The sequence below is a fragment of the Balaenoptera musculus genome, chromosome 10, assembly GCF_009873245.2.
Source record: "Balaenoptera musculus isolate JJ_BM4_2016_0621 chromosome 10, mBalMus1.pri.v3, whole genome shotgun sequence".
Lineage (NCBI taxonomy): Eukaryota > Metazoa > Chordata > Mammalia > Artiodactyla > Balaenopteridae > Balaenoptera > Balaenoptera musculus.
The window spans coordinates 41,332,704-41,465,289 of record NC_045794.1 but is presented as its reverse complement, the minus strand read 5'-3'; the positions used below and the strand labels follow the sequence as shown (position 1 = coordinate 41,465,289).

The 132,586-nt window shown below is 46.1% G+C and overlaps 5 protein-coding genes, 1 non-coding gene and 1 pseudogene across 13 annotated transcripts; 5 read left to right on the top strand and 2 right to left on the bottom strand.

The window, feature by feature from the left end:
* The first annotated feature begins 1,477 nt into the window (after positions 1-1,477).
* On the top strand, positions 1,478-34,853 carry GALNT6 (polypeptide N-acetylgalactosaminyltransferase 6). 3 transcript variants are annotated; one of them, XM_036866285.1, is made up of 12 exons: positions 1,644-1,691; positions 8,423-8,664; positions 13,113-13,705; positions 15,586-15,758; positions 22,285-22,434; positions 23,471-23,705; positions 26,951-27,068; positions 28,451-28,651; positions 29,183-29,314; positions 29,917-30,018; positions 31,243-31,395; positions 32,448-34,853. In XM_036866285.1, the coding sequence occupies exons 3-12, from the start codon at positions 13,215-13,217 to the stop codon at positions 32,559-32,561; spliced, it is 1,869 nt and encodes a 622-aa protein (XP_036722180.1). In that variant the 5' UTR covers positions 1,644-1,691; positions 8,423-8,664; positions 13,113-13,214; the 3' UTR covers positions 32,562-34,853. The 3 variants fall into 3 exon arrangements, with proteins under 3 accessions (XP_036722181.1, XP_036722180.1, XP_036722182.1); XM_036866286.1 differs by lacking the exon at positions 8,423-8,664 and having other exon boundaries at positions 1,478-1,691; XM_036866287.1 differs by lacking the exon at positions 31,243-31,395.
* On the bottom strand, positions 12,410-12,516 carry LOC118902946. The gene has a single exon (XR_005021656.1). It is a non-coding gene; the product is annotated as a U6 spliceosomal RNA (small nuclear RNA).
* A 4,250-nt stretch (positions 34,854-39,103) lies between the features above and the next one.
* Positions 39,104-54,775, top strand: CELA1 (chymotrypsin like elastase 1). Its single transcript, XM_036866477.1, has 8 exons — positions 39,104-39,161; positions 39,852-39,934; positions 41,113-41,213; positions 42,733-42,858; positions 43,621-43,757; positions 45,266-45,411; positions 53,730-53,879; positions 54,627-54,775. Exons 1-8 carry the CDS (start codon positions 39,122-39,124, stop codon positions 54,642-54,644), a joined length of 801 nt encoding a protein of 266 aa, XP_036722372.1. The 5' UTR covers positions 39,104-39,121; the 3' UTR covers positions 54,645-54,775.
* A 4,368-nt stretch (positions 54,776-59,143) lies between these two features.
* On the top strand, positions 59,144-92,341 carry BIN2 (bridging integrator 2). 3 transcript variants are annotated; one of them, XM_036866191.1, is made up of 12 exons: positions 59,144-59,265; positions 66,575-66,655; positions 77,320-77,374; positions 77,671-77,765; positions 78,357-78,452; positions 79,739-79,846; positions 80,151-80,236; positions 81,723-81,798; positions 83,101-83,183; positions 87,220-87,967; positions 90,987-91,061; positions 91,871-92,341. In XM_036866191.1, the coding sequence occupies exons 1-12, from the start codon at positions 59,185-59,187 to the stop codon at positions 91,898-91,900; spliced, it is 1,614 nt and encodes a 537-aa protein (XP_036722086.1). In that variant the 5' UTR covers positions 59,144-59,184; the 3' UTR covers positions 91,901-92,341. The 3 variants fall into 3 exon arrangements, with proteins under 3 accessions (XP_036722086.1, XP_036722085.1, XP_036722087.1); XM_036866190.1 differs by having other exon boundaries at positions 59,148-59,265; positions 79,739-79,861; positions 91,871-92,299; XM_036866192.1 differs by lacking the exon at positions 59,144-59,265 and adding an exon at positions 59,873-59,893 and having other exon boundaries at positions 79,739-79,861; positions 91,871-92,299.
* On the top strand, positions 67,446-68,108 carry LOC118902164 (annotated as a pseudogene).
* A 4,241-nt stretch (positions 92,342-96,582) lies between the features above and the next one.
* LOC118902316 (small cell adhesion glycoprotein) lies at positions 96,583-122,619 on the top strand. Of its 3 annotated transcripts, none has more exons than XM_036866501.1 (4): positions 96,583-96,884; positions 97,789-97,860; positions 120,956-121,036; positions 121,734-122,619. In XM_036866501.1, the coding sequence occupies exons 2-4, from the start codon at positions 97,827-97,829 to the stop codon at positions 121,910-121,912; spliced, it is 294 nt and encodes a 97-aa protein (XP_036722396.1). In that variant the 5' UTR covers positions 96,583-96,884; positions 97,789-97,826; the 3' UTR covers positions 121,913-122,619. The 3 variants fall into 3 exon arrangements, with proteins under 3 accessions (XP_036722396.1, XP_036722395.1, XP_036722394.1); XM_036866500.1 differs by having other exon boundaries at positions 96,586-96,889; positions 121,734-122,618; XM_036866499.1 differs by lacking the exon at positions 96,583-96,884 and adding an exon at positions 96,901-97,100 and having other exon boundaries at positions 121,734-122,618.
* Positions 122,620-123,444: 825 nt separating this feature from the next.
* DAZAP2 (DAZ associated protein 2) lies at positions 123,445-127,743 on the bottom strand. Of its 2 annotated transcripts, none has more exons than XM_036866497.1 (4): positions 127,600-127,743; positions 126,486-126,604; positions 125,825-126,070; positions 123,445-124,899 (listed from the first exon to the last, which is right to left on the bottom strand). In XM_036866497.1, the coding sequence occupies exons 1-4, from the start codon at positions 127,610-127,612 to the stop codon at positions 124,771-124,773; spliced, it is 507 nt and encodes a 168-aa protein (XP_036722392.1). In that variant the 5' UTR covers positions 127,613-127,743; the 3' UTR covers positions 123,445-124,770. The 2 variants fall into 2 exon arrangements, with proteins under 2 accessions (XP_036722392.1, XP_036722393.1); XM_036866498.1 differs by having other exon boundaries at positions 125,902-126,070.
* Positions 127,744-132,586: the final 4,843 nt, after the last annotated feature.

Genomic DNA, 132,586 nt, shown 5'->3' with positions numbered 1-132,586 from the left:
AGCTGTGGAATCAGGCAAGTGACAAGGGTGGCAGCTGGAGCAGTGGGAATGAGAATGAACCCTGAGGGTCTGTAAAGGAACCAAAACGGATGATCAAGGCAAACTCTGTAGAAAGTCTCTGTTTAGGAATTTAAACCCCAGACAGAGTCTCCAATGTGAAAGGAAGGGAGTTGGGGGTGGGGGTGGGGGTGGGATTACTCAGCTGCTTGGTGTTAGGGGAGGAGATAGGTGACCAGGCTGAGAGTGAGTGGATGCCTCCATTTTCTACCCCTTTGAGAATGTCCATCCTTCACCTGCTTCCTGATCTAGTGTGGCTAGGCAAGATCTTCTTCTCCATGCTCCACTGGCCTCCTCTCTCCAGAATCCATCACTGGAATAACTCTGGCCTCCTTCTGAATAGCTCAATTCTACCCTGGGGTCCCAGATTAGAAAACAAGGTTACTTCTCTCCATCCAACTGTTAATCCCCAGCGGCTTCCCCTGCCCTTCCCAGTTCACGTCACAACTGCCTTCTTGCTCAGATCGACCCACCCACGCCCCTGCTCCCAGGTCTTACAGACTTAGAAATACAAACTCGTTTAAATATCAAAACAGAAGAAAAACAGAATTGATGGTCGAACTTTCTACGCCAGAAAATTTCCAAATTATCGGCTATTTGGAGCGGTCCTTCTCTATTACTGAGACAAGGACCCAAAAGATTACATCACAGAACCTTAGAACTGGATTGAACCGGTGAGCAGCCTGAGGGGGATGATTCAGAGCGTGGGTTTAGGAACTGAACTTACTTATTTGGATTCTGCCTCTACTCGTTCAGTGTTTCTCAAAGTTGAGCATGCACCAGAATCACCCGGAGGGCTTTTAAAGATAAAATTGCTGGGCCCCATCCCCAGAGTTTCGGATTATTTAGGTCTGGGGTGGGGCCCAAGAATCTGCATTTCTAACAAATTATCCGACGACGCTGACGCTGCTGGTCAAGGAACCACACTTTTGAGCAGCACTTGCTAGCTGTGTGATCAGCCGCCTCCCATATATATTCCGGACAATAATCGTAGGTATTTGCTAGGGCTAGGATTTACCTGAGACCTGGCACATGAAGGCTTTAGCATTGTTCGTGGCACACAGCAAATTCCCTGCTCTCACTGTTGGATGGAGGGGAGGAGTCATTTGCTCAAGACCACCCAGCCGATGAGAAGCAAACCTGGGACGGAGTCCAGAGGCGCCTCTCTGCCCGGCTCTGAGCGCTCCGGCAGCGCAGCCCCTGAGCCCGCGCGCCACACGCCGCGGTTCCATAAACAAGCTGCTTCCGCCGCCGGCGGCTCGGCTAATGCCTGTCGTCTTTGGGGTGGCTAGGACCCTCCAATCTTTACCGGCGCTGAGAACCTGGCCGCGGAGACTGCCCCCCGGGGTTTGCTGAGATCCGGAGAAGCTGGAGCAGCCGGGCTCCCAGCAGCGGCGGCGGCGGGCTGGGTGCATAAGGCCGGAGGCGACCTCGGAGCAGCCGGGCGTTCCGCGGCGCGCTGCAGCGCTCGGGGGCGCGGCAGATGGCCGCCTGCACCTGGCCCGGGGAGAGGCGGAGAGGACGCGCCCCAGCGGCCGTGCAGGGCCCGCCCCGGCCCCGCCCTCCAGGACTTCCCGTCGGGAAACCCGCGACCTCCACGGCCGCGCGGCTGTGGCTCTGCCTGGGCGCGACAGGTAAGCGGCAGAAGCAACCCGCGACCCTCCCCCGGACTTGGAACCCAGAGCTCTCCTGCTTGTCGGGACTTCCCTCCAGTCGAGCTCGCTTCTGCCAAGTCCTTGCTCCCCACCTCCCCCCTCGGCCCACCTTCTACTCCTCCTGTTCTTCCTCGCCACCCCCGACAGTAAAATGAAGGGGCAGGACCGGGCTGGTCCATCTGTCGTGATGGCCTCTAGCTCCTCCCTCAGTAGGACCCCCTCTACCTTTGCGCCTTCCTGAAAGGACGAAAGAAAAGCTCAGGTCTCTGGGACCTGGAGGGGTAGGATGAAGAGGGACTGGCCAGCGCACTCCCTCGGGACCCTGTGGCCTCTGCCCTTCACCCACCTTCACCCACCCATGCCCCCGCATCCCTTCTGTGCCCCATCTCCCCACGTTGGGCCACCCCCTGTTCTCCGCTACAGAAAATCTTTCAGAGAGGTTTCCTCCTGCCGGTGCCACGCTGCCCCTGAGCAGAAGGGGCTAGCGGTGAGAAGCCTCCCGCTGGGCGGTGGGCGCAGGGCCTCAGATGTTCTCCCTCTGGAGGCTTGGGCCTTTGGGGGGCGGGAGCTGTGCACACGGTATTGTGGGGAGGGAGTCTGATGGGTGTTCATGACTGTGACTGTCACCAACTTCCTGATTTCCTGTCACTTGTTCCAAACCCCAGGCTGACCGAAAGGAGAAATAGTTTGTTACTTGCCCCCAGAGCCAGTCATCCCAGACCCTGACCTCTGCAGCAGGTAGGACAGGGCTCTCCTGTGTGTATGGGGGTGGAGGGAGGGTGTCAGTTTGCCAGCAAAGCGTAGAACAGACCCCGCTATTAGCCAACCACCCATTGCAACATTCACAGGGAGGGTTTTAATGCTGCCCTCTCAGGGCACTGCCAGACCCACACATGCAGTTTACAGACACTGCATGAAGTTAACAACTCTGGACACACCAAAGAACCTGGGGCTCATTTTGCCAGAGATGTGTGTGCACTACCCATGCCCCATTCTCCTCTCCGACGGATGAGCTGTGTCTCTGCCCATCACAGGAAGGGTGAAAAGGATTAGACAGGCAAATGCGTGTGATGAATAATACAAGCTAAGGTGAGGGGTTTGAAATATACTTTAGTTCAAATTATCCAGCAGAAGCCAGTATTATTGCAGGTACTTCTCTAGCTCCTGTTTCTCAACAATGACATTCACTTTAGGCACCCAGAGGTAACAAGAGAAAACTACTTTCAGGGGCACCAGGGCAGTAAGCAGGGCAGGTCTGTCAAAGGAACCATGAAGGATACTGGGCTGCCTGAGATGGCCTCATCCTTGGTAATCACTAACCACAGTTAGCAGAACAGCTGATTCCTACCCACAGCAGAATGGAAGAACTCACGCCTGAAAAGGGGAAGCCCTGAGGAATGTCAGATGCCCTCTGAGATCAAAAACATCTTAGCCCAAATTCAGTTGGGAGAAAACTGAACAGGAGATATGACCATGGGCTTAGCCCATGCAGCCATTGTCTAGAACAGAAATCAGGAATCAGAGGGGCAGCTCACCCTAGGGCAGAGGCAGTGGGTATAATGGAGGCAGAGAGCTGGCTCAGCTCTGTCACCAATTTAGCTGTCTAGCCTTGGCCAGAGCACATAAACACTCCCTGGGTGGGAGCAAATGAGGAGTATATGAAAATGCTTTGGCAACGCTCCAAATACCAGCCAAGTGCAAGGCAGCACTTGGTGTCATGGTTAAGACAGTGGGCTTTGGAAAGACATGTGCTTGGGAGCAAATTCTGCCTCTGCCACTTCCTAGCTATGTGACCTTGGTCAGCTTACTAAACCTCCCTGTGCTTCCGTTTCCTTATGTGTAAAATGGAAAAGACAACTGTTGATAAGGTAAGTAGTAATATTAAAAATGGCGGTGGTATTGTCCTGAACCTCCTCTGGCTCCATGGATGTGTTCTGACATCTCCAGCCCTAGAAGTGAAGCTGAGGACCAAAGTGGCTTTCTATGTACCAGAGGGACCCAGTGACTGTGCCAAAGATTTGGGCGAACTTGGCTCCCCCTACACCCCTCTGCCCCTCTCTGGGAAGGCCCAAAATGTCCTTTCTCATTTGATGGGAATGAGCGTGAGGGTTTGAATAAATGGGAGGTCAAGTGCAGGGCACTGCCTGTCACTGTGTTGAGCTCAAAGCTGTAATTGTGCTGTGTAAAAAGGCTTGCCCAGTGAACAAGGATGGGCTCAGTCTGGGGAGAAAAAGGACTGTTACAAGACTCTTTTGTGGCACCTGAGAGCCCTGGGAGGTCAGGTTATTCTCCTGTGCCCTGTGCAACCTGGTCCTGAGCCCTAGGTAGAGATTTGAAGAAAGGAAGAAACCCAATCCTCACCCTCAGCTCTGCATATGATAGAAAACAAAGAACAGACAGATCAGGGCAGTGGAATTAACAACCAAATACCTCAGGACAGAGAGATGCTGCAGGGATCAGAAAGCTAGGCGAACTGGTAGGGAAAAGCATACTAGAGGCAAAAGACTGGGGGCTAGGATTTAAGGACTGGGAAGAAGAAAGAACAGAATCTAGGTGGCCCAATGTTTAGACTTGTTGGTTCTCCCTCCCCCATACAAATCTAGTGAGGAAGTCCCACATGGGGAAACATGGGCAGTGAAACTTGGAAACAAATACACCCAGATACTGAGGGCAGTAAGATGCACCTTAGTGTAAGAAGGCTCCTTGGAGGAGGGGAGTTTCAGGTAAGAATTTGAGAGAGAAGGGGAACATGGCTTGCTTAGCAAGAATATAAGGGAAACACTTTGAAGAGGAAAAGATAGACAGTGAGGGTGAGTAGCAAACAGGAAGCAGACTGCCCAGGCCATGTTTCTGCTACAATCAGATGGCACTACAGGAACATGAATATGGCTCTTCTGATTGTGAAAGGGAGAGAGAGGCCTGAGGCAGAGGAGGCTGGCAGGCAGCGTCTGCTCATCCTCCAGATATTGGGCGATAAGAGCACAGTCTCAGATGACGGTTTTGAAAGTGGAGAGGAAGAGGAGGATCCAGGAGGCAGAGAATGAATCAGCAGGACTTGGGCGTGGGCATGGAGTGAACCTGATGTTGAAAACTGTTTAGAAACTCCGTGCCTGGGAGTAGGGCAGGGCCAAGAGTTGTTTCCAGGATCTCGACACTACTGGCAGCAGTTGGGAAGGCTGGCTAGCTTAGGGGGCAGGGCACAGACACTGAGTTCAGGGTGTGGCACGTTGAGTATCCAGTAGCCCTAGGCAGAAGTCCTACAGCCAGGAGCACCCTGTGCGGTGAGGACATAAGGGAACACTTCAGTTCTGTCCTCACCATCACCTGCCCACCAATCTGGAGACCAGCGCAAGCCTTCAGGAATACCCCTCCTGTTAAACTCCCCCATCCGTTCCCCTTCCTCTGACAATCAAAGGATGATAAGACTCAATCCAAGTTCTTTTTTTTTGCCTTCTCTCAAACCCAGACTGATTTTCACCAGGGTTCCTAGATAATTAGGGAATCCCAGCTCATGCCCACCTGGGGTCCTTCTTTATCCCTGGATTCCGAGGAGTCTCAAGGCTCAGTTTGAGATAGTTGCACATCCGTGCCTCACCTGGCAGGGCCTGGAGGTCCTCCAGTAACAAAAACCTGTGAGCTGTTGAACTTCCTGCTTGGTCACATAGTATTTTGATTTTTCAGTGACTTTTACAAACTTGGAATAAATCAAGAAATATTTACTGAGCACCTACTACATGCCAAGCATATTCTAGGTGTACAGTGTGAGTAAAGTTGGGTTGGGTTTTTCAACCGAAAAATCTGTTTGGGTAACTAAAGCTTAAAATATTATGCAAACAAAACATAAACCTACATCTGCCAGGGAGAAAACCTGACAGACTAGCTACTGAAATAACTTTCAGTGCATCTTTCTGGGAAAATAACCGCGTACTACAGCTTTAGTCTTGGGGGAAAGCTGAAGTGTCTTGAAAGTGTAATTATGGAGAAAAGTGAAAACCTCCCAGCATTCTGTAATTCAAAGGGTCAGAGGTGGGAGGAGGAGTTTGGAGCAGATAGTTTGCTACTTTGTTCACAGCATGAGAACAGAGGAAGTGAAATTCAGGCAGGGTTTGATGTCGAGAAAGTGCTGGCAGGGAAGAAAGGGAGAATCATTTGTCCAAAACAGCCTCTTGGCTCCCTCCCCTCAACCAGTAGCTTGAAATTGACCTGTCCCCCCCGCCCCCCCCCAGCGTGGTATTAACTCCTCCACACACATGCTCCCAGTGAGAGCGGCAACAGTCATCACTTTTCAAAGGATAAACCTGTAATTGAGCGGTAGTCTGACTAACCTGAGCAAACATCCCTGTTGGTGGTGTTGCCACTGCTAACTTCCTGGCCTCCACGTCTCCAGGAGGTCAGCAGCTCCACTGATTAAACAGAAAGAAACTTTGTTACAAAGAGGCCACCTGGCCAGCAAGAGCACTTCTGGGTAGCTAACCCCCGCTTTCACAAAAGCCGAAACTTTACCTGGGACTTTGATTTGCGGCATCTTTAAAGCATTTGTAGTCCTAGGTGGGAGTTGGAGGAGGGCAAGCCCCGGGGGGTGGTGGGAGGAGGGGGGAGGGGAAGAGGGAGGGGTAGAGGCTGGGGGGTTGTCTATGAGTGGAATTGGGAGGCTCTGGAAAACTGCCCCACCCCAGGCTCAGGAGAGCCAAACCTGGTCCCCAAACTCCCCAGGTGACCTCCAAGGGGGAGGTAAGAGGGTGGAAACAGAGCAGTGGCTTGGGAGTTGGGAGAGCTGTGAGCTGTGTGACACAAGAGAAGTCACCTAACCACTCTGGCCTCACTGTCAAATGAGAGTACTGGACTCAGACAGACCTAGTGTTAAGTGCCACGCTGGTGTGTAACAACAGAACATCATGTAACTCACATGCTTGTTGGCGTAAGTGCATTCAAAACATCATTTAGTGAAGCCAGCCCTCACCCTTGTAGCTTTAAAGGGGTCATGTTAACCCCACTGGCCTCATCTCATTTAACAAGAGTTGATGGAATACCTGCTACATACGAACCTTGTGCTAGACTTTGCAAGTGATTAAAAAGGTGAAAATAACCTGTCCTCTCTGGTCCAGGAGTTCACAAAGGTGTGAGAGAGGACAGACTGTGATAAGGCCAAAGTAGAAGTATAAACCCAGGCCACAGCAGTGAAAGTGCCGAGTCCTAACCACTGGACCACCAGGGAATTCCCTTAGAAAAGTTTTACACTTTAATCGCATAAGACGTATGAATTCTACAAACTAACAAAAAACATCATTTGAAAATGTAATAATTTAAATTTCTTTTACCTATGTGAATTTTGAATAACAAATTTTTCATTTTAGTTTTGTATCAGGAAATGTTTATCATCTTCAATGGACAGAGACAAACATTAAAATAAAATTTTATTCAAAATTCATAAAAATAAGGTGAAAGAAATTTAAATAAAACTTTCAAATGATGTTCTTTGTAAGTCTGTAGCATTTATACTTCTGAAGTTATTAAAGCTAAAAACCATACTAGGACTTTCAGTACACTCTATATACGTATTTATAATAACTGAAATGAAATTTGAACGAAACAATACTTTCCCATGTTACATGTGATGTAATGGCAGTTGGTATTTTCTTTTTTGTTCTAGTCTAGTCTAATCTTTTTCTTTTTTTAATACATTTATTATTTTTTTTAATTTTTAATTTTTTTACTTTTGGCTGCGTAGGGTCTTCGTTGCTACGCCCGGGCTTTGCGGCGAGCGGGAGCTACTCTTCGTTGCAGTGCACAGGCTTCTCATTGCGGTGGCTTCTCCTGTTGCGGAGCATGGGCTCTAGGCGTGTGGGCTTCAGTAGTTCTGGCCCGCAGGCTCAGTAGTTGTCGCTCACGGGCTCTAGAGCACAGGCTCAATAGTTGTGACACACGGGCCTACTTGCTCCATGGCATGTGGGATCTTCCCAGACCAGGGCTTGAACCCATGACCCCTGCATTGGCAGGCGGATTCTTAACCACTGCGCCACCGGGTTTTAAAGAATTTTTTTTTTCATGCTGACTTGCAACACTTTAAATTTATTTCACAATCCTATAATGAGTTGCAATCAACAGTATGATAGACAATGCACTGGGTGAAGCCTTAGTTCCCTTATACCAGGGACAGAAGGTAAATTTGTGTTCTGACTGGTGAGGCCAAGAAAACAGGTCCAATTTGTTCAGCCTAGGAAATCTTCCTAGAATAAGAGAATTTCTGGCATCATCTCACTACTAAAACCCGAGATGGTCTGATGTGTTGCAATCCCAAGGGTGGTTGGAGGAAAAAGAGTTGGGAATGAACACTCAGCAGCAGCAGGTGGGGACTGAGTGGGTGAGGGCCGATGGGCATACTTGCCAGTGGACCTGGTGGCCAGCCTGAAGGTGAGGGAGCTACACTGCGGGGAGGACCATGTGAAGCCCTGCTCTTGACAAAGGACTATGTACAATAGGGGCTATTTCTTCCCCAAGGCTGGTGACCTCCCCGACCTTGCCAGCCACACTTCTGGGAATCGTCTCTTACGCAGAGAGCAGGAATCCTTAAACCCAAAGTCTTCTGGCTTCCATCAGATTATGTGTCCATTCTAAGGGACTCTTTCCCATCTCTCGCATGCTGAGAAAACAAACCAGAGACCGCGTCCCTTACTGCCAAGGCTAATCACAGGTGTCTTGTTTCATTTCAGGATGTGGTTAGTACCTTGAGGAACTGCAGACACCAGAGAGAAAGCCTTAGACAGCCAGGTTGGATCGAGAGAGCAGATGCCTGGGAAGCGCTCAATTTAACCCCAAGTCTCTCTCCAGGAGGGAAAAAAAGGAACAAAGGGAAACCACACTGCAAGGGACTACAAGGCAATGCCAGGATGAGGGAGTTGGAGTGACCTGGGTGATTCTGTGTGGGTCAGTCAGGGAGGCCTTCCTGGAAGAGGTGAATCTTAAGCACTTGGCAACAGCTGGTAACTCAGCTTTCCAGGCATACCTCGTTTTATTGTGCTTTGCTTTATTTTGCTTCACAGATACTGCGGGGTTTTTTTGCACGTTGAAGGTTTGTGGCAACCCTGTGTTGAGCAAGTCTGTCCCTGCCATTTTCCCAACAGCGTTATTTTTTAATTAAGATTTTTTCCTTTTTCTTTGACGTAATGCTATTGCACACTTAATAGACTACAGTATGGTATAAACATAACTTTTATATGCACTGGGAAATCAAAAAATTGTGTGACTCACTTTCTCGCAGTGGTCTGAAGCTGAACCCACAATATCTCCGAGATATGCCTGTACCACACCTTTGTTTCTAACTGTGCTCCCTCTTTCTTGCTGGAGTGGAAGGTAGACAAAGTATCAGGGAAGATGCAGCCTGCAGGATGGTTCGACACTGTCATGGCGAACACTTTCCCATTCTGCGGCCCTCAGTCTTCGCTCAGCTGAGGCAGTTGCAGGACTGATGAGGTGTCAGTGTCGGGCAGAACCCTTTGTGCCGGCCCAGCAACCCCTGCGGCAGGACACCGCCTCTACACTGAATCTCCATTTCCCCCCTGAAGCCTTCTTCAAGCCCACAGGGAACTCTACCGTTGTCAACTTGTCTGTGCTATTCTTCAGTTCTAATTTTATTGATTTTTGAATAGATAATGTAGTCAGGGTTCAAAGTGCAAAAGGGTATTCAGTGAAAGATCTTTTTCCTACTCCTGTTCCCTCCCTGGACGGGTGCTACCTGAACCCGGTGCTAACGGTTCTTGTTCTCTAACTAGATTTTAAAATCCCATGGGGAGAGGGATGGTCTCACACCTCTCTGTGTCCATCTGTGTCCCAGCTGGGATGAATTGTCCCACCCCATCACCCAAGGGAGTTTTCCTAACACCGTATCTTCCCTCCTCATCCGTACTGCTGCTATCTTGGGTCAGACCCCCAAGCTCCTCTTAACTGGCCATCCAGCTGCCAGTCAGGTCCATCTCCTGGACACGTTCCACCAGCTGTCATACGACTCGTCCTGTAATGCTGGGCTCCCACTAATCCTTTACTGCTCCCCATACCTCAGGTCAAGGGCAAACTCCTTGCCGTGATGACTTGGTTTCAGCCACTTCTCCAGACCCATCATTTGCTACTCCCATCAGGCTTCATACTCCCACCAAACCAAACTACTTGGAATTCTCTGATGGGCCATGCTGTCTCCTGCCTCTAGGGCTTTCTATGTGCTGTTCCCTCTGCCTGAAATGTGCTCACCTCACTGGCCAACTCCTACTTGTGGGTTAGTGTTCAGCCCAAGCTTCTCCCCCAAGGGACTTCACAAACACCACCCTCCCCCACTGGCTGACTTGACTTCATCCTCTCTCCTTCAACCCCCGAGGGTGCCTCTCTCATGCTGTCTTCTCACTGGGCGATCTCTGTTTAAAATTTGACTCCCCCAGTTGACTGTACGGAAGACTGGGCTTGCTCATCTCTGTATCTCCTCCATCTGACAGAGAACCTGGCATGAAGCAGGAACTCAGTCAATACTGGCACAATGAACAAATCTCTTCTGTCTCCCAGACAACACCTAATATAAAATAGACACTCAAAGAGATTTGATTTGATTTGATTTTTGCTGCTGCTTCTGCTGCTGCATCTCATGTTTTAAAGGAAAACGACCTGTCTCCCCCCCACCCAAAGTGACCCCTGTTCCCCCTTGATATCATGACAGCCACATGTGCCCCAAGTGGATCCAAGTGACTCCGAACACCAGGCTTCTCCATAGGCAGCAGCTTGTGTGTTTAAATAACAGCGCAGCTCAGCTGGAGTTACTTTTAAGTACGACAGAGTAAGGAGTGTGGCTCTGGCCAAGGACCAGGTGTTTAAGGATAATTCCTGGGAAACCGAGAAGGGATTTATTAATGATAATAATAGAACTAATTGAAGGCTGAGTCTGTGCCAGACACTCTGCCGAGTATTTTACATACATTATTTCTGATTTAATCCTTCCCACCACCCTGTGGGTTAGGTATTAGTTACCCCCACTTTATAGATGAGGAAGTTGAGGCTTAGATTAAATCATATACCCAAGGGTCACACAGCTGCTACTGATAAAAACTAACACTTTTAGAGCACTTACTGGATGCAGAGACTGCTAAGCTTTTTCCATGAATTATTTCATTGAACTTAGTGCTTACAATAAACAACCCTAGGAAGTAGGTGTTAGAAGCAGCAGATCCAGAATTTGTGCCCAGGTTTGTTGCCACCAATGTCTAGTCCTTAACCCCTGAGCCTTATACTTGCAGAGGTGTGTACAGAAAGTTTTACAATCACTCTTCCTCTGAGGTCTGGGACCACGTACGTGGGGGTAGATGCTGGGACCATGTTCCTGCCAGAAGGTGCTATCATTAGAGTCTTAGATTTTAAAAAAGATTGTTTTTATTAAATATGAGCAGATACAGAAGAATATTTATAAAATATGTGTAGGGTACAAAGAAGAGCAGTGCCACCAGCAACCACCATCCACTATTTTTTTTAATATTTATTTAGGCTGCTCAGGGTCTTAGTTGCGGCACTCGGGATCTTTTTTAGTCGCAGCATGCAGGAACTTGTTTAGTTGCAGCATGAGGGATCTTTAGTTACGGATGCAGACTTCTTAGCTGCAGCATGTATGCAGGATCTAGTTCCCTGACCAGCGATCGAACCTGGGCCCCCTACATTGGGAGCGAGGAGTCTTACCCACTGGATCACCAGGGAAGTCCCGCCACCATCCACTTTAAAAAAAAGTCACTTCACTTTGAAGTTCCCTGTATGCCTTTATTCCCATATCTTTCCTCCCTCTTCAGAAACTTTGGTTTCACTGTTTCTTTAGTTTTCTTTATATGTAGCTCTACCATATATTCTTTTTTTTTTTTTTTTTTTGGCCACTCTTCTCGGCTTGCAGGAATCTTGGTTCCCCGACTAGGAATTGAACCCAGGCCCACGGCAGTGAAATCGCGGAGTCCTAACCACTGGACCACCAGGGAAGTCCCACACATATTCATTTTTGTATTCATAAAACATGTGTTGCTTAGTTTTATGTGTTTTTAAATTTTTTATAAATGGAATCATACTGGATGTATCTTTTTTTTTTCAACATCTTTATTGGAGTATAATTGCTTTACAATGGTGTGTTAGTTTCTGCTGCATGACAAAGTGAATCAGCTGTACATATACATATATCCCCATATCCCCTCCCTCTTGTGTCCCCCTCCCATCCTCCCTACCCCACCCCTCTAGGTGGTCACAAAGCACCGAGCTGATCTCCCTGTGCTATGCGGCTGCTTCCCACTAGCTATCTATTTTACATTTGGTAATGTATATATGTCGGTGCCACTCTCTCACTTCATCCCAGCTTACCCTTCCCCCTCCCCGTGTCCTAAAGTCCATTCTCTACGTCTGCGTCTTTATTCCTGTCTTGCCCCTAGGTTCTTCAGAAACTTTTTTATTTGTTTGTTTAGATTCCATATATATGTGTTAGCATACGGTATTTGTTTTTCTTTTTCTGACTTGCTTCACTCTGTATGACAGACTCTAGGTCCGTCCACCTCACTACAAATAACTCAATTTCGTTTCTTTTTATGGCCGAGTAATATTCCATTGTATAAATGTGCCACATCTTCTTTATCCATTCATCTGTCAATGGACACTTAGGTTGCTTCCATGTCCTGGCTATTGTAAATAGTGCTGCAAAAAATATGGAACGTTTCACAAATTTGCGTGTCATCCTTGCACAGGGGCCATGCTAATCTTCTCTGTATCGTTCCAATTTTAGTATATGTGCTGCAGAAACGAGCACTGGATGTATCTTTCTGCAACGTGATTTTTTTCACTCAACATTGCATCCAAGTTGTGGCTTGTAGAAGTGGTTCATTCTTTGTCACTGCTGTGCAGTCCTCTGTGCTGTGGATATTTCACGCTATTTATTCATTATAACACTGACAGACATTTGGATTGTTTCTGATTTTTGCCTTTTTCGTCAGTGCTGCTAGAAACGTTCTTGTGCATGCCTCCTGGCATATGTGCGCCAGAGTTTATCTGGGATATAAAACCAGGAGAGGAATTGTGGGGTCATAGGGTATGTACGTTTTAAATTTTTCTAGAGAATGCCAAATTGTTTCTCAAAGTGGTTAAGTTGATTAAATCTCTTCATGTAGAGTTTCAGTGTTCCAATTATTCTAGATCCATGAATGTCAGAATCTTAGGGCAGAAAAGAAACAGAGTCCATTTTCCTCATTTTCTGGATGGAGGAAATTTAGGTGCAGGAAAGTGACGTGACTGGGCTAAGGTGATGTCACCATTCAACAGCAGAGCCTGGACGCGAACCCCGAATCCCCCGACTCCCTCCCCACCACTGCCTTGGCTCATTTCTCTCTCTCATCCCCCGCTTCTCAGGCCGAGGCCCCAGGGTGTGGCCACCACAACCCATCAGGCTATTTCCAGGGCCGGGCCAGCGCTTGGAGCTGACCCAGCCGGGGTTCCCATTGGTTCCCGAGGATGAGGCTACTCCGCAGACGTCACATGGCCATGCGCCTGGCCATGGCGGGCAGCGCCTTCGTGCTCTTCCTCTTCATCCTGCAGAGGGATGTCAGCGGCAGGGAGCAGGCCACAGAGAAACCATGGCTGAAGTCCTTGGTGAGCCAGAAGGATCATGTCCTGGACCTCATGCTGGGGGCCGTGCACAACCTTAGGGATTCAATGCCCAGGTTCCAGATCAGGGCTCCGGAGCCCCAGCAGACACTGGCCTCCACAAACCGGACCTGCCTCCCCGAGTTCTATGCCCCAGCTGAGCTGAAGCCCTTCTGGGAACGGCCACCACAGGACCCCAATGGCCCGGGGGCAGATGGGAAAGCATTTCAGAAGAAACAGTGGACGCCCCAGGAGACCCAGGAAAAGAAAGAGGGCTATAAGAAGCACTGCTTCAATGCCTTTGCCAGTGACCGCATCTCCCTGCAGAGGGCCCTGGGGCCGGACACTCGACCGCCTGAGTAAGTGGCGCCGTGTCCTGGGGTGAGGCCAGGGCTCTGCCAAAGGCGTGGCTGGTATGGCTATGGCCACGGGCTGAGTGCCAGGTAAAGGGCTGACAAGGATTTTAGAGTATGGGCAAGGATTTCCTCTAAGGCCTCACTTTTCCTAATCAATTGCCCTTATCCCAGGGCACAAAAGATTTTGTATCCTCATGTCAAAGATTTTGTGTGGGGTTCATATTATGGTCAGGCCAGAGGCTCAGGGAGACCTGTGAGAGTGAAACACGATTGTGAAGGTGACAGGATACAGAAAAAGGAACTCTGTCCGGGCTGGGACCAGACCTGGCCTAGGGGTGACTGGGAAGGCCTGACTGCAGGCCACATATTCGGTGGCCTTGTCCCACGCTGAGGCCTGCCCCAGAGACTGCAGGACTCCACTGCTGAGCTCTTGGCAAAGGGCATTTCCCAACAGCAGCCCTGGTGGTCAAGATTATCCCCACACCTCCTGGTTTCTTTCAGTGAAGACTCACAGGGCCAAGAATTCATTCCAATCTTTATTTGAAGCTGTTTGTACTTTCAATCCCGGGCAATGAACCAGTTCTTAGATCTTTGAGCCGTAGCCACTTCAGTCTGTGTTCATACTGTCCTCATGTCAAAGATTTTGTGTCCTTCTCCTGTAGACTTTGTCATTCCCAACTCAAGAGTAATACCCTTTTCAGCCTTTTCTCACATGGCCGTTCCCGTCCTCAAGTTCGTGATTCTTCAGGACTTTGAACCTGGGGTTCCTCAGACTAGGACCAAGTATTGGAGGCCTAGAACATGGAACCACCCCAAGTTATCAGGGCTCCTAGCAGGGAAGGGCAGTGGGTGTGAGGGCAGCCAGTGGAGGAACTCTGAGAGTCTCCTCTGGAAGGCCCCTGAGAAATCTCTCTGATCAGCAGAGGGGGTTAAGAAAGGGCATCAGGGGACTTCCCTGGTGGCGCAGTGGTTAAGACTCCACGCTCCCAATGCAGAGGGCCTGGGTTTGATCCCTGGTCAGGGAACTATATCCCGCATGCATGCCGCAATTAAGAGTTCACATGCCACAACTAAGGAGCCCGCCTGCTGCACCAAGGAGCCCATGTGCCACAACTAAGGAGCCCACAAGCCACAACTAAGACCTGTTGCAACAAAATAAATGAATAAATATTTTTTTTAAAAAACTATAATGATTAAAAAAAGAAAAGGGCATTAGGCCACATGACTCCTTGAGATCCAGCATTCACACATTCCTGCCCCCAGCCGAGATGGCGTGTCAGAGAGGGTGGCAGTGTGGCCAGTGCCACAGAGTGGCTGGAGTGGATGAGGATAGAGAAAAGGTCACAGGAAATTGTTTGTGATAATATTATCAGATTCCAGGGAATTCATGAGGAAATGGATCAGAGAGAAACTGTACATTGTAAAGAGAAAAGCCTTTTCCTCTCATTGAGTATGGAGATTGTAGTCACTTTTCTCAGATGTCAGAGTTGCCTTTTATTACTTCCCCTCTGGGACCTCTGGATTGGATTACACTTTATGCAGCACACATATCACTGAGAAAGAGAGAGTCAGCCCTGGGAACTCCTAGAGCAGATGAGAGAAGTGAGGGGGATGCCCTCGGCATCACCGCTGGGGCACCGAGCCAGCTCTGGGGGAGACAGGTCTTGGAGTGGGTTGGTTAGGACCTGTGCAGAGGCTCAGAGTAGGTGGCAAATAGCGGGGAAGCTGGAAACAGGGAGCAGCTATTCCCAGCTCCAATGGGGAATGGAGGCTGGGGGATCCAAGGAGCAAAGGATGGTTATAGGAATCTGTGGACCGAGCCCTCCCTACCCCTGGAACTCCCAGGGACCTGGAGAGCTGTATCTACACGTTCATCCTTGCAGATGTGTCGACCAGAAGTTCCGGCGCTGCCCCCCACTGCCTACCACCAGCGTCATCATTGTGTTCCACAACGAGGCCTGGTCCACGCTGCTGCGGACGGTGTACAGTGTCCTGCACACCACCCCAGCCATCCTGCTGAAGGAGATCATTCTGGTGGATGATGCCAGCACGGAAGGTGAGGCTAGGGGGCCCCCCAAGGAGAGGCCTGGGGTCTCCCCGGTATTCTGTGAAAGAGGGCAGGTGCTCCTGAGGGAACAGGCACTGCCTCACGGCCTGTTGTCTGGCATCACAGTTCATCATAGAGGCTAGGAGCAGGAAGAAGGCAGGTGGGGGCCAGGGAGCAGGTAGACCACATTTCTAGAGCCCAAACTTCGTTCACATTTTTACCCCCAAAGCTCCAAAAGCTTAGCAGTTCTGGCTTCAAGGACTCCCTTAGAGCTGCCAAGCCCAACCCCAAGTTAGAAATGCCGGGAGAGGTCAGGGCAGGGCAGAGGGTGGGGACAACCTTCCCTCTGTTTCCTACCTGCCGGACCATTCCTTTGCTCTTGAAGATTCCACCTCAGAAGCCCTTTGCTATAGTTGGTAATAGACAAGTGAGGTTGCTCGCCAAACTTCCACCATTCAAAGCAATTCCAGAAACATCTACAGAGTACTTTGTGCCTGGCACTGACTTAGGCATAGGGAATAGTATGACAAATGACAAATGAGGGACTTCCCTGGCGGTCCAGTGGTTAAGACTCCACGCCTCCAATGCAGGGGGCGCAGGTTCGATCCCTGGTCAGGGAACTAAGATCCCACTTGCCACGTGGCCAAAAGAGAAGACAAATAACAAATGAGACAGATCTTGCCCTGAGTAGGCTGACGGCCCTCGTAGTCAGATGACTGCTAACAACACCAACCACAATGGTGTGGCCTGCAACACACCCCAACGGACGTGAAAGTGCGTGGACTTGAGAGTCTGACACCCAGGAACTCAAGTCCCAGCTCTGACTCTTCCTAGCTCTGTGACCTTGGGCAAGACACTTAGCCTCTCTGAGCCTCAGTCCCCTCTTCTAAAAATGAAGACAGTGGTGGCCGAGGGCTCAGAGATAGGTGGTAAATGAGATCATTCATGCGCTGCAGAGCACTTAGTCTCGAGTAAGAGCTCCGTGTGCATTAGTTTCATTTTATTCTTTGTATGGGAGCAAGGCGCTATGGGAGGTGTTATTTCTGTGTGGCATGGTTGGGGCGGTCCCCCATGGAGGCCGGATTAGAGCGGCGCCTGAAAGCCCGAGTGTTTAGGGAGAAAAGAGGTGTTGAAGGGCAGTCCCGGAAGAGAGAACAGCATCAGCAGAGCCCTAGAGACATCAGTGTGTCTGTGCTGTGAGAAATGATGTTGAATGAAATCCATGCCATGCTAAAAGTATTTATTTGGGGGGGAAAATAAAACGAGGTATCATTGAAGGTGCTTAAGCTGGAGAGTGACCTTATCTCAGAAGGATGGCAGCTTTGGGGAGGGTAATGGTCAGGAAGAGAGGAAGAGGACCCCAAGTCCAGGGGGGAAGTTCATAAATCACTTGAGCATGGGATGCCGGGGCCAGAACTAGGAAAGGGACTGCGGGACCCATGCCTCGGTAGACTGGGGTCCTCCGGGAGCTGAGCCCTCCTCCCAGGTGGCACATGGGGGCTGGGGCTCTCCCAGGTTGGCTTCCTGTGCCCACGCTCCCGTATTGAGGGCAGGAACTGTGCGGCCCCTCCAGTGGAGCTGCTGACGCCCCCTCCTCTCCCCCAGCCCCCTCCTGCTCTCTGGGTAAGAGGACTAGGGCCGGGGAGGGCAGTGGGAGGAGGAGCTGAGTATGGGCACTGTTGAGTCCATTTCTTCAGGGAGCTCCCATTTCCCCGGGAAGGACAGACACCTAGCAGCACTTACAAAGCAAAAGCAGACAAGTATCAGCGATGCAGTGAAAGGGTCTGGTGGATAAGGAGCAGAGAGATTAGCTTCTGGAAAGGGGGGGCAGAGTTTGGCGAGAGGGTTGGGGCTTGAGAATGGCCTCCAGGGAATCTCAGTAGCAGTAGAATGGTTGTAAGGAGTGGGAACCAATGTATCAGCTGCCCTTCCTCTCAAACTGGGCTCTCTCATTACCCTTCTCCCCACAACCCTGAGCGGCCCATCCCTCAGAAGCTTCTTCCCTTGAATCCCATGTGGTAGAAGTTCTAAACAGTTTCAACTTGTCACTCAGAATTGTGTACATCCCTAAGGCACAGTTGGGCAGTTCCTCTGACCAGGCCAGCCAGTGACATAGTGCCAGGCTGCCATGGACAGCTTTGAAAGGGCAGAGTGGCCTGTGCCTAGTAGGGTGGGCTTGGCAAAGAGCCAGTCCCTCTCGGGCCACCAGACCTGTTCCCGTTCCTTCTGGTGGCCTCTCCCTTGTTGCCCTGGACTCTCTCATACAGCCAACTCCAGCATCTCGGAATCACCTGCCTGAAAAACCGAAACCAGCCATTCTTAATTTCCTGCGTCCTGGCCTCCTTAGACACTCTGTTAAAAGCTATGCCCCTCTCTCTAGAACAGTGCACAACTGCCACAAGTGTGCACACACGCACATTTGTGCATGTAATTCCAGGGTATTTGTGGACCCCAGGATAAACCACCCTACGTTGAGGGCTTTGGGACTCTAGAGATACTTTCAGCAATGTTCAGTTCAGCAAAGAAAGAAAAATACCCTCAGATCCATGGTCAGAAATCTCTGCAGTCCACGGTGGGATAAAATTTCCCACACCTTTTACCGTTTGATCAGATCACCCGGCTCTCATTATACACACACACAAACAATGGCTGTGTCTGCTGAAATTCGATGTCTTTGCTCTCTGTCGTCCTATCCAGGTGGCCCATTAAACAATAACTCCCCATTCCCTAGCTCCCCAACCCCTGGCAACCCCCATTCCACTTTCTGTCTATGACTTTTACTACTGGAGGTACCTTGTGTAGGTGGTATCACTACAGTATGTGACCTCTTGTGTCTGGCTTATTTCGCTTAGCATAATGTCTTCAAGGTTCATCCATGTTGTCACATGTCAGAATTTGCTTCCTTTTTAAGGCTGAGTATGCCATTGTTTGTGTAGATCACATTTGTTTATTCATTCATCCACCCATGGACATTTGGATCGTTTCCACATTTTTGACTATTGTGAATAATGCTGCTATCAACATGGCTGTACAAATATTTTTTTGAGTCCCTGCTTTCAATTATTTTGGCTGTATACCCAGAAGTGGAATTACTGGATCATATGGTAGTTCTTTGTTTAATTTTTTGAGGAACCATCATACGGTTTGGGTTCGTTTTGTTTTTTTTTTTATAAATTTATTTATTTATTTATTGGCTGCGTTGGGTCTTCGTTGCTGCGCGTGGGCTTTCTCTAGTTGCGTTGAGCTGGGGCTCCTCTTTGTTGCGGTTCGCCGGCTTCTCATTGCGGTGGCTTCTCTTGTTGCGGAGCACAGGCTCTAGGCATGCGGGCTTCAGTAGTTGTGGCACACGGGCTCAGTAGTTGTGGCTCGCGGGCTCTAGCGCGCAGGCTCAGTAGTTGTGGCACACAGGCTTAGTTGCTCCGCGACATGTGGGATCTTCCCGGACCAGGGCTCAAACCCGTGTCTCCTGCATTGGCAGGCGGATTCTTAACCACTGCGCCACCAGGGAAGTCCCCTGGATTCGTTTTTTAAGTGCAATTTTAAACCGCCGTAGTGACATGATGTGAGTTATAGTTTTAAGAGAGAACTCACCGTGGCTGCTGTGTCACAAGTAGATTGGGAAGAGGAGTGTCGAGTAGAGGCCGGGAGACCAGTTAAGACATGATTGCTGCAGTGACGGTGGGGATGGAGAGAGAGAACTGGCCATATTTGCTGAAGGACTGTTTGTGGAAGGGGGAGAATTCAGCACGATTCCTAGTTTAGAGCAGCTGGAGGGATGCCGGTACCATGTATTTACATGGGGGGAGGCTGGGAGGGCAGGTAGGGAAGAAACCTGGGGCTCCGTTTCAGGCGTGTTAGGTTTGTGGTTTTGTTAGACATCCAAGTGAAGATGGCAAGGCCAGGAAAAAAGGCCCAGGAGCATCTGCATATAGATGGTATTTCAAACATGGGACTGAGTAAGGCATGTGTGTGGGAGGTCACAGGAGTCTCATAGACTCCAGTCGTGAGGAATGAAGCCGGGCTGGGGTGGTGTGGTGTTGAACCTAAATGAGGAGGCTCTCGTCTGAGGGACATAAGGGAGAATGGTTGGGCCCGTCTGTCTTTCCACACTCGGCTCTGCTGTACTCAGCTCTTGGGTTTATGTCCAGTGGGTCCAGGGAGGGGCATAACTTAGGAGAGCTATCTCACCCCCATCAGAGGGCCTGAGGCTCACGCTCAGAATTCCCAGGTCCCGCCTAGACACCCGAGATTGGAGGGAAAGTGTGGGAGAAGGGCTCTGTAGAGCTCAGGCTGCCCTGACGTTCACAGCTCAATGCTTGGCGAGCTCTTACCACAAAACCCACTTCCTCTGATGTTTTGTCCCTGGGTTATCTCCACCACCATGAACTTCCTGTAAGCACAGTTATGTTCTCAGGGGAAACGTCCGCCGTCAGCCGCGCCGAGAAGGTAAGACTCCCGCACAGGGATCCTCCCACCTCCCTGTTAGAGCCAGCACTCGGGGCTGGACTTGGAGGATGGGCCTAGGAGCTCCGTGAAGGCAGCACCCAGACCCCGGCCCTCCCTGCCCAGGATAGCGGCTGGCACCTGGCAGCGTGTTCACAGGTGTTTGCTAAGTGAGTGCTGGGCTGAAGCTGCCAAATGAGGCTAATTTTGACTTATAAACATTGGGGACAATACTCCCTATTTCATAGCGCCTTAATCTTCACAGAGAAGATTAAATAAGAAAGTCAACATGGAAGCACCTAGTTCCATGAGTGGCACATAGTAGTGCTCAAGTATTTGGGCACTCTGTGTGTGTGTGTGTGTGTGTGGGTGTGTGTGTTTGTGAGTGTGTCAAAGTAGAGGGAGAGTGACTTCCCTGGCGGTCCTGTGCTTAAGAGTCCGAGTTTCCACTGCAGGGGGCCCGGGTTCGATCCCTGGTGGGGGAACTAAGATCCCGCATTCTACGCGGTGTGGCCAAAAAGAAAAACAAAACGAGTAGAGCGAGAGCTCAATCGCGCCCTCACAAAACTGACTTTGGACCCCAGTTTGTGTGACACTGCGTTGAGAGCGAGGCCTAAGCTCTGGGCCGATCCCACAGCCCTCAAGAGAAAGGACACAGTCAGCCGTCACACCTGCCCTGCGCCGCCACTTCTGAAACCATAGGCAACTCCATTCTGCACAGTGGGGAACAGAACAGTGGCACAGATAAACCAAAACAGCAGTTACTGAAACATCACTGAGATTTGGACTATGTTCCAAGGTGGATTGCTTCAGAATAGGGCTATATTTAATGCTCTGAGGATTTCCGACTAAATAACAGAGTCATGAAGTGAGCCCCCTCTCAGAAGGGGCTGGAGATCTCAGCAGATACCCCTCCTCCCTTCAAAGCGCTTTCCCCACCCCCTCCAATTCAGGATGGTTGCCCCTCCTGGAGACTCCCCCAGCCCTGCACCACCTCTGGCAGGTCACTCATCACCTACCCTGCCGTCACCCACCCGTTCCCTGGGTGGCCGGGCTCACCACTGTGCCTGGCTCATGGAGGTGCTGGGTACATGGTTTTTAAATTTAATTAAAAAGCCGTTCAGCATCTTTTCATCTTCCTAAAGAATTCCATGTGCAGAGGAGGTAATAAAGAGGATTAGAGTAGGGACTTCCCTGGTGGCGCAGTGGTTAAGAATCCGCCTGCCAATGCAGGGGACACGGGTTCGAGCCCTGGTCCGGGAAGATCCCACATGCCGTGGAGCAACTAAGCCCGTGCGCCACAACTACTGAGCCCATGTGCCACAACTACTGAAGCCCACACACCTAGAGCCCATGCTCCGCAACAAGAGAACCCACCGCAATGAGAAGCCCGCGCACTGCAATGAAGAGCAGCCCCCGCTCGCCGCAACTAGAGAAAGCCCGTGCGCAGCAACAAAGACCCAACGCAGCCAAAAATAACTAACTAACTAAATAAATAAATTTATTTTTTAAAAAAGAGGATTAGAGTAAGACTTCTTGCTGCTGCCCCAGAAGCCAGAAATCAACACTTGTGTCCGCTCTACCTGTCAGACTTACTCTGAAGAGCCTGGGAGACAGGGACTCAGACAGGGAGAAATGACTGCCACAACCCCCAGGTGTGGAAAGGAGGGGAGGCCCGAGTCTCAGCTCTGAAAAGATGGGGGGCTGAGAGGGTGCAGAGACCAAGAGGGGCATCTGAGAGCCTTTGTCAGAAGCTGATACTTGATTTGAGACCAAAGAAACACAACTCTGAGGTCCTGTGTCAGACATCAGAGAAGGCGCCCCGGTAAGCAGACACAGGATGGGCCCAACAGAGCCGGTGGAATGTCCTGGCAAGGCGGCCACGGGCAGTAGGACCACACATAGGGACCTCCTCCTTCCACCGCCCCCCCCCCCCCCCCTTGGGCTGCTATGGAGTTGCTCAGCGCAGTGAGGGCAGGAGGGTTAAAATGCAGGCCTGCTGGAGGCCCGAGAGCGCCCAGACTTGGTGCACACGGGGGATTAGGTTTGCAACAAAGTGGTGAGCTGGCGACAATGACCCTGTCCCTTCCAGAGTACTTGAAGGAGCCGCTGGAGCGGTACGTGAAGCGGCTGCAGGTGGTGAAGGTGGTGCGGCAGGAGGAGCGGAAGGGGCTGATCACCGCCCGGCTGCTGGGAGCCAGCGTGGCCCAGGCGGAGGTGCTCACCTTCCTGGATGCCCACTGTGAGTAGAAGAGGGCCGGCCTGGCTCTGTCCCCCTTCCCTCCCTGGCAGAAAGAAGAGCTGGGACCATGGCATCAGCAGAGCACCTTCCAGCTCTGCTGTCCCAGGATCGGAGCAGGCTTGGGACGCCCCTAGCTTCTTCTACCCCCTTCTCACCCCAGTGCCGAGCATGGCTATCCGGAGGCACACACAGCCCTAAAACAACTGGTGACGCCACAGTTGCTGGGAGTGTGTTCTGGAGCCCCAGCCGTTCCTCCCTCCCCCCCACCATCTGAACCTCATTCTGAGCCCAGCCCCCCGGAGAGGCCTCCTGTCGCCACTGGGCACTGGTTGGCGTGGCACTTTCCTGCAGGGCCACATGGGGCCAGGAAAGCCTGCTTCTTGCCCCGAAACAAAACACTTCCCCACCATTGTCAGGGAAAGAAATGTTCCCTAAAAGCAGTGATACATATTCTGAGAAGCTATAGCCTTGGAGTCGGAAGCCCTAGATTTGCATCCTGGCCCCGCCACTAACCAGGCCTCAGTTTTCTCTTCTGTCAAGTGGGGTGAGGAGGCCAACCTCACTCACCAACCAAATGAAGGCTAAATCAGGTCATACGTGCAGTTCATTGAAAATCCCAAAGGCATGGTTATTCTACAACTGGAGCTGAAGCATGAGGTGCAGAGATCCCTGGGAGAGGGGACACCCGCCTGTGAAACCCACACTTGGGTGGGGAGGGCCGACTGAGTGGATAGGCTACAGACCCTGAAGACACCCCTCCAGGGCCTTCCCTGTGCCTTTGGGTCCACCATGTTACTCCCCTGAGACCTCCATTCTCCCCTCCAAAGCCACCTCCACCTTTTCTGGGGGGAGAGGGCAGGTGTAGGAGGGTCCTGGGAGATCTCTGTCCACTCTCTGTGGCCGTGGAGCTTGCACGTGTTTCCCTGTCTACAGCTAGGGAGTGGGCGCTTGTCCTCCTGGGGCTCCCCACTGGCGGGGGGCACGGGCTCAGCTGTGGGCAGGACCCTGACTGATGTCTCCTGGTGCCGACCTGCAGGTGAGTGCTTCCATGGCTGGCTGGAGCCCCTCCTGGCTCGCATCGCCGAGGACGAGACGGTGGTGGTGAGCCCAAACATTGTCACTATTGACCTGAACACTTTTGAGTTCTCCAAGCCCGTCCAGAGGGGCCGAGTCCAGAGTCGTGGCAACTTTGACTGGAGCTTGACCTTCGGCTGGGAGACCATACCTTTACATGAGAAGCAGAGGCGCAAGGATGAGACCTACCCCATCAAGTAAGTACTGTAGCCTGGTGGGCCCACATCCTGGTCTCCGTGGTCCCAGGGACCTGGGCCATCTCAGGTCAGCATTTATGAGGTGCTCTGTGAAGCACTTGACATATTTAATCGTCATCCCCTATGAGGTAGGTACTGTGATTAGCCTGGTTTGCAGGTGAGAACACTGAGGCTCCTGGTGATGAACAGTTGGCCTCAGACTATACACTAGAAACTGGTGGAACAAGGGTGCCCATCCCGCCAATCTGGCCCCAAGCCCGTGCCCCCAACATGGCTCTGTCCTACCTCTCACCATAGCAGCTGGCTCTCACTCACCACCTTCTGTGTGCCAGGCCCTGGGCTAAGGGCTTTCCACACCTGATCTCATTTATTCCTCCCTACATGTAGAAGGGTGTGACTGCTGCTTTCAGAGAGATGGAGGGGAGAGGCCATTGTAAAATAGCCATTATAATAAGAGGGGGTGGTGTGTGCACCCAGGTCACCGTCTTTGAAAAGACTGAGAACATATTAAAGGAACATAGACAAATGTCCTGCAGTTTACAGTGTGTTGCAGTTGCCCTGAACTTTTTCAGGAAAAGGGCTAGATAGCAGATATGTTAGGTTTTGCCAGCTACAAAAAATAATCCTTTCAAAATGTAAAAACCATTCTTTGCCAGAACCTTAGAAAGCCAGGCCAGCTTTGGCCCACAGGCCACAGTCTGCCAACCCCTGAGCTAGAGGGCAGATGCTGGAAAGTTTATCCATTGTTTGATGCCCAGCTGGGTTTGCCTTCCCCTCACACACCCACCCTGTCCCTCCCTCTCCAGATTGCCTGTTGGTGTTGTTAGAGACCACAGACGTCTCAGCTAAACCGAGTTGGGGAGTGACTTATATTAGAGTACCCTTTACTTCTGGATTATCTGTGCCATTGCTTTCCTATACTGGCCAGGAAACTGAAGGGTCAACCAAATATATATACCAGGGATGGAGGGAAGCAGAGTTTGGGGATACGGTGAGCAGAGATAAAAGTGAAGGCTTTCTCCCCGTGCACGTGCCCAAATCCTAAGAAGTGCTGCCCAGAGCCTCAGTAGAGAGGGCTCGGGTGGGCCACAGGAAGGAATCCCATGGATCCTGAACAGCCAGCTGCTCTGTGGCCTTTAGAAGGAGAAGAAGAAGCAGCAGAAGGGGCAGAGGGGAAAGGAGAAGGCAGGAGAGAGAAAAGAAATTAGAACTCCCTATAGACCCTCTGCTTGATTCATAGATGTCTTTTGTTTGAGATGTACAGCAACAAAACCCCCTTCCCCCAAGCTGGGGGCCAGGCACACAGTGGCACAGTCAGGGAAAGGGCACCTGGCCCCCACCCATCACTGACGTCCCCCGCTCCGTTGTCCGAGGACCATACAACTGGAAGACAAAGCTCCAGTGTTTGAGGAATTAATTTGCTCCCTGGTCCAAATGCCCTGGTTGCCGTGCAGGGCTTGCCTGAGGCACTTTGCATAGTACCCAGGAGGCCTGGAGGCAGCACCCTCCCTTCCTCCACTCCCAAAGTCAACGGGAGGCCAAGAGGAGAGGTGAGGACCCAGGGGACCCTAGGAAGCAGGCCAGGAAATGCAGAGTGTTTCCAGAGGTTGCCTGTTGGTTGTGGGTCTGCAGCAAAGTTCCCCACGTAGAGTTTATCCTCAGAGATAACTTGTCAGTGGCTTCTTGGTCAGAGGGACCTCTCAAAGCCAAGAGACAGGCCCAGGTCGGGGAAACCCTGAAGAAGTAGCAGGTTAGGGACTTCCCCAGTGGCACAGTGGTTAAGAATCCACCTGCCAATGCAGGGGACACGGGTTCGATCCCTGGTCCGGGAAGATCCCACATGCCGCGGAGCACCTAAGCCTGTGCGCCACGACTACTAAGCCTGTGCTCTAGAGCCCGCGAGCCACAACTACTGAGCCCATGTGCCACAACTACTGAAGCCCGTGCACCTAGAGCCCATGCTCCGAAACAAGAGAAGCCACCGCAATGAGAAGCCTGCGCACTGCAACAAAGAGTAGCCCCCGCTCGTCACAACTAGAGAAAGCCTGCACACAGCAACGAAGACCCAATGCAGCCAAAAACAAATAAATAAATATAAAATTATTTTTAAAAAAAGGAAGCAGCAGGTTAGTTCCAAAATGCTCATCTAGAATCCCAGGACTCTCTGAGGCTTTCCTGGCCTTACTTGGGCTGGCTTAGAACCCCTGGTAGAGGGCACAACCAGTGACAGAAAGCTTGCCTGAGCTTGAGGGTTCCCCAACCGAAATTCCTTCCAGAAAGTGGCTGCAGGAGCCAACTTCAGGGCGACGAGAACAGCCATAGGGTAAGACCAGGGTCCTGGGTAGTCGCCTTGACCAGTCAGTCCAGTGAACACTGATTGAGCCCCTGCTGCGTGTGAAGCACCTTGACCGGTTCTGGGCTGACAGAGAAGGTTTCTGCTTGGTTGTGCCACGTGGAGCCACCCACTGAGGGCAGCAAAGCCCCGTCCAAGCCAGCCTGGCGTGGCACAAAGGCCAACAGCTAATGATCTGGGTGCACTCCCGCCCTGTCTCCCAGCCCCGCCTTCAACCCTTAGCCCAGCCCCTCTCATGAGCAGCGTGGTATCTAAGTTCTAGATGTTTTTGTCAATTTATCTAAACATGGGTCTGTGCCTCCCTGCCTTTGTCTGAAAGCCAGAACTTTGTTGTAGCCTCCAAATGCTCCCTGTAGTCCAAGTTGAGCTTAATTTCACCTCACTTCCTACTCTGTTTCTGGGAGCACCTATGTCCAAAAACAACTTCACATAGCTTCTGATAACCGAGTATCTACTATGCTTTAGGAACTTTGCTGCCAAAAAGCAAACGATTGTGGCTTTTCCCTCAGCTACTACACTGAGCTCTCAGAGGACAAGATCTGTCTTTCTTTACTCTGTACAACTAACACGTAGCACAGGTCCTGGTAGCCCGTGTGTAACACATCCTTGGTTGAATGAATGAATGAATGAATGAATGCCTTTTAGAAGAGAGTAATGATAATTACATCTCTCCTCAACCTGATCTTAGAAGGTGAAGAGAACATAATAAAAGCTCAATAAGCATTTGCTAAGTGCATAAGTTAGTGGAAGAGGGGCTGCGTATCCCAGGTGAGAGGAAAGGAGGAGGGAGGGAGTTTAGGAGGGGTCATCGGTGAGTTCACAGCTTTCCACGCCAGGTTCTGGCCCCTCTTCCCCCCAGAAGATGCACATGCTTCTCCCTCTGTCTCTCCAGATCCCCGACGTTTGCTGGTGGCCTCTTCTCCATCTCCAAGTCCTACTTTGAGCACATCGGTACCTATGATAATCAGATGGAGATCTGGGGAGGGGAGAACGTGGAAATGTCCTTCCGGGTGAGAGTGAAGAGGGCTTCGTGGGGGAACCACAACGTCCCAGGGGACGGCCTGAGAACCTGTCTCTTAGGCAGTGGCAGGGATATCAATTCTTCAGCTGAACTTGGAAGGGTGGCTGTTTCCCGTCATGGCTCCACCTTCCCTCTGCCCCCTCCCTGTCCATGGCAGTAGGGCCTTGGGAGTCAGATTGGACAACTGAGAACAAATTACTGGGCAGAACTCCTCAGAGGGAAGGGATAATAGAGGTAATAGGGACCAGACATCTGGGGACTGGTGACATCTTTCATGATGTCTGTTGGAAAAGGGTTAGGGTGAAGGTGGAACAGGTCAGTAAGCAGTCACTATCCTTTTTCTGGAAAAATCAGGCTCCGCTTTCCAGGTCAGAGACCTCATGCCTTGGTAGCCTTAGGAGTTTCCCTCCCCTGTGTTCAGCAAGCTCTTCATAACCATAGGAGAAGATGATGGCCAAATTCTGGTGGGCCCCAGAACTCTGAGGGATTCCAGGAATAAGGAAAATCAGGATTAGGTTAGAAGAAAGGCTTGCCTCTTCATGAAATCTACACAGATCCCCATCCAGTGGAGAGTAATTAACAAGTAAATGAGCTTGTTTATGAAGTCACCTCTCACAGTGCTTGGCACATACAAGCACATCACTGGTACCTGCTGTTCCTATGGCTATGATTATGTATTTCTGTTGCTGCTGTACTAAAATGAATGACAACATACCTCCCAATCTGAAACCTAAAAAAAGGAGAAGACACAGGTGGAAGGGATGTCGTAAACCAGCCCTCTGACAGAGGAGGGTCACCAGCTCAGTCACCATAACTCCCATGGTTCTGACCCTAGGCTCGTCCGTGAGCCTCTGACCTTTGTTCAGTCTCTCTGCAAGGAAGCTAGTGTGCTAAAGGTCCAGGTGATCACCACAAGCCACCTGATGGTGGCTATTAATTAATGAATTGATGCTTTGATTAGGTCACAAGTTGATCTCGATTTGGAGGAGCTTGAGTTTCCAGTAACACCTGTGTGAGCTGATAAAATCACATTTCCAGGTCAAAAAACCAGGTGGCCAGAGCTCACAGTAGGTAGATGGACATAAAATTCGCCAACTGTCTTTTCTCCAAAGTGGGCCCTGGTAACCCTCAGGACCCTGCAAATTTCTGTTTGCTTTAATCAGAGTGAACCAACATCAGAGAGCCAGAGATTGTGTAGTTATGGCCTGGGAAGAAGCCTGGTCAGTGTCTTTTTTTTCCAGGGAGAGAGCGCAGCATTTCCCTGAGTCTGTGGACCTGGGGTCTGGCACCCTGGGAATGGAACAGAGCTGCTTGGGGGGAGGTTTTCCCACCCAGCCCCTGAAAACCCCATCCCATATCCTCTTACGGCAGGTGTGGCAGTGCGGGGGCCAGCTGGAGATCATCCCCTGCTCTGTGGTCGGCCACGTGTTCCGTACCAAGAGCCCTCACACCTTCCCCAAGGGCATCAGTGTCATTGCTCGCAACCAAGTGCGCCTGGCTGAGGTCTGGATGGATAGCTACAAGGAGATTTTCTACAGGAGGAATCTGCAGGCAGCAAAGATGGCCCGAGAGGTGAGAGGGGAGGGTGCTCAGGAGGTGTTTAGATGAATAGAAGGGCAGAATCCCAGCCCCTGGTCAAGAGCTTACTGATGACAGAGACCCCCCCATCTCCACCACCTGGTGCCTTTACCCCTCAAACCTTGGGAGCTAGAGCCCAGGCTCTGTTTTGGAGGCTAGAGAATGAGGAGAGGAGGCTTTGTAGTCCCTGCCTGGAGAGCCCCAGTATCTTTTAGGAAGGGAGGGAGAAAAGATTTGGAGGCAGAACCTCTTATGGGAAGAATGGCTTTACTCTGAGAAACTGGGAATTGAAGACTGGGAGAAAACTGGGCGTTCACAGGAGATGGGGGTGGTGCTATGGGTGCGGGTCCCAAAGCCAAGGCAGGGGGGTTGGGATTAGATGTGGGGCCCAACTGGTCCTGAGCAGGGATGAACAGGAGACCCACTCTGGGAGAAAGTAGTCCCAGGAACTCTGGGCTACTTCCACCCAGACAAGAAGGTCAAGGCTGGTGGAACTGACCCTTAGGGGGCTGGCTTGGTTGACAGAAATCCTTCGGTGACATTTCGGAACGACTGCAGCTGAGGGAACGACTAAACTGTCGCAACTTTTCCTGGTTCCTGCACAACATTTACCCAGAGATGTTTGTTCCTGACCTGAAGCCCACCTTCTATGGAGCTGTGAGTCTTGAGAACCAACGTGCCTACCCATCATCACAGAACCCCCGGGAGAAGTTCAGGACCACTTACCCCGCAGCTGGATGACAAACAACTGATTTTTACTCTCCACGCTCCCTTATCCAGGAGGAGGCCCGAGAGGCCACCCTGGGCTTCTAGAGCTAAAAACCTTATAAGGAGGAAACAACCCCTAAGCAGTGGTTCTCAAATACTCACATGCATCAGAATCACCAGGAAGGTCTGTTAAGACACAGGCTATTGATTCAGTAGGACTGGGTTGGGGCCTGAAAATGTGCATTTCTAACAAGCCTTCAGGTGATGGTCTGGGGATCACACTTTGAGAACCACTGCTCTTAAGGACATTCCCATATGCTGAGGGCTTCTCCCAGGGACCTGGCAGGTTGCCCACCCTGACCTTGCCCAGCCCCTGGGCTCTGCACCTCACTTTACTGTTCACTTCAGGCATCTGCCTTAATGAGCAGAGGAGGAAAGTCACAGAGGAGAAATCCAGCCGTGCAAATTGATTCCAGATGGATCCCACACCACAAACCAAAAAATTCCTAACTGTGCTCCCCTGGTTCCCCTCTCTGCTCAACATTCTGCAGCTCAAGAACCTCGGCATGGATCATTGCCTGGATGTGGGAGAGAATAACAATGGAGGAAAGCCCCTCATCATGTACACCTGCCATGGCCTTGGCGGCAACCAGGTACAGAGCCCAGCCCGAGGCAAGCCTGTCTCTGGGGCATCTTCTCTCTTCACAGGCCCCCTTCCTCCACTCAGAATCGTCCTTTCCTGAGGACTAGGGTAGGGGAGATCCAGAGAGAGGGGAAGATACCAGCCCTGCCCTCAGACAGCTCCCAGTCTGAGGGGAAATGCATGATACCGACAGACAAGGTCTTAAGTGTGGGTCAGGGGCATTCAGAGAGGAGTGGGCAGCAGTGCTGGCTGCTAGAGAGGGGCTGGGGGAGAGGATTGTTTTGTGGTTTGGGGTTTTTTTTTTCCCACACCCCCCACCCCGGGAGGGGAGGATTGTTCATCAGAGGAGGGAGGATACCAGCTGCTGAGTGATGTTTTAGGGTGACTGTGGAAAGTTTCTGAGCACTTTGCCTCAGCTACACTCAACTTCTATGTTCAATGCCTTCCCTGCCCAGAAGCTACCACTATGATCCCAGCACCCATCAGTGACCCCAAAACAACCACCTACTGACATCTCACAGCTACCTGGCATCCTGGGAATTTCCCCCATGCCCTACAATGCCCAGCTCTTCCCTGAGGAATAACTAATAACCTCCCTGGACCCAGCCCCTCAATCTACCCTGAATGCCCAGCATTTGGTAAGTAAGAGGCACTTGAAACAGAGCTGAAACAAGGAAAGGAGTGGCATGGGCCACCAAACAGGAAGCCAACACGATGCGCGAATGAAGACAAAGTCATTCTGGAGCAATTTCCTGTACCACTTGGCCTGCACGGTGACTTTAGGTGGTACACTGATGGACATTTTTTCAATAGTCATCTATTAGCAAAAAAAGAACTAGCACATGATTTCACCAGTAATGCCTTAAATGAGGCTAATTTTTTTTTTAACCCTTTTTTTTTTTTGGTCATGGCTTACAGCATGCAGGATCTTAGTTCCCCGACCAGGGATAGAACCCGTGCCCCCTGCAGTGGGAGCGTGGAGTCCTGACCACTGGACCGCCAGGGAAGTCCCTAAGTTAAGTTTTTAACTAAAGAAAAAATATTTAGTAACTATTATCTATCATTCCAGTATCACCCAGATGCGGTGGCACATGAATTACTGAAGTCTTAGCAACTACTCACTTTCCTCCCCAGGAGGCCATCTGTGGTTGGCATCTCAAGGCAGTTGGCTTTGGAAGGTGATGGGCAAACTCTCTGCCTGCCCCTCGGGACCTCCTCTTATCTTGTGTTCTAGTACTTTGAATACACAACCCAGAGGGACCTTCGCCACAACATTGCGAAGCAGCTGTGTCTATATGCCAGTGCTGGCACTCTGGGCCTTAGGGGCTGCCACTTCACTGGCAAGAATAGCCAAGTGCCCGAGGATGAGGAATGGGAATTCATCCAGGTGAGTCAGCTGCCCAGAAAGCTCAGAATCAAGAACCTGAGACCACAACTGCCCCCTCCCTTCCTTCTGCATCTTCTTCTGCCTGAGATACTACGGGGTGGATCCGGACAATGTACAATAGAAAGTATGGAGAATGTGGGCTTGGTCACAGGCAGGGTCCTCAGGGCTTAAGTAAGGTTTGGTGATGGCTGGTTCTGCTTGATATAAAGATGGGGTCGGGGTTATGATCCAGGACCAGCTCTGTCATAGCTCACGTATTTTTAGGCTGAACACAAGTAGATGAAGTTGAAGAGTCACTTGTGGTTCCTGCCTGGCCTCTGTGTGCCGGGCACAAGGCTATGCACTCACATACATTGGTTTGGTTAATCTTCCAGAGGCTCTTCCCAAGTAAGTGGTGTCCCCGTCACTAGAGATGGGCCAGCTGAAGCTCAGCAAGTTTGTGACTGGCCCAAGACCCTTCACTAGTAAATGGTAGGCCTGGGGTTGTGATCTAGATAAATCTGGCTGGAAAGCATGGGTTCTTTCCATTACACCACACTGTCTTGGGATAAATGATGTAACTTCTACAGGATTGGGCCCAAACTAGCAGCCCCCAATGAGCCGCCACACCCCACTCCACCCCAATCCCCAGTCCTTGGCTTAGGGAAAGAGGAGCCTAGCCTTGGGGCTACAGGGAAGGGAGGAGTCTGAACATGATCAAAGGCAGAAGGTGTGGGTGGGTAGCAGTGGCCCAGGTCTTTGAGACTGGCCATCTGGAGGAGGGGGGGGGGTCCTGAAAGCCTTTTTCAGTTAGCCCATGGTCCTGCCTTCCTCTGTTCCAGCCATTCATGCTAAAGCTGGGAGTGGAGAATGGGTACCACGCACAGGTGGAAACTCAGGAATGCATCCCATCAGAGTATCTGGCATCCAAGGAAAGGAATTTGGAAGTGCCCTCTCTGTGCCTCATTGGGTTTCCTTTGCCTTTTGTCTACTGACTCCTATTTCATTGCCCCCTAGTAGCACTGTCAGAGGTCTGAGGCCCAGGTTGACCCTTTGCCGTGTCATCTTTTTAGGATCAACTCATCAGGAACTCAGGATCTGGTACCTGCCTGACATCCAAGGACAAAAAGCCAGCCATGGCCACCTGCAATCCCAGTGATCCCCACCAGCACTGGCTCTTCATCTAGGCCCTGGATCACCCCCCTGTGGGAGATCCCACAAGCCTCTCAGGAAACAGGATCTGGGGGAACCTGATGTTTGAGAACCTGATCATCAGTTCCCTGTCGGCCTTAAAGATGGATTTCAAACCCGATGCAAATCAAGGCAGGACCTTCCTACTCCTTGCAACAACATTGGGCCCATTTTCTTTCCTCCACGTTGGTGGAAGAGACTGTTAGAACACATAATATGTGACCTAGAGCTTTCCTTCTGCCCTAGAAACAGACTTCCAAAGCAGAGGAGGCAGCTGGGCTAGAGCCCAGGGCAGCAATGCTGAATTCAAGAAAAGTACCTCTGCAGCCACGTCCTGAATCCCTGGTCATCTAGAACACCCACAGAATCCAGTGAAACAGTATATTCTACCAGAGGGATTAGAGGTCTAAGAGTCTCCCTTGCTAACATTACCTGAAGCTCCTTGACAGGAATCCTTTATCTTATTTCATCTGCACCCATAGTCCTGTGAGAAGGACAGGAACCACCGTGCCCATTTTATAGACCAGAAAGCTGAGGCAGAGAGAAGTAAAGGAGCTGGCCTGTATCCTGAACCTGGGCTCCTCCCACCACACCACAAGAACACTAGGCAACTAGCCACCAGCTCCCCACTCTCTCTTCCCTCCGGTCTGATCATTTCTGGCTAGCTGGTCTCCGTAAAGCCTAGAGCAGTGCAGCCAGGTAGCCGTGAGGGAGACCACATTTAGGAATCCTGGGATGTTCGTTTTGAAAGAAAGCTTGTGGAGCCAGTGATTCTCAGGTTTAAGTCCCAGAACCTTTTTTCGGTGCTCCATGTATAATGTACTTCAGAAGCAAAATAGCCATGGATGAAAATGAGGGTGGGGGAGGGCATTGCCCACCAGCCCCTGAACTTTTCTAAAAGTTTGCAAGCACAATTTGAAAATCATCGTTTTAGTCCAACCCTATCATTTTCATATTATGAAACCAAGGCCAGGTAAGTGAAGTTATTTGCCCCAGGCCACACAACCACATATTGGCAGCCCTGAGGCTAGGACCCAGATAAGGCTAACAAGAGCCCTGGGAAGTCTGAGGAAGCCGGGACAGCATGACTGCGTGACTGGCCTTGTCTGTGGGTCTCGCGTGAACTCCCCGCGCAGAGCAGACCTGCCGTGCATGTCAGCTCTTCCCCAAGCAAGTTGGACCCCACCACGCGTGGCTGCTTTGCCTGAAGTAGAGAGCCCAGCTGCCCAGAGGACTCTCATTCCTTCTTGGAGGGCTTCCTACTTTGAGTAGCAGGCTGTCATCTTGGACAGCACCGCATGAGGGTGCCGTGGGACCACAGCTGCCTCTGCTTCCCACGCAACTCCCCGCCGCAGGAAGTCTCCTGGGTCCCATGGGGTAGCCCAGCCAAAGGGAGAGGAGAGAGTGGCCAGGACGTGTCCTGGAGTGGGGAAAGGGAAAAGCTCTTTCCCAGAAAGAGAAGAGAATTGCACATGAGATCCCAGTGGAAATAAAGGTTTTATGGCATTGGTAAAGGAAGCTTGCAATTGGGTTCCTCCTCCCCTGCAATGCCCCTTAGCTGATCCGTTTGGAGGATCAGTTGATTCAAGCTGTGAAGAATCACACACATCTGAAAAGTTCTGTCACAGCCACTGTCTCGTCTCCAAATATCCTCTGGCCCCCAATCTAGCCTACACACTGTGTCAAGCACATGTAGACATGAGGAAATAATAAGGCTCTTCCCCCATGGAACTTACACTTCAGCTGGGAAAACAGAGATGTAAGCAAGTCATGCCAAGCCTGGAGATGTTCAGAGATGTGCTACATGAATTAGAACAATTCCTTCCATTTAGGGAAGCCTCACAAAGTTGGTGACATTTGACCTTAGACCTCAAAGGATGGATCCTCAGGTAGGAAGAGCTCAGTTAGCAAAGATCTCAAGTGTGAGAAAAGTCACAGAGGGACAACAGTGCAAGTGGATGCAGGGAACCAAGAGGACTTCAGGGTGAGGGTGCAGTGAATGTAGAAGCTAGAAGATCAGGACCACACTATGGCTTTCATGAGCCCTAGGCACTTGTGCCTTCATTAAAAAAGTGTTAAAGAGTATGTTTTACAACTGCATTGATACAACCACGAATATAATCCAGGATGATTGTATTCTGATTTTAAAAGAAACTGAAACATTTTTGTGGGCCTAAAAAGTATTGTGGGCCTCAGGCACTGTACCTGCTGTGCTTACTGGGTTAGTCGGCCCTGTAGAACAGTGGCTTGGGGCCCAGTTGAAAAGGCTTTGAATGCCATGCTAACAAGTCCGGTAAATCCTAGGGAGCCTTAGTCCTTAACTCCAATCTTAGCCCTACTCTTGGTTGCATTAAACATCCAAACATATATCAGGCACTGTTTGTTTGCCGTTTATCCTAATATCCCTCATACTCTATAACATCACTCAACAGCTCTCCAGCCTGATCTTACGATGCACGCCCAACTGAGGTGCCCTGCTGTGGTGCTCAGTTTCCTCACCTCGACCACACAACGGCAGAGCATCTCGCAAGGGCGGTCAGCTAAGGGTAACCCACAGGGACTGAGTGATGCAGCAGGTTTGGGGGTGAAGGGAGGACTAGGGAAGAGAGGTGCTCAAGAAGAGGGAGAAGGCACGAACAGGGCGGTGGGAGGACTCAGGAAACCAGCTTCTTGGCCTCCCCTTAGCCGAGGCTGGCCTTGCCCTAACCCCACATCTGCACTGTTAAAAGCCACCCCTCTGACCATTCTCAGGCTAACCTAAAACCTTAAGTCCTGCTTAAAATCTTTTTTATTTATTTATTTTTGGCTGCATCGTTGTTGCCGCGCGCGGGCCTTCTCTAGTTGTGGCGAGCGGGGGCTACTCTTCGCTGCAGTGTGCGGGCTTCTCATTGCAGTGGCTTCTCATTGCAGAGCACGGGCTCTAGGTGTGCAGGCTTCAGGAGTTGTAGCTCGTGGGCTCAGTAGTTGTGGCGCACGGGCTTAGTTGCTTGGCAGCATGTGGGATCTTCCCGGACCAGGGCTCGAACCCGTGTCCCCTGCATTGGCAGGTGGATTTTTAACCACTGCACCACCAGGGACACCCAAGTCCTGCTTAAAATCTTGATGCTAGCTAGCCCTGTGCTACTATCTCCTGGCTCCAGGAACCTCTCTCCCCTTAGCACTGAATGGTTCGTCTCCTCTGGGGATCTATTTCCCACTTGAAGAGTATTGGCGCCATTGCCAAAAATAGATAAATGTCCCAGAATATATTCTTATTTTTAATTACAAAAATAAGGGACTTCCCTGGCAGTCCAGCGGTTAAGACTCCTCACTTCCAATGCAGGGGATACGGGTTCGATCCCTGGTCAGGGAACTGAGATCCTGCAAGCCATGAGATATGGCCGAAAAATTACAAAAAAAGAAAAAGTGAAATTGATCCTCACGACGCTGCCATACCTATTGATTCATTCTCTAGAAGTAATAACTTCTAGAAAAGTAATAATTTCTAGGTATAAACCTTCTATACCCTTTTTCTATGAATATACGTAATACATATATAAATACACACACACACACACACACACACACACACACACACACGGTACCATATGTTTGAAACTTGATGTCTTCATTTAATATACCAAGGACATCTTTTCATGTCAGGTCATTTAAGTCTAACTCATTCTTTTTAAAAGCTGGATAGTATTGGGCTTCCTTGGTGGTGAAGCCCTGGTGGTTCGATCCCTGGTCCGGGAAGATCCCACATGCCGCGCAGCAACAAAGCCTGTGCGCCACGACTACTGAGCCTGCGCTCTAGAGCCCGCGAGCCACAACTACTGAGCCCACGTGCCACAACTACTGAAGGCCGCGCGCCTAGAGCCCATGCTCCTCAACAAGAGAAGCCACCGCAATGAGAAACCCGCGCACTGCAACGAAGAGCAGCCCCCGCTCGCCGCAACTAGAGAAAGCCCGCGCGCAGCAACGAAGACCCAGTGCAGCCAAAAATAAAAGCAAATAAGTAAATTTATTTTTTTAAAAAAGCTGGATAGTATTCCTTAATATGATTAAACCCAATTTCTCTAATCTTCCCCTATTGATGAATACTTGGGTTTTTCCCAATTTTGTGACAAACTACACAAAGTTTGGGGACAGACTATACTAGAACCCACATCCTTGTACATTTATTTTTGTGCCCGTGTTTATTTCAAAAGGACACATTCCTTTTGGAAAATATGCAGTGCCTCAGAATGAAAGCCAAAGCCCTCCTCTACACCTCACCCTAAGAGGAGGAAAAGAGTCTGACCAGCGTGGGAGATGAGGCTGGGTGTGTAGGTTAGGCAATGGCTTGGGAGCATTAAGTGCAGTCCTAAACAGTTTGGTTTTTAAGCAAATACAGATTAGGCTTCGCCAAGGGTACAGCAATGGATGTGATATTGACCCTGCGCTCAAGGGCTCACTTCGGAGTCTGTGATGTGGAGGGGTAACCTTTAAGAGGCCCTTGAGCCTCCCCTTGGACTCCTGATCCTGGGGGCTAGGGCTGTCTCCCTATTCTCCAGAGGAGGCGGGGGGAGTGGGAGGGGGTGTTGGAGGAGAATGACAAAGGAGGCCCGGATTCCCCAGCCAGCTCAACCCTTTCCCCGCGCCCCACCCCCCCCCGCCAGGGGTCTCCTTTGGGTTAGAATGCTGGGGGTGGGGCTGAAGAGGGAGCCCTTAGTGCAATTCCCACCCATCCCCCCCACCCCACCCCCACAGCTCAAGGACCTCAAAAAGTGTCTGTACAGAACTCCTTCCTCAGCCTTTTCCAGGCCTCTCCCACACCTGCAGGCATGAAACTTGAATTCTGGAGTGTCTAGGCAACAAAAGCCCCCAGGGGGACTGACAGAAGTTCCTGCCTCCCCCGGGGCTTCCTGGCTTCTCTCAGCCTAAGTCGCAGCTCCACCCACAGTCCTCGCTCTGGGACCTCCCAACCCAAAGTTCTCTGCCCACCGCAAGGCACGCGGGCACCTCCCTCCGTCCCCATCTCCTGACTCCAACGGCCAGAGCCTCTCGTCTCCTGCAGGACACTCCTGCCCTGCAACTCCTGCTCTCCTGCCCTCCACCCTCATAGCACGCAGACTAGCTCCCTATCCTGAGGGCTCCCGCTTCTCACGGACACTCTCCTTCTCTGGGAGCTCTCTTTTATCTGCTCGCCAGATGAGTCTCCCCAAACCTGTTTCCTAGTGAAACAGGAGGGAAGGGGGCAGGGCACAACCTTTGAAAGAATGACGTAGCCCGAGGACACGACATAAACTTATTAGAACCAAATGGGTCCAAGACGGCAGACAAGTCGACTTCCACTAGACCCTGAGCCTCAGGATACGCTCATTGTAACACATCAAGCTAAATGACACACCCACAGGTGCCATGACAGTTCCAAGACCGACAATAAGGATCAAACAGTGGGTAGTGGCCCAATTCCTGGAAATCCCTTCCCTTTCCTAAAATAGCTGGAATACTCCTCCCACTCAGTAGCCTATGAAATTACCCATCCCTATAAAAACTGACAACCCCATACTCTGGTGCCTTTCTCGCCTTCTGAGATGGCCCACGCTCTGTCTGTGGAGTGTGTTTCTCCCTAAATAAATCCACTTCTTGCCTATCACTGTCTCTCACTGAATTCTTTCTGCGATGAGACATCAAGAACCTGAGCTTCATTAAGTCCTGAAACCAGGTGTGTGATCTCAGTTGGCAGACTGTGGGTTTTGGCCAGGTTCGAGTCCCAGCCGCGTGGGTTCAAGTCCCAATCTGCGGTGCACGGTTTCACTAGTACCCTCTTCCATCAGAATTCTCTCCACTGCATCTACTCTGCTTTTGTCTCCTTGCATTTACACCAGTGTCTGCGTCCTGGGGGCACGTGCCATTTCCCTCTTTGCTGTCTCTTCCTTCTTCTTGCTCTCCTTGCACACATCCCTCCTCCAGCCCCCCATGCCTCCACCCCCTGGTGCACAGGGTAGGTCTCTGCACTTACAGTGCCCCCCGAGGGCAGTGAGACGGTGGCAGGCTACGAGCAAGCGGAGCATCCCAAGGGAAATGCCAGTCCTGGTTCTCCATCTTACTTCTTTTTTTTAAAAAATTTTTTTAACATCTTTATTGGAGTATAATTGCTTTACAATGGTGTGTTAGTTTCTGCTTTATAACAAAGTGAATCAGTTATACATATACATATGTTCCCATATCTCTTCCCTCTTGCATCTCCCTCCCTCCCACCCTCCCTATCGCACCCCTCTAGGTGGTCACAAAGCACCGAGCTGATCTCGCTGTGCTATTCCATCTTATTTCTGAAAAAGACTTTGTTGGATGCTTTTCAACTGAAAGAAATGATTAATTCAGCCCTGACCTTGTTCTGTCTTTGTTCATAGATAAATTCTTTTACGTGAAAAGAAATCTTTTCATTTGTGTTTCCATATCACCTGTGATTTTCCCTGCCTTCCGCTGGCAGCCCTGCCAGTTGACAGGAAGGTCAGCAAAGCTGCTGATAAGAGGAGCATAAAGAGGGCTTGGTTCGTGGCAAGGGGGCAGTGGTCTACTTGCTGGCAACATGCTGCGCTTGCTGGTGTTCACCACGCTGGTCCTTTATGGTAAGTGGGTCATCTGGCTGGAGTTCTGGAGGGAGGGAGATTGAGCAGGAGGGTTGGAAAGCTTTCCTTAAGCCCAGGTCTGCTCTCTATCCCAGGATGGGAAGGAGACTCTGCCTGTGAGTCTAGCAAAAACTTTATTCTCCTGGAGCCCATGACAGAAAAGGTCGGGGGCCTCTGGTTGAAAGGTCCCTGGGCCATGAAGCAGAGAGAAGCCTCTTCCAGAGCCCTGGGCTCCCCCACCAACCCCACCGACAGGAAGACATCCTCAGCGGGCACCTGGTGGCATGTGCACTGCTGTCTCTGCCCCCTGGAGAATCCCGCCAAAGCACTGTGTGTGGGAGGGTGAGGGTGGGGTCAGGGGTGGGGGGTAGGGAGTGGGGAGTCACCTCAGGCCAAGGGGTGACCCTAAGCAAGGCTGAGGCCATGAGGAGCCTCTGGGGCCTGGCGCGGCAATGTGAGATGGGTCCTTCATAGCATGCCAAAGTTCTGGGGACACGTAGGGGAAGCAGAAAAGCAGAAGGCACTTAGACTTATCTGCTTTCAAAAGGGGCTCAGAGAACTCACAGCTGGGCCCCTCATTTGCTAGGGAGGAACTGTGAGTTTGCAGACAAAGCAAAACTGCCACCCGCCCTCCCACCCTGAGCTGACCCCACGCTTAGTCATCACTCACTTTTCTTCTGCCCCACAAAGGACATAGTGCCCAGGACTTTCCAGAAACCAACGCCCGGGTAGTTGGAGGGACTCAGGCCCGGAGGAATTCTTGGCCCTCTCAGGTGGGTGTTCCTTCACAGCCCCAGACTGCCGACGAAATAAGAGTTGCCCGTGTCCTGATATGCAATATTATGTATGTTTGTGTATATCCTTATCAACAGGAAGCTCTCCAACCGCCTGGATTCTAGCTTTAAAAGATGAATGGGACCAGGCTCAGGAGTTTTTTTCTAAATGCAAAAGGCTTGGAGGAAAGGATTTAAACACCAATCACACTCACTCTCCCAGGCACACACCCAAACACAAACCACATTTACACTCCCAGCAATACCACTTGTGCCACACTAGCAAGACTGTGTGCCAGACCCACACCTCAGACTCTACACACCTTCACACACACACACACACACACACACACACACACACACACACACACACACCGCACTCCACGCAGTGCGTGTCACACATGCAAACACACCTCTGCCCCCAAATGGAGCACGTTGCTCATTTGGCTATTTAAAGAGTTTCCACTTTCAAAATAGGGCAGCTAGGCTGTGATTTAAGCAATTCTAAAAGTGTAAAACTGGCAGATTAACTGGTGAATAGCCATACTTTGGGAGGAATCACTGCGATTAGAATTAAATTCAATTTACAAAAGTTTGTGCCCCAATTTTCAGGGGTAGAGCTATTGTGCGATATGAGGCAATGAAGGAGGAGGCGTGAACTGATAAAAATGAATACTCCAGTGGTGTTTCTAAGTACCTGCTGGGGTGAGGAGACAGGGTGTATCTTAAAAACTTCGGAGGGGAGTTCTGGGGACCTAAGTTTGTGGCTTAGGTGATGGAGCAATTCCATGGCTACATTTCCTTCCCAAGAGGGAACGGAGGTAGAAGGACCTGGGTTCCTGGCCCTTTGCAATAATATAGGGTAAGGAGGCTGAATGCACTGTGTGTGTATGTCTTTGCTCCCCCTTCCATGTACACAGCAAACGTCACCAAACGACGGAGCACTCTTTTCTGCTGGTCCCAGGGGCATCTACACGCCCCTTCTCACCACTACTCCAGGTAGCCACTACCAACCAATCAATAGCAACAGGTCAAATGAAAACAATTCGCCATCTCTAGCCCAGAAAGTTGGAGGCTGTTTTGAGGTATGGCAGGAGTTTAAGGAGGTAACACGTGGCTTGGGTCAATGCCTTTCAAGAAACACCAACCTATCCCTCTTTTCTTCTCTCCCCATCTAGATTTCCCTCCAGTACCAGTCTGGAGGTTCCTGGTTTCACACCTGTGGAGGGACCCTCATCAGACGGAACTGGGTGATGACAGCTGCTCACTGTGTGGACAAGTGAGAAAAACAAAGACCAGCTTTTCTGAGCCCCTGGGAGAGGAAGAGTCTGGTCCTTCTGGAGGCATATGTATCTTTGACCACTCAGGGCAAGACTTTAAGGAGGTGTTTGGGGGCCTGCGGGGAGGTAGTAGGATATAATGGAAAGTACAAACTAAGATGTCAGGCAAACTCAGGTTCACCTCCTGTCCCAGCTTCTTCTAGCTCTGTGAACTTGGATGGCTTACTTAGCTCTCTAAGCTCTCACTCTCTTATCTCTACCTATTTGGTAGAATTATTGTGAGAATTAAGTAGGTAAATATTTAAGTGCCTAGTCAACGCCTGACTGGTAACCATTTTTTCATATTTATAGTGAGCAATGGTTCTTAAATTTGAGCATGTATCAGAATCACCTGCAAGGCACAGATTGCTGGGCCCCACCCAATAGAGTTTCTGACAGGAAGGTCCAGGTTGAGGCCTGATAATCTGCATTTCTAACAAGTTTCCAGGTTATATTGATGCTGCTGGTCCAGGGACCATGCTTTAAGAACTACTGGTCTAGGACTTCCAGTGGTTAAGGCTCCACGCTTCCAATGCAGGGGGCATGGGTTCAATCCCTGGTCAGCGGGGAATAAGATCCCGCATGCCATGTGGTGTGGCCAAAAATATTTTTTTCTTTTTTTTTTTTTAAATCTTTATTGGAGTATAATTGCTTTACAATGGTGTGTTAGTTTCTGCTTTATAACAAAGTGAATCAGTTATACATATACATATGTTCCCATATCTCTTCCTTCTTGCATCTCCCTCGCTCCCGCCCTCCCTATCCCACACCTCTAGGTGGTCACAAAGCACGGAGCTGATCTCCCTGTGCTATGCGGTTGCTTCCCACTAGCTATCTATTTTACGTTTGGTAGTGTATATATGTCCATGCCACTCTCTCTGTTTGTCACATCTTACCCTTCCCCCTCCCCATATCCTCAAGTCCATTCTCTAGTAGGTCTCTGTCTTTATTCCCGTCTTGCCACTAGGTTCTTCATGACCTTTTTTTTTTTTTTTTCCCCTTAGATTCCATATATATGTGTTAGCATACTGTATTTGTTTTTCTCTTTCTGACTTACTTCACTCTGTATGACAGATCCCGCATGCCATGTGGTGTGGCCAAACAATTTTAAAAACAAAAGGACTACTGCTACTGGTCTAGAAGTTTATATGTCCCTCGAAATCCCTCTATGGGCTGAGAGCCATTATTTCATTTATGCTCACCACACCTCTCCCAAGTTATGAGATATTCAGCCTCTGATGTTTAGCTTAGTAAATTGGGAAAATGAAGTTGATGGTAGTTTTTGTCACTTCCACAGGTTAGCAAATTGGGGATGAGAGGGTTGGTTACTTCCTTATCTTCCTGGGTCTTCCATCCTTCCACTGCCTGGGCCAGATAAGATGGGTTCCTGTCCTAAAGATAAGATGTAAGATGGCTTCCCAACTTTTCTCTAAGAGGGGGAAAAGAAGGATCACTCAGGGCTTCCCTCTCTCCCTCCAGCCGAATGAGCTTCCGTGTGGTGGTTGGAGACCACAACCTGAGCCAGAACGATGGCACCGAGCAGTACATGAGAGTGCAGAGGATCGTGGTGCATCCCTACTGGAACAGCAATAATGTGGCTGCAGGGTAGGGGCAAGGCGGGGCTGGCCTGGGGCTGGGAGGTGGAGGGCTGACTGGCCAGCCACGGGGTCTTGGCTTCCTTCACATTCATCCAGGAGGATTTTGAGAATTAAGATGTTGGAGGACTTGAGAATGTATGAAGATCTTTGGGGATTTGTTTGATCTACGCTGGTTTGCACGATTGGATCCCCTGAATCTCCTTCTCTGCAGAGTTTAATGTTCCCGTTGTTATTGTTAGTCATTATTCATTTTATGGAATAGACTCCATCAGCAAAAGTAGATTTCTTAAAATGAATCTCACAATGAGAAAACTCCTGCAAGACTGAGCTGTAAACTTTTGGAAAGGAAGTAGTTAAGATGGTAGCCAATTCTATAGCGTGGGTTCAAGTAATTCGGATATTTCTGCAGAGCATTTGACATCTTTCTCCTTTGAGAACTCTTCTCTGCTACGAAGATCAAAGCACTGTGCTCCTTTCTGAGTCCCCATTCACAACTGAAAGAAGCGAGCTCCACTCCCCCTGGGTTGCAGACCAGAGCTAGGCGACAATGCTGAGAACTCACCAGCAGGGGCTGCTGTTAAACGTAGAATATCCTACAATCCAAATGCGTAGTTCCTCAAATTTGAGTCTTGGCGAGTCAGTCCCCTCCTTCTTCGGAGTCATTGGTTTCCAATTCCATGGTCACAACAGGCTTAGGGAGGGCTTGTCCCTATGCTGACTTAAAGGAAGGCCTGGTCCTGCAAGAGAGCGGTCTCCTTTCCTCCCGCAGCTATGACATCGCCCTGCTGCGCCTGGCCCGGAACGTTACCCTCAACGGCTATGTCCAGCTGGGTGTTCTGCCAAAGGAGGGAACCATCCTGGCTAACAACAGCCCCTGCTACATCACAGGTTGGGGCAGGACCAGAAGTAAGTCGCCTACATTGGCACCATCCACCACATGGATCCTGATTATGTAGCTGAGCTTCTGGGGCACTTTTTCTGTGGTCCTAGGTGTTCAGAGCCAAAGACCAGGAACCAGAGATAAAATAACTGGTTCATGAAAACAAGCTAGGAACAAGCCATGGAATAGTCAAGTCAGAGATTCTCAGATTCTTATAACCAAAAAAAAAAAAAAAAAAAAAGATAGACACCTTACCTCAGAGAGTATTTTGTTACCAGCCTCTCATTTTATACATAAGGAAACTGAGGCCCAAAGAAATTAAAGACCTTGTTCAAGATCACATGACCAGGGACTTCCCTGGTGGTCCAGCGGTTAAGACTCCGCGCTCCCATTGCAGGGGGCCAGGTTCAATTCCTGGTCAGGGAACATAGATCGGGCATGGCACAACTAAGAGCCTGCATGCTGCAACTAAAAGATGCCGCATGCCGCAAAGAAGATCCCGCACGCGCGACAACAAAGATCCCGTGTGCTGCAAGTGAGACCCGGCACAGCCAAGTAAATATATATTAAAAAAAAAAAAAAAAAAATCACATGACTAGTTAGTAACTAGTTATCTGGGGCCAGAACGCAGGTATCCTGGCTTCTGCTTTGCTGGTCATTACACCATCACGCTACCTTCATAGACAGTGGGTTGGAGTGAATGAGCCAGGGGTGGCTGCAGGTACAGAGAAGTCGAGGCAGAGGAGGCTTCAGCTTCTTCCGGTCAATCATGGGAAGATTTCTGGAAGGAAAAGTCATTAGATGACATGGAAAGGTGGGAGAGGCTATGCGCAGAGGTAGTTAACCAGGGCAGAGACAGCAGGCCTGGCACAGAAAGCTGTCAGCCATCAGGCAGGATCTGAGCTCTGGAGGAGAGGCAAGGCCTTGCTAGGAGCAGCCAGTCTACTGGGGAAACTGGGACTGAGAGAGACATGCTTCTAATCCAGCTCTGCTCCCAGTTCACTCAATGTCATTGTAGTTCAATTTCCTGATCTATATATAACATGAAAGGATTGTTGTAAGTATCCAGAGAAGTAATTCACGTGCAAAGGCTTTGAAAAGTCAAAAAATGCAGGTAAAGGAAAGCTCTTAAGAAAGGGAAACAAGGGTCCACAGTCCCAGTTCTGCTTCACAGGGTTTACAGTGTAAGGAGGAAGCAGGACAGATGAGTTATTAACAAATAAGACCATTCTAGTTACTTAATTAAGGTATCCATGAGATTTAAAAAAAAAAAAAAAGAAAAAAAGCCGCCGTAGGATTAGTGGTTTGGAACCTGGGAACAGTAGTCAAGGATGACTCCTTAAAGGAAGGTGCCTGTAGCTTTTATATAAAGAGAGACAGAAGGAGGATCTATGACATGCAATGGGCAGAGAAAAGGAACTTGCCCCGACTTCAGCTTTCATCAGAGCTTGGGAAGGTTTGGCCGGGTGTGGAAGGTTTTTTTTTCCCTGGATAGCGTCTGGGGCTGACCTCCAATGCTGTGTGTCCTGTTCAGCCAATGGGCAGCTGGCCCAGACCCTGCAGCAGGCTTACCTGCCCACCGTGGACTACGCCACCTGCTCCAGGTCCTCTTACTGGGGCTCCACCGTGAAGAAAACCATGGTGTGCGCTGGAGGAGACGGAGTTCGCTCTGGATGCCAGGTGAACACAGGCGGGAAGCGTCAGAAGTCTCACCCCAGGTCCCTCCCCTCTCTGTTTCCCATCCCCCACCTTTTACTCACCTATTTCACACCTAATCCCACCCCTATGTACAGACTAAACTTTCTATTCTAGCATCTGAAGGAGAATGATTCTGTGCTACTAAGTTTATATTCACAGAATCTCCAAGTTGAAAGGAACCTTAAAATTCATTTTGCCTGTTGCCTTCCCCCACCTCAAAAGTTTGTATGTGGCCCAACATTTGTGTGTTGGTATATGTGAGTGTTCTTTAGAAGTTATTTGTGCCCTAGACTTTTTTTTTTATAAATTTATTTTTTTTATTTTTATTTATTTTTGGCTGCGTTGGGTCTTTGTTGCTGTGCGTGGGCTTTCTCTAGTTGTAGCAAGTGGAGGCTACTCTTCTTGTAGTGCACGGGCTTCTCTTGTTGCGGAATACGTGCGGGCTTCAGTAGTTGTGGCGCACGGGCTTAGTTGCTCTGCGGCATGTGGCATCTTCCCGGACCAGGGCTCGAACCTGTGTCCCCTGCATTGGCAGGCAGATTCTTAACCACTGCGCCACCAGGGAAGCCCCTGTGCCCTAGATTTTTAATGGCTGCCACGGGGCTAGGCCTGGAGTGGTGGTTGTAATTGTGTATAAGGTAGCTCCCCTCCCATCAACCCCAATTTTTCTTATAGCTCCTCTACCACCACCCTTTTGACCCGATATTATTGATAGCAGAATGTATACAGGTGAATATGGTAGGGGAAAGTGCACAAAATAGTTTTATAATAGTATATATAATTATATATATATAAATCATCTCCTATTTAGACAAGATCAATCAGCAATACATCATCTCACAGATTTCTCTTTTTTTAAAATTTTTATTGGCGTATAGTTGATTTACAATGTTGTGTTAGTTTCAGGTGTACAGCGAAGTGAATCACTTATACATATACATTTATCCACTCTTTTTTTTTTTTTTTTTTAAGATTCTTTTCCCATATAAGCCATTACAGAGTATTGAGTAGAGTTCCCTGTGCTATACAGCAGGTTCTTATTAGTTATCTATTTTATATATAGTAGTGTGTATATGTCAATACCAATCTCCCAATTTATCCCTCCCCCACCCTTATCCCCTGGTGACCATAAGTTTACAGATTTCTTAATGCAGTTCAACAAATATTCTTGATCATCTGCTAAATACTAGGCACTGTGTTTGATTCATCTTTGTATTAAAGATACAAAAGATACAAAGATAAACACAGTGTCTAGTGGAGGAATGGGAAGAGCAGACATAGGACAGAACATTGTAATACAATGTGGTTAAGTGTTATAACAAAAATATGCATAGGGTGATATGGGAGTCCAAAAGATAGGTACTTACCTCTACCTGTTGGTGTCGGAAAAGACTTGCCTTCCCTGAGAAACTAGAGTCTGTACTGAGTCATAAAGCTTAAATAGGAGAAAGCCAGGCAAAAAAAGAGGAAAAGATATTCAGAGAGAGGGAACATAAAGAAAGGCATGGCCCAAGAAGCTAGACCACATAGAGAATTATAGGGCATTCCCTACCGTTAGAGCAGAGGTCAGGGCCCACAGCCTCCAAGCCCAGCTTGCTGCCTGTTTTTGCGTGGTCCGTGAGCTAAGAATGTTTTTCACATTTTTTAATGGTTGGGAAAAAATTAAGAAAGGAATAATATGTCATGGCACATGAAAAATATAAAATTTCAGTGTTCGTTAAAAAAAAGTTTTATTGGAACACAGCCTTACTTGTTCATTACATATTGTTTATGGCTGCTTTCATGGAGTTGAACAGTTGCAAGAGAGACTGGCCTGCAAAGCCTGAGATATATTTACTCTTTGGCTCTTTACAGAAAAAGTTTGCTGACCTCTGGGCTAAAACATAAACTACTACCATACTAGGGAATGTCAGGAGATGACACTAGAGACAGGTAGGAGCCACATGACTTAGGCCTTCAGATGTCATGCTTGGGGACATGAACCTTTATCTTAGGCACTGGGAAACCACTGAAGAGTTCTAAACAGGAGAACAGCATGGTCAGATTTGCCTTTTATTTATTTATTTATTTATTTATTTGGCTGTGTTGGGTCTTCGTTTCTGTGCGAGGGCTTCCTCTAGTTGCGGCAAGCGGGGGCCACTCTTCATCGTGGTGCACGGGCCTCTCACTATCGTGGCCTCTCTTGTTGCGGAGCACAGGCTCCAGACGCGCAGGCTCAGTAACTGTGGCTCACGGGCCTAGTTGCTCCGCCGCCTATGGTATCCTCCCAGACCAGGGCTCGAACCCATGTCCCCTGCATTGGCAGGCAGACTCCCAACCACTGCGCCACCAGGGAAGCCCCAGATTTGCCTTTTAGAAGCACTCTCTGATGACAAGGTAAGCATGTTTTTGAAGAGAGCAAAATTAGCAGGGAGACTGCTTAGGAGACTATTGCAATTATCTAGGCAAGAAATCTGAGGGCCCGAATTAGGGCAGTGGAGAGGAGGCAGGAGGATCAGGAATGACTTCCAGGCATCTGATTTCAGTGATTTGGGGGAGGTGTTTGTTGCCTCTATGAGACAATATTTATAGGATTTTGGAGGGAAGGTTGAGTCTGACAAATTGAGTCTGAGATCCCAGTGGGACATTCAGTTATAGTTAACTGGTAAGAAACTATATATAAAGAGAGTGGAGCCTGAAGGAGAAAGCTAGGCTAGAGATAAGCTTAACAGGAAATGAGATTCCTCAAAGTCCCCCACCCCACTTCCCCACCTCCCCCAGGGAAAAGTGGTAGAATGAGAAAAAACAAACAAACAGGGCTTCCCTGGTGGCGCAGTGGTTGAGAGTCTGCCTGCCAATGCAGGGGACACAGGTTCGAGCCCTGGTCTGGGAAGATCCCACATACCACAGAGCAACTAGGCCCGTGAGCCACAGCTGCTGAGCCTGCGCGTCTGGAGCCTGTGCTCCGCAACAAGAGAGGCCACGATAGTGAGAGGCCCGCGCACTGCGATGAAGAGTGGCCCCCGCTCGCCGCAACTGGAGAAAGCCCTCGCACAGAAACGAAGACCCAACACACCCAAAAATAAATAAATAAATTTATAAAAAACAAACAAACAAACAAACAGTGAGTTGCGGGGAAGAACTGTGATAACATAAATATTTGAGTGCTTCAGAGATAAGTGGAGGACAAAGGACCCGTAAGGATCTAAAAAAGAGGTAAGAGAAAAGCATAGTAAATAAAGGTTTTATAAAATCTCAGGAAATACTGATAGGTCATCACATAGTATACATTGCAGCCAGGAGCCATGGTGGATAACTGAAAGTGGCTACTTTGGCAGTTGGCGGGTCACTGGTAACTACGGCTAGAACAGTTTCAGTGGAGTGGTGAGGGCAGAAGCTTGATTGAAGGGTAAGGAATGAAGAGGCAACACTGGGTCATTTGTAGAGATGTGGATGGACCTAGACTCTGTCATACAGGGTGAAGTCAGAAAGAGAAAAACAAATATCGTATATTAACACATATATGTGGAATCTAGACAAATGGTACAGATGAACCTATTTGCAGAGCAGGAATAGAGACGCAGACGTGTGGACATGGGGCGGGGGCAGGGAAGGGGCGGGTGGGATGAGTTGGTAGATTAGGTTTGACAGAAATACACTACCATGTGTAAAATAGATAGCTAGTGGGAACCTGCTGTATAGCACAGGGAGCTCAACCCGGTGCTCTGTGATGACCTAGATGGGTGGGATAGAGGCGGGGGAGGGAGGTCCAAGAGGGAGGGATATATGTATACATATAGCTGATTCACTTCGTTGTACGGCGGAAACTAGCACATCATTGTAAAGCAATTATACTCCAATTTAAAAGAAAGAAAGGTAGCAAAGGATGTAGAATACTCTTTCAAGAATCTTGGATGAAAGTGAGGAATTTTAAAAGCCTGGTAGCTTTAAGGAGGATGACAGTCATGGAGGGGGTGGATCTTTTAAGAGGGAAGAAAATTGAGTGTGTTTCTGGGCAGAGAGGAAAGGATCCTGTAGAGTCAGAGAGAGGGAAAAAATGGATGACACAAGATCCCGGACGAGAAGGAAGAGATGAAGCAAGAGCACAGGTGGAGCTGGCCTTGAACAGAATAGGGACACAAAAATGTGCATGGACATGAAGGAGAGTGCAGGCTGGGTAGCTGGAAGTTGGCGGGTGTTCTGCCATCTTGCTTCTATTTACTCATGAACTAGGAGTCAGATTAAATGCTGAAAATGAAGGGACAAGGGTTGTTTGCGTCTGGATTAATTAAGGTGAATGGGTTTAGAAAGACTGGCCTCCATGATGTTACTGATAGGTTGAGGTTGGAGACCATGCAATAATCACAATGGATATATGATTCACTCCATTCAAAGATCTAGTTGTAGGGAATGGATTAATCCAGGGCTGGGTTTTCATGCATTATTGGGACATAAAGACAAGATTGCAGATCAAATGCAAGCTCCAAGCTAGGTGGAGAAGGAAGAGAAGCCAGAAGGAGGCTGATAGCCTGGCTGAAATAGTAGAATCAAAGATTAAAGGGTTTTTTGTGTGTTTGTTTTAAAGATTTTTTATGTTTTTTTGATGTGGACCATTTTTAAAGTCATCACTGAGTTTGTTACAATATTGCTTTTGTTTTATGTTTTGGTCCTTTGGCCACAGGGCATGTGAGGTCCTGGCTCCCCAAACAGGGATTGAACCCACACCCCCCCCCCCCCCCCCCCCCCCCCCCCCCCCCACCCCCCGACCCCCGCACTGGAGGGCTGAGTCCCAACCACTGGACCTCCAGGGAAGTCCCTAAAGGGTTTTTTTGTGAGCACTTAGAACTATGGAAGTAAAGTGAGCAACTCCTCCCAATTTTCCCAGGACTTCCCCAGTGTCAACTGAAAACAAAACAAAACCGCACAGCCTAAAAGTTGAGAGTTACGTTTTATTCGGTGATCTTACTAAGGACTATAGCCTGGGAGACAGCCTCTCAGACAGCTCTGAGCAACTGTTCCAAAGAGGTAAAGGAGGAGCCAGGATATATTGGAGTTTTTGCTGAAAAAAAAACATGGAGACAACCATCAAAGATTACTGCTAATAACAAGAAACACATTTCACGTGAATGATTTTAGTGTTTTTCTGTGTATGGGAAGATGCAAGAGTCTGGGCTTACAGAAATCATTCCTTTGATATGCATCGTAACTATCTAGGGCCAGTATCATTTTTCTCCATCCTGAAGTCCCCTCAGGATGTGGAAGGTGGCTGCAGTGGCTGGTGGCTTGATGGCGGGCAACATTCGTTGTTTCCCAGAATGGAAGGCAAAATTCTTTGTCTACTGACATGGCAGGCGACATTTTTTTGTCCACACCAGTGTCAAAACTTAAAAGTCCTATATCCTGGGAACCCTACCTGCAAGTTGGGGCAAAAAAAAAAAAAGATGAACACATAAGTCAAGCTCTTACAGGTCCTCACCAGCCACCTTCACCTATAACCTCTTAAGGTTTAACCTTTCGGAGTTTAATTCACTTTCCTCTGCTCTCTCTCAAGGCCTTGAACTCTGAAAAACTAGAGTACTTTTCTTCTGGCTGCCGCTCCAGATAGGCAATTCTCTGAGGCGATTGTGTCGCCAGGTCTCTTCCCACTGGAATTTCCCAAATATTGTGTCTTTGTTTCCTGGGCTTTCAGATTTCTGGGTCCCAGCCCTTCTCCTCAGAGTGGATTCACTAAGCCCCTCCTCTCACCTCAAGCCACCGTCTCCCACTGAGCTCTTTCCCACCTCTTCCTTCTGCCCTAAAATCCTCAGCCACACCCTCCATCGCTACAGTCTTTGTTTCTTTTCAGGTCAATTAGCATAAGAAAATCGTATGATATACAATTCAATTACCTTCCATTCCTCTAGCTTAGAAATACTAGCAAACCCCTATTAGAATTTGGATGGAAGATATTTAAACTGTTTTGTTTTGTATTGAGTACAATAATCTAAAGGAAGCATCTTCTTTCCCTAAACATAGTTGGGATGGGGTACAGCTATTTCCTTTTTAAAAGAATTATCCCCAATTTGAACTTTTGGTCTCTTTCCCTAGTTCTTCTTTTCTTAAGTTTTAATTTTTATTGAAGTTTAATTTTTATTGAAGGTTTGTGTATTAAACTGCTTAAGGTGGCCAATAAAACTATGAGGCTTAATAGTGGGAAAGAACAGTCATAGTGTTCCTTCCACCACCTCAAGTTCTCCCTCCCTAGAGGGGACCACTTTCAACTCTTCAGCTGATTTCTTTCAGTGTCTACTTCCACCTCTCTAAAAGCATATACTTATATTGCCACTTAATTTTTCAGCTCAGGCATTATGCAAGATGTGCAACCTCTCTTCCTTTTACAGATATATACTTGCCCCCAGCATGAACTTTTCTATCTGCACCCCCAACCTCCCCAAATAATTTTGGTTAAATTAACATTTAGTATTTATTATGATTATGTAAAATGCTATTTCCTGCATAATTTTGTTTTCCCTGGGGTTAATAATTGTCTTTTTAAATTTGCATAATGTATACTCAATTTATCACCAGTTCAGCCCCAAACTCTCCACTAATTTATAAGTGACCTATTTTATCTTCTCTTGACCCTAGTGTTCTGTGTCTTGGTATGGGTCTATCTGCATTCATTTTGAGGGACACTTAGTGGGTTTTTTCATTCTGGAAACTCCAGACCTTTGCTTCTGAAAATGTTTATTTATTGATCATTTCCTCCCCCTCCATTTTTATTTTCTCTTTCTAGAATTTCCATTATTCACACATCTACCTCCTAAATTGGTCCTCTTATTTTCATATTTTCTCTCTATATATTTTGTCTGCTTTATCTCCTAACCCAATCTTTCATTTCTACTATCATATTCATAATTTCCAAAGGCTCTTTTTGTTTTCTGAATGCTCTAATAGGTTGCTGTTCTTGTATCATGGATGCAATATTAATCATAGTTTTGTTGTTTATATTCTTCTCCCTGCATAATCTTGGTTGCCTTCATTTTTTATTTCTTTCTCTTTGTTTTGATCTTTTTTTTTTTCTTAATAAGGAGGTTTTAATTAATTTATTTATTTATTTTTTAATTTATTTATTTTATTTTTCTTGGGTCTTTGTTGCTGCGCGCGGGCTTTCTCTAGCTGCCGTGAGCGGGGGCTACTCATTGTTGAGGTGCGCGGGCTTCTCATTGCGGTGGCTTCTCTTACTGCGGAGCACGGGCTCTAGGCATGCGGGCTTCAGTAGTTGTGGCTCGCGGGCTCTAGAGCGCAGGCTGAGTAGTTGTGGCGCATGGGCTTAGTTTCACTGCGGCACGTGGGATCTTCCCGCACCAGGGCTCGAACCTGTGTCCCCTGCATTGGCAGGCGATTCTTAACCACTGCGCCACCAGGGAAGCCCCTTGATCTTGATTTTTATATTGAGGCTTTCTTCAGATGTTTGGTCATCCTTGACCATATGCTCTCATTTCAGAGTGGGACAGTGAAGAGCTGATAGGTAGCTCTGAGCCTTAGGTGGGGTTCATCTATAGTGAACTGCTTTGTCAGGGGATCTGGCCAGGCCGTTTCATTGGGGGACTTCCAATGTTAGTATCTTTAGATCTTCCCTCTTGTGCTGGTCAGATTCTCCAAAGAAATATCTTCCAATTTTATGTCTGGAATCACAGAACTGACATTCTGGGAACTGAGTAAGGAAACGAGTGTCAAGGTCACGGTCTGTAAACTCCGGTTTGTCTGATTCTAAACCTGAGCATGTAACCACTACCCAATACGTCACTTTCTCTTCTCTTTACGCCAGTTTAGTTTAACATGTTTTGACTACCTACCCTGTGTCTAAAGGCTAAGTCTAATTAGACCCGTTGGTCTGAATGCTGGGGATAAATAAATCATTAGAACAACCTATCCCCTCACCCCAGGTTCAATTTAAGTCAGTAACAGCTATTGAGCCTAAGATGTTCAAAGTTCTATGCTAGCATCGTGGAGAGGAAAATATCAGTAAGATGTAGTTCCTGTCTCAAGAAGCTCACAGATAAGCATGGGAGGTAGAAACAAATTATGAAACCAAAATACAAGGCAGAACATGACATAAGTGCTACAAAAGAAAGGAAGAAGTGCTATGGTTGTTTAGAAAGGAAGAGGAGATTCATCTTGATTGAGGGGATATGAAGGAAGTGGGGATTTTTAATTGGAGCTTTTAAACAGTGCAGGATTGTACAAACAGAGATGGGGGGTGGGTGGGTGTAAGCAGAAACAAAGTCCCAAAGATCAAAAGATCTGGAGTTTTAGGACACTGCTTCTCCTCTCCACAGGGTGATTCTGGGGGCCCCCTTCATTGCTTGGTGAATGGCCAGTATACTGTCCACGGTGTGACCAGCTTTGTATCCAGCCTGGGCTGTAATGTCTCCAGGAAGCCCACAGTCTTCACTCGGGTCTCTGCTTACATCTCTTGGATAAATAACGTGAGTCCTCTCAAACGATGGTTTGAAATAGGGTTACCTGGAGACCCATGCACTGGCTGGGGTGGGGAGCAAAAGTTAAGCAGGGGAAGCCATCCTCTTCCTCACCGCATTCAAATGTTTACTCCTTTCCCTTCCTCCATAGTGTACTTTCGCTCGATAACGTTGCCATCCTGAGTTCCACTTCACATACCCACTAAGAATGCTTCACTGTATTGTTTACTGCTTAGGGTAAGGTGGGTGGTGGCAACAGCAGATCTGAACCAGGTACATATCAGTGCTGTCCAAAGTCAAAGCCAAGGGGAAAATGGCTTCCCTCTCCTGGGCGAGGGAAGAGGCACTAACCTTCTCCTCCACCAGTTCTTTCTAAGAGCATCATGAGAATTTGCTCTACCCTTTGCCAAGAGGTTTTACCACCTTAAACAATGCTTGAGGGTTAGGTGAGACTATACCTACACTGACCTGGTGGTAGAGGCTCACAGTTATCCCACCTATACCCTCCAGTCTTCAAACACATTCTGGAGTCTTGTGGCATGAACCTTGACTCACAACCGGTTCAAGGTCTGCCCTTGACACTAAGTCTTGAGTATGTGCCTATAACATTGAATTGTCCTGACACAGCTGAGAACTACTTCCTGCCCCCCCTCCCCATAAACCCAGTACAGGGCCATACTCAACTGGGGGCCCTGAAGGAAAAAGAAAGGAGGTGGGCAGAAGTTACTGACTGGATATAACCGGTTTTTCCTTCAGGTCACTGCCAACAAATGAACATTTTCTTGTGTCCAACGGCCTTCCCAAGATGATTCTTAGATCCACAGCAGGACTTGAGGCCATCAAGAAAAAACCGTTCTAACAGACTATTGAGCCAGATACAGAAAAGCAAATAAAATTGAATATATATATTACCCTGTGTCTTTTTATTTGTAATTAAGCCCTCTCGTGGAAATGCAGTTATAGGGCCTGAGTTGGATTTCACCACATTTCTGGGCTCGTTCTTCCATTTGCTGCCATCTCTATCAGTTCACAAACTATGCCAAGTGAGAGTGGTCTTACATTGTCCTTTTTGGATTATGTTAGGACCTACTCATCCATTAATCTGCCCATCTGTCCCTCCTCCCAAACAAAGGCACAGAGGGCTTTAAAATGTTCCTGAGTGACTAAACGTGCCCTGACTCTCCCAAGTAGACTGTGGGCTTGTCCTTCTTTTGTTTCTCCCTTCAGTGCCTAGAACAGGGCTCACCCCAAAGTTCTCAGTCATGGCAACTACAAGGATACATTAGAGATAGGAGTACAGGATTAGGTGGTAGGTCAGATGCCAGCAGACAACGTAAGTGACAAATTAGAAAGGAGACAGAGAGGAAAGAATAGAAAAAAGGAGAAAAGAAGATAAGGAACAAAGAAAGGAAAGGGTTGAGGGGAAAATAATATGTGGTCTCAAACTAAGTATGAGTCAGCACTTCAAGGCTGGACAAAAATAAACAACCAGATCCGGGGTTCTATAAACCACAGAGAACTGGGAAGCTGATAATTCTGTCCTATCCTGGCCAGGGCTCAGTCTGTTAGAGTGGCCTGTGATAGAGTGAAGAGGGAACTGAAAGGAGAAGGCTAAGAGGATGAGAAGTAGCTTTTCATAGCAATCACTGAGGACCAGACAAGAGGTACCAGGATAGTTAACATTACAGCAGGAGAAACTGGCTAAGACCGGTCTTGCAGTTTATAGGCTGCTTTGTCAGCAGAGGCCTCTAGAACAGTGTATACACCAAAAGAAGCTGGGCTAGACAGGACACCTTTATTCCCAACTCACTTCTACCACTGAGGAACTGGGTAACCTTGGGCAAGTCACCAGCCCTTTCTGTTACTCAGTTTCCCTACCTAGTTAACGTCTAAAGATCTTTCCTGCTCTAATAATACTATATGATTTGGTGACGACCAATTTCAGTTCCCAAGGGATTGGCACTGAAGACGGTTTCTTAGGAAGCAGTGGCTGGGCTGCATTGCTGAGGATGCTGAGGATTCCTGACAGTGACCCAGGTATCGGCCTCCTTCTGCTAGTGACACACCTGTTGTCATCACCATCTCTCCTCAGTGTTCCCACAGCACCACAGTCCTCCCACTTGCCCCCACTGCTCCCCACCCAACGTCAAGTCCTTCCATTTTCTTCACTCTGCCTCTTCTAGACCATCCCCACAGCTAGCGTAATAACAGAATAAACCCTAATGACCTATTACCTGAAATTTTTGTATCCATCTCTAGAACTGAATTAAGCACATAACATTATAAACATCTGATTAACAACCTATCTCCACTTCCAGACATTAAGCATCTTGAAGTCAGGGATCACATTTTTAAAATTCATTCTTGGCTTCCCCAACACCCAGCAATGCCTGTCACATGGTTGACCCTGAGTGCAGTATGCCTTTTTGGGGGAATGACCTGAAAAACAATAGCAGAGAAGGCCCTCCAATTTTGTCTCAGACCTCCAGCTTCCCTCTCCAGTCCTTAGGAAGTGTATTTTGTCCCTCTTCCTTTCTTTCAGGGAATTTTACCTGTACTATAAAATCCTTGAGTAAGCAGTTCCTCCAAACCCAGTGTCCTAATTTCCAGCTATCCCCTCAAACATGTCAGGGAGTAACTTTCTTCTCTTTCTTTCTTTTTTTTTTTTTTTTTAATGTGGTCCTCTCTGCATTCGAGATTAAGTTGTTTATTTTTAAATTAATTTATTTATTTTTGGCTGCGTTGGGTCTTTGTTGCTGCATGCAGGCTTTCTCTAGTTGCGGCGAGCAGGGGCTACTCTTCGTTGCGGTGCGCAGGCTTCTCATTGCGGTGGCTTCTCTTGTTGTGGAGTGTGGGCTTCAGTAGTTGTGGCACGGGCTCAGTGGTTGTGGCATATGGGCTTAGCTGCTCCGCGGCACGTGAGATCTTCCCGGACCAGGGCTCGAACCCCTGTCCCCTGTGTTGGCAGGCGGGATTCTTAACCACTGTGCCACCAGGGAAGTCCCAGGGAGTAACTCAATTTGGAGACCTTCTACCTAGAGAAGAAACTGTTATAATCTGAGCAGTCCCACCCCAAGTTACATAATTGATATCCTCTCTCCATCTAGTACACTGTACTAGTTCCTCCAGCTAGAAAAATTTGCTCCCCATCCCCAGCACAGGCTTCCATACCCTCCTCCTCAGCCTTTTTTCAATAAAGGTCCTCTCCTTTCCTAAGCATCCTTGTTTCTACTTCTAGCTCAGTTGTTCCTCCATTTCAAGTCCAGATCTGGAGTCCTGTCCCCTTTGCTCAGCCTACCCCTACCAGATCTAGGTTTAGAGCTGTGAGTGAAAGAATGTCTCCTGCCATATCAGTAAACAAAGGATGTTGCAGCCATCACACTACAGCACCCCCTCCCCCAGTGGTGAGCCCTGAGGGAACTCAGGATAGAAACAGGATGCCGACCATCAAGCCATCAGCCACTGAAGCCACCCCCAGCCCCAACAGTTTACCCTGAGGAGACTCAGGATGAGAAAGCACAGGATACTGGCCCCAGATAGCTGAGGTGCATATCAAAGGAGTGATTTCAGTGAGCCCAGACTCTTGCATCTTCCCACAAATAGAAAAGCGCCAAATTCCTTTATTTGAGATATCTGGTTTTCTTTAATTAACCATAATCTTTTGATGTTCTGACAACCTGGTCTTTGTTGCAAAAACTCCTATATATCCTGGCTCCTCCCCTACCTCTTCCCAGCAGTCTCTCAGAGCTACTTGAGAGGCTGTGTCCCAGGCTTAAGTCCTTGGTTTTGTCTGCCAAATAAAGCGTAATTCTCAACTTTTAGGTTGTGCTTTTTTTTTTTTTTTTCAGTTGACAGAGCCAACCTCTCTGGTAGAGGGTTTCCATCTTTAAAAACTGCACCCTGGGGCTTCCCTGGTGGCTCAGTGGTTAAGAATCCGCCTGCCAATGCAGGGGACACGGGTTCGAGCCCTGGCCCAGGAGGATCCCACATGCCGCGGAGCAGCTGGGCCCGTGTGCCACAACTACTGAGCCTGTGCTCTGGCGCCCTCGAGCCACAACTACTGGGCCCACGTGCCACAGCTGCTGAAGCCCGTGTGCCTGGAGCCCGTGCTCCACAATGGGGGAGGCCACCGCGGTGAGAGGCCCGTGCACTGCAACGAGGGGTGGCCTCCGCTCGCTGCAAGTAGAGAAAAGCAACGAAGCAGCAACGGAGACCCAACGCAGCCAGAAACAATAAATAAATAAAATGATAAAATAAATAAATTTATAAAAAAAACAAAAAAACTGCACCCTGGAGTAAGAAATTTTACTTGGTGACCCAGTACACATACCCATATAAGTCAAACCCGTTTTCCCATACAACATCTTTTTTTTTTTAATTAATTTATTTACTTTTGGCCGCATTGGGTCTTTGTTGCTGTGCTCAGGTTTTCTCTAGAGCATTGAGTGGGGGCTACTCTTCCTTGTGGTGCGCGGGCTTCTCATTGCAGTGCCTTCTCTTGCTGCGGAGCACGGGCTTCAGTAGTTGTGGCACATGGGCTTCAGTAGTTGTGGCTCACCAGCTCTAGAGTGCAGGCTCAGTAGTTGTGGCGCACGGGTTTAGTTGCTCCGCAGCATGTGGGATCTTCCCGGACCAGGGCTCGAACCCGTATCCCCTGAATTGGCAAGCAGACTCTCAACCACTGCGCCACCAGGGAAGTCCCTTGTACAACACTCTTGCTGAGTGGAAATCACAGTATTTTCTACCCCCTTGTTTCAGTTATCCCCCCCCCCTCCCCGCTGATCGGTTACAGCTAATTGGCTCTCGGGGAACACTGAGTCTTCGCACACGTTTGCAAACTCCTCAACGGGTCTGGTGTTCCTCTATCTCAGGGCCGGGGGGGCGGGGGGGGGGGCGGGGGGGGCGGTTTGAAGCTGGCCTGGAGGGAGCGCCGCCTGAGGGTAGGCCCGCCTTTCCTGCCTCCTGGGGACAGGCCCAGCCCCAGCCTGAGCCCCACAGGTGCCCCATTGGCCCCTCCCCGGGCCGCACCCGGGAGCCGGACGGCGATGGGCCTCGGGGAGGGCCCAGGGGCGCCACCGGCTGGGCCTCGAGTGGGCCTCGCAAGGGTCTCCGTGAGGGCCGGGCGCCCTGGGCCTCAGGCAGCCTCGGGCAGCCCAGGGTGAGTCCGAGGCGGCGGCGGGGCGGGGTGTGCGTCGCGAGGCCCGCCTGCCCGACCGGATGCGAGGCATGCCGGGAATCGCGCTTCCTCCTCAGGGGCCCCGAGAAAACCACAGGGCTCCGGGCCAGGGCCTGCCGCCCCTGGGGAGCCGGCAGGATGGCTGAGGGCAGGGCGAGCGGCGCCGCCGGTCTCTTCGCCAAGCAGGTGCAGAAGAAGTTCAGCAGGGCCCAGGAGAAGGTAGGCAGCAGGGAGCCGAGGCCGAGGCCCAACGGGGCGACAAGGGCGTGCAGGGTGCTCGGGGCCGCGAGGCTGGGCCGCCCACAGGGGTATCCGGCTGACCTCGGGAAACGCGAGCGGGGACTGGGTTTCCATTGAAACAGGCAGACTTGAGAGAAGGCCAGAGCCTTGCCTGGTCTTGGGCAGGGATGGGGGAAGCTGGGAGACGGTTCCCGCGGCCTTTCGCAGGAACCTTAAACAACGCCCAAGCTGACCCAGAAAAGGGGAAAGAAAGGAACTAACGTTGGTGACTGCTGTGTAGCAGATTTTGGCCTCGCAACCCAGCGAGGGTGGTATGTTTTACAGATGATGACACTGAAGGTTCAAAGAGGGTCATTTCCCAGAGTCATAAGACAGTACTGACCAGCTGGCCTGCCAGCGAGCATCACCCGTTAGCTGGGACCGGGAGTCCAGGAGAACTAGAGGAATTCTGCCCAATTCCCTCTGCACCTGACCCGGCCTGGCCGCGGGGTGTTGCTTAAGCTGATGTAAGCAGAAGCCCGTATCTGCTTCCTGTTCAGGGTGGGGAAGGAGCACTTCTTTTTGCCTTGTATCCTCGGTGAGCTGTGGGTGGCCCTGCTCCATCTAGGTAGGCTGTCTGTACATCCGTCTATAACTTGCCCACCTACGGAGATGGTGTGGACCGTGCTCCACACATTTCAGTGGCATTAGTGTTTCTACCCGTTCAGAGTATTTTCTTTGCTTCTAACCTGAACCCCTGCTCTCCACCCACCAACACCCTGGTAGGTGAGGTGGTATGGGTAAATGAATAGGCTAGAAGAAAAACTGGAGGGAGAGAGAGATAAGGACCTGGGAGAGAATTTTGGTTTTCTAAGACTTCGTGGTCTTAGAAGCATTTGAATGAACACCATATGCTTAAGAATTTAAATATTTGTATCATCTTCTAAAAGCGAGCACTAGCTTGAGTGCTGGGAAGGATTAAAGGCAACCAGCTCTCCCAAGTGGGATTATCAACAGAGAATTGATGGAATATAGATGTAGTCCCTATGTTTAAGAGGCTCACAGTGGAAGGGTAGGGGGAATGTGTGTGTTTTTTCCCCGGTCTTTGAGGAAGCTGGGGTCATGTGAAAGAGCAGAGGAAAAGGAAAAGATTTTTGTGTGGCTAGACTTTGTTACTTTACCCTAACTTCACCTTGATTATGGTTTCAGTCTCTCCAAAGGCTGTCTAGATACAAATCTGATAGTGATCAGAGCCTATGGGAAGGTCTAGTTAGAAGTGGTTTGTGGAGGAAAAGGAGGTACTAGAGAAGAGAAGGCCAGCTACTCTATGGGTTGGAAAAACAAAAAGAAATCGCCAAAGACCAAACACTCGTGGATAATAGTTATGTTTAAAAGACACAGCAATTGATTTTACCTCACTCTTTCACCTTCTGTCCTCATCTAGCCTATCAGCACTATGCCCTTGCTTTAGGATTTCTCTCCTTTTTTAAGCATGGGCTCCGAAGCCTCAGGTAAATAACATCCCTGCTCTGAGCTTCAGATTCTGCATCTGTAAAAGGAGAATTGATGTTCAGTGATTTGGAAACTCAATTTGGTGAGGACACCAAAGTGAGAAGGGGAGAGGGCTCCTCAAACCTCAGAGTCAAGTATTTCCCAAAAAGAGAACCAGCTGCCCAGGTACACCCTGTTCTATTTTCCTAGTCTGAACCCTGAGAAAGCAGAGAGAGGAGCAAACTCAAATCTGCACTGAGGAACTCCCAGGTTGTTGCAGAAAACAAGGAGGTACTCGGAACCCAGACTTAGACACAAAGGCAGGCAGACATTGAACTTCGAGCTGTACCGCTGGCCCCTCTAGAGGTACTGGATGTTGCCTGGATAGAATGGGAATGGCCTAGGTTTGGGAGAAAGAGCTCAGCTCAGCCTGCCAGAGTTTTTGAGTCTTGGGAAGTTATTGAAGGCAAGATAAAGAGGGAGAATGTTATAGTCAAAAGAAAGGACTCACTGGGACACCGCAATTTTACTATAAGCAGTTGACTGTAATCATCTGAGTAATATGTAACAACTAATGTGTCACATATCAAGTGCCTGCTATGGACAAAGCACAGGATTATAAGAAGGACATGATATCTCCCTTTATGGAGCCCACATTCTTGTGATATGATCTCACTTCATCTTTTCAACTCTTTAAGTATGCTTATTAGTATCCCAACTTTAGAAAAGAGGAAATAAGTCTCAAAAGAGATTGGCAAGTGGCAGAATTATCACTGAAACTCAGGTGTCCTGCCTTAGGATCCCAATCGCAGGCTGCTCTCTTTACACGTTTCCTGAAAAACCACTCTAACATCTGTGTCTCCCCACTTCCTGCTGTGCCTGCCCACTTCCTGCTGATCTTCTCGAAGGAGCAAACCTAGGAGTGAAGGTCTGGTGACTGTTAAACACAGTGGAGATGAAGCATTCTTGTTTTATTTTCCAGTTCCTACTCAGACTCAACAGGAATCTAGCTTTATTGTGTTTTTACAGTATGATACATCTTCATATTTCAAACTAATACTTTCACCATCTGTTTGTGATTTCTCTGTGGCAGACTTTCAGATCTCCCCCAAGAAAGGGCATTCATTGTTTACCACTCCTTTGTTGGTCTTTTCCTCTGCTGACTTTTACTCAACTTGTATCCCAGAGAGTTCAATCGGCAATATTTACAGAAAAACTCCTTTGTGCGAGATACTGGGCTGGACCCAGGAGGGAATTTAGAGATGAGCAAGAGGCATTCTTGCCTGCTAGAAGCTTACAGTCTAGTTGTTTTTTGTTTGTTTAAAGTAAAATAAGTGACCTGAGAGATCTGCTTGTCCGTGGGAATTCAGAGGACAGAAGAATTGAGGAGAATAGAGGGAGGTTTTGTAGTGAAGGCTGAATTTGAGATAGGAATTATGGCTGATTAGTAGTTCCTCAGGCAAGTGGTGAGAGAGCAGTCCAGCTGAGGAATGCCAGCATGAGCAAGGCATGGAATCTGGAAATCCTTTTAGGCAGAATAGGGAGAAATGCAGCTGAGCTGGAGCTCAGGGAGTGGTGGGAGAAAAGGCTGGAAAATATATTAGGGCCATATTAAGGAGAGCCTACTTCAGAATATATCTTGAAAATAAGGATTTTTTACATAACTACAGTATTATCACATCTAAGAAAAAATTTTCTAACAAAATTCCATAATGTCTAATATCCAACCCCTCTTCATATTACTCCAATTGACAGAATTAACTAAAATATAAAACATGTCTGCAGTGATTTTTTTTTTTTTTTAAGCTTTATACTTCCACCCCAACCTACACAAAAGTTAAAATAGGTCAATGAACACTGGAATATTCTTCACCTGTTTCACCAAGTATTAACATTTTGCCACATTTACTTTCTCTCTTGTCCCTGCTCTTTCTCTTTAAATAATCTGTATTCTAACTTCTCATCTGCTAGGCCAGGCAAACTGGGGCGAAATTCTCAGTGTGGGACTTTATGGATTGGCATTATATGAGCTTTCATTAGTAAATAATCCAAAGGTAGAATTATTAATTCTTTCAACAAACATCTGTAGAGCATCCGTACATCCTCCTTCCTCAAGGAACTCTAGTTGAGGAAGAACATCTACAACATAGTGTAGGTGCCCTGACACATGGCCCTGTTGCTTAAGGCAACAAATACTTTGGGCCCAGGGCATTGGGTTATGTTTTCAGGGTGATCATACTCATCTTTTCAGTTTCAGAATTGAAGGTGGGAGTGTTGCCTCAACACACACACTCCCACACCCTCCAAGCCTTTTTGCCTTGAGCCTTTTGGGGTTTGGGGATATTGGTCTGCTCCAGGGTGTGCCACATTGACTCTAGACTGAATTGACACCTCTCTCCTTTCAGCAGCCCTCCCCCCCGCCCCCCCCACCAGCAGAAGAACCAAGCCCCAGGCAAAGGAAGGGAAGGGTGGCAGGAAGGAAGTGAGAGCTGCCATTACCACTAAACAAGGTGGTGTTGCAACTTTCTGGTAGAGGACAGTGTTTGGTTGGGGGGAGAGGGTGGAGCCTAGGAAGATGAGCGGCTCTGCACACCCAGGGCTGGCTGTCAAGTGAGTTGGAGTAGAGAGACACAGACACGTATGGCTAAACTGAAAAGGAAATAAAGACAGGTATTTATAGGGAAGGGAGTGGAGCTAGACACAATGATAGTATTTGTATTAAGTACTCACCATAGGGCAGCACTGTGAAAGCAATTTATGTGTATAATATCATTTAATTCTCCCAACAACTCCAGGAGATATTATTATCTTAGTGGGGGAAAGGGAGTTATGTAAACTGAGGCTCTAGAGTTGAAGTGATTTGCCCAAAGGCTTATAGCCAGTAAGTGGAAAAGCCAAGATAGGGGCATATATCTGTCTCACTCCAGTGACCTTGAGCTTAACCACCATAGAGAGAGCTCCGGAAGTGAGAGATGTTAGCCCCAGGATTAAGAATGGAGACACCTTAGTCAGAGTCTACGTAGAGCCGGTCTCACGCCCAAGACCTGGGCACTCTTTCATAAGATTCAGAGTCCTTCACAATGAGACTCCAATCTCCCTTTCTAGTTTCCTGACCCATCACTCCCCATAACACACCCTAAACCAGTCGTGCTGCACCATCTCATGAAACTGCCATGAATTTGCATACTCCTGTGACTTTGCTGATGTTGTCTTTGCCTGAAATCCTCTTTCTATCCTCACCCTTTTTACTTTATTTCAGTCTAGCAAAATCTTTTTTTTTTAATATTTATTTATTTATTTGGTCGCACCGGCTCTTAGTTGCAGCAGATGGGATCCTTAGTTGCGGCTTGCCTGCTCCTTAGTTGCGGCACGTGGTCTCCTTAGTTGCAGCAGGCGGGCTCCTTAGTTGCGGCACACAGGCTCCTTAGTTGTGGCATGTGAACTCTTAGCCGCAGCATGCATGTGGGATCTAGTTCCCTGACCAGGGATCGAACCCTGGCCCCCTGCATTGGGAGCACGGAGTCTTATCCACTGCACCACCGGGGAAGTCCCTAGCAAAATCTTAATTCAAGGCCCAGTCCATTGGTTCCCTCCTGTATCAGTCTCACTCTCCTTCCTGTTGTAAGTATTAAGTATCTATTTGCTGGATACTGAGAAATACAGATAAGGCAAGTGCCCAATCCTCAAGGAGCTCACAGTTTAGAAGGAGACATAGATAAATGCAAATAATAAAATAGTAATAGGGGAATTCTCTGGTGGTCCAGTGGTTAGGACTCAGCACTTTCACTGCTGGGGCCCGAGTTCAGTCCCTGGTTGGGGAACTAAGATACTCCGCAAGCAGCGCAGCATGGCCAAAAGAAACAAAAAAGCAAAAACCAAAACCACTAATAAAAGTGTATACAGGTACAGAAGTTGTAACTGCTTAGGAGGGAGCGATTTAGCTTGATTAATGGGATGAGGTAGATGTGATTAAGTGTCACAAAGGATACAGAGTATAAATTAGGTCTTTTTAGATAGTTGGCTGATGATAAGGTGAGGAAGAGCATTCTGGAAGGAGGGAACAGCATCTACAACAAGCAACAGTATGGCTTATTAGAAAACTAAATAAGTGTGAGAGAGAGAGACCGGTAGGAAGAAGGAATACTGAGAGCTGAGGCTCAGTGGGGATCAGATCATGAGACCCATATGTATCCTAGAGTTAGAACTATAACTTGTAGATACTTTTTTTTTTTTTTTTTGGCTGCGTTGAGTCTTCGTTGCTGCACATGGGCTTTCCCTAGTTGCGGCGAGCAGGGGCTACTCTTCATCGCAGTGCGCAGGATTCTCATTGCAGTGGCTTTTCTTGTTGCGGAGCATGGGCTCTAGGGCGCGCGGGCTTTAGTTGCTCTGCAACATGTGGGATCTTCCCGGACCAGGGATCAAATCCGTGTCCCCTGCATTGGCAGGCAGATTCTTAACCACTGCGCCACCAGGGAAGTCCCATATTGGGCATTTAATAAAAATCTGTTGAGCAGATGAGTGGAGAATCATCAGAAGGTTTTACAGCATGATAGACCAGGCCAGGTGGAAAACAATGAAGGCCTGGACTAAAGCTATGGCACTGAGACTGGAAATCATGGGATGGTTTCCAGATGGTGAGGGATTCCATGAAGGAAGTGAGAGAAGTAGTTGAGGGCAACTCCTGATTCTGACTTGGGCCTGGGGGATGGTGGTGCCTCATTCCAAAATGGGGTTACAGATAGAAGAGTCAGGGTTTTCTTTTTTTTTTTTTAATTTAATTAATTTATTTATTTATTTTTGGCTGTGTTTGGTCTTCGTTGCTGCACGCGGGCTTTCTCTAGTTGCGGCGAGCAGGGGCTACTCTTTGTTGCGGTGCGCGGGCTTTCTCATTGCAGTGGCTTCTCTCATTGTGGAGCATGGGCTCTAGGCGCACGGGCTTCAGTAGTTGCGGCACGTGGGCTCAGTAGTTGTGGCTCACGGGCTCTAGAGCACAGGCTCAGTAGTTGTGGCACACAGCTTAGTTGCTCCGCGGCATGTGGGATCTTCCCGGACCAGGGCTCGAACCCGTGTCCCCTGCATTGGCAGGCGGATTCTCAACCACTGCGCCACCGGGGAAACCCGAGTCAGGGTTTTCTTACTTGTTATGAGTGAGTGTCCCCTATGAGAATAGGAGCTGTGCCTTTCTCATTTCCATGTCCTTTGCATCAGCACTCAGATCAGTATGATGGTTGGCTCTCCCTGTCCCAGGGGAGAGGAGATCAATAAGGAGCACTCACTTCTAGCTGAGTTTCAAATGCATTATATCAGGGCTTCTCAAAGTTTTCCACAAGGGCCTTCAGAAGATGAGAGTCTCCTGCTCGCCTCTCTGACCTCATCTATCTAAAGGAATCTGCTGCTATGGCTGGAAGAGGGTCTCTCAAGTAAAAAAATATCTTCGAGGCTCATGTTTTATCTTCAAAAGCCATGCACATTTTACATTCCTCTAATTAATTCTTGTTTTAATATAATACTCTCCCCCACGCCGAAAACCACTGTAAATAACAATTTCATTCCAGGAACATATACCTTATTTATTCTGGTCTTTATATGTACCCCCTAGGGCACTGCTGCATATCCCCAGGAGTACCCCAATTTGAGAACAACCATAAAACATGATTGATTTTTCAGCAACATGCTATATTTCTAATTCTGTTGGACTGATATGAGTACATCCCTTAAGTTGCATCTGAGACTCTGAGAGAAGCCAGGGTCAAATGAGGCCAACAGTTAAGAGAGACTTCACGCTAACAGTGTGGACCTCTCTGATTTATATCCCCAGGTACTGCAGAAGTTGGGGAAAACTGTGGAAACCAAAGATGAACGGTTTGAACAAAATGCCAATAACTTCTACCAACAACAGGTAATCTGGAGGGTGGGAAAGGGAAGCTTGGAGGAAGAAAGAAGATATGAGGGCCGAGTGGCAGAAGAATAGCAAGTTCTGCAAATCAGCAAGCATCCCTACTAACCCATCCTCCCCCCAGGAGTAAGGGCCACAGGGTGACCTGCTGCTTATCCTTCTCCTGGGAACCACAAAATTACCTTTCCTGTTCCTGCTCACTCTGGGTTTGGGGGGACAGACGAGTGTTCTTCTTTTCTCTTGGTGGTTCCCCCAGGGTACAGTGACATCACCAGGTCCTTAGACAAAATCAAAACAAGTCCCTGTCACCTTAGTTTCTGGCTTACTATCTTCCCTAGGCTGCCTCTCTCCCACCCTAAGGGTCTTCTCATCTTAGTGGCCCCATGTTTTGTTGCCTCTTTGTCCACTGCATCTACCTCACCAAAGCCATTTATTCTAAAATAATACCTCCATCGTTTACCTGTCATTCTCACCCAAACCTCCTGTTCTCACTGTTCCTTCTGTCTTCACTGGATGTTATGGGTAATTTTATGTAGAAAACTTACTTTAAGAAGTGGATAACAGGCCACTGCAACCAACTCTGAAAATTCTATAGTACACATGCAATTGGAACAAGAAAAAATATGTAATTCGTTTATAGTAACATTAAAAAAAAAAGAAGTGGACAACAGTTGGTGGCCTGCAAAAGGGGAGAGGCAACTGGCCAGTCAGTGGGCCTTGGAGAGCCGTGTTTCCAGAACTGCTGGACGTGACGCCCTCTCCAGACCCAGCATATGAGTGCCAGGTGGCTGCCATGAACTACGGAGCCATGAGGATCTACAGTAAAGGACATTTCCAGGGTGGAATCCAAGTCAAAAATGAAAAAAATAGCCGTCTTTAAACTCTGAAAACTGATAACAAACCAGAAAAATCCAAATGTAAGCCACTTTGGGGAAAAGTATTTTACATTGACTTACCTTCTGTCACTGTATCTGAAAAACTGCCAAAGGACATTAAGGATCTGGGACGGCGAGTTGAAGAATTTCTCAGTAAAGATATCAGTTATCTTATTTCAAATAAAAAGGACAAATTTCTCGTGTACCAAGCCTTGAATTTGCGTATAGTGCAGAAACCACTTCACCTCATTCTAGCCATGATGGAAGTTCATTTGAGTCTCCAGATTCAGTGTGTTTGATCAGAGGAAAATTAGTAGTCGAAAAAGCTAGAAATGACCATGATTTTTTTCCTTCAAGTAGTATATTATCAAATGCCTTGTCATGGGGAGTAAAAATTCTTCATATTGATGACATTAGATGCTACATTGAATAAAAGAAAAAAAGAGTTGTATTTACTCAAGAAATCAAGCATTTCTGTAAGCGATGTGGGGAAAAGAATAGGTATTGGTCCACAAAAGGCAAGAACAAGTAGACTCAAAAAGCCTTTTGTAAAGGTAGAAGATATGAGCCACATATTCTAAGTGAGCAGCACAGAAACTTTGCAGAGTAATCACTATCAAGTTGTTGATGATATTGTATCTAAGTTAGTTTTTGACTTTGTGGAATATGAAAGGGACATGCCTAAAAGAATAAAATACAGTATTAGATCCATTTCTCCTATTACTGCAACTGTCCTGAAAAAGCCTGAATATAAAGAGAAGCTAGAATTGCAACATACATCTCAGACTTCAGGGAAAATAATGTACAAGTGATTGAGCAGAGTTTCCTATATAAAGAAACCCAGGAACCTGAACAAAATTTGTGTTTATTTCAGAACATATTCCCTACTTTTCCAGTGAATTGAGAGGGCTTGATGAGAAAACATCTAATAAATGTTCCATGTTAAATCCAGCCGAAAATGACATAAAACAAAATTTTACCCATCTACCTCCACATAAAAATGAACAGGAATGCATTCCTGACATTTCTGAACATAAATTAATTATACATGAAAATGACTTAGAAGTAAGGGTAGATTACTATCCATGTAGGCCACAGACATGTATATAAGTTTCTAATTTCAATATGGATAAGAGTACATCTCAACCAAAACTAAAGTCAGATGCTGTGCATTTTCCAGCAAAGGATCTGAAGGAAAAGGACCTTCATTCAGTATTTGGTCATGATTCTAGTCTGTTAGCAATAAACAGTTTATAGGAACATCTAACAATTCAGGCAAAGACCACATTCCAGAGTCCTCCTAGGAACCCAGTGAATGTGACATCAAGAATACAGGTAGTTTACCTTCTGGTAAAATCCATCGGAGAGTGAAAATATTATAAGGAAGAAAAAAAAAATCTGGAACCAAATGTGGAGTTTGATAAGCAGAGAACTGAACTTCTTACTACACAAGAAGAAAACAATCTGTAGTTCACCACTACAATCTCTACTGAACTTATTTCAGACTAGTGAAGTCAGAATTTTTAGATTTCACAAGCTATGCTGAAAACAGTGGTATATGTGATGTTTTAGATATTTGGGAAGAGGGAAATTCAAATAATCTGTTGTCAATGTTTTTCTCTTCCCTTTCAACCTGTGTATTTACTGGCTTTTGACTTAAAATAAATAGCTTTCAGAAGTGATGAAGATCATATTCTTGAAATTTTAAAAATTTGTATAAAAATTCTTAGGGTTTTTTTTTTTTTTTGGCCAAGTTTGTTTACAGAACCAAATGTAAATATTAACAATAAAGGTGATGTTTGCATTTTCCTGCAGAATTGATTACCTGTTACAGAGAAATTATAGAATAAACTTGTGGCTCATTTTTTAAAAAGGGGGGAAAAGAAGTGGATTACAGAGGTTTAACCTATGGGATATTGACTTTCCATCTCTGTGTGCCAGGCATCACATTTATCTCATTTAATTCTGACATGAGTCCTGGAGATTGGATCCCCTCTTTATAATAGAAGGGAGTTAGTTATTAACTTAAATGAATATCCAGTTGCAATGCAATTCTGACACTAAATACCCAGAGTTAGTTCAAATTTCACAGGTTGAGGGCATAGTCTGCCACTAGACTACCTCACTTCAGACACCAGCTGTAAAGCTCCAAAGTTCCCAGGCCACCTGCACTTTTGACAAACTGGCTACAAATTTGGGGGTTTCTACCGACCACTCATCTTCCGTAATTCACTAGAATGACTCACAGAACTCAGGAAAGTGCTGTACTTACAATTACAGTTTTATTATAAAGGGTACAAATCAGGACCAGCCAAATGAAGAGACACACAAGGGGAGGTTTGGGAGGATCCCAAACATGAAGCTTCTGTGTTCTCAAGACATGTCACCTTCCCAGCACATTGATGTAGGATTACCAACTAGGGAAGCTCACCTAAACTTCAGGTGTATAGAGTTTTTATTGTGATTTCATTACATAGTGAATCATAGGCCATGTGATTGAACTTAATCTCTAACTTCCCTCCTCTCCTTTCTGGAGGTCATACTGATATCACCTGTCTGAAAGCCCCAACCCTCTAATCACTTGGTTCACCTTTCCCGCCTGACCAGCCACCATCCTGAGTCATTTGTTTAGCATAGACTCAGGTATGATCTGAGAGGCCCACCATGAATAACAAAATCCCAAGGATTTAGAAGTTACTTCTCAGGAACCAGGGCCAAAGACCAGTCAAATTCTTGATGGTATAATGTAAGAATTATATGGAAAATAATTCTTTAAAATTACATTAGGGACTTCCCTGGTGGCACAGTGGTTAAGAATCCACCTGCCGATGTGGGGGACATGGGTTCGAGCCCTGGTCCAGAAAGATCTCACATGCCACGGAGCAACTAAGCCCGTGTGCCACAACTACCGAGGCTGTGTTCTAGAGCCCGCAAGCCACAACTACTGAGCCCGTGTGCCACAGCTACTGAGCCCGCATGCTGCAACTGCTGAAGCCTGCGTGCCTAGAGCCCATGTTTTGCAATAAGAGAAGACGCTGCATTGAGAAGCCCACGCATGCAACGAGGAGTAGACCCCACTCGCCGCAACTAGAGAAAGCCCATGCGCAGCAACGAAGACCCAATGCAGCCAAAAAATAAATAAATACATAAATTTATTTTTTTTTAATTATATTAAAAGGATATTAGCTATAATCTAATTCAGTAGTTGACTGTGTCAGGATCATTTGAGAAATAATGCAACATCTCCGTTAGTAGGGCTTGGGAATCTATATTTTAAACTTGTTTTAATGGAAGATTTCAAATATATACTAAGATAGAAAAACCTGTATAATGAATCCACATGTACCCATTACCCAACTTCAATAATTTATCTACTCTTGGGAATCTTGTTTCATCTATGTCTCTACCCACTTTCCCCATCCTTGATCATTATGAAGCAGATTCTAGATATCATTTTATCTATAAAAATTTCATTATCAGTCTCTAAAGATAAGGACTTAAAATATAACCACAAAACCATTATCATACCTAAAAATATTTTTCTATTAAACATTTAATCATTACAACAAATCAGAAGGTATATCAAGAGGGAATTCCCTGGTGGTCTAGTGGTTAGGACTCTGTGCTCTCACAGCCCAGGGCCTGGGTTCAGTCCCTGGTTGGGGAACTAAAATCCCACAAACCGCATGGCCAAAAAAAAAAAACAAAGTATATCAAGAAAAAAGTGAATTAAAAAATAATGATTTCACACCTCCCATGCTACAACTACTGTTGTTTTTTTATGCTTACAATTACTTTGCTATGTATGTGTATGATCTCTAAATATATCCACAACAAATAAATAGGTTTACAAGTGAGATTGTTCCATTCTTATGGTTTTATAACTTGACTTTTTCACTTAATTTAATACAAATATCTTTTCAGATATTTCAGGTTAAATATCCAGCTAAAACATAAATTTCAGTAATATCTTTAAAAATTAGCAATAATTTTTTAATATCATAAAATATTCAGTGTTCACACTCCTCTAATTGTGTCATTTTTTTAACAATTTGTTTAAATCAGCAATTGGTTGCCATGTTTAATAAATCTCTTAATCTGTAGGTTTCTAATCCCTCCTTTTTGCAGTTTATTTGTTGATGATACTAGGTTGTTTTCCTGCCGTTTCCTGCAGTCTCTTAAATTTTGCTGATTGAATCTCCATGGTATTGTTTAACATGTTACTCTGTCTCGTAGTTTCTGTAAATTAATAGTTAGATTTAGAGGCTTGATGAGATTCCGATTTTTGTTTTTGTTTTGGAGGCAAGAATACTTGTTATTATAGGTGTTATATTCTTCCATCTGGAGGCACATAATGTCTGGTTGTCTCCTGTTTTGTGTGGTATTAACAATAGGTGATCATTAACTAGAGAATCTGTGTTTTACATTGTTTTCTATGTTTATGATGTAGCAGCTAGTCTGAGAACAGCATTTGGCAACCACTGATCTAGTCTAACTCCATCAAAGGGAAATAGGATCTGATTGAGAGGGAAGTAATTTTTTTTTTAAATTAATTAATTTATTTATTTATTTTTGGCTGTGTTGGGTCTTCGTTCCTGTGCGAGGGCTTTCTCTAGTTGTGGTGAGCGGGGGCCACTCTTCATCGTGGTGCGCGGGCCTTTCACTGTCGCGGCCTCTCCTGTTGTAGGACACAGGCTCCAGACGCGCAGGCTCAGTAGCTGTGGCTCACGGGCCCAGTTGCTCCGCGGCATGTGGGATCTTCCCAGACCAGGGCTCGAACCCGTGTCCCCTGCATTGGCAGGCAGATTCTCAACCACTGCGCCACCAGGGAAGCCCTGAGAGGGAAGTAATTTAATCAAGGTAATATACCATAAGAGTTGCAGAGCTAGGATTCTAACTTAAACCCTGTGCTTTTTCCCCTCTACCTCACAAGGAGGCCTCCCTGGGCCTCTTCACAACTCCAGTTACTGTTCTACTTCCAACTCCAGGATAGGAATCAGTAAGTTGACACCCACTTTGAAAGGTTTCTGACTCTTGGCCCATTCTGTCCCTCAGTCCTTTCTCTACCTTATAGGATAGACCTACAATGGCAGATGTGTGGGTAGAAAGGGTAGGAGATGAAGGAAGGGCCATCAAGAAGAATAAGAGGGGACTTCCCTGGTGGCGCAGTGGTTAAGAATCCACCTGCCAATGCAGGGGACACGGGTTCGAGCCCTGGTCCGGGAGGATCCCACATGCCACGGAGCAACTAAGCCTGTGCACCACAACTACTGAGCCTGCACTCTAGAGCCCGCGAGCCACAACCACTGAGCCCATGTGCCGCAACTACTAGAGCCCACGCTCTGCAACAAGAGAAGCCACTGCAATGAGAAGCCCGCGCTCACCGCAACTAGAGAAAAGCCTGTGCACAGCAACAAAGACCCAACGCAGCCAAAAATAAAAATTAAAAAAAAAAAGTAGAAGAAGAAGAAGAGGATCAGATGGGACAACCCCCTCAGAATTCCCTACGTGAGCCTACCAACTAAACACTTGAGCAGGGAAATAATTTGAGAAATGAAATGGAGTTAGGCTAGGAATAAGGAAAAACTTTTCTCCTGAGAGAAAGATACACATAGTAACTGGTGTTTGAACATGCTTGGAAAGTTTATTTAACAAACATTTCATAAGTACCTGCTGTATGCCAGGCACTGTGCTAGATGCCGGGACTTCAACTTGAATAAGACAACATGCCTGTTCTCAAGGCTCTCACAGCTTAAGGAGAAAGACAGTGAAAAAAGTCAGGTCTGAAGCTGGACCTAGGTGTCTAAGATGAACGGGAGGAAAAAGGACAAGGTCAAGGAAATTGAAAGTGAAGTATTCCAGAAGTTGGACCAGTTGGTCTTGTGCCCTACCTGCAACCAGTTTGTAGGTAAACTTTTTTTTTTTTTTGGCTGTATTGGATCTTCCTTTTTGTGCATGGGTTTTCTCTAGTTGTGGTAAACGGGGGCTACTCTTCGTTGTGGTGCGCGGGCTTCTCACTGCGGTGGCTTCTCTTGTTGTGGAGCACGGGCTCTAGGTGCGTGGGCTTCAGTAGTTGTGGCACACAGGTTCAGTAGTTGTGGCTCGCAAGCTTTCGAGCACAAGCTCAGTAGTTGTGGCGCACGGGCTTAGTTGCTACACGGCATGTGGGGTCTTCCTGGATCAGGGATCGAACCCGTGTCCCCTGCATTGGCAGGCGGATTCTTAACCACTGTGCCACCAGGGAAGTCCTGTAGGTAAACTTTTTATTAATACATATCACTTCCAAACCTCCCAGCCAGATTTCAAGGCCTTGACACTTGCCTAGGTTCTTAATCAAATCTCCATAAGTAATTTTTCTTTGAGGGCTCTGCTTGCTTCCTCCTTTCCCTTTCCTCAAAACATATATTGGGTTGATTTTTCCATAACATCTTATGGAAAAACCCAAACAAACTTTTTGGCCAAGCCAATGGGAAGAATTATTTTTGTCAAGCAACATTTTAATCTCTTATTTCTGGTAGTGACAGCTGCTTCCAGTTCATTGCCTTTAAAATCACATCTAACAATCGAGCTTCATCTTTCCCTTCTGGACCTCGATTAGATCAAGAACTGTCAGCACTTGCTCAGGGTTGGTCATGCTCTTATTTTGCTGAGTGTTTGGGATTCTGAGTCCATTTTTCTCTAGCAAGTTGGAAACCCCAGGACAAGCACTTCTTCTCCATCCTCAGAACCCCAGTCTCTTAGGACATAGCTCTGCTACCTGAGTGCTTAGGACACACTTCCAGAGTGAGTGATTCATTAACTGAGGGCTGGGACTTTGTATCAATATAAGGGATGGGAAGGACTAACTCAGACTCCTCATGGCACTGCCAAGAATTTTGCAAGGATTTAGAGAGCAGAAGTGATAAAATCATAACATTTAGAGCTAGAATTAACATTTAGAGATAGCCTTACTTGATATTTACAGATGAGGAAATTAAAGCCAGAGAAGTGGAATCACTTGCTAGTTGGTAGTAGAAACAAGTTTTTGACTCCCAGACCAGTGGAAAGCTAAGACTGTGAGAGTCACATCTGTCAGGAGAGAAGAAAGATGCTGGGATTATTCAGCCTGGAGACATTTCAGGTCAAAGGAATAAAATGACACAGGTGCTGTCCCACCACCCCACCCTCCCACCCTCTACTACCACTACCACCACCTGTCTCTCCTTCTCTCTCTCTCTCTCTCTCTCCCCCCCTCTCCATCTCCTCAAAGGAAAGGGCAGGAGCATAAAGGAAGAACTTTGACCAAAACACTTGATTCTAAAACACGGAAATGGAGTTGGACTTTTGTGAGGTGCAATGGAGGGCAGAAGCATTCCCATCATAAGGACTATGGTATAAATAGTACCCTTAGTTTTGAAGAGTGTACATACAACCTGTACCTTACCATATGTGGTAGTGTTGATTACTGATCTGATTTTTCAGGCCATATAATATCTAGTGGGATAAAAAATTACGAATTTCATTTTTAGAAATTATGCAAGATCATTTAACAGCTTTTGTTATTCAGACATGTATATTGGAGACCAAATCTTCATGGTGAAGTAAAAAATTGGGTCCATGTTGTTTTCTTTCAAGAAAGAAATTAAAATCCTTGTTAACTTTTATAATCCCCAAAACTCTTCCAAACCATGGTTATCACATTTTCAAAACTCTCAAAGTTATACCTACCTACCATATCCATGTTTAAAAGCTATTATGTACATTGAACATCTTAGACTGTTTAAACTTTTTTTTCTGTGAATGAAAAGCAAAGAGGAAGTGGGACATCTTTCCTGGTGAATGCTGAGTGTTTCTGAATTTTGTTAACTGACTGAATCTGTCTCTATCATGCTGTTGGAAGCACTTTCTCAAGGTCACCAGTGACCTCCAATTACCACGTTCAGTGATTTACTGATTCTTCATGCATTCTAACCTCTCTGTAGCATCTGATCCTTCTTCAGTCATCAGAGAATGCTGTCTTGATCCTCATTTGCTATAACACACCATATGATCCCAGTTCTTCTCCTACCTCTTTGACAGCGCCTTAGATTCCCTTGAGACTGTGTCTTCGTGTCCCTTGAGCCCTGGCATTCAGCCTCTTGAAACGGACTTTTAACCTGAGGTATGGTCAAGAGTTTGGACTGGCTCAGAGGTGAGCTCTGGAGGCAAGAAGTTGGATAAAATAATTAGTCCAGTTTCCTTTGTTTACTTGACCAAGTAGACCTGGGTTTTCTGCTGCTAAAATTAAATAATAATGATTTTTCCCTCAAAGAATTGCACAGATTAAAAAATTTAAAATGTAAGTTATTAGATAGAATTTTCTGAATTTTCAGCTTTTCTCTCATAAATTTTTTATACTTTTGGTATGCTCAATAGCCTACCTATAATGAACATAAGCAAATAAAACAAGTGAGCAAGTATTTTTATCATGTGCTGCAAAATGGATCTTAGCTCAAAGCATCTGAACTGCTGTGAGGATCACTATCCTGGTCCGTAGGCCTGGCCCTGTGCGACACCCTTGATGTGGGCTGTGCACCTTTCAGTCCAGTCTCACACTCCCGAAGCCAAGCTCCAAAATGTCAACAGCCTGGCCTCAAAATTCCTTCTCACCCAACTGGAAACTAGAGTTCACATAGAGGAAAGAGACCAGAATGGGAATGGGCTTTAGACAACACCATGAGGAACAATTGAGGAAGCCTCTGAGAAAGAGGACTCGGTGCAGACATGTGAAAGACATCTTCAAACCTGTGTGCAAGAGAAATTAGCCTGCTCCAAATACAGAAGGCCAACCTAAGACCAGTGGGCAGAAGTTCTAATAGAGCTATTAAAAAATGAAGTGCAGGGCTTCCCTGGTGGCGCAGTGGTTGAGAATCTGCCTGCCAATGCAGGGGACACAGGTTCGAGCCCTGGTCTGGGAAGATCCCACATGCCGCGGAGCAACTGGGCCCGTGAGCCACAACTACTGAGCCTGCGCGTCTGGAGCCTGTGCTCCACAACAAGAGAGGCCGCGATAGTGAGAGGCCCGCGCACCGCGATGAAGAGTGGCCCCCGCTTGCCACAACTGGAGAAAACCCTCGCACAGAAACGAAGACCCAACACAGCCATAAATAAATAAATTAATTAATTTAAAAAAAAAAGTGCAAACTAATAGAACATTGTAGATCAAGTATACTCCAATAAAAGTTAATTTTTTAAAAAAACCTATACATTGGTCAAAATCTTCCTAGAGAAGACACAATTTAGTTTCATGATGGTGAACCTAAATTTTCATAAGACCTGCCTATAATTAGGCCTGGTAAAGAGTGTTATTGATTAAAACATATAATACAGGAAAAAAAAAATGAAGTGCATGGGAGATGAGGAATGGCCTGTGTGAGGGTGCAGAGAAGAAGAGGGCCTGGTGTCTATAGAAAATGGTAGCAGTTTTTCTACCCAGAGAGGAAGGTGTAAGTCAGAGGATCACATATATAGTGTCACATAGGACTCTTAAATTCCAACAGAGGAACTATAGGTTCTAGTTCACTGGAAGGAGAACAAACAGAGGAAAGAAGACATGCCAGTGCAATGGGAGCAATTTCCCAACTTAAAATTTGCCCCAAAAGAGACAACCAACAACTTCTTGGTAAAGAGAGTAGAGGCTAATATATAACAATTGCAAATGTTTGAAGAAATTCCAGGATTGATTTCTGCTTTTAACCTACTTTTCAACTTTGACTTCTGAAGCATCTTTCCAAATATATCTCCTTAGTCATCAAAGGCATTTCTCCCTTTCAGGCGGAAGGCCACAAGCTATACAAGGACCTGAAGAACTTCCTCAGTGCAGTCAAAGGTGGGTATCAGGGAGCACAGGGGATCCAGAGGGCGTTTATGCAGCTACTAAGAGGTCTGGGGGATGGAAAAAAAAAACAACCGTACTCAGGCTTTTCATCACTTGCCTGTGCCTGACTCCTGGATCTTTGTGGGCCGAGGAAGAGTAACTTTTCCTATCCCAGCCCCATCCAGCTTCTCTGACTGATAACCCAAACCTTCTGAGTTTGTCCTTTTGGATTGGAGCCACTGATTTGTCTGTCACTCATATGATTATACCAAACTACTTTATGGTAGAACTGAGTTCTCTCCTTTCAGTGATGCATGAAAGTTCAAAGAGAGTGTCAGAAACCCTGCAGGACATCTACAGCAGCAAGTGGGATGGTCATGAGGAGCTGAAGGCCATCGTAGCGGTAAGAGTATTCTGGGCTTTACAGCTCTTCAACACTCACTCTACCCTCATCTCAACCTCACCCCAGCTTCTCTGTCCAAGCAAATAGGAAAACAAAGGAGCCAGTTCACACTGTTCATTTGTATAGCTGTGGTCACAGGTGGTAGGAAAAAGCTGTAACAGGAAAATATTATATGAAGTTAAAAACAAGTTTTCCATAATCTGTGGATTCCTCTGTTTTTTACCCTCTTCCTCTCTTTAAAACCTTAGGAAGTTTTACCTACACAAAACCAATTGGTTGTTTTTGAAAACTAATTTCATGCAGTTATTTGCTCCCAAACTTCCCTATCCTTCAAGCTCTAGAGTCCAAGACTCTCGACCATCGGTTCCTGTTCTTAATCCCTTGAATGCATGTCCAGTCTCTTATACGGCAGTTCCTTGGGGAAGGGCTGTTTCTTCATCTGACTCTTCCCCAGAATCCAAAATGATATTCTAAAAATATCAGTGCTCCAAAAAGGAGGTTTGTTGCAGGAAAAATTTAGGTATTTCCCTGGAATGCAGTTGCTGTTGAGAAGTGGAGCCCTCACCACTCCCCTCTGCCTCTATCCCACAGAATAATGATCTCCTTTGGGAAGACTATGAAGAGAAACTAGCTGACCAGGCTTTGAGGACCATGGAAAACTATGTAGCCCAATTCAGCGAGATTAAGGTAATCAATTTACAGAATCAAGGATGGGGTATGGGTGACCCATATAAGTTAGAAAATATGTTGGGTTAAAAGTATAAGCAGAGTTAGAGCCCATGGTTAGGAGTGAAGTTGGATAGGTTAGGAAAAAGATTGAAAGTTGAGGGTTAGACAAGAGGTTAGGGAGGAGGGTTAGAGGTAGTGTGAAGGTTACATTTAGACTTAGATTTCAGTGAACTATATTTGGGCTGGCTTTGAATTAGATCCAGGTCAGGGCATCCCATTTCGTTGTGAGAAACAGTTGGTGGGACTAAAGACGTTTATTGTAGAGAAGAGGAAATTTGGAGGAGTTATAATAATTATCTTCAAATACTTGAAAGTCTGTTAGATAAAAGAGGAATTCAACCTGTTCTAAACTGTTCCAGAAAGTAGAATTAGAATTCATTAATTCATTCAACTCATATTTATTAAACGTCTACTCTGTTGGGCACTGTGCTGGTTTTAGATTAATACAGGAAGAAATTAAAGGAAGCCTCACTTAAATTTCTCATAGCTAAAGCTTTCCAAGAAAGAGATGAAATATACTGTGAGATAGATAGTGAGTTCTCTATTCTCTGTTCAAGAAGAAGTCGAACTACTTCTTATCTTGGATATTGTAGAGGGGCTTTGTGTATTGAACAGGAAGTTGGATCAGATAATCACCAAGATCCTTTCAAATTCTGTGGCTGAGAGAACAAGACAAAGCCATTAACATTGTTTGCCTCTCCCTGGTATAATTTGTAGCTGGGATGAGATTGAGTAAACGTTCTCTCAGTGCTCATAATAGTTTACTATTTGTATTATGCTTTAGGATTTTCAAAGCCCTTTATATTGAGCATTTGATCTTTAAAATAACACTATAGGGCAGATGAGGCTACTGAGGCTCCAGAAGAGGTGTGCCTTGCCCTAGGTGACAAGGCTAATAAACGGCAGCATTGGGAGTAAAACCCAAAACTCCTGACTTTCAATTTAGTAGGATTCTCAAGGCCATTTCTTCCGGATGCTGAACCAGTTTCTAGTGGGTTCACAGGATATATTAAAATTCAGTGCAGGCTTCCAGGTGCTCTGGAGAATTGCCCTCTACTCTCTCTCCCCCTGAGAACTCCCATTCTTTCCAGATAATGAGGGCGATCCCTTTGGCACAAAACCCTGTTAGAGAGTAAAATTTGATAATAGGACAGGAATCTTGCTTCTCCGTTTGATACTCTGTTACCCACATCGTGGCCACCGAACAGTGAGTATCAAGGCCCTCTCTCTTGACTCTGGGTTAGGAAAGAATTGCCAAGCGGGGCCGGAAACTCGTGGACTATGACAGTGCCCGACACCACCTGGAGGCGGTACAGAGTGCCAAGAAGAAAGATGAGGCCAAGACTGCCAAGGTAAAGAAGAGCCTGGTAAAACCTCCCTGCCCGCCCTCTCCCCATAATGGTGGCAGGTGGCTGGGCCAAGCTGGGTTTAGGAAACGATAAATTCAGCCTCCAGTGTCCTGAAGGAGATCCTGTCTCCTCTGACACTGACGCTCTAAGGATGGTCAGAGACTTGAGGCTGGGGAGGACATAGGTCTGGGGAAGGGGAGGCATGGTTCCAGGCCCAGTCCCTGAAAACATGCAGAGAATAAAGGAAGCAGCCTCTAGCTTTGGGTTCAGGAATGAGGGGAATTGTCCTGTCTCTTTTACCACCTAGGCAGAGGAAGAGTTCAACAAAGCCCAGGTTGTATTTGAAGATCTGAACCAGGAACTACTAGAGGAGCTGCCTGTTCTTTATAATAGGTAATGATTGAGATTCAGGAAAGGGCTGGACTCTCGGGCCAGTGGAGTCCCAGGCCACCTGACAGCCCAAACATGTCCTCATGAAAAGAGCCCTGGTCCAAGAGTGGGATGTAGCCTCAGCCCTGCTCGTAACTTGCTGTGTGATATTAGGCAAGCCACCTTTCTGTCTCGACCCTGGTTTCTTTGTCTGCAATACAGAGATAACCATCCTTGCCCTACCAGCTTTTCCGGGTTTAAAGACAAGATGCTTCTTGGATAGGAGAGATCTTGGCAAGTAAAGTGCTGTCATCATGCATACTAGGAGTATCTGGTTTTCTGCTCGAGTATGTATTGTTTTAAACAAGCTTGGTTAGTGAACATCCGGATTCATGTAGAAGATACACCATGGGATAAGTATTTCCATTAATGAAGATGTCTTTGCTTCACAGTAGGTAAAAATGTTTTAGATGTAAATTTTCCACATTGGAAGAGGAATCTGAACAGAAGCTCTATTTGTATCCTATTTCCTTTTCATTGCACAAGATATGCTTTAAGGGACTTCCTGGTGGCGCAGTTGTTAAGAATCCACCTGCCAATGCAGGGGACAAGGGTTCGAGCCCTGGTCCGGGAAGATCCCACATGCCGTGGAGCAACTAAGCCCGTGTGCCACAACTACTGAGCCTGTGCTCTAGAGCCCATGAGTCACAGCTACTGAGGCCGCATGCCACAACTACTGAAGCCTGCGTGCCCTACAGCCTGTGCTCCACAACAAGAGAAGCCACCACAATGAGAAGCCCGTGCACCGTAATGAAGAGCAGCCCCCACTCGCTGCAACTAGACAAAGCCCACGCACAGCAATGAAGACCCAATGCAGCCAAAAAAAAAAAAAAAAGATATGCTTTAATGCAATTGTAGTCAGAGTATTTTATGTTGTCACTTTATATTAGTCTATGAATGAGGGAACCTTTTTAATGACTAAATGTATTCTAAAACATTAATTATGTGATTCCTAATTTAAACAGAATTGAAATTTAATAGTTTCTTTAAATGTAAACTTCCCCAATTCATTTACGGTAGAATTCCATTAATGTACGTACAGCTTCATAGAAGTCCAAGTATTGTATACTGAGAAAGAATACTTACTATAATAATTATAATTGTATGGCTTTATATTTATACGGCACTTTAAAAATTCTTCAAAGCACTTTCATATCTACTTCAGAACCTAAAGAGCCTGAATCAGATAACTTCTTTCGTAGAGATCTGTTATACTTTGGTGTCAGCCTAGGCTGGTCGTGTCTCCTCTGGCCTTCCCACTCCTGAGAGTCAAGTGTACCCCTGGCCTGGCTCTGACGAATCCGGATCCCAGAACGTCCTGAGCCTAGGCTGTGGGGTGCTTTTCTGTGCGGAGCCGGCGGTGGCTTTGGCTTACGCTCCTACCTTGTACTTCAAAGACTTCCTTTACCAACACTTACCTGTACGTGTTTGTTGTTTTGCCTCTTGATAGTCGTATTGGCTGTTATGTGACCATCTTCCAAAACATTTCCAACTTGAGAGACGTCTTCTACAGGGAAATGAGCAAGGTGAGAAACATCCGGCCAATTTAGACATCTAGGAGGGTTTTTCTAATAAATATGAAGGTCGCTCTAATTTACATAACCTCATTAGATATCCATATTGGCATCACAAATTTTTACTTCTTTCTCATGATGAAATAATAGCACTTGACGGACTGTGTTGAACTGTATTAAAGCACATCTTTAACTTAAAAAGGATGAATTGTATATTTTAAATGTGAATTATATCTCAATAAAGATGTTAAAAAATACATAGTATAAAAAGCTGAAAGGCCCTATAAGGAGAAATTGATAAATCTTCATAGGAGATTTTAGCAAAGGGAAACCAAATTACTGACAAACTAACAGAGTGAGGTAAGAGCTAGAAACCTAAATGATCAATAATTATATGGAAAAAAACCCACACAAATATAAATAACAAAAAACACAGAATGAAGTGGTGATAGTGGACATTCTTGTCTTGTTTCCAGTTTCAGGGGAAAATTTTCAGTGTTTCATTTCTAGGTATGATGTTTGCTTTAGGACATTTTTAAATACCCTTCATAAGTTAACAGAAATTCTTCCCTATTTCTAGTGTACTGAGTTTTTGTTTGTTTTTAATACACTGAAGAAAATGAAAAAAAAAAAGCACGTGTTTATATAATGTCAGAGGGCCCTCTCCATCTCCATTAACAACTGAATAATGGCATCCAAATGAGCTTCAGATGCATAAAAGAGATTAGACTTACGGAAGGAATAGCTGAAATGGGGAACCAAGTTCAATCTCTATCTTCTGTTGCTGGGGAGCAGAGAGGGCAGTGTTTAGGCACAGGTCAGTCTCTCAGGTAGCTCGTCTTGAATAGGGCCAATCCTGTTCAATGACGGGCAGCCAAAGAACATGACCTCACGGAGTCTTTTCTAGTCCTGCGATTCCAAGACTCTTTGCTGTTAAAATATTAATTATATTCACATCCACATCCACATCCACACACATTCCTCTCCACAGTTTCTTTGGCTAAATTATGATTTGCCTAGTTAATATTACAATGAGTTTTCATTCCCTGGATCACCTGAGAGACGCTAGAACCTCAAATCAACATCAAATACCAAGGACCCGGCCTTGAGAGAGCTGCCAGTCTGATGGAAGAAGCAGAACTTTAGACATAGTAAAGGAAGAAGGGGTGGTGGGACAGGACCCTGGGCACTAGTGCAAAAGGGATAAGGAATTTTATCATTAAGGGTAGGAAGGTTTTATTTTGGGGAGAGAAGGGATAAGCCAGTCTCAGGTTCCCACATGGCTAGCATCTCCTTCTCTCTTGCTTACTCCAGCTGAACCACAACCTGTACGAGGTGATGAGCAAACTGGAGAAGCAACATTCCGACAAAGTCTTTGTGGTGAAGGGACTCTCAAGGTGAGTCACTTCTGAGACTCATTTCTGCTTGGTTTGCCCTGTGTGTGAACACATTCAACACTCTCACCTCCAATCCCAAATCCTGACCTTTCCTTTCTGTTCATGTACATAATATTGTTTTTTGTTGGTGCTACACCCCTATATAAAGTATTTTAATGAAATATTTTAGTGGTAACTAAACGTATAAAGAATAATACAACAAAGAGTCATATACCCACCACCAAATTTAAGAAATCAACTATTGGGAATTCCCTGGCGGTCCAGTGGTTAAGACTCTGCACTCCCAATGCAGGGGGCACGGGTTCGATCCCTGGTCGGGGAACTAAGATCCTGTATGCCGCGTGGTACAGCCAAAAATAAAGAAAGAAAAGAAATCAACTATTATATATATATAATTAAATCTCCCAGTGCCCCTTCCCCACTCACTTTCTCTTCCTGTCCCCCACCAAGTGTAACCACTATCTTAAATTTAGTATTTATTATTCCCATGCATGCCTTTTTACTTTTATTATATACACACATATGCACACATAGAAAATATTATTTTGCATGGTTTAAAATTTTATTAGAATTATACTGTATGTATTCTTCTGCAAATACTTTTGTTCTCTTAGTGTTGTTTGTGAGAGAACTTATCCTTGCTGCTACATGTTGCCAGCTCTGATCTTTCCTTTTCATAATTGTTATGGATGCTGCTGTATGGCTAGTTCACAGTTTATTTCTCTGAACTGCTAGTGGACATTTGGGTTGTCTTATAGTTTTATGCTATTACAAATAATGGTGCAATGAACGCGTTTCACATTTCTCCTTGTGAATATTATCAAGAGTTTCTTTAGGATGTATACTGGGAGTCGAATTGCTGAGCCATAGGGTCTGTGCATTTGGGTTTCTTCAGCCTTACTAGATATTACCGTTGCCAGATGGCTCTCCAGAGTGATTGTTCCAATTTACAACTCACCGGAAGTGAATAAAAGCCCTCATTGCTCCATATTCTTGCTATACATGAGACATTGTCAGACTTCTTAATTTTTCTAAGGTAATGGGTATGAAATGGAATTTTTGCAGTTTTAATTACGTCTCCACAATGGCTGGTTAGCTTGAACATCTTTTCGTGTTATTGGCCTTTTAAGGTTCCTTTTGTGTGACTTTCATGTTTATCCTTTCTTCACATTTTTCATTTGGATTGTTTCCCCTTTTTAAAAAACTGATTTACATGAGATGGGGTTTTTTGTATATTCTGGATATTAATCCTTTAATGATATGTACTGCAAATATCTTTTCTTTCTTTTTTTTTTTTTAATATTTATTTATTTCGGCTGCTCTGGGTCTTAGTTGCGGCATGTGGGCTCTTAGTTGCAGCATGCGGACTTCTTAGTTGTGGCATGCATGTGGGATCTAATTCCCCAACCAGGGATCAAACCCAGGTCCCCTGCACTGGGAGCGTGGAGTCCTACCCACTGGACCACCAGGGAAGTCCCACAAATATCTTTTCTTAACCTATTATGGTTTGCTTTTCTGTGTGTGTGTATGTGGTGTGTCTGTTGCCTTCATGCATTCTTTATGCTGGTAAATGTAAGCAATTTACTGGTCCCTCAGAATGTGATCATTTTCTTATTCTGATGCCTTTGTTTAAGAAGTTTTATTAAGTTCCTTCTGTACACAAGGTTTTATGCTGAGAGTTAGGCATCTAAGGACATAGGTGACTTGTCTTTCTCCTGAAGTGATTTACAAAAGTTGGAAAAGGGACTTCCCTGGTGGTGCAGTGGTTAAGAATCCGCCTGCCAATGCTGGGGACACGGGTTTGATCCCAGGTCCAGGAACTTCCCACATGCCACGGAGCAACTAAGCTTGCGAGGCACAACTACTGAAGCCCACGTGCTGCAACTACTGAAGCCCGTGTGCCTAGAGCCCATGCACTGCAGCAAGAGAAGCCACTGCATTGAGAAGCCTGCGTACTGCAATGAATAGCCCCCACTCACCGCAACTAAAGAAAGCCCGTGCTCAGCAACAAAGACCCAACGCAGCCAAAAATAAATAAATAAATTTATTTTTTAAAAAAAAGTTGGAAGGACACAAAATGTGCCTAAGGAAACAAGGAACAGTATAAGATTGCACAGACTAAGGGCCTGAGGAAACCAGTAGGAATTCAAAGAGTTAAGTAATTGCAGCGTGCAGATAGATGGTCAGGGAAGGCTTTGAGGAGGTGGTGAAACTGAGCTTGAGATTTGCAGGAAGAATGGGTCTCAGTTTGTTGTTTCTATTCCTCATTTAGCAGTTAGTTACAGACTGTTAAAAAGAATCACTAACAGGCCAATATAGATTTCCCTTTTACTCCAAAAACTCTTTTTCTCCTCTTCCCAGCATTGAAAACCAGAGTTCTCTCTAAGTGTCCATTCATCTGAAACTTACCATCATTTACACCAAGATGTCCCAGAATCTTTTAGGGAAATCTGGTCTTTTCTTGCTATATCCTGGGCCTTCTAAACCTGCTGACCCATAGAATGCTAGTGCTAGAAAGAACCTTATGTCACTTAGCTTATCTTACGTCAGAAACTCCCACAGGGCTGGAACTAAGTTTTTCTCTTTCTCTTCCCGTCGCCATCTCCCATTCTTGAACCCAGGACACAGCACATAGTTGGTACATGTCAAGTCAATATTTGTGAGTTGCTTAATCAGTTAGTGGGTGGTACACGGGAGGGCCTTAAGGAGGTGAGTAGGAGTCAAGCTGATGTTGCTGTAGAAGCACTCAGCACAGTATCCAGCATACTCGATAATGTTATAGTCAGTTTTCATTGTTCGTGGTAGTTTTGTCCTAAGTCACCATGAGCACTGAATTAGTGAATACTGAACCATTGCTCCTAGGGGAAACACAGGGTTAGTTTCCTGTGAGCCCCTGGTCCTAACATTTTCATCGATCGATCAATACATATCCTTTTTTTTTTTTTTTTTTGATTTATTTATTTTTGGCTGCGTTGGGTCTTCGTTGCTGCGCGCGGACTTTCTCCAGTTGCAGCGAGTGGGGGCTCCTCCTCGCTGCAGTGCGCGGGTCTCTCACCGCAGCGGCCTCTCCTGCCGCGGAACATGGGCTCCAGGCGCACGGGCCTCAGTAGTTGTGGCACACGGTCTCAGCAGTTGTGGCTCGCGGGCTCCAGAGCTCAGGCTCAGTAGCTGTGGTGCGTGGACCCAGCTGCTCCGCGGCATGTGGGATCCTCCCAGACCAGGGCCCAAACCCATGTCCCCCGCATTGGCAGGCGGACTCCCAACCACTGCGCCACCAGGGAAGCCCACATAACCTTTCTTGTGTGTGTTTTTGTTTAAATACACCTCATTTAATACATATTGTTGATTCATTCCTATTGAACTCACAGCCACCAGCACTATGCCTGAATGAAGCTTATCTAACATGTATTTTCTCTGTAAGGCACATCACAGACTTTCTCCTCTCAAAGAGCACTTTAGCACTATACTTGGAGGCCATTTTAAACAGCAAAATCACCAACAAAAAACTTGGCAAACAGGACATATTTACAGTAAGAGAGCTAAAACAGGAAGGCAGAGGCTTGCCTTGTTAGACCTCAGCTGGGGAAGTACTGGTCAGGCACTCACTCTTCACAGCTGGCACATGTCCGTGAATGACTGCAAAAGAACCATGAGTGTTGATTTTGAGGTTATAAACAAATTTCAGGGGGTAGGTGCATTTGCAAATACGGAATCCATGAGGATCAACTGTATATCACTCGTGAATCTTTTCCCCAAGGACAGTATTCTGTTAATATATTGCTGAGTTTTTTTTTCCAGTTTCTTTTTCTTTATATATTTTTAGATAATCAAGATTGTGATATGGATAAAATTTTATAGCCTTTTTCCAATTCACTTTATAACATAAGCATTACTGCAAATTATACAGACTTTCTAATACCATTTTAAATTGCTTTATTCTGTTTTATTATTATGTGAATGTACCATTATTTATTTGGGGATTTAGGTTACTTCCAGTTTTTAGCTCTTCTGAATCTAAATGCCCTTCCTTTCTTAGCAGCAACAGACGCTCTCTAGTCATCTCTCCCCCAGTTCGAACATCTACAGTCTCCAGCCCTCTTACCTCACCTACCAGTCCCTCTGCGCTTTCCTTGAAGAGTGAGAAGGACTCCACCTCAGCAAGTGAGGAAGAGCTGGCATCTGATCCAGCCCAGGGAGAAGATAACTCCGAGATTAAAAAAGAGCCCTTAAAAGACAACGAAATAGAGGAGGAGGCAGAAGCAAGCTCCTCTGAGGAGGAAGAGCCTCTGCCAGCCTTCAACGGCCCCTCCCAGGCCCAGCCCTCACCCACCGTTGAGGGTGGAGAGTCCCAGGAGGAAGTTCTCCCTTGCTCCCCAGCTCCATCACCAGGCAGAGCTCTGATCCCTTCAGAGCAGGCTTCATCTCTCCCAGAAGTAGTCCTCCGAACCCACACCTCAAGTGAAGGATCTGAACAGCCAAAGAGAGCCTCTATGCAGAGGGCCTCAGCACCTGATAGGCCTCCTCCACCCAGAGCCACTCCTAGCCCGAGGTCCTCCTTAGGGAACATGCCCTCCAGCCCTACAGCCTCTGAACAGAGTTCACCCACCAGCCCTAGGGCCTCCTTGGGGGCTGAGACTCCAAGTCCTAGGGCCTCCTTAGAGGCCTCTCCTGATCCACAGCCACCAGAGAAGCCAGCAAGAACTCCTGAGGTCGGAGAAAAGGAAAACACCGATAATCTGAACCCAGAAGAACTTTGTACTGCCCCAACCTTGATGATCTCTCAGGTGAGAATGGATCTGGCTGAGTCTTTATTCCCTCTTATAACCTCCATGTAGATTATTTTTACTATGGTCAGGTTGCCCCACAGTAGATAAGACTTTATGTCATTATATTACCGTTTCAAGGATACTCTTGGACACCTTTTTTGGTTCTGGGGATTGCACATCTTCATAGCAACTAATTTAGCGACCTGTACTCCCAGGGTAATTGACTTCTGCAAAGGGCTTATCCCTAATATAAGCAGATTCTTACTAATTTCTTTCTTTTGCTCCAAGTTCTGGGAGTTCCCAACGTAAAGAACCTACAACTGGATCCTGATCTTTACCTTTTTTAATGTGGGAGAGGGAGGAAGGTCTCACTTCACTTTGTCATACTTGTGATTATGGTGAATAGACCCCAAGCAAAATGGCATCAGCAAATTTCCAAGGTATATCTTCTTTGATGAGAGAGGCCTAGAAGAAGGAACTCACAAAGGGAAAGTAAAGCAAAAGGGATGGTCTTTTGAAAGGTGAAAATATGGATGAGAAAAGGATTCTGTTAAAATAGAGACACAGACCCTCTGGAGAGCAACCAATTCTGTGAAGGATCTGGAAATCAAGTCATATTCTATTCAAATTACATGGAAGTCTGTCATATAGAGGAGAGATTGGACTTGTTCTATAAGACTCCTGAGGACAGAAAAAGGCCCTGTGTGTAAAGTGTTTTTGTTTTTTTAAGTACATTTTGGATCAATATAGGAGGAACTTTCAGCAATTAGCCCTAAGAAGTGGTATGGGAAAAAAATTTTTTTAATACAGAGGAAAGGGGGCACAAGGGGCATCCAAAAACCAAAATGTGCTGGGCCACCTTGAAAAATAGTTCCCCTTCCTTGATGTTAAAAGCTAAGGCTATATGGTTCCCTGTCAGATGCGTTGTAGAGAGGATTATGGGGCAACGTCTGACTAGATGGCACCCAGATTCATTCATTCATTCCACAATCACTCATTAAACCCCTACTATGTGCCAGGCACTTTTCTAGAAAGTGGGGTATTACAGTGAACAAAACACAAAATTCTCTGCCTTCCAGCTGCTTACATTCTAGTGGAGGGGGAGATAGACAAGAAACAGAATAAGTAAGTAAAATTACAGTTTAGTGGTGATATGAGTTAGGGAGAAAAATTAAGCAGGGCGAGGCATAGGGAGTGGAGGCTGAATTGCAGCTTTAAACAGAGCGGTCAGAGAAGGTGACATTTGGGCAATGAAGGAGGCCAGGGCATGAGCCATGTGGATATCTGGGAGTGTGAGATGTCTGGTACCCCTCAGATCATACCACCCTACTACTGAATATGCCTACCTGAAGGTTGACCAGGCTATCTTGGGAGCCTCCTGCTGTCTGAGAGGAACTAACATGGACAGAGGGAACAAGGGTGTGATGCCTGGCAAGGCAAGGAAGGTAGAAGACAAGAGGACAATAGACTTATCTCAGTTGACTCCCCCGAGACACTAAAATCTGAGTCATCAGCAGTATTATGCCCTCAGTCTTGATTCACGTGAGGTACTGAAGGTCCTAACAGAGCATAATATAAAACTTTCCCTTGGCTGGTTTCCGGTCTGGGGTAGCTACACTGAGTGAGAGAGATGCAGGGCATGTGGATAGTGAATAAGCCCAAGATAAATGTGGGATTTTGCGTAGATGAAGAGTATAGCCACTTCTGCACTGAAAAGAGCAACTCAACTGTATGGAAAATCCAAAATTAATTTAAATTTGACTTTGTAATATGTTATATGATTTTAGTATAGAGACAACAATAGAATGACCTGTTTGGCTCAGGTGAATAATATAACAAGTTTGCATTCTTGGAGTAATTTTACTGAAGGGATTACGGGGACTAAGATGCTGTTTGACTATTTGGAGGAACAGGCTAGTAACACTGTCCTCCTTGGAAATGAGGTACAGGACACAACCTCCTTCCCCTGAGGTTACCTCCTTATGTTTGAGATTTACTCCCAGCCTCTCCTGTGGGATGGCTTTGGTCATTGGCTAAGGAGACATATTTTTCCTATGGAATTAAGCAGTAGAGCATCTTAGATCCTAGTGTATCAATATTATCAGTCCTCTGAAGCCTGTGTCCTATAAGATTTGTTCCTCTCCCTCACAGATGCATCATAAATCATATTTTCTCTCAAGCAGAATTATGGACATACCACATATAAAAACGGGTAAATAAAAAGGTAACTGTGAGAAAATCTGTTCTTGCTCAGCATTTGACTCACCTGAGAGAAAATGAAGATTTTGATAACTTTCTTGGAGGTATTAATAGTATTACCTTTGAGGTAGCTCATGGCCTAGAATCAGCAGAGGGAGTACGACGAAGGAAATTTTCCTGAAAGGAGAAATCACAGAATTTCAAGTGGCTGTCATACTGTTAGAAATCGGTTCTACTTTAAAAGGGTGAATTTTATAGTGTGTTAAATAAATTTCATTTTTAAAAAGTTCATTCTAAACCTTAGAGTGCCAAGGTCTTCCCCTGGCTTAGTAGTTACTAGACACGGCTTTTTCCACATCTTGGGCTCCCATCTCAGAACCTAGACCTTTTCCCAAGGAAACCATCCTACCACTTGCCTCTCCTAACTGCTGTGGGTTAGGATCATCTAAGTGTGAGAACTGCTGTGCATTCTTGAGGAGGATTAGCCTAAAAGTGATAGGTAGTGGTTTTAAGACCTATATTTATACACTTACAGAGTCTCACCTAGCTATACATATAGATGCCATGTCACACAAATCATGGAAACAACTCTGGAATCTGAAGACCTGGCTTCCTGTCCCAGCAAGTCATTTCACCCTTCAAATCTTGGTTTACTGATATGAGGGAGGATGGCAGTAGAGCCTTCCCTGTTGCTTTCAGGCTGTAGTGAAACAACATTGTATGATTGCCCTTAGTATTATCTATGACCCTTATGAAGTGTAAGGCACAAAAGACCCTTCTAAGCTGAGAGGCTGGGAGGTTGAGACACGTCTCACTGGCAGAACTCTTCTTTTTGTAGAACCAAGGTCTTCAGCTTCATGTCTCTGCGGTTCCAGAAGAGAGCAGCGTCATAGCACCCGAGCCTCAAGAAGAGGTAAGGAATCCAGATATGCAGAGAACAGGAGGGGTGGTGAGACTGGGATTGCGGATGGACAGATGCTTGGCTACAGGCTGGCATCCTCGCTGTGGGCTGTGAGGGGAACCCAGCAGTGAACAATATCCTTAGGGCAAAGTCAAGCAGGTGGGAGCCAGAAGAACCAAGAGTGACCGCACTTTGTGGTTCCTTTGTGCCCATTTCCCAACTGGCTTTGAGCCTCCTGACCTCTTCCCATAGCCCTGTCTCCTAAGAATTGATTTAGTTATACCTGAACTTACTTCAAAAAGGAGTTAAGAGCTACAAAAGGCATACAAAAAGTAAATACATACAGGCACCCACATGAAATGTAGTAAAGTAACTCAGAAGTGTATTAGTGAGAGTGACATAAAATGGAGCCATGAACTAGGCAAGTACAAATGTGCATTCTATAAAATAGACTTACTAAGGATGGACCACAAAATTGGTTCCAGACTAACATCCAAGAAGAAGAGGAAAAACCTGATCAGTTCACCCAATTTATTATGCCCATTCCTTAGGAGAACAACTCCTGCTACTAAGATGAAAAAGAAATCTCTTCTGCGAATCCTCATAAAGAGATGGTGAATGACATAATGAACAGTATCTGCAACAAGTCTTTACAATAATCCTAACAGCCAGTTTCACATTGCCCCCACCTCCATACAGGCCAGTGCATTACATGAAATATAATTCAGGACAAGAAAATGGAGTTTTCACCCCCCCCCCCCTTATTAATTGGTTAGTGGGAGGGCAGGTCAGCATCTAATGCAATCATGTTTACTTTCTAGGTGTCTACCATTCAAAATGCACAACTCTGAAGAGGAACTGCCAAGACCTCCCCACACACACCTCCCCAGAAAAGCCCCTCAGCTAGAGGATATAAGTCAGAGGGACTTAAGATCCAGCATTCATTTCTGGTTTCTCAAACTATGAATGCTGGCGGTCTCTAAAGACCTAGCATTAATGGAGGCTGAGGAGCAGACTTAGGGGAGGGAGGGAGGCAGTCTTGGGAGAAGAGACTGTTAGACTCGGAATATTTAATTCAGGTTTTAGCATTGTTAGAATAATAAGACTTTATATACTAATGAAGTGGGGCTAAAATGACTATGAAAAGCACAAGCATCTGTAGACATAGACATTTGTCCACCCACAGGCATATAACCACACATACTCAGAGAATATTGATTTACCACTCATTTTGCAAGACTTAAAACCAAAAGAACAGATTTTCAGATTGTTAAATAAAGTATTATTCTGACGATGTATGGATTTTTTTGTTTGACACAGGAAGTTGTTCCAGCCCAGCAAACTGTTCTCCACTTAGGCAAGGTCATTGACTCTACCCCCGGTTCAGAAAGCTTTAGTCACATCCCTGACCCCCAGCTCACCCTCCCTCCTGGCTAGAACTCTTTGATGATGCCAGGGGCCCCAGGCTCCTCTCCTCAATCTAGATGCTTTATTGCCTGACCCCCCCCCCCCCGCCCTTTGGTTAACAAGCAGGTATTCTTGGAAAGGGTTTATATTTTAGAGCTGTATCTAGTGCCTACAGTTTGGTACTTGGTGTAAATAAGGGTCTGAGCAGGATGGAAGAAGAAAGGGAACTCCAAGTGAAGAGAAAGGATACATGGTATAGATACAAAGTATAATGGAAATGGTATGGAAGTTGGAGTCAGAAGTCTTGGATTCAAGTCCTATCATGTGCTTCTGTGAAACTATTAAAAACTAACTTTGAAGTCCTGCCACCCTGATAAACATGCATACATATGCAAGCACTGACTCATCCATCTTTGCTTTTGTTTCTGGGGGTGATGGATGATGTCACTGTTCATTCAGTCATTCAGCAAGAATTCATTGAGTACTCTGCCAAGCGCTGTGCTAGGTACTAGAGAAGTCATGATGAGGAAAAAAAGTAAGAACGTTATAGAGACAGAATACTGAGCAGGGAGCAGACAGGCCAGATTTAGCAATGAGTGAGAGGAGACGTGATGAAGACTGAAGTTTTAAGGAATTATTCTAGGTTAGGCGTGAGAGACTAGAATTTGGTGGTGCCATTTCCTGAAGTGGTGACTGTAGGAAGAAGTGCATTATATGTGAGTTTTCTGGTGGCAAGCAACAAACTGACACAGTTAAGCACTAAAGGATATGTTGGAAGGGTGTTACGCAGCTCATAGAACTGAAAGAACAACCAGGCTGCGGAAAGAGCCCGTCCTCGGGTGTCTGTAGCAGGAACGTGTGGACTGCCCCTCCAGGCAGCTGTCACTGGAAGACTCGGCTTCAGCTGCCTCCTGCCACTGTGTCCTTTCCAGATGCAGATTCCCTGGAGAAAGAATCTGACTGGCCCAGTTTGGGGGGAGGCATGTTAGGGTCTACAGTGACAGGAAGACCAGTGGTGGTGGTGATGCGGGGTGGGAGTAGGGAGGGGGGATTACGATGAAGCGCAAGGAAGCTTTTGGGGTGATAGAAATGTTCCTAATTTTGATTATGGTGATAGTTTAATGTGTATACATGTGTCAAAACTGATCAAATTGTACCCTTTATGGGCAGTTTATTGGGTGTCCCATACAAACATTGATACAAAGAGCTTGAGAACTTGCATGACTTTTCAGTAGACATGTCCCGTAGGGAGCTGGTAATGCATATTTGTATTTAGGAGTCATTTTTCTAAGATCTAATCCTGTTACTCTTCCATTTAAAAACTTTCAAAGGATCTCTACTGCTGTAATGGAGAGGAGGTTGCATATCCCCCTGTAAAAGCCCTACTGTCTGTACTTCAATTCCTCTCCTAGAAGGCATCCCACTCCCGTGGCACTCAGTTACTGCTGGCAGTGATACTCAGGGCTAACGGAAGGGTCGGGGATATGCTAGGGATACAGGCTCCTGGCTGTCCAAGGTCCTCCAGGACCTGCTTAGAATACCCCTCCCAAGGCAAAACCCAGTTCGAGCCTTTTCTTTACCAGGCTTTCCCTGACCCTCATCTCCTAGGAAACTGATCCTCTTTGGAGAGTGTGCCAGAGAATACTTCTGGGGACTTATGGTCTGGTGGTGGGGAGATAAGCACTCAAGGTAACTGCTACAAAAGAGGCACAAATGAAGTGGAAAATTTTACTAAACTGTGAGACTGACACTTCATTTGCATATGGCCCTACTGGAGGCTCCAGGAAGATAGGGAAGAGGGCCAGTAAGCTGGGCATGAGTAATAATTTTGCTTATCTAGGGTAGATAGTCCCAGCCAGGGACCAAATTGTTTACTCTAATTTACAAAATAGTGAAGTTGTGGTTGGTCCAATGGTAGTGCATTAACAGAACTTATCAGACTAGGACTTAGAAGACTGCCATCCTGGCAGCAGTGCAAAAAGCTGAAAAAAAAAGCTTTTTGCTTTTTCAGCAAAAAGCTGAAAGCTGATAAAATTGGGCAGAGATGAATATCTCTTATCCCCTGCCCTGAGGCCCCTGGAGGTCTGTTAACACAAGGATGGCTGTTCCGGTTTCTGAAGTTTAGCATTTAATCCTTGGAGAACACTGGTAGCTCACCACTGCTCCGAGGCTTCATTCATCACCTATCTGTATGCATCTCTATCTAGAATTAATTGCAAGAACACCCAGTCCCTGCCTTCCAGCGATGTGAAGGACAATACTGACAGACTAGGTAAGATATCCAGAGAGTACTAGGGACAGCACACATCCAGGATATATGGGACACCCCAAAGAGCAGAGTACACACTGCTTACAGTATTGCTTACTTTATGCTAAATTGGGTGGGTGCTGAGCATGTGCATATTGGATCCTGTTTTTCTGCATGTTTACACTTTGAAAATGAATAGCATGTGCCTACAGGGTTAAAATCATGTACCAGCAAAACTTTTAAGGTTACATTTTAAACAAAAAAGATGCTTGTGAGAGACTATTAGCCATCACATTAAATTGTAAAAGTAACACAGCAAATCAGTATTCACTTGGGCTGGATTGCCTATGAGAGTCTGTGGTTCTTAACAATCTTCAGACATAATGGAATATGCCATGCGGGAGACTGACCCAGATAACAAGAAAAATCTCAACTTTTCCTGGAATTCATGGTCAGCTTGTCAATAAATGCAAGCAGTTGTCCACCTTTGCAATTTAACCGTTAGGATTTGAATTTCCTTTTCTCTTGGGTATTCTTTTATCTGAGGACTGGCCAGCCTTACCTTTTTATTAACTTACATCCACCTTGCCTACGTGTTACTTTCTTTGCCTTTCTTGGTTGGATTGGTAGTTTTCCCATACATGGGCTTTCTTCTTCCTCTCTGATAACTGCTATGCCTTTAAAAATATATTTAAGTAAATGAATTTAGTCAATTTACTGTTTTTTCTCTGTTTTTATTTTTATTTTTTTTCCAACCACATAACATCTTTAGGAATGAAAGCAACTATGCTTTCTTTTCTTTCTTTCCTTCTTTTTCTTTCTTTCTTTCTTTCTTCCTTCCTTCCTTCCTTCCTTCCTTCCTCCCTCCCTCCCTCCCTTCTTTTCTATCTTTCTTTCTTTGCTGTTTTTCTCACTCTGTGCCCCCATTCTCTGAGACTCTTTCAGTCTTTGTCTCCCAAATGAACATGCACAATTCCTGTCTCTATCGATCTATATAAATATTGAGTCCCAAACCTAGAGACTGCCTCCCAGGAATAAGAAGTAAGCACAGAAGTCTGTATCACTGGGAGGGAAGACAGAATAACCACAAGAGTTCTAACCCTAAACAGGAAGCCAAGATAACATTTACTGACCACTTACTGTGTGCCAGGTAAGCTTCTAATGCTTTAAATGTATCAATATTAACTCATTCCATCCCCACAGTAGATACTGCCCCAGATAAATGAAACAAAACTGTCTAAGATCACACAGCAGAGCAGATTCCAGAGCCTGTGTTTATACTTTACATCCTTACTCATTGAGTTCCTCATTAATTTGGGAACATTTCCTGCCAGAAAGAAGCGAGTCAAGAGGTTACTAAAGTATGGTATTAATTAGTAGTTAAATTGATGTGCTTCCCAGGTGCTAGAACCACGCTATGAAACGGCATGATTTTTCAGTCCCCCATTTCAGGGATGAGGGAGCAGCTTTTAGAGATGTTAAGTAATTTGCCCAAAGTCACACAGCTAAGAAGCAGCGGAGCTGGGACTGTTTGAGTCCAAAGTCCACAATGCTCTTAACCTCTACACTACACTGCCTCAGATGAATTCGGGCAAGGAAGATCCGAATGGGGCAACGTTCCTCTCCCCACCTCACACCCCGCTCCCCGGCCCGGGGTGTGCCCACTAAGTTAGCTTATGTTCCAAGCTTCTGGATACAGACCCATTTACGTAAGTGATATGCAAACGCAAGTAAATGTAATTTTCCACATTTGCTGAAAATTCAAATAACGTCGATGGCGGGGAAAGAGGACACATCCCATTAGCTACGGGCTCACTCTGATCCCGTGCCCTCCCGTGCCTCGAGGCAGGCGGGGGAGGAAGCGGCTCCGGATGGAAAGTAAAGTGACAATCGGAGAAGGAAAAGCAGCCTTTCCTCCCGGGGGAGCTGAGGCGGCCCGGCGGGCAGAGGGAACCTGCAGAGGGCGGTTTCTCTCCTCTTTTCCTGTCCCACCCAGCCGGCCGCCCCCTCGCCCCCCCCGCCCCCGGCCGGCCTCGGCAGCTAACTCTGAGCGTCTTTGCGCTGCTTCCTCAGCTCTGGGTCCCTGGCGGGTCCCCGCGGTGCCTGCGGTTCCCGCCCCCGTCGAGTTGAGCAGCACGCGCGACGCGGCGCCTGCCGTTCCCCTGCAGCCCGTCCGACTGGTAAGGTGAGCACGCGGAGGTGGGGACCCGGGCAGGGCCGGAGGGCCAGGCGAGCCCGGTCGCCCACACTCACGCTGCAGCCGCCGAGGCCGCGTCAAGAACTGAAACCAAGAGCGGCCGAGCTCGGGCCTCGGCTGGAGCCTCCCGTCGCGGCGGCTCGGAACCGGTGCCTGGGACGGGCCGCCTTCGGAGCGCAGTGAGCCCTGCCTGGCGCGGGTAACGCAGGAGGGCTCTGGACCGGGGTCAGGGCGCGGGGGGCGGTGCCGCGGGCTCGAGCCCCGACGTCCGCGGACGCGGCGAGGGCCCCAGGGTGCCAGAGTCTCGGCCGGGCCGGTGGTGGGCGGCCGCGGGGGCCAGGCCAGCGGGGCTCGGTAGACCGCGCGGACGTTGCAGCGGACGACCGAGGGGGCACTGGGGGCGGAGGGCCGAGCCCCGACAACTGGCCGTCTCGGGCGGGCCAGAGGGCGACTGACGACCCTCCCTCCGGTGCCCGGCGCCTGGCTCCCCGGCCCGGCCCCGCCGCTGCCCCCGCGCCGGCCCCGAGCCTGGGCCGGGGGCCTGACCTCCCTGCGCTCTCCTGACACCTAGTGGACGGCTCCCCCCAGACTGCGGGCTGGGAGAGAACCGGGGACCTGTTACCTCGCCTGGGTGAAACTGGGTCCGCTGCTAATTTGCATACATCTACCTAACTTTCTCAGGCCTTGAGAAACCTCCTAGGTGAATGTGGTGGCCCAATGAAAGGATCCCCGGATAGACGTTCAATAGGGCGGGGGGTGCGGGGGGAGAGTTGGGGAAGGGACTCAGGAAAACCTGGCACCAAAGGCTTTCCTGGGATTTCCAGTCGTCTTCAGCCCCAGGCATGGGCCTATCCACCTCATTCCGCTCTTTGTCCCTCTTCCTACAGATCTGCACCTCCCTGCAGGTGCCCGTCCACCTGCCGAGATGACTAGCCTCCCAACCACGCCTTCTCCAGGAGGTAGGTGAAGGCCTTTCCCACTTCAACTGCCCCACCCTAGGCCAGTCCTGGAATTCCCTGAGCCCTCTGCCCAGGTGGGAAGACTCCCACTACTCTCCACCTGCCTCACACCAGAAAAGGTCCTGGGAGGAAGCAGAAGGCAACCAGCGTGCACACTTTAGTGCAGTTTGAATCTGAAGTTTCATGCACCTGGACCAATTCCTGGTACTACTACTTAGAGCTTTGTGACCTTGTGAGCTACCCTCTAAGCTCCAGTCTCATTTGTAAAACGGGGGAAATAGTACCTTATTTGTGAGGATTAAATGAGATAATCCATGTAAAACACCTAGCACAGTGTCTCATATCTAGCAAGCACTCAGTAACATCGGTTATTATTACTGGGTGCTTGTTAGAAAAGCCCACCTATTCCTAGAAAGGAATTCTGCAGCACGTGGGATCTTAGTGCCCCCACCAGGGATCGAACCCGCGGTGCCCCCTGCTTTGGAAGTGCAGAGTCTTCACCCCTGGACCGCCAGGAAAGTCCCTCTGCCTGCTTTCTAATTCCACTCCTCTTATGATTCACTCCAGCATCAAAAATCCCTTGTTTCCCGGAACTATTGTTACCCTTGTTCCCTAGTCAGGGATCCCCCTCTTTCCCCTTCACGTTAAGAATGGATTCCCAAAAAAAAAAAAAGAATGAGAATGAATTCCTACCTTTCATTTCATAACCAAGCTGAGCTGGACAAACCATCAGATATTCATTGGTTGTTTTCATTACATGTTAATTAGCATAAAGGAGGAACAAAACCTTGGTTGGTCTATACACCTTTGTTTCCATATGTGGTCTCATTTGTCATTAGGACAGACATTCTCTGCTTTACTGATGTGGAAACACGTGAGTGAGAACCCCAGGGGAAGTCAAAGGCAGTGTCCTCTGTGACTGGTGATATAGCAATTCAGACCCTTAGTTGTCCGCTGGAGATAAGAAAAGGGAGAAGTGGGTAGCCGTCTAGATTAGTTAGTACAGGCTTCATGAGTGGGGAAGGGATGGAGCCCTTACCCTTGAAGGATGGGTGAGGTTTATACAGGCAAAGAGGGGTGCAGCAGGGATTCCAGATAAAGGTAGCGCCGCCACTTCTGAAACTACAGAGACTGTGCTTACCTTGGAGGGTATTCTGGGGGACAGGGCAGAGGACCTCCGGAATAAACCTGCCTGTAGGGAAGAGAGGTGGTGCTTGCTTGGGCAGCTGAGAAATTAGGACTGGGACAAAAGCAGAACTATATACATTCTGTTTTAAATTTTGTGGTAAGATAAACATAATATAAATGTTACCATTTTGATTATTTTTTGGTGTACAGTTCAGTGGTATTAAGTATTGAGTGATATTCACATTGCTGTACAACTGTTACCACCATCCATCTCCAGAACTTTTTCATCTTCCCAAACTGAAACTCTGTATCCATTAAATAATAACTCCTCATTCCCCCTTCCCCACAGCCCCTGGCTACCACCATTATACTTTCTATCTGTATAAATTTGACTAGGTACCTAGTATAAGTGTAATTATACAAAATTTGTCCTTTTGTCTCTGGCTTATTTCACTAGTATAACATCTCCGAGGCTCATCCATTTTGTAGCATGTGTCAGAATTTCCTTCCTTTTTAAGGCTGAATAATATTATATGTATATAATGTGTATCATTTTGTTTATCCACTCATACATCAATAGATACTTGGGTTGCTTCCACCTTTTGGCTGTTGTGAATACTGCTGCTGTGAAAGTGGGTGTACAAATATCTCTTCGAGTTCCTGCTTTCAATTCTTTTGGGTATATACCCAGAAGTGTGGTAATTCTGTTTAATTTTTTGAGGCACCGCCATACTGTTTCCCAGGGTAGCTATACCATTTTACATTCCTACCAGCAATGCATAGGGTTCCAGTTTCTCCACATCCTTGACAACACTTGTTATTTTCTGATTTTTAATAGCGGCTATCCTAATGGGTGTGAATGGTATCTCATTGTGGTTTTGATTTACATTTCCCTAATGATTAGTGATGTTGAACATCTTTTCATGTGTTTATTGGCAACTGTATATCTTTTGGAGAAATGTCTATTCAAGTCCTTGCCCATTTTTCAGTTGTCTGGTTTTGTTGTTGTTGAGTAATATGTTTACATTTTCAACCCAACAAATGACATGAGTGGAGTGGTATTTTAGGACATATCATATAGTCCCCTACCCACTGGGTCCAAGCAAATGTAAGTTCAGGGACAGAAGTGGAGAAATTACAGACAGGGTGAGGGCTTGTACTTTGAAGAATGGGATCATTGAGGGTCTTGCATGTCTTTTCCCCACCTGCCCACCTATGCCCTCTCACATCCCTTTGCCCCAATCTATAAAGATCTCCTAAAGGAGATATCCTTTAAGAGGGCTGAAAGTGAGGGCCACATTAGAACTTTCAGGGGCCCTTGGCACTTTTGCCTTTGTGGGCCCATTCCTCCATTTAAAAAGGTAATATGTTAAAAATTGTATTTTACAACTATGTTGGTATAAGGAAGAATACAATATTAATATACAATAAAATTATTAATGGTTATATTTATAATTGATTGATATAACAATATTATAATTTCCTTGACATAAACATTCAATTTTTTCTTCTGATTTTGAAAGAAATTAAGATCATTAAAAAACATTTTCATGGGCCCCTAGAAGTATGGTGGACCCTAGGTGCGTTGCCTGCTGTACCTAGTGCATAAATTGCCCTCTTGGAAGGAGAGTGGGGTGGAATAGGCATTGTCCGCTCTGCCCACCCCACTGGGTAAAGCCCATCCCTTGCCATGTAGTCACACTAGCTACATCCTAGGTTGTCCTCACTCTAGATTAGACGCTCAGTGTTGTTCATCTCGCTTATTCCTCGTCACAACCCTGTGAGCACGTTTCATTCTCATTTTACAGAAGCAAAAACTGAGGTTCAGGGAAGTTAAGAAATTTTCAGAGGTTAAGAAATTCTCCCAAAGTCGTGCAGCTAATAATGGCAGAGGCAGGATATTGTGCCAAGTCCTGTATTCTTTCCGTCATGGTATACTGCTCTCAGCCACTCCACCCCATGGCTGGGGCACATGAAAGAGAAGGAAGGAGAAAGGGAGCAGAATTCCAGGGCGGGTTCCCATGGAAAGGAGAATTGGGGGAGCCGCCCTTTGCTGGGCAGGGCTAGAGCAAATAAATAGGTTGTCAGACTCAGGTGGCAAAGGATCTGATGCCTCAGTGATAAGAGATTTAGCCCAGGAACAAGGGCCACAAAGAAACCAACCGGTATCTAGGTTAACAAAAAAAAAAAAAAAAAAGGTGAGTGAGCCAAATAGATCTTGAAGTTCATTTGCTGTAGGTTAGGATTTGGGTGGAGCCTCAAATCTCAAATCTTGTGGTCCTCAGCCCCAGGCCTCCCTCCTTAAAGAAAATAGGTGCTACAGTCTTTCTAAGCCGGAGAAGGGAAGGAACAAAGTAACATTCTTTTTTTTTTTAATATTTCTTCTTTCCTTAGTATATTGCCTTTCTTATTTATTTATTTATTTATTTAGGCTGCACTGGGTCTTGGTTGTGGCACACGGGATCTTCACTGAGGCATGCAGGATCTTTTAGTTGCGGTGGGCAGACTTCTTAGTTGCGACATGCAGACTCTTAGTTGTGGCATCCAAACTCATAGTTGAGGCATGCATGCGGGATCTAGTTCCCTGACCAGGGATCGAACCCAGGCCCCCTGCACTGGGAACACCGAGTCTTACTCACTGGACTGCCAGGGAAGTCCCCAAAGTAACTTTATTCCTTTGTTTGGAAGAGGAGACAGGAGAGAAATGGGGTAGGAACAGGAGATAATAGGGGGAGAGCTGTAAACCATTTCCCCCCTTGTATGCCACGTTTCCTGAACTTAGTTTACTTTGTTGTTGTTGTTCTTTCATTACAAAGCTATTACATGCCCCTCAGGGAATAACCTTCTAGACTTTTTCTATGTGTGTGTGTGTGTGTGTGTATATATATATGTTTATAGTTTTATTTTACTTTACTTTTTTTTACAGACATGTAATCATATAACACATACAGCCCTAGCAATTTGCTTTTTTCGTCTAACCACATATTCTGTCCCAGTAATTGCAGATCTACCACATTCTTTTTAACAACTGTGTACTATTTCCAGAATGAATGACCTGTCATTTATTTAATCATTCCTCTGCTGATAGACATTCAGATATGTGTCACTCTTGCAAACAGTACTTTAGTGAACACCCATCCTGCAATAAAACTCTGAGAACCAAACCCAGTGGACACGTCAACAAAATGTTTAGCTGGAGGCAGAGCAGGGATGGTTCCAGAAGTTGCAAAGAACCTTGAAGTGAGGAGATAGATTTAAAGCCTGGCTGGGCCAACCACTGAGTGACGGTGGGCTGGTTGACGAAGCTTGCTGAGCTACCTCAATTTTCTGGCTTGTACATAATGATAATACCAACCCTACTTACATCACATTCTTGGGGTGGAGATAAACTAATGTATGTTTTGCAAACTGTAAGTCATAAATATAGATTACCGTTCTGATACATAAAGCCCGAAGGCTCCAGCTCATTAGCTCGGACACCCTGTGACTTTTAGTCTGAGAAAACCTCTTCTGTGTGGAATAGAATTCAAATTCTTGATTTTTTTTTTTCTTTTGGCCTTGCTGCACGGCATGCAGGATCTTAGTTCCCTGACCAGGGATCGAACCCATGTCCTCTGCAGTGGAAGCACCGAGTCTTACACACTGGACCACCAGGAAAGTCCCTGATTTGTTAAAAATTTTTATTGGACTATAGTTGATTTACAATGGTGTATTAGTTTCTGCTGTACAGTAAAGCGAATCAGTTATACATATACACATATCCACTCTTTTTTAGATTCTTTTAAACTTTTGATTTTTTAATAGACATTTTATTTTGGAATAATTTTAGATTTATAGAAAAGTTGCAAAAATAGTACAGAGAGTTTGTATACCCTTCAGCCATGTTTCCTCAAATGTCATTTGGTACATTTGATGTCGATAGAGATGACCACAGTACATTTGTGAAGACCAGGAAATTAACATTGGTATGATACTGTTTTTTTTTTAATGCATTATTCTTTTCAATTTTAATTTATTTATTTTTAAAATATTTATTTATTTATTTTGGCTGCACTGGGTCTTAGTTGTGGCACGCGAGATCTTCATTGTGGCATGTTTAGTTTCAGCATGAGGACTCTTAGTTGCGGCATGCATGTGGGATCTAGTTCCCTGACCAGGGATCAAACCCGGGACCTCTGCATTGGGAGTGCAGAGTCTTCTTACCCACTGGACCACCAGGGAAGTCCCAACGTTGGTATGATACTGTTAACTAAACTACAGACTTCATTGAGAGTTCACCAGTTTGAAAATTTTATTTTGTAGAGAATTCTGATAGAACATTTTCAATTTATAAAAATTCTAACATTAAGGCTGAGAAAGGTCCTGAGGGTCAGATAGTTCAACTACCCGTTCTGTCCTGGAATTCTCTCTCCAGTTCCCCATGAAGCATCTGCCCAGTTTTGCTCTTCGTTCTCTGGGGAAGACATCCATCTCCCATTAGTTTCTGCCATTAGTCCTCTTGTACAGGTCATCGTTGGTATATTCAAAGACAGCATTCAAGTCCTAACCCTCCATCCCCAACTAAGTTTTCACTCAGCTTTCTCTTGCAGGCTTTCCTGATCTGATATGGTTTCCAAGCCATTCACTGTGTTGGCTGCTCAGCTCAAAACTGGCACCCATATGCAACTCAGTGGCCTAGGAGTAGTGCAGAGTAGGGCTGCACTGTTGATGCCGTTGTAGAGACCACATTTATATTCATGGTGCCTAAAATAACAGCAAGTTTTAAATATTTTATGATTATAAAAGTCATTATCATCATAAGAAATTTGGAAGGTAAAGGAAAAGAAAGAAAATAAAAAGTATCCAAAATTCTACGACCTTCCTATCACTCTTGCTGCTATTTTGGGTTCTATTCTTCCAGTGCTGGTGAATTTCTAGTGATCCCACTGTAAGTCTTTTATAGATGCTGCTAATCTGTGGCTTCCCCATTATTTGTGAGTAGTTGATTTCCCGGACCTAAGAGCAAGGTGTGTGTTGAATTCTCATCTTGTTCAGTTTGGCCAATTTCTCCAGTCATTTTAAATCTCTGTTTATCAGCTTACTAGTTGCCCCTCTAACTTTGAGTCCACAGATTTGTTGAACCTTCCCTGGGTCTACTGGGGTCTGTATTTACCCAAAGGACACTAAACCCTTCCACACTAAGCCTGTGTGGAAGGCACCAATAAGGCAGAACACCAAAACAAAAGCTCTCACAAAGGATTTAATATTCACTTTTTTTTTTTTTTTTTTTTTTGACTGTGCTGCCTGGCTTGTGGGATCTTAGTTCCCCGACCAGGGATTGAACCCGGGCCCTCGGCAGTGAGAGCGCAGAGTCCTAACGACTGGACAGCCAGGGAATTCCCTCACTATATTTTAAAAACAAGCAAAAAATCCAAGAGTTGTTACCATAAAGGGAAAATGTATTATTGGACTTTCTTACATCTGTCTTGTGATTTAGTATTTTTATTTTTATTTCTTTATTTTTTTATTTTTTTAAGTAAATTTATTTATTTTTATTATTTATTTATTTATGGCTGTGTTGGGTTTTCATTGCTGCGCGCGGGCTTTCTCTAGTTGAGATGGGCGGGGGCTACTCTTCATTGCGGTGCGCAGGCTTCTCATTGCGGTGGCTTCTCCCGCTGCGGAGCACGGGCTCTAGGCGCGTGGGCTTCAGTGGTTGTGGCATGTGGGCTCAGTAGTTGTGGCTCGCAGGCTCCAGAGCACAGGCTCAGTAGTTGTGGCACAAGGGCTTAGCTGCTCCGCGGCATGTGGGATCTTCCCAGACCAGGGCTTGAACCCGTGTCCCCTGCATTGGCAGACGGATTCTTAACCACTGCGCCACCAGGGAAGTCCGTATTTTTATTTTGAATTACACAAAGGCCTTAATTTGGCCCTGGCATGGTCTGACATAATAATACCAATTCAAAAAGAATTAAGGTCAAATCCCAGTGGAAGAAGCAGCTCTGTTTAGACTGGCATCACTCCATTCCCTGATGGCCAGTTACTCCCCCAACTTAGTCCTTTTTTTTTTTTTTTAATTTTTGGCCACGCTGCACAGCATGCAGGATTTTAGTTCCCCGACCAGGGATAGAACCTGCGCCCCCTGCGTTGGAAGGTGGAATCTTAACCACTGGACTGCCGGGGAAGTCCCTACCCAACTTAGTCCTTAATAAAGCCAGGCTGTGTTACTCCACAGGGATATTGGAAACACTCTATCACGGTTCTGGGATGAGACGTTGGCTATTCAGGCAGCACCTTCAACTCATCTAACCCCCTCTGCATGCTCACTCTCAGTTGATGACACGGCCTTCTATTTTCTGGAGCAAATTAAAGTTCTCAGAAGAGAACTGCCAAAGGCTCCCACTGCCCCCATCTACCTACTGCCCACCTCCGTGCCCATGTGCACATTAGTCATGAACGACCTCTGCTGTCTGCAGCCAATCCCTTCATCCGTGCACTGGGTCCCATCCCTTCAAGGACATGGCTCCAGCCGTCAATTGTTCCCTCTCATCTGAGTCATTCCTGTCCATACATAAACAGGCTGTCATTTCTCCCATCTAAAAAAAGCAAAAAAAAAAAAAAAAAAATTGAACTCTCTTCCCCTTCCAGCTATAGCCCTATTTCCCTGCTCAACTTTACAGAAAAAAAAAAAGAGTTTATATTCTGCCTTCAGTGCCTTTCCTTCCCTTTTTTCTCTTTTTTTTTTATTTTATTGAAGTATAATTGATTTACATGTTGTGTTAGTTTCAGGTGTACAGCAAAATGATTCAGTTATACATATACATATATATCTATTCTTTTTCAGGTTCTTTTCCCTTATAGGTTATTACAAAATACTGAGTTTAGTGTCCTGTGCTATATGGTAGGTCCTTGTTGGTTATCTATTTTATAGATAGTAGTGTGTATTTGTTAATCCCAAGCTCCTAATTTACCCCTCCCCCCCCTTTCCCCTTTGGTAACCATAAATTTGTTTTCTATGTCTGTCTATTTCTGTTTTATAAATAAGTTCATTTGTTTTTGTTTTTGTTTTAGATTCCACATATAAGCGATATCGTATCATATTTGTCTTTGTCTGGCTTACTTCACTTAGTATGATAATCTCTAGGTCCATCCATGTTGCTTCAAGTGGCATTATTTCATTCTTTTTTGTGGCTGAGTAATATTCCATTGTGTGTGTGTGTGTGTGTGTGTGTGTGTGTGTGTGTGTGTGTGTGTGTGTGTGTGTATGTATATATATACCACATCTTCTTTATCCATTCATCTGTCAATTGACACTTAGGTTGCTTTCTTTTTTTCTCGAACCCACTCTAAACCAGGGGTTTATACTCAGCACTTCACCAAGCTTCTCTTGTCAAGGTCACTCATGACCTCTGTGGGAAAACCTGGTGGTCCTTGTACTTGGTCTCTTTGGCTGCTACTCCTCAGCCTCCTTTGCTGTTTCCTCCCTGGGCTCAGTCCTTGGTCCTCTTTATCTGTACTTACTCCCTTGGTGATCTCATTCAGTCTCATGATTGTAAAGGTGCTGACTTTTAAAATCTCCAATCCAGACCTCTTCCCCAAATTCCAGTCTTTTTTTTTTTTCCACACCACGCAGCTCATGGGATCCTAGTTCCCTGACCAGGGATTGAACCCACGCCCTCAGCAGTGAAAGCGCAGTCCTAACCACTGGACCACCAGTGAATTCCCCCAAATTCCAGTCTTGATGTCTGCAGTCATGTCCAGAATTGAACTCTGGATCTTCCCCTCTAAACCTGTTCCACCTGCAGGCTTCGCATCTCAGATAACAGCAGGCCTTCTCTCCCTCCAGTTACCCAGGCCCCAAACCTTGGTGTTATCCTTGACTTCACCCCACATCCTCAGCCTTAACTTCAGAATATATCCAGAATCCCACCAGTTTCTTTAAAAAAAAAAAAAACTATTTATTCATTTATTTGGCTGCATCGGGTCTCAGTTGCAGCACGCAGGATCTTCGTCGCGGCATGTGGGATCTTTGTCGACGCATGTGGGATCTTTCATTGCAGTGCGCAGGCTCAGTAATTGCCCCGCAGCATGTGGGATCTTAGTTCCCCGACCAGGGATCGAACCCACATCCCCTGCATTGGAAGGTGGATTCTCAACCACTGGACCACCCAAGAAGTCTCCAGAATCCCACCGCTTTCTCACAGGACAGCTGCTAGACCCAGCCAGTGCCTTTGTGCAAACTAGAAAAAAACTCCCTCCTTTGGGTGGATTCAGCTGTGCCCACGTGTTGGGTATAATCTGCTTCTCCTCCTGTCTCCACCTTCTCACAGCCCGTTGTCCACACGCAAAGAGATGCTTTAAAACTCAGTTTCTGTTTCAATTACCTATTGCTGTGTAACAAACCACGTCAACACTTAGTGAATTAAAACAACAGCAATTTATTATTTCTTACCATTCTGGGAGTTGGCTGGGCACTCCTCTGCTGTTTTCACCAGTGCTCACTCATGCAGCTGCAATCTGCTGGAAGGTCCACTGGGCTAGAAGGTCCAAAATGACCTCCATCACATGTCTGCCAGTTGGTACTGGCTGTCGGCTGAGCTGGGGGTGCCTCAGTTTTCCTCCATGTGGCCTCTTATCCTCCAGTGAGCCAGACTGGTCTTCCTTGCAACATGGTGGTCTCCGTGTTTCAAAAGGGCAGTCTTTGGAATTTCAGGCCCCACCCTAGACTTAATGAACCATAGTCTGTATTTTTTTTTTTCATTATTTTATTTTATTTTTATTTTATTTTTTAATTTTTGGCTGCGTTGGGTCTTCGTTGCTGCGTGCGGGCTTTCTCTAGTTGCAGTGAGTGGGGGCTACTCTTCGTTGTGGTGCGCAGGCTTCTCATTGCAGTGGCTTCTCTTGTTACAGAGCATGGGCTCTAGGAGTGCGGGCTTCAGTAGTTGTGGCACACTGGCTCAGTAGTTGTGGCTCGTGGGCTCTAGAGCACAGGTTCAGTAGTTGTGGCGCATGGGCTTAGTTGCTCCGCGGCATGTGGGATCTTCCCGGGCCAGGGCTCGAACCCGTGTCCCCTTCATTGGTAGGCAGATTCTTAACCACTGTGCCACCAGGGAAGCCCCTATAGTCTGCATTTTAACAAGCTCCCTAGGAGATTCTTATGCACTGCAGAGTTTGAGAAGCACCCCTTTGAAATGTAAATCCAGTCTCTGCTCAAAAACCTCTAAAAGGGTTGCATCTCACTCACTGAAAAAGCCAAAGGCCTTCCATGACCTCAACACCCCTCTTATACAGCCCCCTCGACTTCACCTGCTCCTCTGCTCCCCCTTGCTCCTTCCCAGTGACCTCCATGATGCACCTTTAACATGCTGAGCCTGTGACAGCCCCAGGTGCTTTTCAATATTATTTGATGGCCCTACCTTGAACTTGCTGTTCCCTCTGCCTGGAATGTTCCTCTCCCACGTCTCCTCATGGCTGCCTCCCTCTCCTTCTATAGGTGTTTATTTTACTCAAGTCACCTCATCAGGGACACTCCCCCACCACCCCTATCCACATCCCAACTCCTTATCCCCCTTCCTGATTTTATTTTCTGTATGGCACTAACCAGCATCTAATATAGTATATCTTTTACTTCTTTAACCTGTTCATTGTCCATTTTCCCCCCGCATGATGTAAATTATATGACAAAATGTTTTTCCTTTAAGTTGTGGTAAAATTATACATAACATAAAATTTACCTTTTTTTATTGCATTTTATTTTTTTTGAATTTTATTTTTTATTTTTTCTACAGCAGGTTCTTATTAGTTATCTATTTTATACATATTAGTGTATACATGTGAATCCCAATCTCCCAATTCATCACACCCCCACCCCCTTGTTTTCCCCCCTTGGTGTCCATACGTTTGTTCTCTACATCTGTGTCTCAGTTTCTGCCCTGCAAACCTGTTCATCTCTACCATTTTTCTAGATTCCACATATATGCATTAATATACGATATTTGATTTTCTCTTTCTGACTTACTTCACTCTGTATGACAGTCTCTAAGTCCATCCACGTCTCTACAAATGACCCAATTTCGTTCCTTTTTATGCCTAATATTCCATTGTATATATGTACCACATCTTCTTTATCCATTTGTCTGTCGATGGGCATTTAGGTTGCTTCCATGACCTGGCTATTGTAAATACTGCTGCAATGAACATTGCGGTGCATGTGTCTTTTTGAATTACGGTTTTCTCTGGGTATATGCCCAGTAGTGGGATTGCTGGGTCATATGGTGATTCTATTTTTAGTTTTTTAAGGAACCTCCATACTGTTCTCCATAGTGGCTGTATCAATTTACATTCCCACCAGCAGTGCAAAAGGGTTCCCTTTTCTCCACACCCTCTCTGGCATTTGTTGTTTGTACATTTTCTGATGATGCCCATTCTAACTGGTGTGAGGTGATACCTCATTGTAGTTTTTTTTGTTTGTTTTTGTTTTTTTAAAAGATTTATTTATTTTATTTATTGATCGATTGATTGCTATGTTGGGTCTTCGTTTCTGTGCTAGGGCTTTCTCTATTTGCGGCAAGCGGGGGCCACTCTTCATCGCGGTGCGCGGGCCTCTCACTATCGCGGCCTCTCTTGTTGCGGAGCACAGGCTCCAGACGCGCAGGCTCAGTAATTGTGGCTCACGGGCCTAGTTGCTCCGCGGCATGTGGGATCTTCCCAGACCAGGGCTCAAACCCGTGTCCCCTGCATCGGCAGGCGGATTCTCAACCACTGCGCCACCAGGGAAGCCCCTCATTGTAGTTTTGATTTGCATTTCTCTGATAATTGGCGATGTTGAGCAGCTTTTCATGTGCCTCTTGGCCATCTGTATATCTTCTTTGGAGAAATGTCTATTTAGGTCTTCTGCCCATTTTTTTTTTTTTTTTTTTAAATAATTATTTATTTATTTATTATTATTTTGGCTGTGTTGGGTCTTCGTTTCTGTGCGAGGGCTTCCTCCAGTTGCGGCGAGCAGGGGCCACTCTTCATCGCGGTGCGCGGGCCTCTCACCATTGCGGCCTCTCTTGTTGCGGAGCACAGGCTCCAGATGCGCAGGCTCAGCTGTTGTGGCTCACGGGCCTAGTTGCTCCGCGGCATGCGGGATCTTCCCAGACCAGGGATCGAACCCGTGTCCCCTGCATTAGCAGGCAGATTCTCAACCACTGCGCCACCAGGGAAGCCCCTTCTGCCCATTTTTTGATTGGGTTCTTTTTTTTTAATATGGAGCTGCATGAGCTTTTATATATTTTGGAGATTAATCCTTTGTCCATTGATTCGTTTGCAAATATTTTCTCCCATTTTGAGAACTGTCTTTTCATCTTGTTTATAGTTTCCTTTGCTGTGCAAAAGCTTTTAAATTTCATCAGGTCCCATTTGTTTATTTTTGTTTTTATTTGCATTACTCTGGGAGGTGGGTCAAAGAAGATCTTGCTGTGATTTATGTCAAAGAGTGTTCTTCCTGTATTTTCCTCTAAGAGTTTTATGGTGTCCAGTCTTACATTTAGGTCTTTAATCCATTTTGAGTTGATTTTTTTTTTTAACTTATTTATTTTATTTATTTATTTTTGGCTGTGTTGGGTCTTCGTCGCTGGGCGCGGGCTTTCTCTAGTTGCGGTGAGCAGGGGCTACTCTCCGCTGCGGTGCATGGGCTTCTCATTGCAGTGGCCTCTCTTGTTGCGGAGCACGGGCTCTAGGCACACGGGCTTCAGTAGTTGTGGCATGCAGGCTCAGTAGTTGTGGCTCGCGGGCTGTAGAGCGCAGGCTCAGTAGTTGTGGCACACGGGCTGAGTTGCTCCGCAGCATGTGGGATCTTCCCGGACCAGGGCTCGAACCCGTGTCCCCTGCATTGGCAGGCGGATTCCCAACCACTGCGCCACCAAGGAAGCCCTTGAGTTGATTTTTGTGTATGGTGTAAGGGAGGGTTCTAATTTCATTCTTTTACATGTAGCTGTCCAGTTTTCCCAGTACCACTTATTGAAGAGACTCTCTTTTCTCCATTGTATATCCTTGCCTCCTTTGTCATAGATTAGTTGACCATAGGTGCATGGGTCTATCTCTGGGCTTTCTATCCTGTTCCAAAGATCTATATTTCTGTTTTTGTGCCAGTACCATATTGTCTTGATTACTGTAGCTTTGTAGTATAGTGTGAAGTCAGGTAGTCTGATTCCTCCAGCTCTGTTTTTTTTTCCCTCAAGATTGCTTTGGCTATTCAGGGTCTTTTGTGTCTCCACACAAATTTTAAGATTTTTTGTTCTAGTTTTGTAAAAAATGCCATTGGTAATTTGATAGGGATTGCACTGAATCTGTAGATTGCTTTGGGTAGTATAGTCATTTTCACAATATTGATTCTTCCAATCCAAGAACATGGTATATCTCTCCATCTGTTTGTGTCATCTTTCATTTCTTTCATCAGTGTCTTATAGTTTTCTGAGTACAGGTCTTTTACCTCCTTAGGTAGGTTTATTCCTAGGTATTTCATTCTTTTGGTTGCAGTGGTGAATGGGATTTTTTCCTTAATTTCTCTTTCTGATCTTTCATTGTTAGTGTATAGGAATGCAAGAGATTTCTGTGCATTAATTTTGTATCCTGCAACTGTACCAAATTGATTGATTAGCTCTAGTAGTTTTCTGGTGGCATCTTTAGGATTATCTATGTATAGTATCATGTCATCTGCAAACAGTGACAGTTTTACTTCTTTTACCATTTGTATTCCTTTTATTTCTTTTTCTTCTCTGATTGCTGTGGCTAGGACTTCCAAAACTATGTTGAATAATAGTGGTGAGAGTGGACATCCTTGTCTTCTTCCTGAACTTAGAGGAAATGCTTTCAGTTTTTCACCATTGAGAATGATGTTTGCTGTGGGTTTGTCGTATATGGCCTTTATTATGTTGAGGTAGGTTCCCTCTATGCCCACTTTCTGGAGAGTTTTTGTCATAAATGGGTGTTGAATTTTGTCAAAAGCTTTTTCTGCATCTATTGAGATGATCATATGGTGTTTATTCTTCAGTTTGTTAATATGGTGTATCACGTTGATTGGATTGCTTATATTGAAGAATCCTTGGAGCCCTGGGATAAATCCCACTTGATCATGGTGTATGATCCTTTTAATGTTTTGTTGGATTCTGTTTGCTAGTATTTTGTTGAGGACTTTTGCATCTATATTCATCAGTGATATTGGTCTGTAATTTTGTTTTTTTGTAGTATCTTTTTCTGGTTTTGGTATCAGGGTGATGGTGGCCTCATAGAATGAGTTTGGGAGTGTTCCTTCCTCTGCAATTTTTTAGAAGAGTTTGAGAACGTAGGGTGTTAGCTCTTCTCTAAATGTTTGATAGAATTCACCTGTGAAGCCATCTGGTCCTGGACTTTTGTTTGTTGGAAGATTTTTAATCACAGTTTCAATTTCATTACTTGTGATTGGTCTGTTCATATTTTCTATTTCTTCCTGGTTCAGTCTTGGAAGGGTATACCTTTCTAAGAATTTGTCCGTTTCTTCCAGGTTGTCCATTTTATTGGCATAGAGTTGCCTGTAGTAGTCTCTTAGGATGCTCTGTATTTCTGCAGTGTCCATTGTAACTTCTCCTTTTTGCATTTCTAATTTTATTGATATGAGTCTCTCCCTCTTTTTCTTGATGAGTCTGGCTAAAGGTTATCAATTTTGTTAATCTTCTCAAAGAACCACCTTTTAGTTTTATTGATCTATGCTATTGTTTTCTTTGTTTCTATTTCATTTATTTCTGCTCTTATCTTTATGATTTGTTTCCTTCTACTAACTTTGGGTTTTGTTTGTTCTTCTTTCTTCAGTTCCTTTAGGTGTAAAGTTAGACTGTTTATTTGAGTTTTTTCGTGTTTCTTGAGGTAGGATTGTATTGCTATAAACTTCCCTCTTAGAACTGCTTTTGCTGCATCCCATAGGTTTTGAATCGTCTTGTTTTGTCATTTGTCTCTAGGTATTTTTTGATTTCCTCTGATTTCTTCAGTGATCTCTTGGTTATTTAGTAACGTATTGTTTAGCCTCCATGTGTTTGTGTTTTTTATGTTTTATTCCCTGTAATTTATTTCTAATCTCATAACGTTGTGGTCAGAAAAGCTGCTTGATATAATTTTAATTTTCTTAAGTTTACTGAGGCTTGATTTGTGACCCAAGATGTGATCTATCCTGGCGAATGTTCCATGTGCACTTGAGAAGAAAATGTAATCTGCTGTTTTCGGATGGAATGTCCTGTAAATGTCAATTCAATCTTTCTGGTCTATTGTGTCATTTAAAGCTTATGTTTCCTTGTTAATTTTCTGCCTGGATGATCTGTCCATTGGTGTAAGTGAGGTGTTAAAGTCCCCCACTATTATTGTGTTACTGTTGATTTCCTCTTTTATAGCTGTTAGCAGTTGCCTTATGTATTGAGGTGCTCCTATGTTGGGTGCATATATATTTATAATTGTTGTATCTTCTTCTTGGATTGATCCCTTGATCATTATGTAGTGTCCTTCCTTATCTCTTGTAACAGTCTTTATTTTAAAGTCATTTTATCTGATATGAGTATTGCTAGTCCAGCTTTCTTTTGATTTCCATTTGCATGGAATATCTTTTTCCATCCCCTCACTTTCAGGCTGTATGTGTCCCTAGGTCTGAACTGGGTCTCTTGTAGACAGCATATATATGGGTCTTGTTTTTGTATCCATTCAGCGAGCCTGTGTCTTTTGGTTGGAGCATTTAATCCATTCACGTTTAAGGTAATTATCGATATGTATGTTCCTATTACCATTTATGGGTTTGTTTTTGTAGGTCCTTTTCTTCTCTTGTGTTTCCCACTTAGAGAAGTTCCTTTAGCATTGTTGTAGAGCTGGTTTAGTGGTGCTGAATTCTCTTAGCTTTTGTTTGTCTATAAAGCTTTTGATTTCTCTTTCGAATCGGAATGAGATCCTTGCCGGGTAGAATAATCTTGGTTGTAGCTTCTTCCCTTTCATCACTTTAAATATATCGTGCCACTACCTTCTGGCTTGTAGAGTTTCTGCTGAGAAATCAGCTGTTAACCTTATGGGAGTTCCCTTGTATGTTATTTGTCATTTTTCCCTTGTTGCTTTTAATAATTTTTCTTTGTCTTTAATTCTTGTCAATTTGATTAATATGTGTCTTGGCGTGTTTCTCCTTGGGTTTATCCTGCCTGGGACTCTCTGCACTTCCTGGACTTGGGTGGCTATTTCCTTTCCCATGTTAGGGAAGTTTTCGACTATAATCTCTTCAAATATTTTCTCGGGTCCTTTCTCTCCATCTTCTCCTTCTGGGACCCCTATAATGCGAATGTTGGTGCGTTTAATACTGTCCCAGAGGTCTCTTAGGCTGTCTTCATTTCTTTTCATTCTTTTTTCTTTAATCTGTTCCATGGCAGTGAATTCCACCATTCTGTCTTCCATGTCACTTATCCGTTCTTCTCCCTCAGTTATTCTGCTATTGATTCCTTTAGTGTATTTTTCATTTCAGTTATTGTATTGTTCATCTTTGTTTGTTTGTTCTTTAATTCTTCTCGGTGTTTGTTCTTTAATTCTTCTAGGTCTTTGTTAAACATTTCTTGCATCTTCTCGATCTTTGCCTCCATTCTTTTTCCAAGGTCCTGGATCATGGATCATCTTCACTATCATTATTCTGAATTCTTTTTCTGGAAAGTTGCCTATCTCCACTTCATTCAGTTGTTTTTCTGGGGTTTTATCTTGTTCCTTCATCTGGTGCATAGTCCTATGCCTTTTCATTTTGTCTGTCTTTCTGTGAATGTGGTTTTTGTTCCACAGGCTGCAGGATTGTAGTTCTTCTTGCTTCTGCTGTCTGCCCTCTGGTGGATAAGGCTATCTAAGAGGCTTGTGCAAACTTCCTGATGGGAGGGACTGGTGGTCGGTAGAGCTGGGTGTTGCTCTGATGGGCAGAGCTCAGTAAAACTTTAATCCGCTTGTCTCCTGATGGGTGGGGCTGGGTTCTGTCCCTGTTGGTTGTTTGGCCTGAGGCGACCCACCACTGGAGGCTACAGGCTCTTTGTTGGGGCTAATGGCAGGCTCTGGGAGGGCTCACGCCAAGGAGTACTTCCCAGAACTTCTGCTGCCAGTGTCCTTGTCCCCTCAGTGAGCCACAACCACCCCCCACCTCTGCAGGAGACCCTCCAACACTAGCAGGTAAGTCTGGTTCAGTCTTCTATGGGGTCACTGCTCCTTCCCCCTGGGTCCTGGTGCGCACATTACTTTGTGTGTGCCCTCCAAGAATGGAGTCTCTGTTTCCCCCAGCCGTGTCAAAGTCCTGCAATCAAATCCTGCTGGCCTTCAAAGTCTGATTCTCTGGGAATTCCTCCTCCCATTGCTGGACCCCCAGGTTGGGAAGCCTGACGTGGGGCTCAGATCCTTCACTCCAGTGGGTGGACTTCTGTGGTATAATTGTTCTCCAGTTTGTGAGTCACCCACCCAGCGGTTATAGGATTTGATTTTATTGTGATTGTGCCCCTCCTACCATCTCATTGCAGCTTCTACTTTGTCTTTGGATGTGGGGTGCCTTTTTTGGTGTGTTCCAGTGTCTTCCTGTCGATGATTGTTCAGCAGTTGGTTGTGATTCCAGTGTTCTCTCAAGAGGGAGTGAGCGCACGTCCTTCTACTCCACCATCTTGAACCAATCCTAAAATTTACCATTTTAAAGGATACAGTTCAGTGGCATTATGTACATTCACATTGTTGTGCAACCATCACCATCATCCCTCTCTAGAGCTTTCTCATCATCCCAAACTGAAACTTGGTAGCCATTAAACAATAACTCCTCATTCTCCCCTCTTCCCAGCTCTTGATGACCACTGTCTGTCTCTATGAATTTGACTATTCTAGGTACCTCAGACAAGTGGAATCATACGATATTTATCCTTTTGTGACTGGCTTATTTCAGTTAGCATGATGTCTTCAAAGTTCATCCACATAGTAGCATGTGTCAGAACGTCCTTCCTTTTTAAGGCTGAATAATATTCCATTGTGTGTGTATATATATACACCATATTTTGTCTATCTGTTCATCTGTTGATGGACGTTTGAGTTGTTTCACCTTTTAGTTATTGTGAATAATGCTGCTGTGAATATTGGTGTACAAATATCTGTTTGAGTTCCTGCTTTCATTTCTTTTGGATAGATACTCAGAAGTAAAATTGCTGGACCGTATGATAATTCTGTTTAGTTTTTTAAGGAACTGTGAAGGCATGAGTTTTTGCTTGTTGTGTTCACTAATCTATGCCCAGGACCTTGAACAGACCCTGGCACAAAGTACACACTCCGTAAATACTTGTTGAATCAGCCTTTTAATTTCTCTGTCTATGAACCTGGAACCTCAGTCTAAAAAGGCTGTGTGACTTGTCTGACCCAGCTTGCTCATAGTGGTCTCATATTAACTCTTAATGCTTGTGGTTTCAAGTTCAGGACCCCCAAAGCAGTTCCTTATAACTTGTTCTAGAATTTTGCTGAGGAACTATATCAATTTCACCAGTTGTTTACAGAATCCACCTCTTTCTGTGGCCCTTCAGGCTCCTGGCCCCTCTGTCTTTCTCAGAAGCTCCTGTATCATCAATAGCGATCCCATTTACATGTTCTTTCAGTGCCCTTGGCTGTCACTTACCTGGATCCCTTTTAGATTAGCTTGGTGCTTTCTGGGTTGTGTCCCTTCTCTTGAGCTCACTTCCCCACGTCACCAAGGTTCCTGCTCTCCTTTAGTGCAGAAATCATTCTCTTTGATAGGAGACAGAGGCAAAATGGGCTGGGAGAGTTCTAGTTTCTCTGTTACCTCCGATCTCTTAGCTTCAGGCCCAGAGAGCAAGCCTGGCCCATTTCCTTGTTTTTGCTCCAGATATAACACTTTTTAAATTGTCCTTCCAATGTGTTTGCCAACTTGAGCTGTATAGAGCTTCCTGACACTATTCTTCTAAGTTTCTGCTTTTAACCTTTATGTGCATTTTTTTTTTATGTGCAGTTTTGAAAAGATTCACATTCTGAAATCACATTACTGGAAATGGGCTTACAGGAAAGACAGAATTGGGACAGAACACTCAAAACTTATGAAACTTTGTAACGAGAACCCTAAAAATACAACAGTCTGAATTAAAATATTGGCAGTTAAATCTCCACCAACATTGAACCTTGAATCCCTGTCCGTCCTAGACCCCCTGTGCCCTGGGGAGTGTGCTTCCTCCTTTTAGAAGCTGGTTCCAGAGAGACTTAACTTCCAACAGAGATTATTTTCATCAAAAATAAAAATCTGATGTAGGATCTGCCTTTTTCTAGTGTTTTCTCATAGAGGTAGATTTCATATAGAGGTAAATTTCTTACATGGCTCTGCCTTCTTCTAATGTTTTTGTATAGAAGTAATTTTTTTTTGTACCTCCTTCATTTGTACTTACTGCAGCACCAGATGGCTTAATATAAGTGGAAGCCAACTGATAACTGCGTCCAAGGAAGGTACTTCTAGTGCATTTTATGTTTCTTAAGGTCCTTATTGATGAAATGTACTCTTCAGTTGTAGAAAGCTTGAGGTTGCATATGAACCAACGTGACTGATATCATTCTGATATCATAACCTGCTCACCAGTCGCCTGTGAGCAAGTTCACATTAAAGGAGCACTCTTTGTAATGCAACGGTCTGTATTTGATTGTGGTCCTCTGGTTTTTCTTCCGCAACTGTCCATGTCTTTTTTTTTTTTTTTTAAGAATTGTGTTGCATTCTTTTTTTTTTAATTAATTAATTTATTTTTGGCTGTGTTGGGTCTTCGTTTCTGTGCGAGGGCTTTCTCTAGTTGTGGCAAGCGGGGGCCACTCTACATCGCGGTGTGCGGGCCTCTCACTATCGCGGCCTCTCTTGTTGCGGAGCACAGGCTCCAGACGCGCAGGCTCAGTAGTTGTGGCTCATGGGCCTAGTTGCTCCGTGGCATGTGGCGTCTTCCCAGACCAGGGCTCGAATCCGTGTCCCCTGCATTGGCAGGCAGATTCTCAACCACTGCACCACCAGGGAAGCCCCCATGTCCATATCTTTTAAAACCTTGCACTTTTGGAAAGCTCGTTGTGCTGCCTCATAGTTATCTTTTGTTACCTCTTCCTCTTTTTCCCTATTGGAAAAAAAAAAGAAAAGGACAGCGTTAGGAAGGCTTAGTATAAATACCTTGCTTGGGCTTTGGAGGGGCTAGTCCTGGATTCAGATCTTGGCTCCATCCACTGTTCCTTCATGTGTAATACGAGGGATGTCACTTAACTCTTCCCGGGCCTCAGGGTCCACATTGGCAATTAAAAACACGTGCTGTGAAGTGGTTGGTATTCTAAGGATTAATAATTATGTATACAAAATGCCCAGCACAAAGCAGGGACTTAGCAAATGGCAGCTGTTATAATTGGGATTATTTGCAGAATTTCCCAACTAGGAATCATCTACCCTCCTGGATTCTCTTTCCGAGGACTCATACATATCTGTTCTCTGAAGCCTCACTAAAATTCAGCTCCGTGGTTGGTCCCTGGTGAACCTCATCACTGCTGCTTGCCCAGCATCTATGACAGTGCCTCTGGCACGTGGTAGGTGCAAACTAAATTCTTGTTGATCGATTGAACTGAATCTTACTCATCTTTATATTGAAGCTTCTGTACATACATTATTCTTCTCGGTGCTTTGTGTATCTTAAGTTCTCAAATGTTTAAGAAAGACAAAACTGAGAGCAGCTGTATAGAACTCTACATCAATGGTGGGAAGATGGTGTGCAGCCCCAGGACGTTTGGGGGAGGAAAGCATGCATGGTGAGGGGCAGCAGTCTGAGGCAGTGATCAGGTGGATAAACTTCAGGGCTTGTCTTTGATGGAAGTCACAGTATAATCTCAGAAGTGACAGCCCATCACTTTGGCTGTATCCTGTTTGTTAGAAGCTAGTCACTGGGTCCAGCTGACACACGGGGAGAGGGGCTTAACACAAGGATGTAAACACCAGGAGGTGGGAACCATCAGGATTCATCTTAGAAGCTGCCTACCACTCTCCTATTTTACGCATGGGAGAGAAACTGAGGCTCGGAGAGGTTTGGTAACTTCCTCAAGGTTACCTAGGACTATGCTGGGGCAGGATTCAAACCTAGAGCGGCTTTCCCTTTCAATGATGCTTGCCTGCACGTTTTCTCACTTAGCCTTCGCAATAGCCCTGCAGAGTTGGTTAATATAGTTCCTACTGGTTACAGATGAGAATGGATGGATGAATCGGGAGATGTAACCATTTGCCCGAAGCCACAAAGTAGCTGACTGTATCACCGCTCCTAAAGAAAGAGTGGAGAAGGGTTTGGCCTGGCCCTGGGAGCCGGGTGGCGATCCAGGCAACCCACATCTGCTTTTCCTGCAAAACCAGGACGGCTCAACAGGCCTCCCCTGGCCTGTGTGAGAAGGTCTTTCAACACCACTGACCCCTCTTGGCACCGCTCCCAGGCTCACCAGGCCACCGCTAGTGACTGAATTTCCCTTGTCCCGGATGGAATCCTGAAGGTGTCGGGCGAGAGACAGGAATCAGGCTCACGCCCTGTGCTCCGGCCACACTGGCCTTAGGGTCCTCTCATCTCGGAGCTTTGATCCAGGCTCTTCCCTCTGCCTAGAATGTGCCCCACCTCCCGCCCCTTTCACCCTGGAAACTCCTACCCCTGCTTCAGCCCCCAGCTCAAATCCTGCTTCCTGGGGAGGCTGTTCCTGCTGGCAGACAGTAGAGAGTTAATGAGTGCTGCTATTATTATTTATTGAATGAATACTGAGATGCCTCCTGTGGGTGATTTTAGGGTCAGTCAGACTGTTTTCCCCAGGATACCTCTGTCCTGCAGTAACTAACCTTTTCAAACGCCTACACTAAAATGCTAACTAGGAGAGAACTGAAGGGCTTCCTGACTTCTTTTGGAAACACTTAGAAGTCTGGGTAGTGACTTTAGGAGTGGGACTTTCAGGCTCTGAAGGACAGATAGACCAATAGCAGAAGGAGATATGGGATATATTTTAGGGTAGGAGAGGCCTTATTTCAGAACCTTTCAAATGGCAGGGCTTACTCTGGAAGCGTAGAAAAGGGTTTTAATAAGGGAAGGAGCATTATTTCATTATTAAAAAATAACGTTTACAAAGAGTTTGTAAAAACAGTGAAGAAATGCATGTGGCATATAATATAAATATATTGATATATACATGTATATACATTTATCATTTATCTCATTTATGCAAAAATGTATTCCTAATAATAGCTTACCCTTATTGAATTACTTAATACATGTCACAACAACCCTATAAAGTAGGTACTATTATCTCTATTTTCCAGATGAGGATGCTGATGCACAGAGGGGTTAGGTAATTTTCTGAAGATCACACAGCTAGTAAAAGAGCTTTGGAACCTAGTCAGTCAGCTCTAGAGCCCATACTTTTTTTTTTTAAATTAATTAATTAATTAATTAATTTTTGACTGTGTTGGGTCTTCGTTTCTGTGTGAGGGCTTTCTCTAGTTGTGGCAAGTGGGGGCCACTCTTCATCATGGTGCACGGGCCTCTCACCATCGCGGCCTCTCTTGTTGCGGAGCACAGGCTCCAGACGCGCAGGCTCAGTAGCTATGGCTCACGGGCCTAGTTGCTCCGTGGCATGTGGGATCTTCCCAGACCAGGGCTCGAACCCGTGTCCCCTGCATTAGCAGGCAGATTCTCAACCACTGCGCCACCAGGGAAGCCCCCTAGAGCCCGTACTTTAACCACTATGTTAGACAGAGAGAAATCCATCAAAATGTTTATCGTCTTTTTGGTGGTGGTTTGTTTTCTCCTCTATTCTCCAGGTTTTTCTATACAGATGTCCTATAGGAGTTAAATGATAAAAGTCTGACTAGGGAAGAAGGTGGGGTAGTGAAATTGAAGGACAAACGTGTTTTAGAACAAAAGAATTCACCCCATTTCCTTTTCCACTTTGCTAAATTTTCCAGAAGAACCGATGGCCACCCCAATCCTACAGGCCACTGAGGCCCTGTCCCCAGAAGCTGAAGCCAGCACAGCACTCATTGCAGGTAACAGGCTCTGAGCCAAATCAAGGGACCTTCTGAGCTCAGGGGCTCTGTTGCTCCAGAGACAATGTGATAGACCAGGATTTTCCCTACATGGGAAAGCACCACAAATTAGAGACCAAATCCATTAATGGGCTCGTTTTGGCATGCAAGTTGTATTACACACACACACACAAGGTTATAAAAGACTCTTAGAGGCTTCGTGCCAGAGGTGCCGCCAGTAAATGACAGGTTGGGAGGTGGCCACAAATAGCTGCAGTGCATATGGGCACTACAGTTGAGTATGGGGGTAGGGATAAGGATGTGTACAGTTTGTTGAGTGGGTGAGAAAGAGGATGGGAGGGATCAGAAACCCCTACAGGAGGCTATGAATTTTAAAACCCTTCCTGTTGGGATAAGCGATTTCCTGTTTCCTTCCTTCCTGTTTCTGTCATAATCATCAGGAACTAGTTGAGAGGGAGTTCAGTTTTGTCAGAAATCAAAAGCCTTGTGTCCCTAAGCACAAAGAGGCTCCAGATATCATGTACCAAGGAAGTCGGGCCTGGTGGGAGAATATGGATTTGGAAGTGGACGCTTAGTTAACTTCAGCAGGAGGATCCTCACCAAGAGCGAGGGGACCGTGTAATGCAGGGGACCTTGTGAGTTACTGAGACGTCCTCAATCCTGAAAACATCTCTGCATTTTCCCTCTCCTTTCCAAGTTGTTATCACAGTGGTCTTCCTCACCCTGCTCTCAGTCGTGATCTTGATCTTCTTTTACCTGTACAAGAACAAAGGCAGCTACGTCACCTACGAACCTGCAGAAGGCGAGCCCGGCGCCATCCTCCAGATGGAGAGCAACTCAGCCAAGGGCAGGGAGAAGGAGGAATATTTCATCTAATGGTTCCCAGACCCCAAGGAGCTTATCCAGGCTCCAGTGCTAACATACAATTTATTAGGTGAAAGTTTTATCTGAAACCGGTGAGAAGCATCGACTGATATTGGCAGAACTGAGCTCCTTCTGGGACACAGGCACAAGTGCTAACATCACCGACGCCGGGGACTGGGGACACGAAGAAAGCTGCTCATGACGTCTCTAGCCAGGCCTTTGTCATACAGCCGGTGCTTCTGGCTGACCAGCGAGGTTGAGCTGTACCAGGCAACACTGGAATATGTGCCCAGTCATCTTCACTTTTTTCACAGGTCGAAGGGAAGGAGGAGAGTTGGGGGTCACTGGATGCTCCTCTGTCCCATACCTGGTCACCTAGTGACAGCCCAAGTGGAAATAGTGTCCCATAGAAGTTCTTCCCGGAGGCCGGACACCACAGTGAAAGGCCAGGCCAGGAGGGGCAGGAGACTGTGGAGACCTCTCTCCTGATGAACGTGCCACATCCCTTAATCTGAGCCCTTCCTTTCCATATTCCCCAGCAAGCCAGACTTCTTAGGCTATTTTTCTCAGAATTAAAATCTTTCGTTGATACAGAAATCAGATTCTCATGTGTAAGAAATAACTACCTTTACACTTTTTCTTTGCTTAAACTTTGACAGTTTCTTTTGCTCACTTAACTCCTTTGCCTGTGTTCTCTCCCAAGCAAAGGGGGCCCCAGGGAAATTTCAGAAGTTCCCAGAACAATCTCAGGGGCTTGAAACAAAGATGGTCCTGGGAGGTTTGTCCTAGAAGAGTGTCATTAGAAACATACCCTGGGGGATTAGTTGTTTAGCCTCCATCCTGGCAAGGGCCAGAATTTCCCAGACCCATTCTGCGTACACACAGAGGGAACCAGGAACAACCTTCCTATCACTTTTCCCACCAGTGCCCTTTATATCAAGCCCAGAGAGGCTTCTTGGAGCTAACTTCGTCTCAAAATGAGGTATGTTTAAAAGGTACAATGTTTTGGTAGAAATCATTAGCTCTTCAGGTATTGTTTACTTTGGAATTAAGCTGTATCTCTTTCGAGGTCTTAAATATATTGCCTCCATTGTTCAAGCTCAAGTCCACCCAAGGTGAGACCCAAGAGTTGAGGGATCAATCTTGGCAACCTAGATTCCAGGAGTTTTCAGTATTTCTCCAACGGGATTTTGGAAAAACTGAAGGTCATCCTGCTAAAAAACATCTTCCTCAAGTCAAACTTAAGGGCAAGTTAGGAGAATCAACTGTTCCCTTATTTCTAAGTTTATGTTCTGAATTCCTCTGGCATAATAGGCTCATAAGAATCTGAAAGAGCTTAGGAAGTAAAATGAAGAAAAGTTAAACATCTAGAATGGAACTCATGAAAATGGTCAAATCCTAGCCTTGTACTCCTGCATTTAGTTGAAAGTCTTCATTTAAAAAACCAGAATGACAGCAGCACTTATCTGAATTCTAGGTGGGATATAAAAGAAGATATATACAGAAGAGATCTAAAAACAAGCTGAGTAAAGAATCCTTGAAGGTGAGGTGTAATGCAACTTCATCACTTTATTCAAATCTTCAAAATAGTCTTTATTCTACATTTTTAGTATAAAAAATCCACAAGTTAAGTGCACCACAGTGTAGAGAGAGACATACAACGCTGAACTTCCATAACAGTCAATGGTACAGTCAAACATCACATGTACAGAACACAAAATTTAGATGAACTGAAATTATAAGATAAAATAAAATAAAATCCAATTTTAGAGAACAAAAATCAAAATATTAAGGATCCCTGAAATATTCTTAACCCTAATGAGATTTCACTGGACTCAAGTCATTTAGTAGTGAGGCATTCACAATATGACCCCATTAACCCAGCTCAGGAATTCTTGGGAGCCATGAGTGGCTGCCATCAGACACTGACAAGAAATGGTAACCAATTTTTGATCTGAAAACTCCCCTTAATTTGGCTCTAGAGTCATCAGGCTTTTAAATGCATCCTCCTCCTTGCCCCTCAAATTATAAACAAACTGCTGTTTACAATACAGTTTGCATCCTTTGTTAAAACAAAGCTCAGTTTTTCTGGCACCAAAGCAAATTTGGGTTTGCAAATTTGGTTCATGTATGAAGAGACAACCTATGAGGAGGGTCCAAAAGGCACCCTCCACTTTTGCTTGAGGAGACGCAAAAGCAGAAGTAATGGGGTCTGTGCTTGGGGCACAGAGGGGGTTTCAGAGGATCCTTTGTGAAAGACTAGTTAAAAGATGACAGGTGGGGAGAAGTGCAAGGAGAGAAGGAAATTAGTCTGACTGGCTTTCTGTCCTGCACCATTGATTCAATGGAGATTGGTGGGAAGGAATGGAAGACGAGGGTTGAGGGTAGGACGTGGGGCAAAGGACGGAAAGGAAAAGGCAGATAACTAATGCGGTTCATTTATAACAAGTAATATAAATCAAAGACTTAAAGGAGATTAAAGACCAATCAGAATAATTTGGCAACTTTAATTCTTAGGAAGATCAAAGTTCCCTCCAAACCTAATTTGATGTTTTATTACTAAAAGCAAAGACCAGTATGGTACAGTATTACTCCGGAGGAATTAAAGGAAGATCCTTAGGGCTGCTTTACCCACATTCATTTTATGAATGGATACCTCCCCTACCTCAAAATGCTTTAGGGCGGTACTGCTACCATTACGTGGTTCCTTATTACGTTTGAAAAGTGCCTGAAAGTTTGGGCACCAGAAAGACACCCCAACAACATGTGTCTAAACTGCAACTTCAGGTTAATATGACTAAAGCAGTTACATTGTGAGAAGTGCTGAAGGTATGTGATGTCTTTCCCGGCACAGAGGTGGCCTTGGTTCTTCACCAGATGGTGTAGCCACCATCTGAGCCACCCATGAAGAAGTTTCCCTTCCGCTGAGTTACAAGGACATTGGCTCCCTGCATGACTGCGAGCTGAGCAGCATTGGGAGGGCATCCAGGGGGAGGAGGCTGAAAGGAAAAGACAAGGTTGATTGGACACGGGGCAGCTGTGGAAGGGAAGTGGACAAAGGTGAAAGAGGACCAGTCAGGAAGACGGCAATGTGCTAACCCGTGGCATCTCGAAGAGCTAGCTGTGCCACCAATTCGGGTACAGCAGGTCTCTAGTCTCTGTGAGCCCAAAGATATAAACAGGAAACCCACTCATTTAAAGGGTTCCAGGTCCAAGATAAAGCCTATGGATACCTTCTGAGTGTGGGTAGTCCAGACCCATAGGCATTTTCAGGGCAGAAAATCACTCCTACTCACGTTCTAAAATACAGGGAGCGGGTACTAGGTCCAGGGCCTTATGTCACAGGGTCCAACAGTTTTCAAATGGCCCTAGATAATCTGAAAGCTCTACCTGATGACAGCATTCTCACCTCATCCCTAGCCTGTGGTTATTGAGTAGATGATCCTAGCAAGGACCATTTGGGCTCTAATTCTCATACATAGGAGAACTAAGCAGGAGACATAACTAAAAGCCCTAGTATCTTTCTAAATGTAATCTAATGGGGATTGTGCATTCTATTTTTTAATCATCATGGTTCCTAATACAATGCCATACTGATAGCAAATATTAAGTAAATGCTTATGGAATGAATGAGCAGTGTTACTAGACCAGTACCAAAGTGAACTGGGAAAGCAGCAGGCAGGACTCCTAAGACAGGAAAACAAAGGAATCTGATTAACTCAGACACCAGTGAATGTGCCAGATGCTACTGACTTGCCACAGTTCTCCTGCCCCCTCAAGTGCTTTCTGCCTGACTACTGGATGTCAGTACTTGCACCAATACCAGCAACTATTACCCAGGGATGATGAAAGGATGACTATGTAGTCATTTCAGGAAGTTAAAATAGGCAAGGGTTGAGTTTTTTGTGACAAAGTCATACTCACAGGAATGTTTCCAGCAGTAGCACCAGCTCCAAATCTGGCACCTGCATCATACCCTCCTTCCACCAGCACTGCTGAACCAGGTGGATAGATGGGACCAACTGGATAATAAGCCATGGGGATTGTGGAACCTAAAGGTCCAACAGCCACAGACTGGGCCATGGGAAGATACAGTGAGGCGCCAGGAAATGCAGCTGACATGGTGGGGACTGTGGCAGCCCCCGGGTGCACAAAGCTCGGACGATAGAGCTAAAAGAGGCAGAAGAGAAGGCAACTAGTTACTTTATGACATTCGTATTTCAGATCTCTTTAATGAGTCAATTCTTAATTCTTCTTGTGCAGATTACACTCTGAGTTACACAAGTTGCCTTTCCACTGCCACTAAATATTCTCCTGGATCACTTCCTGCTATAGCTAATGTTAGGCTCAAGGAACGCAAACTCATCTTCTTAACCTCAGCCTGTGCCAAATAACATAAAATAATCAGATAATGCATTCTCAACCCCAACAGAAATTGCTGAACTATATAATGTTTTAGATTATTCATGTGAGCATTCTTTCCTGTTTGTGGAGAGTAAATAAATGTGTGGAGTCAGACTTAGCTAAAGACTGAAAACATGATCCAAGAGTATTCCATTAATAAAGTCTAATAAACTGGAAGCACCTCTGAGTAGGCAGGTGGAGCATCAGTGTAGGGTGGAGCCTGAGGAAGATGCAAAGTCTGAGGGTACACAGGGTTCCCAGGAGGCTGCACCGGGTAGGTTGGCTGCGTTGGATATTGACCTGGAAGACAAGAAAACAATGCATGTTGCCTACAATACAGAGTCACCAAAATAAGGCAGGGCATACTGGGTAGCTAACCTAGCCGGAGCAAGCAGAAAGAGATTTGCAAACAGACCGACTGCCCTGAAGGGCCTGATCCCTGGAGCCAAGAAAATAAGCATCCTCTTTGCACCCTTATAACTGAAGATGCTGGATTCTAACTGGACAGGAAAAGCTCGTTCCAGGAGAAGACTGGTGTGAGGGGAAAGTCTAGCTGGGCCCAAGATCCTTCCAGAATGCAGGGCAGCTCTGGGAACCCCTTCTTGCTGATGTTTCAAGAGTGTGTCCTGTCTCTCTACTCTGGGTGGTCTCCAAAGGTCTCGTTGTAACTGACCAAGACCTCATGAGTAACAGTGGTTGTGGTCATCGACCTCACAGGTTCCTACTCAAGGTCGACTTCCAAATAAAAAAAGTGAGTGGTGGAAGTAAACCTTGAGATCGGAGAGGGGGTTGAGGGGAATGTTCTGACACAGGAACCGGCAGACTTTCTGGCCGCCAGCGAGGGTAAGGGGAAAGAGACCCGTCGGGCCCGCCTGGCCCGCCCACCAGCGCCGGCACTTCACTAGTTAAGCCCGGGGGCCTGCCTGTGGTTCCGGAGCGCGGCGCCCCGCCTCTGCCAGCTCTCCATTGGCCCACCCAAATCTCACCTCTAGCTCCCCATTTGCTCCTGCAGATGCCCATCTCGACAAGCCTTCTCCCCCCCCACGCCCCCCCCAACCCGAGCCCGCAGCTCCAAACTGCGCCACAGAGTTTAAGGGGGAAAGGGCCGGGAGGGAGCGAGCAGCCGTAGTTCGGGGATGACAAAGGCGTCCGGCGAAGCCCCGGGCACTGCAGCTGGCCCAGGAGCGCGGCGCAGCTCTCCCCAGGCCTGGCGTCTAGTGACCCTGGGCTCCCGGCCCGCTCGCTCCGGGCCAGCACTACTTCCCCCGGCGGCCTCAGCCGCCCCCTGTCCTTGCCTTTGCTGTTCATGGTGGCTGCGGGTCCGGTTCGGCTCGGCGTCGCGGACGGTTATTTTTTTCGTCCTCTTCCTGTTCGTAGTCACTTCCGTGTCACGTGACGATTTGTCCGCCTAGCGTCACCCGACGCCCGAATGCCGCTGCCACCGGAAACCCCGCCCCTTCTCCCGGCCTCCGGTAGCTGGAGGGAGGGCCCACGTGATCCCGCCCGCTCGTGTTGGCCCCGCCCACTGGGTCTTGTCCTCCAACCCCTACCCTTGTCTCTCGACTGGAAGAAAACCAAATACAGGTATTGTCTCGAAATAGGAACTTCTCTCTCTTGGGCGCTCGGAGGCAGTACCATTAAACTATTCTCCGGAACCTTTTTCCACCTACGCACAGCACCTCAAGGTCATCTCACCTTGACAGTCTTTCCACGAGGGGCATAGATTTCTACAAACGTCTCTAACTGCCTGAGATACGCTCCCCTCCCTAACCCTTGATTTATTGATCACGCGTTCCCCTCACTCGAATCTTCGCTGCCTGTCCTGCCGACAGACGGTCGGTATTTATTTGTGTCGCTTTCTCACCATAAAGAAGGGTATGCTGTGTTGTGTCCCTCCCGCAGCAGCTAGCACTAAAACTGGCATACTCGTGGTACCCAAGGAGTGCCTGTGGCCCGGCCCTTTGGTACCTGTTACAGGCACCAGTACGGCACCTTACGTGTATTTTCTCCGTGTTATCACTTCTCTTCTAACTTAATTGTTCTTAAGGGCAAAGATGCCATCCGTTAAGGCAGCAATTAAGTTTTTCCTTCCGTTCTTCATTTTAAGATATCTGCTGAGCGCCTGCTATGTGCAAGTACAGAGATGGAGCTGAACAAGACAGCCCAACACTATTTCCTCATGGAGTTTACATTCTGTACTGCAGGAAGAATATTAGAAAAGCATCTGAAAAGTGAAAGCTTTGGAAAGAAAAGTCCTCAGTAAACATTAGAAGCCTGATAAATACTTGCTGATGAATGACTTAAACCACTGAAAAGAGCTGTACTCACTTCAACTCAGCAATCCCTTGTTTTTCTCTCCAGTATCGTATTACAGTTTGCAGAGCACCCTTAAAATGCACGATTTTATGGGGTCATCACAGGTCTTCACAGCAGCCCTGTGTGGCAGACGGGGCCTGTTTGATCATTCCTGTTTTTCAAATGAGAGAATTGATTAAAGAGATTTGCCCTAAGTCACACAGTGAGCAGGTTACAAAGTCAGGTCCTGTATCCTGGTTCCCAGGTTCCCAAGTCAGTTTTGTTTTGTTCTTATCACTTCACTCTGCCTATCATGGCTAAAATACTCTAAAAGCCCAATTTCCAAGACTATGTGTATTTGGAGTTCTTTTAGGTTCCTTCCGTTTCAGTAGATTCATATTGTTTATTTAGTTCACATTAATATTAGTATGTTAAAGCCTATGATATTTACCTTTTCCTGTATTTCTGACTCTAATCTTGAAGGCAGGCACAGTGTTAGATATTCACTCATTGAACGGTTCTTCAGAGAACACTAACAAATGCCAGGCACTGTTCTAAAACAAAACAAAGCTCTGGCTCTCCTGAATCTCACCTTCTGGTAAAGGGGCTTGCAAACTTTTTGGACCAAAATTGACAGTAATACACTTTAAATCATGACCCAGTACACACGCATTTATAAATATACGTAACTGAAAATTTTATGATCTGATACCTCCTTCTGTGTACGATGCACTGTCATATTTTCTATTTTCTCCTATTTCCTTTTTTCACTTCTGGTTGTGATTTCACATCCTAGTAACAAGTCAGGACTCACAGTTTGAAAAACACGGGTTTTTTTTTTAGTGGACTTTTACCCTCAGGGCCTTGCATTTTTCTTAGCATGAAATTTGCAAGCAGTAGTTGGTTAATTTGAATGAACATCCTTGGAGGTCAGATCAGTCAAATCTTCTTCCTTGTAACCTAACTCTTACAAGTCAGATCCTAAACTGATTCCACCCTAAAGCCTAAAACTGGAGAGGTCATTAACCTATACCCATCCTAACCTGTGCTCTGGGCCTCAGAAAATAAAGGAGTGTACCTGAGAAAGGAAACTTACCTTTTTTCTCTTACTGGGCCCTCAGTTAGGGACCCTGAAATTGTGTTGACTATAGCAGCCCACGTCAGTGAGAGTGTAGGAGAGGGATGCTAGCTAGTTCCAGTCCTCACTGTGTCACCAACTAACTGACTTTGGTCCTCGTCTCCTCCACTCCCACTTATTCCTTGTCATGTAGGAGTCAGATACTGCACCACTGTCCTTGCAGATATTATCCACCTCGTGTCCATAGCAGACCAAGGAAAAGTGCAGGCAAGCAGACTGTATTTCAGAGAGGTTAAGTAGCTGAACTAAGTTACACAGCTGCAGAGCCGGTGTTCAAACTCAGCTTTGCTTGATTTTACAAGCCTTGTTTCTAATGTTTACATTGTTTAATCTATTTACCTTGTTTTTAATCTGCTGCCTCCCAAAGGTCTCAATTTCATCATCTGCCAGAAAATTCACATGATCCTTGTGTCACCTCAGGCTCTAAATCTAGGCTCTGTTTTAGGGAAGGAAAAAAGCAAAGAAGAGCCTGAGAAGGCAGAGGGGAAGTAGGCCAAGCTGATAATCAGGTTGTAAATTCTGATCAGGCCCTAGATAAAAGTACAAATACTTCTACTGGATGGTAAACAGCCATTGCCCCAAGCCCTCTCCCCAAATACCCTCCTCTGCTCCAGCCCTCCACTGAAACCCCTCCTCCCCAGACCTTTCCATGGTCCAGTAATTAAAGGGTTAACTCTTTTTTAAATTGTTTTTTTTTTTTAATTGTTTTTTAATTAATTAATTTAGCTGTGTCGGGATCTTCTTTGCAGCATACGGGATCTTTCGTTGCGGCGTGCGGGCTTCTCTCTAGTTGTGGCACGAGGGCTCAAGAGTGCGCGGGCTCAGTAGCTGCAGCGCGCAGGCTCTCTAGTTCTGGCACGAGGGCTCTAGAGTGCGCGGGCTTAGTTGCCCCACGGCATGTGGAATCTTAGTTCCCCGACAAGGGATCGAACGCATGTCCCCTGCATTGGAAGGCGGATTCTTAACCACTGGACCACCAGGGAAGTCCCTAAAGGGTTAACTCTTGACACCCAGGAAGCCTGCAGGACCTAGCTCCAGCTAAGACAAGCTGCCTTCAGATTGGTCAGTGCCTCCTCTACAGGATGTTAGGTATTTTGCTTAACACGCTGGGACCAGGGTCTCCTGAAAGCCAGGGTGGAGCCAAATAAGATTACCAACAGAAAAGAAGGGGCTACAAGCCGCTGTTTTCTCTGGCAGGTGGGATTAAGGGGCATCTGGCTACTTTCTTGAACAGGAGTCAAGAGCCTTTCTGTTTTCCTCATTCTCCTTGGTCCCCCAATGAGATGAAGATGTCATTAAGTCATCAAACATCCTTTCTTGAGTTAATTTAACAACTATTTATCAAGCATCTGTTATGTGCCAGGCCCTGTAATAGACACTAGGGGAACAATAGTGAAGAAGCACACTTAGTCCCTATCCTCATGGAACTTAGTCTACCTAATGGGAGAGACAGAAAAGTAAACAGATAATCAAAATATAGTGTGATTAATGCTGCCATAAGGACAGTATGGGGTGTTATGAGAACACCTGGGTGAGGTATCTAATCTTTTCTACTGTGGTCAGGGAAGGTGTCATGCCGGCAGGGATGTCTGAGATGAAATCTGAAGGGTGGGTGGAATTGAAGCAAGTGAAGAGGGTTCCCCAAATAGGGAACAGTGTATGCAAAGACCTACAAGTGGGAGGGCTTAGGGAGAGGGAGGATGTGACAACAGTTCAGTATGGCCGGTACATGGAATGGGAAGTGAGGACTGGTCAGAGATGAAGCTGAAGAGGTAAACAGATGCCTTTCCGTGCTGGGGGCCTTGGAGCCCGCGGAGGATTCTATCTTAAGATAATGGAGTCTATCCTACAGGCACTAGTTAGCCACCGAGAGTTTTCAGCAGAAAAGTGACATGATTATGTTTTTATTTTAGAAATATCTTTCTGGCTACCAAATGTAAACTAGATTAGAAAGGGGCAAGAGTTGAGGTGTGCCTGGGAGACACAGGATACAATGCAGTAATTTAGGTGACTGATGATGGCAGACTGGCCTAGGAAAGTGGCATTTGGGTAGAAAGAAGTGGGGGGATTCCAGAAATATTTAGGAGGCAAAGCAGCTGGACTAATATTGGGATTAATGTCCAGGGTTAATTAACAGGATTAATGTCAGGGATGAAAACTCCATAAAGTCAAAAGAAAAATGACAAATTGGAAAAAAAAAAATTTGCAATTTGTATCACAAAGGGCTAATTCCCCTAAATATTAATAGCTCCTAGAGATCAATAAGTATATGGCCAACCATTAGAAAAAGTAGCTGGGAGGAGGGGGAGTTAGATGAAGGTAGTCAAAAGGTACAAACTTCCAGTTATAAATAAGTACTAGGGAATGTAACACGATACAGATCATTAACACTGCTGTACATTATAAATGAAAGTTCTTAAGACAGTAAATCCTGAGTTCTCATCACAAGGAAAAACATTTTTTCTATTTTTTTAAATTTTGTATCTGCATGAGATGACGGATATCCGCTAACTAAACCTATTGTGGTCATCTTTTCATGATGTACGTAAGTCAAATCATTTTGTTGTACACCTTAAACTTATATAGTGATATATGTCAATTATATCTCCATAAAACTGGGGAAAAAATTTAACCAAATTTATAAAAAAAAAAGTAGCAAATGACATTTACAGACAGTTCACAGAAAAGGAAATGCAAATGGCTTCTAAACATATGAAAAATGTTCATCCTCACTCTTAATAAGAAGGCAAATTAAACCACACAGATACCATTATCAGATTGGCAAAAATCCAAACATTTACTAACCTCAATTGTGAGGCTGTGGATAAGCGGACGCTCTAATTTATTGA

What these genes read in the sequence shown, in the direction of transcription:
- GALNT6 (XM_036866286.1), top strand. Translation starts at nt 13,215, where the DNA reads ATGAGGCTACTCCGCAGACGTCACATGGCCATGCGCCTGGCCATGGCG. An exon ending in ACGTGGAAATGTCCTTCCGG is followed by an intron (nt 27,069 to 28,450) that starts GTGAGAGTGAAG and finishes CTCTTACGGCAG; the next exon opens with GTGTGGCAGTGCGGGGGCCA. An exon ending in ATGGCCTTGGCGGCAACCAG is followed by an intron (nt 30,019 to 31,242) that starts GTACAGAGCCCA and finishes CTTGTGTTCTAG; the next exon opens with TACTTTGAATACACAACCCA.
- CELA1 (XM_036866477.1), top strand. Translation starts at nt 39,122, where the DNA reads ATGCTGCGCTTGCTGGTGTTCACCACGCTGGTCCTTTATG. An exon ending in CACCACGCTGGTCCTTTATG is followed by an intron (nt 39,162 to 39,851) that starts GTAAGTGGGTCA and finishes TGCCCCACAAAG; the next exon opens with GACATAGTGCCCAGGACTTT. An exon ending in GGAATTCTTGGCCCTCTCAG is followed by an intron (nt 39,935 to 41,112) that starts GTGGGTGTTCCT and finishes CTCCCCATCTAG; the next exon opens with ATTTCCCTCCAGTACCAGTC.
- BIN2 (XM_036866190.1), top strand. Translation starts at nt 59,185, where the DNA reads ATGGCTGAGGGCAGGGCGAGCGGCGCCGCCGGTCTCTTCGCCAAGCAG. An exon ending in TCAGCAGGGCCCAGGAGAAG is followed by an intron (nt 59,266 to 66,574) that starts GTAGGCAGCAGG and finishes TTATATCCCCAG; the next exon opens with GTACTGCAGAAGTTGGGGAA. An exon ending in CTGCCTGTTCTTTATAATAG is followed by an intron (nt 80,237 to 81,722) that starts GTAATGATTGAG and finishes GCCTCTTGATAG; the next exon opens with TCGTATTGGCTGTTATGTGA.
- LOC118902316 (XM_036866501.1), top strand. Translation starts at nt 97,827, where the DNA reads ATGACTAGCCTCCCAACCACGCCTTCTCCAGGAG. An exon ending in AACCACGCCTTCTCCAGGAG is followed by an intron (nt 97,861 to 120,955) that starts GTAGGTGAAGGC and finishes TAAATTTTCCAG; the next exon opens with AAGAACCGATGGCCACCCCA. An exon ending in CAGCACAGCACTCATTGCAG is followed by an intron (nt 121,037 to 121,733) that starts GTAACAGGCTCT and finishes CTCCTTTCCAAG; the next exon opens with TTGTTATCACAGTGGTCTTC.
- DAZAP2 (XM_036866498.1), bottom strand. An exon ending in CTCCACCTGCCTACTCAGAG is followed by an intron (nt 126,071 to 126,485) that starts GTGCTTCCAGTT and finishes TGCCTCTTTTAG; the next exon opens with CTCTATCGTCCGAGCTTTGT. An exon ending in TGGTCCCATCTATCCACCTG is followed by an intron (nt 124,900 to 125,901) that starts GTTCAGCAGTGC and finishes TTTTCCTTTCAG; the next exon opens with CCTCCTCCCCCTGGATGCCC.